The following is a 144,179-nucleotide window of genomic DNA, read 5'->3' as shown; positions in this document are numbered from 1 at the left end:
CACGTGGGAAAGTCTGGAGAACTTTCATGACTTCTAAAGTCTGAGCCCCTCTTGAGCTCAAACCACTGAAGCAGCACATTTGGAGGAGGGGCTCAGTCTTATTTTTCAAACCTGCCTAGAGGATTCCCATGTGCTGTCAGAGTTAAAAACCACTGCTCTGAGGCTGTCCCAGGGCAAGAACTTCACCTGTTTCCCTGGAATGCTTCCACAAGCTAGGGTCTCGCAGTACTCACGGCAGGTATTCCCTTCTGACTTGTATTGGCTGCATGCACTGCCCTAGTACCTGGGGCTCTAGGGATCAGGTGCCAGCTCAGAACAGATCAGGACCATGTCAGTCAACCTTATATCCCAAGGACTCAGTACAAACAGTGGTGCTTCTATCATTAATAATAATAGCCCCTAATATTTATTGTGCATTTACCCTGTGCCAGACGCAGATGTGAACTCCTCTAATCTTCATGGTAACGTTATGAGGTAGATACTATTATCAGTGCTGTTTCCAAGAGGAAACTGAGTCACAGAGAGGAGTAACTTGCCCAGGGTTTCAGATGTGGGATTCCACTGGGACTAGAATTCAAACCCAAGCCATCAGGCTCAGAGCCCTCACTCGTCGTCACTGTTCCACACCACCAAGTAAACGCCTGCTGAACAGTGAATTTGTGGGCGAGTGAAGAATATTTAGATTATGTCACAGCTTGGTAGCTGCGGGGCCTGACATTCAGTAGGTGCTCTGTGAATGTTGAAGTATAAATGCTCCTATTTTGGTAGGGCCCTGGGACGATGAGAAACCAAGACTGAACCCTCTTTCATGCTTTCTCCCTCTCGCCCATCCCAGCCCAACTTCTCTCCAGCACAAACAGCAAAGCCAAAAATAGCCATCTAATGACGTCAGAGGAACAAGGTCATCTGAAAACTGCCCATGGCCACTGGATACCTCCCTATAGGATCATGTAGCAGGAGGGTACCCCAGGCTGGTGCAGCTGTTCCAAGAACAGGAAATGTCCCAGAAGCAGACTTGGAAGCACCGCCTTCCAAAGGCAGGGCCCGTGGGGGCAGGGGGACAAACAGAAAGAAGCAAGACTAAAGGGCAGAGTGCAGACCCTGGAGAGGAGAGGAATCGGAGTTTACCTGCAGTAAGAGTCACTCCCGGCACACAATCCCAGGAAATGGCTCCAAAAGCGGGGAATGCATGTTCTGTCCTGGTGCACCGGTTGGCTTCCTGGCCTACCCCTAAGCTATTTATAACTCTCCAGGCCCGTCTGCTGAACTGGGTTACCACATGAGCCAGGGGGTGCGTGACAAGCTCTGAGAGACTGCTGCAAGAAGAGGGTCGCATCTGGGATGGTAATGGGGGTTTCAAATAAAGGATGAGTGGCCTGGGACAAAGCACCTTCAGGCTGCACTCACTTGGCACTTTGACCACTCTGGCTATCATTCAGGTCTGCTGAGGCTTGTGACTTAATTGACCGGCAGCTGCCGCATCCCGGACAGGAACGCAAGCATCCAGCTTGGTCTGAGGAGAAGCCTGCTGGGTGAAACTGAGGAGAGAGAACCCCGCCTGCTCCCAGTCTCTGGGAAGCATAGCAGGAGGTTCCCACAAGCAACATCAAGAGTTCAATGAGGGCTCCAGCCCACAAGCTTGCTCCAAAGTCCTCAGTTGCTGGCCATGGTGGGTGATAGAAACAATCTCTTCTTCACCCATGGGGCTCTTGATCAAGTGTCACTCGGCTCCCAAAAGAGCTAGGCCCTGTCCTCCAGGAGCTCCTGAAAATGTCCATCCATCCTCTCATGGGATGTAACTGGTGTGGTGCAAAAGGCACTTGAGGGCACAGACCTGGGTCAAATTCTGACTCTGCCACTTACCAGCAGTGTGACTTTGGGATAGTAACTTAAACTCAGAGCCTCAGTTTTCCTCATCTGTCTTATGACTTGTTGGAAGGACATATGGAAAAGCATTCTTCCATCTTCTGGTAATGGAGCCTTGGCTAAGGAGATAAACACTCAAACTCAGCAGCTCTCCTGGGTAACATGAACAGGCTGCACAAATGTGACTCTCCAGGGAGCTCAGAGGGGAGGCATGTTCCTGCTGTCCACATGGGCTCTAGGTTTGGCCTGGATACTGAGGGTCACAGGAGAGAATGGCTGCAGATTTCCTGATTCATAGGGAGCATTGAGTTGGGAGTCCTGTTGTCCACTAGGACATCTCCTGACACAGTGGTCCTCACCCATGGGGGTACCTCACAGCTCTCTGCAGGGCTTGTTAAAACACAGTGCTGGGCTCCATGTCCATAGTGTCTAATTCAGGGGGCTGGAGAATTTGCATTTGTAGTACCAGTGATGCTGATCTGCTGGTCTCCAGGCCAGCCTGAGGACCACCACCCTAAAGAAAAGTTCCCCAACTCTAGTGGCTGAGCTTTCAAGCCTGCCAATTCCTACCCATTTTCCTGGGGCTGTGAGTAGGAGTGTTTTGGTTTGTGTGTGAGGAAAACACAAAGACCCTGTGGTCAGTATAGCTGCTGCTGCTGCTAAGTCGCTTCAGTTGTGTCCGACTCTGTGCGACCTGAGACGGCAGCCCACCAGATATAGCTAGGGAAATGAACAAAAAGTTGTTTAGTGAAGGTGGGAAGATACTAACAACCCCTCCCAACTCCTACCTGCTATGTTGCTTCACGTATTAGTTTTCTATAATTGTAGTAACAAATTACAAGAGAGAAAATGGCTCATGTGCAAGTAAGAGTCACAGAGGCTACAGTATAGACATCAACCTCCGAACCAGTGAGAATGGGATTCTACAAGCTCGACTAAACTTCCTTGCCTCTCTTGCTTATGGCTGACTAGTAGCTGCTGGCCCTGTCCTGTCAGGCTGCTAGCTTCAGGTAAACTGCAGGGGCCTCTGGTGACACATACTGACAATTAATATTGAATATACAACTCAAGCAGGGTCACACTGAATCACGCTGGCCAACACAGGGATGAATGAGTGCCCAATGTGCCAGTCACTACGATGGCCCAGAGTGCTTTCTGGTCATTTTCTAGCTAGGAGCAAATTCTCATTCATGGAGCCGGAGAAGAGGTCCTTTCTAGAAACACTGTTTTAAACTTCTAAGATGGAGAATTGAGACCCACAAAATGCAAATGATACGCTTAAGACCACAAAACCAGAAGCTGTTCTCCCAATCCCCAATCTAGGATTCACTCCACTAAACAATTTTGTACTCCTCCAGAATTCTGTGACAATTATCTCAAATCCATCCAAGGTCCCTTTGATCACAAACATTATAAAAACTGAATTGCAGCAGAGAGAAATAGAAGAGCAGCAAGGCAAGGTGATATCCTTAAACTGCCTCTAACAATTCAAGAAGCTTACGTCTTGGAAAAGCCAAGGGTGGGAGGGACTTCCTTGTTGTAGTCTGTTAGAATTCATTGAGCATTCTGTGCTGTCTCTAACCAGTTCCAAGGTCAAGAGAAACATCAGAAAATATGTGTGTGTGTCAGAGGACATTATTCAGAGATTAGTCCCCTGGTGTGATCTGGGCTAGATTTCCGCTTCCAGAACAACCCTTGGAAAGTCCTCAACGAGTTAGTGCACTGGTCTCCAACATACTTCACTCAAGTCCAAATGAAATCTAGGGGCAGGGAGCTTGCTAGAAGAGCCCTCTTGCAGTGACTGAGCAGCTGACTATAGAAAAATGTAAATGTGAAAGCAGGGCTATTGTGATTAAAACAAATTGCCTAGGAAAAAAATCTGAAAATATTCAAGCTGGGAAGAACCTTATTTTTCTTTCTAATTCAATCTCGTCTTTGACGATATGGAAACTGAAGTAATGTGGAAACTGAGGTCCAGAAAAGCAGAATGCCTTTTTAAAGGTCACCCAGAGTGCCTGTGCCAGAAGAGAGATTATATTCCCTGCCTCTACTCTTCCTAAAAGACACCTCATAGCCCAGCTAGTTAAGAAAGACAAAGGCGGTCCTAAGACAAATCTCAACAGCTTTGAGACAATCTACTGGGTAAATCTGTCTTAAGACACAGAGTTCCAAAACTTTAAAATAGCATAACTAGAATTCTCTTGAGAAAGGCTTTGCTAAGGGCCAATAAACTTTTTCACTGGCACCAGGGCCAGTAACATGGACATGTCAGCCAAAAGGAGCTTTCCAATTTGCAAACGTGTGTGCCAGAATGATGTCATTAACTATGCTTTTGGGAGAGACTTATATTTCCTTTGAACATTTTAATTACAAAGACTAAGTGGTTTGAAACAGCCATTTAAATTTTAGAGACAGATATAATACATTAGGGGGACAGAGAAATCTGTCTTATAAATAGCCTAGAAAAATCTTTTGCAAAACAAACATTTTCAATGGGGAGAAGTAAACTCAAGACAATGGAACAGCATGCTGCTATTACGATTGGTATTTATAGAGTATGCAGTAATACAGGAAAAATATTTGAGCTACGCTGAAAAAAAAATCAGAATACAAAAAATACATATAAACAGAAAACCACTACAATGTAGAAAAAAATTTTTGTAAGAGAAGATTATACATAGAAACACCAGTGTTGAACATAGGTGATGGGATCACGGATTTTTTTCTTCTGCCATTACCAGGTATTTTCTGAACTGTATATAATTAACAATAAATCCCAATTTTAAAAACACTGCAAAACCCAGTTGAGATTTTTGCATAGAGCAAATTCAAAGAGTAAATAAGAGAGTACACTGGAACACTGTGAGTGGAGTTTGTCAGTGTCAGGTCAGATTCAGGCTTTTCATCGCTCCTTACCAGCAAACTTGATAATGCTGCCCCAAAATGCTTTTCAAATAACAATTTATAACCACTGACTATATATTTGACCTACTGAAAAACACCCACCTTGGCTCCTGAAGAAGCCCTGAGAACAGTGTGTGTGTGCTTAGTCACTTAGCTGTGTCCGACTCTTGGACCCCATAGACTGTAGCCTGCCAGGCTCCTCTGTCCACAAATTCTCCAGGCAAAAATACTGGAGTGGGATGCCATTTCCTTCTCCAGAATACTACCAGTGCTGAAACAAGCTGATGAACAATTCTTAACCCGTTCACACACCTGCCTGTGAGGTTCTGGGATACTAGTCCCATAACTACTTGGGTTTTGGCACATCAGACAGGTCAGTTTTTATTTCTCATTTAATAAAATTTTAAGAAAAAGAAAGAAGGTAATTGATGCCCTCAGGCTAGGCTTAATCTGGCAAAATAATTCCTGATAAAATTTAGGATTTTCCTAAGCCCTTCCAACCGTGGTTTCTTGGAGTGTGTTAGCATTTGTCAAGCCCTTTCAAGAAGCTGATACTTTCAGCACATAAGAGCCATGTTTTGACCAGAGCCCTGCCTCTTATTCTCTTGCAAGAAAGAGAACAGCAAACAGCATCAGACATTGTTTTTGATGTCAGCAATCTTTACCATAGCACTAGAGAACAGAATGGATATGCAGGAAGACAAAAACAAGGAAAAGATATGTCCCCAGGCTTCTTTTTTGTAGCAACTACACAGGCTTTGGTTGAATAACAAATTGTCCTGGAATTCTTGGCATTGAAGCAAACACGTCAGCTCCCTGGTTACGCCCTCGTCACTGCTCAAAGTACCACACACTTTAACCTTCCTGCTCTTTCCATAGGCCTGGGTTTGTCCTGTAGCCAGGAAACTTTATATGTTGTCTAAACTGAGCATCCCAGCAGGCTGCAAGGCAGATTCAGAACGCTGGCCAGTTTCTACCTGGATCCACACCACCAAGTTGTTACTCAGCCTGCCTGTGCAGAAACAGGAGCCCAGCCACGTGTCTGACAGCTTTTTTAACTGCTACTCTCAGCAATGAGGAACTTCCCCAGCAGGCAAGACTCAGAAGGGAACTGAAAAGGAAGTATATCAAGATTTACCAGAGAGGATACACAGGTTTAACCAGATACTCAGGCCAATAAGCCGTCAAGGTTTCAGCGAAGCCATGAAGAGCTAAAAGGGCAAGTGTTGCTGACCTGACCTCAAGCCCTTGGGACATCAGGTCACTTGGCCAGGATGTCACACAGAACTAGACCCCACTCCAGGTGTGCCTCCTCATCACACTAGATTCTCCTAAGAAGGTTCATACTTTCGCCAGGGAGAAAGCTAGCACAATGCCCAAGGTAGTCACATCACCCAATGCAAGATACATATGAGAAGAGCAAGGTGCACAGTGTAAATTATGATACTATGTGTGGAAAAATAAGAGAGAGCAGGTAGGAATACATCCATGCTGAAGCCATCTCTGCAAGGAAACAAACCTGGAGTACCACCTATACCTGGAGTGGGGAACTAAACACTTTCGCAGCTTTTGAATTTTGATTAATGTGACCTTCAAAGAATAAATTAAAGGCAAATGCATAATGCTATCACCTTATTATTAAAAAAATGCTCTGTGACTGTGTGTGTATATAAAAAACATTCTGGAAGAATACACACCTGTTAATAATGGGTAACTCTCGGGGAGCGGGAGGAGGGACAGTGAGGGAGACTGTCATGCTTCACACAGTTTGTACCTTTTTGTTTCCAAAAGACAGTCCAGTCAGCCCTCTGTAACTACAGGCTCCATATCTGCAGAGTCAACCAATCACAGATCAAAAATAAAAAAAAAAAAAAAAAATTTCCAGAAAACAAAACTTGAATTTGCTGTATAGAGACAACTTTTTACATACCATTTACATTGTATTTACAACCACTTACATTGTATTAGGTACTGTAAGTAATCTAGGGATGATTTCAAGTACATGGGAGGCTGCACATAGGTTACACCCACTTCATATGAGACTTGAGCATCTGTGGACTTTGGTACCACAGGTCCTGGGACCCATCCCTTGTGGATACTGAGGGATGACTGTGCTACTTTCATAATTTTTACTTAAAAAAGAGACATCTTTAAGGACGGCAATCTCACCTCAAACAAGAATTTCTAAATTCCTGCAGCATTTTTTCTGTCTCCTGTTACTCAGTCACATCCTATCTTGTATGACGTCTATTTGTGTACTAGACTTATCTCTATTAAATGCTGGAGCAAATGCCACCGCAGCCTGTCTACCACTTAAGCTCCACTTTCCAAGGACAAAATTCTGTGGAAAAGAACTGGTAAGGAATGAAACAGGAGTCAAAATGGCAATAAAGCAATTACACAAGGACAAAATGATCAAATTAAGAGTGAACAATAATTTTGTATTAATTAGTATAAAACACTATGTAAATGGAGAACCATGACTAAGTCAAAACAACACTGAAAACGAGAGTCCTTCCCAGAAGGTGTGGGAATTCCAATAATCTGCATGTACACATGGGCTACGAGTTTTACAAAATTGCCAAGCCAAGTATGGCCACCAGATTTCTCAGAAGAATTCAGTACATTCCTATTAGAGGTCCAGTTCTTTGTTTAGGAAAATTCCAGGGTAGCTTGAGTATTAAAAGCAAAGCTCCCTCTTGGACAAGTCTTGAAGGATAAAATAGAACCCGAATTTCTCTGTAAAATAAAAGCAGTTTGACTCTCAGGGAAAATGGAAGCCTTTACTAGAAAAATGAAGGTCACATGAGGTGGTCCAAAAGAAAGGATTCAATACTAGACAGAGAAGAGATAGAGATAGACAGCCACCCAGAAATTCTGGGAAGCAAGGCCATCTTAATTTGAAAAGCTATTTGCTCTGAAGTAATATAATCCCTCCTTGTTGTCTCTAAGGCTGTCACACATTACCACCCTGATGTGGGTTATGTTCACAGGGGGTAATCCAGGCTGGAGCAAATGGGGTGAAAAATCCCATAGGTCCACAATTCTTGATAACACTCTAAAATTCTCAACTTGAGGGCCAGATTTATTCTTCTATCTGAAACTGAAACAATAAATGGACAAAATATATGAAAAAATGGTTTTAGATGGTACTCTACGAATGATAGCGAACTGTTAAGAGAACTGCTGATACACGGGAAGGAGAAAAGTCGAAAAGAACACACACAGACAGGGGACCAATATATGAACAGAGGTAGAAAAACCAGCGAGGTGACAAGAAACAAATGGAAGTCCTCCTCACCCCCTGAGAATCCACAAGAGACACAAGGACTGGGGTAGACCTGATTTTTCACAGCACAAGGCCTGGAGAACTCTATCTCTGTTTCAGGCTGATACCTGAATGCCCTTCTCTACCCTCTCTCCCTCTCCAAGTCCAGTCAGTCAGCAAGTCTTGTCAGTTACAGCTTCAAAATCCATTCAGAATCCAACAGTTTCTCATCACCTCCACTGCTACCGCTCTAGCCCAAGCCACTACCAGTCTCACCTGGACAACAGCAAGAACTTCCTTTCCTTCCTGTTCAATCTCACATGCCCCTCAGATCCCCATCTCAGTCTATTTTCCACACAGCAGTCAGTCAGAGAAACATTTATCACCTGACAGAAGAGGACAGTTACTTGTTTATTGTCTGTCTCCCTTCTAAAAGGTAATCTCCATAAAGTCAAGGTCTTCTATTTCTGTTCATTGCTTATATGCCCAGAGACTAGAACAATGCCAACATATGTATAACTAGCACCAAATCAATCTTTTGTAAAGCAACTACACAAGTTGTTATGGAACTATACACCACATATCTCTAGGAAATAAGCAAAAGAACTGCCCTTTGTATCAGCCTGTGGGCCTTTAGGAGATGCAGGGATCTGCAAATCACATGTCGCTTTGCTGCCCATCACTAAATCTGCAATGGACTGTAAATAATGCTCACCGAATGAATAAACAAAAGGAATATAAAATAGATCCAACATCATATATACCGCTTAGGACTGACTGGCCTCGGCAGAATATGGATACAGCCTTTAACTCATGGCACAGAATTAAGACTGGTACAGAGTAAGAGTTCATAAACGATATCAAGTCTAAAAGAAAATAAACTATTTCACATGAACCTAGCAAATTCTGTGCCAACAGAATACAAGGACCATGGATATGATTACCCTAATTTTTATCTTCAAGAAATAACAATTTTAGTTATCTACATCTCTACTAGTTTGTAAACAAGTCCAAGAAACTCAGTGGTTTACCTGTTCTACTAGAGATATATACATTAAGAAACATCTGGGAGGCACAAAGAAGTAAGTTATCATCCTTACCGGATGAGACCACATGGTCAAGGAAAGATTTATGAGAAAGATTTCATAAGGAAGAGTTTACCAGATGAGAAAAAACACATTTGGAGAAGAAGGCACAGTCCGTTTTGAAGGAATAACAGTTTTCCAGAGTCGTTCCTAGGAGGGAGTTCAAACAATGGAAGGATTCTGACACAGGACAGAAAAGAGCACTTTCCTTTAAGGACAGAGCCTATACTTTTAAAAGCTCCTGGACTCTTGTCTCAAAGTAGCCACTTCCCCAATAAGATGTGACCTCTAAAGGGGCTCAACAGATGTAGAAACATCAAATAACAAAAAATTGGGGCTGGGGGGAGGGAGGGGAAAAACAAATTTTATTCCAGTCCAGGTCACTGGAAGACTTAACACATGTACTGCTCAGCGTTCCGTTATCATAGGCACCAACAAGGGAAGAATTTGCCTGAATAGCAGACCTGCCTGAAGCCGGCTGATGGCCGCTTTGAGGTTCTGGTCAGTCAAGTCTCTTCCTCGTCAGGCAGTTCATGAGGCCTCCCCACTCACAGTGATGGGCTCCTTAACTCTAACTTCATTTTGCACAGAGAAGAAGAATCTGATGGTTCCATTTAATCCATGACTTAAATCTATCAGTATTTAACTATGTTTATTTTATGATTAAAATAGAAAAAGAGAGGTGGGATAAGGGCAATAGAAATTACACTGCGCTGATACAGAGGCTTAAATTCTAGTCAGAATTAAGGTCCATACTGAAGGTCAACCATCATACTGATGGTTCCAAAGAGTCTGGTTGAGACATACACGAGTTGAGTCTCATTATTAGCCACAATAATACAGGAAAACAACTCTCAATGAAATCGGGAGTCCACACTTGTCAGGCATGCTCTGTAAGGCATGGGTAGGAAAAAACCTTGGAGAAATGGATTCTCTCTATGCCCCCAGGACAAAGGTGGCTCCTGGTTTGATGGAAAAAGCAGCTCAGGTTCCCAGATGGTGTCTGCAGCTCAAAGCCAAGTTTAGCAGTGGAATCGGGTAGAGAACTTGGGTGAGACGGGCACGGTCAGGGGCTGGTCACTGGACTTGACTTCCACACCCTGGTATCTTCGTATTGGATTTGCTTTGTGCACCTGCAGAGAAAAATGTAATTCCCATTGATAAGAAGGTTAGAGAACTATACTTACAGGTGTTTTTATTTTTCTTGAGGACATTTTTGTATAGTATTGCACATCCCAGTCACTAATTAGGAGAAGGGGGAAAAAGGCAACACAGTCTAGCAGCAAAGCATTAAGAGCTCTGGAGCCCAAGTAGATTTCATTTCTATTATTCTAAAGTGTTTTTTTTTTTTTTTTTTAATGTGGACCATTTTTTGAATTTGTTACAATGTTGCTTCTGTTTTTCATGCTCTGGTTTTTTGGCCATGAGGCATGCCGGATCTTAGCTCCCCAACCAGGAACTGACCCCTCACCCCCCGCACTGGAGGGCACTGGACCACCAGGGACGTCCCACAAGTAGATTTCTATTCTGGTCTTGCTGGACTCCTCAGAGTGCACCTATCTCCAGTCTGACTGTTCAGTACTGGGGTATAATGGGGGTGTACTCAATTACATCAGAGGAGAGTTACACCTTAACAATCTGTCAGAGTACAATCTTAAGCTTACTGAGTCTTAATATTCACCTAAAGTATGGACTTTAAAGCAAACAAACAAGCAAACAAAAAACCAGGAAGTGTTGCTGGGAGAAGGCATGGTCCCATCGGTTCTTAACCCTGAATCAAACCAGATTACTAAAGAGCTCTACAATATGGATAAACACAAGAGGCAGGACTCAAGCAATGAAGAAAAGTCAAAACATTTGAGGCTAGCTTTCTGAGTGTATCTGGACTGAGGATTGTATCTATGTATTTTTTCATCTAATCAGCACATGGTAGCTTGGTTTTGTCAAGAAGCTATTCCCTTTAATAGTTTGGACTCTCTAGAGTCCTCCTTGGCATTGTCACCTCTACCAACAGCTATATCAACTGCTGGCTTAGCTATTTTCGACAGAATCTCAATAACATGTATTTCCACAGTCATCCTTTTATTACACTAAGCATTTGAAGTTCCATCTAAAATGTTCCTCATTAACGCAGTTCATGTGACTTGCTACTGTTTTAGTGAAAGGGTCCTTAAGGTGAATTAAGCTTTCTTTTTGGATAACTAATATTTAAGTCATTATCTAGTGATAGCATGGAACGTCACCTGGACTGATATGCACTATAACTCCAAGGAATCTGAATCAAGTATTATGAGGAAAATGAAAATACACTTGTCACACAATTCCCATGCCCTTCCTTACCTACATATTCTAATTGTAAAACACACTGGTTTCCTTATTATTCCTTAAGCCTTAAGGCAATAATAAAAATAAGTTAAATAAAGAGTCCTGGGACTTCCTTGGTGGTATAGTGGATAGAAGTCCCCCTGCCAATGCAGGGGACACGGGTTTGATCCCTGGTCTGGGAAGATTCCACATACTGTGGAGCACAACTACTGAAGCCCATGGGCCTAGAGCCCATGCTCTGCAACAAGAGATGCCGCCATGATAAGAAGCCTGCACACAGCAATGAAGACCCAGCACAACCAAAAGTATGTATTTTTTAAAGTCCTACAAATGTGTTACTGTGCACTGGCATAGCATGTGATGTTCTCTTCAGGAAGAAATTCTGACTGAATCTAGGATCAAAGATAAATGTACATCTCTCGACCATGGTAAGTTTTGCAGCTGACAGGTTGGTTCCCATAAAGGGCCAAAATTATGGTATAAACTTAGGAGATCCATGGATCACAATATACACATCTTCAGCCTCGTTGACTTGTCAACTTTGTCACCACCCTTGGTTTGTGTGACTTCTCATCTTCGATGCATCCTTGGAGGCTGCCTTAGATCCCTCTGGAACAAGGCAAGGTACAGATAAACAAAACAGATGCAGTCGTGGGTTAGTCAGTATGTAGGCTGCCCAGTTACCAGTTCTTTTCGTAGTCTGGCCAACTCCTCCTTCTGCTGCTCTTCCTCCTGCTGCCTGGCTTCCTCTAGCTGCTGGGCTTTCAGGGCCTCCACCTCAGCCATTCTTTTCTCCAGCTCCTGCCGCTCCTTGGCTCTCTTCTCTGTCGCCAGCTGAAAAGGTTCCTGAACTAGAGAACCAGAAAGGCCCTCTGAGTACAGAAACAGAGAAAATATTGGTGCACAAGCATAACTTGCGGAACCCTAGCCCCACAGACCCAGCAAGTGTACAGAGATGCGTGGCAACAGAAAGGCGGAGCTCAAAGGAGGCCCAAGGGGGAGAAAGGTGAAGCGTGCCACATACAAAAAGTCCTCAAGTTTTCAGGGTTGTAAGGACCCCTATAAATCATCTACTTAGAAGAAAAGCAAGACCCATACAGATAGTGGCTTGCTCAAAACTACATAGTGACTGTGAGACAGATTTAGGAGAAGAATCCCACTGTACTAGAAACGCAGCTCAGTTCTTAAAGGAATCAAATGTCTTCTATCTAAGACTAGCTTTAGGGTGAAGTCCAGAAAGAAGTCCTGGCTCTTCCCTCCTTACTTGCTACTCTTTGAGCTGGGAAGTAAAATTGTTGAAATGCCAGCTGCCTCCATCCAGACGCTGTTCTGCTACATTCAACAAAGATCTAAGGAAGAAACGCTAGATCTCTACACGCAAATGCTTCTGGTTGACACAGCACTGTACTGACACAACTCAGTTCTAGGAAGTCTCACAATTCTTCCCCAATCCCTCAAGAACACATAAAATACTACCGATAACGGATTTTTTCTCTCGCTTAGGAACAAAGGGCTCCTGGGAGACGACAGTGTTTGGACGAGCCTTGAAACAAGCTGCTTCTTTCTGCTGTTTTAGTTCTTCGTCCAGCTGTAAGAAAGAAAATCTGTCAGCCAAGCAACCACCAACTCTCCATAACTACCACCTCAATTACTCAAGTTCGAATGTTTCTGAACTGTTTCATCTATAAAGACACCAGGTGATTATTAATCAATACCATGGGAACACAATGACCTAAATCCAGATTGTAAAACCTAGATAGGACAAACAATCCCATTTATTCAACATACAAAATGCACATAGAGCAGCCTATAGGTGAAAAGGGATTTAGAGATTTATCAAACCAATATAAAATATGGACCTTTTCTTGATCCTGATTTGAACAATTCAACTGTTTTAAAAATGAGAGATAGGGGATATATGAATGCTATTTGTCACTATTAAGAAATTACTATTAATCTTTTTAAGTGTGATAATAGCACTGGAGTTATGAAATTCTTTTAATCCTTGCATTTTAAAGTTACACATTGAAGTATTTTTGAATAAAATGAGATAGCACCTAGGATTTGCTTCAAAATAATCTTGTGTAGGCAGAAATATCCAGTATAGAGATGAGTAGGTAGAAAGTTAGATGAAGTAAGATTTTCCATGTTTTGAGCACTAGAAAACACGGTGCCAGGTTCATGGAAGTTCATTATACTATTCTTTCTTTTATATAAGTCTGAAAAACTTAAAAAAATCTTTTTATTTTGGAAAATACCCCCCACATTCTATGTCATGACTGCTTTCAAAGCAACAGTCCTAAGTTCTCCTAGAGAACAGTGCCAACAAGGGGCCTAGATTTAGTAACGTAGTCAATCATATCTCTTGGGCTTCAACAGTGGTGACTTTCTATAAAGATCAAGCCTGAGCCCCTTTTGGACAGATTCCAAAATAAGAGATAATATTAATACTGACAAACTTAGGGATTCAGATTTTTTTTCCAGACAAGGCAGAATTAGATCCCAACTAAACCAGCCAACAACCGATTAACTGTTTTAAATCACCTATCATCTATAAAGAGCAAATAGCACACAGTGTGTTGAGAAAACATACTCTATTGAGAATTTATTTTTATCACATAGTTGCTTATTAAAGCACCAACAGAAAAAAGTGAATATTTAATGAGCAGGTCTAGTAGATGAAATAAATGAGATCTTTAAGAATCTCCTGTCACAAAAAGAGTCTATCAGCTCTCACATTCTCCAGATGATCACTTACAAACTTAAGCTTATAGACCAAATCCAGCTTGCAATGTCTTTTTGTACAGCCCTTAGGCTAAAGATGGTCTTTATATTTTTAAAGAGTTGAAACACACAACATGTGACAGAGACCATATGTAACCGATACAATCTATAATACTTAATATATGGTATTTTATAGAAAAAGTTTTCTGACCCCTGACTACAGTAAGAGTCCCTAAAACAATCTGGTATGTTAGTTCCCAGATGAAGCCTGGTGTAGCGGGTCTACCTACTGCAACAAACCAACAGTCAAGCAATTCACATTTTAACTGCTCTCCCCATCCCCACCTGGTGCTTCCAAGTCTGTGCCTTCAGGGCACCTCTTCTGTCTGTCTCCAAGCAGAATGGCTCAACCTGGGTGGTATTCTTCACCTTCTTTTCTGGCAGGTTAATGGTGTCAAAGTGAGGCAAAGGATGTGCCTTGAACTTGGGCACCTAATAGAAAAGAAAATGTAAGATTTAAGATAAGGCCTTTCTAGTCAGAAAGCCACAGCTGCTCCAGAATATTTGGATGAATCTGAAAAATATGAAAGGCAAGTTTTTCAAACCAGCATGGTACAGAAAACTAATAAGCTCAAAAGGAAATTGAGGTTTTCCTCCCAATTTTGCCAATAACTACCAGCATGATCCTGGGCAAGTCACTTAACTTCCTTGTGCTTAACTTCCAGAATGGTTATTTAAATTACTTGCCCTGTTTATACTTCATAAGGTTCTTAGAGGAATCAAAGGAAGTTAGTGATTATACAGTTAAAAGTACAACATAAGGAAGTTCCCTGGTGGTCCAGTGGTTAAGAACTGCCTTCCCTGCAGGAAACACAGGGAACTAACATGTCATGGGGCAACTAGAGAGCCCACATGCTCTGGGGCCCATGACCCACAACTAGAGAGTCCATGTGCTGCGATGAAGATCTCGCAAGGTGCAACTAAGACCTGATGCAGCCAAATAAATATACTTTTTAAAAAGTGCAAGATAAAAGATTACCTTTGAGGGATTAAAGACTAGTATTAATATTATGCTACTTATAGAAATGGAACACCCACCTCTCCTTTCTGGAGTTCTTTTATTTTCTTCTCTTTCTGTAACTGACGTTCTTTGTCCCGGGAATCAAAAGAAAAAGGGCATACTTCCACAGTTCTCCCCACTGGGATCTGGGGCTTAAAAGGCATTCCAAAATATGGCACAGGTTGAGCTCTTATCATTACTGGCTCCTCCTCTTCCTAAGGGAAAAAATTGCAGTTTAGAGACAAGATTTCTCACTCTCTCGCCTCCTCTGAATGTGAAGTCAGAAGACAATATATGAAAGAAGTCATTAAGGCAAGTCACTCAACCTCTCAGGTGTCTTAGCTTCCTTTTCTATCAAAGAGGGATACCTACCAACGCACCAACCTAAGTCATTTATTAACTCACAGGGGTACGATCAACGTGAAAGCATTTTCACAAAAAGTAACACAATTACTTTTAAAGGATCTAAAATTTTTTACAGGAAGGTTGGAAAAACTAAATGAGCTCAAACAGTGTGAGTAAAATGAAGAACAGAAGAAAAGTACTAACCAAGCATATATCCTGGCCTCTTTTTTGACCCAGCCTCCAGACTCTGCTAAAACATGTGACTGGGAGTATTTCCAGTTGCCAAACCCAGAATAGGATCAAGTAAGTTGACTGGGTTCAAGCTGGTAACATAAGATTACTGTGTATTCTAGTTTCAAATGAATCTATAAAAAGGTTTATGCTTGAGATATGCTATAAAATTACCCTAACTCTGGATATTTATAGATAAAAAGGGAGATGTAATAAGAAACTAGCCTGATCTATGACAGTTTATATATTCCAGCTTCATGAACCATCACCACATAGTCACCTCTTTACCCCTTGGGTCAATGGAGATAGGATAGGGCAGATGTAACTACTTAGTGTGAATTTTAAAAGTCCTTCACTGAATGATGACAATCGCTCAGGCAAAATAGAGTATAGGTCTTAAAAAAAGACTGATTTTTCAATCCAATGGAAACAAACATGTTACAACCAGTTACCACTGAAAGCCAAGATGACTCATCATTGTCATTCAGTTGCTAAGCCATGTCCAACTCTTTGAGACCCCATGGACTGCAGCACACCAGGCTTCCCCGTCCTTCACTGTGCCCCAGAGTTTGCTAAGATTCATGTCCATTGAGTTGGTGATGCCGTCCAACCATATCATCCTCTGTTGCCCTCTTTTCCTCCTGCCCTCAATCTCCCAGCATCAGGGTCTTGTCCAATGCATCAGCTCTTTGTATCAGATGGCCAAAGTATCAGAGTTTCCACTTCAACATCAGTCCTTCCAATGAATATTCAGGGTTGATTTCCTTTAGGACTGACTGGCTTGAACTCCTTGCTGTCTAAGGGACTTTTAAGAGTCTTCTCCAGCACCATAATTCTAAAGCATTAATTCTTCGGCACTCAGCTTTCTTTATGGTCCAAGTCTCACATCCGTATATGACTACTGGAAAAACCATAGCTTTGACTAGATGGACCTTTGTTGGCAAAGAGCCTTATACACTTACTACTTTGTTCTTGGAAGAGGAAAAATAGATGACCAATCATTCATACCCACTGTTAAGACAACTTCAGGCAAGAATGACTGCCTTTGAATTCCTCTATGTTTAAGAAACAGTAACATTTAGATTTGGAGAAGGGCATGGCAACCCTCTCCAGTATTCCTGCCTGGAGACCCATGAACAGAGGAGCCTAGTGGGCTACAGTCCATAGGATCACAGAGTCGGACACAACTGAAGTGATTTAGCATGCACGCAATGCTTAAATTGATTATGCAGAAGGAGTAGAGATCCCATCCTAGGGAATCACCTCATCTTCTTTGGTGGGCATTCTGATTCTGTTCTTCAGAGCAAAGGCTGGTGACTTTGGAACAGTGATTGGAAGCTCTTTCTTTTCAGGAACACCCTGAAGGGAGTAAGCAACTCAATTAGATATCCCAGAACAATCTCAACTAGGTTATGTGATGAAATTAATACCTTTCTTAGAAGTTCATGTATCAGAAATCAAAAAAGGCTAGTTGTTATTTATCCACCTAACACTGGTATGTATTAGTACTCAAAAGGTGTATTAACATGATAGAAGATCAACAAAAAACATAGTTTGAGTTGTATATTCAATAAAAAATAAAACTCATCAAAATATTTTTTGGTATTTTTGAAAAACACCACAAAATAAACTAACGTCAATATTTTATTGCTTCTCTCCCTTTTATATCCCAATCCCTTAAAAAAAAAAAAATCAAAAAGGATTTCCAAATGTTAACTAGGGACAGAATATGGTCCATTCTGCTAAACCTATTTCACATACAGCTCTACAATAAGAATTTATATTTTAAAATGTTACAACGGCACCCCACTCCAGTGCTCTTGCCTGGAAAACCCCATGGATGGAGGAGCCTGGTGGGCTGCAGTCCATGGGGTCGCTGAGTCGGACACGACTGAGCGACTTCACTTTCCCTTTTCACTTTCATGCACTGGAGAAGGAAATGGCAACCCACTCCAGTGTTCTTGCCTGGAGAATCCCAGGGACGGGGAGCCTGGTGGGCTGCCGTCTCTGGGGTCGCACAGAGTCGGACACGACTGACGCGACTTAGCACGCACGCACGTACCCTCAAAAGGTGAATGGAAAAAAGCACTGGGCAAGGTCTAGCTTAATTTCCTTTTGCCAAATAACTGGACAAAGAGCAAGAAGTTAACAAAAATACACAAGAGGCTTAATCTCAAGAATTTTAGAAACTATAATCAGGCATTTTTCATCTAAAAGACTGAGTAATACACTTTAAAGACTAATTAATACCAGTGTTGGTTGGCATGTGACGAGAAGTTGGCAGTCACATACAGTTGGGTGAGGTATAGGACATAAGCTGGTACAATCTTTAGGAATTAGCTATTAAACCTTTAAATGGTCATTCTCTTTCACCCAATATTACACCCTAATATTTGACCTCTAGTTTAGTTTTTAGGTATATTTCAATATAACATTTTTAAAAAGAATAAAAACTGGTTAAATCCTTTCTTAAACTGTGGTGCATATCCACACAATAGAATATTATACGTCATCAAAAAGAATAAAATAAATCTTTATTACTGACATAGAACAGTATTCATAATATTGAGAGAGGAGGGACAAGTGGCTGAAACAAAATATTTTGTGTTTTTAAAATGTACATGTAGGAAGACAAATACATGGTATCACTCACATGTGGAATCAAAAATTTTTAAATAATATAAATGAACTTATTCACAAACAGAAACAGACTCACAGATCTCAAAAATAAACTTATGGTTACCACAGGGGAAATAGGAGCAAGGGGATGGGGGGTGGACAGGGATAAATTAGGAGCTTGGGATTAACACACACACTACTATATACAAAACAGAAAATCAACAAGGACCTACTATATGGCACAGAAAACTCTATTCAATATTCTAAAATAACCTACATGAGAAAAGAATCTAAAAAAAATGACTATATGTGTATGTATATAACAGAATCACTTTGCTGTACATCTGAAACACACTGTAAATCAACTATACTCCAAAAAAAATTTTAATAAGTCAAATCAAAAGATATCTGCATATACACTAAAAATAAAACAAAATATATATATAATTAATCTAAGCATAGAAAATAAAATTCGAAAAGAACACCAAACTATCAACTCTCACATCTCTTTGGGAGCAGATTAAAAGAGGCATTTAATCTCTATATTCCTTTATTCTTACACATTCAACTCCTTCAAAGATTTTCCTGCTTTGTGATTCCAAAACACTGCCAACATTTCAAATCCTTTCTGACTGAATTATGTGTATCATCATACTATGCACGTGATTCAAACGAATATATTTTAGAAAGCTGTTCCAGAAGTATTTTCTAACTCTGCTAGAGTTTACCCTCTATCATGAATCTGGCAATCTCTAGGGCTGTTGTTCTGCATATAGTGTATGACCAGATCAATTTCTTAAATATCTTAAAGACATCCTCAGTAACTCCTTATTTGTTACACCCATATCCATATGCTTCCCCCATCAGCTCTCTATTCCACTTCTGTAACTCTTCATTGTTATGCCATAGGCCACACCGTCTATTGCCTGTACCGTTCCACTAGCCCACTAACAGCTTTCAGCTTCTCATCTCATTCTGCGAGTCCATCTTCTTATACAGTCAAAAGATCTGATCATCTTACTTCCTGGTTTAAAATTCTTTAATGGCTCCTAATGTCTACTTCGGAGAAGGAAGTGGCACCTCACTCCAGTACCATGGGGTCGCTGAGGGTCAGACACGACTGAGCAACTTCACTTCACTTTCATGCATTGGAGAAGGAAATGGCAACCCACTCCAGTGTTCTTGCCTGGAGAATCCCAGGACGGGGAGCCTGGTGGGCTGCCGTCTATGGGGTCACACAGAGTCGGACACAACTAAAGCGACTTAGCAGCAGCAGCAGCAATGTCTACTTAGAACAGTATAACATATTCCTTAGCATGAAGGACTGCTGCTGCTAAGTCACTTCAGTCGTGTCCGACTCTGTGTGGCCCCATAGACGGCAGCCCACCAGGCTCTCCCGTCCCTGGGATTCTCCAGGCAAGAACACTGGAGTGGGTTGCCATTTCCTTCTCCAATGCATGAAAGTGAAAAGGGAAAGTGAAGTCGCTCAGTCGTGTCTGACTCTCAGCGACCCCATGGACTGCAGCCTACCAGGCTCCTCCATCCATGGGATTTTCCAGGCAAGAGTACTGGAGTGGGGTGCCATTGCCTTCTCCAGCGTGAAGGACAAGATGCTTCATAATTTGATGCCCTGACTGACTCTCCAGGCATGTCTCCTGTCCCTGTTTAGACATCACCTTCTAGCCACAATGAACTACTGGCAACTGCCAAAATTTAACACTGGTTCTCATCTCAATACCTTTGCCTATGCTCTCTCTGAAATGCTCCAGCTGCTAGGAAGTATCTAATCTTTCTTTTCAAGCCTCCACTAAAGCATCTCCTCTTTTATAAAACCCGTCAGTAGATCACTCCCTGAACCTACTGACCCCACTCTCCCTTGTACATAGTTTATTATGGTACATACAAAAACTTCATTGCAGGACTTCCCTGGTCGTCCAGTGGTTGAGAATCCACCTGCCAATGCAGGGGACACAGGTTTGATCCCTGGTCTGGGATGATCCCACATGCCACTGGGTAACTAAGCCTAGAGGCCACAACTAGTGATGAACCGGAGCTCCTCCGAACCCGTGCACGGCTAGAGAAGAGCCCCCATTCACATCAACTAGAGAAAGCCTGTGCACAGCAACAATAAATAAATTTATTAAAAAAAAAAACCCTTCATTGCCCTTGTTGATTTAAGATATTCATCTCCTCCTGCTATGAGTGCTTTGAGAGTACGGACTGTTATTCCATCAGTCCCTAATACCTAACACAGATCTTGGCAAGTATCAGGCATTCAGTAAATGTTTGTTGAATGAATACTGTAAGCATGAATAACAGAATTTATACCTTGAAGACTCTTGGATTCTAATTTGTACCTTGGGAGACTTCTTAATCCCAACAATGCTGCAACTGCTCCAAACATGTTTGGAATGTCTTTCTTGGAGTGGCCTTCAAAGCCAGTTTTAGGGCCATGCAAGGCAGTTGCTCACTCTTTAGTTTTAATTAAGCAATATTGTTTCCAGCTTTACTACTTTGGACTACTCTGAAGTTTTAGTTCTGAATGACTTTAGACCGACTCCTAAAAGCTAATTATCTTTAAAGTATCAAGACCTGGTATTGTTGAAGAGATCCAAAAAACTGTCACAACATCCAAGACAAGTGGCTTTTCCAAAATGCTTTGTACACACTATCAATCTTTGGAAAGAATACATACTCTCTCAAGGTGACTATTGTAAAGGGGAGCTTCAATCTGCTGTGAAAAGTTGTCACACACTTTCCAAAGAAAATCAGAATCACTAATATAGTAAAATTTAATACAGAACTTATAACCAGACTGACAAAAGTTTATGAAATGGGTTTTCATCTAATGCTTACCAGAAAACAACAAAAATCTCTTGTTCTACATCCTGGACAGGTGGACACTAGCCTGGAGCTTGAACACAGCCAGGACAGGTGGAAATGGAAAGAACACTGAACAAGAAGTCAAAGGTCTTATCTAGCCCAGCTTTCATTCTAATCTGTATAATGTGTCCTTGGTTTTTTTTTTTTTTCATAAAAATAATTGAAATAAATATCTGAGAACTCATTTAGTTCTAAAATAATTCCTCAGTTCCTACTTTTCCCCTCTGTCTGCATCCTCCTAGCAGAGAGATGTGCATTTTAAAAGAAATCTCTAATAAGTAAGCCAGGAAAGAGATATTTATATGAGTGGGATCAATCCTCATATTACTTGAGGGAGAAGGAATGGTGATTTATGAAAATCAACTTTGCAGCAACTATTTATCCATACCCCATCTCCACTGCAATCAAAGCCAATAGGGGGCTCATTCAGAAATAGAGATAAAGAAACTAGGTTTCTAGAAACAGAGAAAGCTTCTGTTTTACTGTTTTAAAGTTGTTTTTAGTTGTAAGCTCCTTGAGGGTAGAGATACTGCCATTTGCATTCCTCTAGAGCACCTACAAGTAGTAGTAATTGTTCAGGGAACATATGTTGATTAGTATCACTGTCCTTATTTGTCTACATGCCAATCTGCTCTTCTAGACTGTGAAAGCTTTGAGGATGAAGGCTGTTTCTGATTTCATTCGAATTCCCAGTGTCTAACACAGGCTGATGGGTTTCAGCTTATATGGTCTCTCACACAGTTGTTCAATACCCCAGTGTCTATGCTATGCTTAGATGTTGGGGAAGCAGGAGTGAACAATACAGACAGACATGGTCCTTGCTATCTGGGAGCTCACATTCTAGTGGAGGAAAGAAAAGACAATGAAAGAGTAACAAACCAAGTATTTTTTGATTTTCACAAGTGCTCTGAAGAAACCCAACAGAATATGTAGCTGAAGGAATGGGGAAGCTTTGAAAGGAAGCTGAGGGAGGGTATTTCTAAAGAGCTGATAAATCGGTATAAGCAGGCAACGTGGATGGATAAAAGACACATTTAGGAAAAGCAGCCCGGGATGGCATGTAAGGGGTGAGCACGTCTCCCTAAGGCCGATATGCCCCCAAGTGCCCTGGGACAAGTTATCAGGCCTGTCCCAGAGCAATTAGGAAATTACCATGAAGCAATGTTATCTCAGGGACTATGAAAAAAATTTTTCTAAAGCCTGCTGGTGTCCCCAAGTCCCTAAAATATCACTGCTAAAATTACTCACTGGCCTCACTGATATCATATCCACCTCTGTGGAGCCCCAACTCCCCACTGGATGTCGGCACCAAGTTCACATTTCACACCCTGGAGCTCAAGGCTTTCATCACTCCACCTCGGCCCCAAAAGCCCTTTTCTCATCCCTGCCTCAAGGCCCACTGCTGCCCAAGCCCATCTCTCATCAGCCCCGTTGTCTCCTTGCCACCTATCAACAAGTGGGAGAGCGCAAGAAACGCTGTAAGGACACAGGAAAGAGAGCTTCAGCATCGAGGGGACAGAGATGGAGACAACAGTCGCAGACAGACAGCTGCACTCAGGCTCCGGAGGCGTGTTTTTTTGCTTTAAGAGTCCAGCACTAAAAGTTAAGACACCTAACTTCAGTTCTGCTATCAACTTTTAAAAATGTTCCTATGGGCAAGCCATGTTGTTCCTTCAAAGAAAGCCCCCCTTTTCTAAAAAATGAAGAGAGTAGAAGGAATAAATATATCTATGACTCCTTCTATGCTTTGTTTTCTCTAGAATCCAAAAGTTGACGTCCCTGGAAATTTCAGTAGAGAAAGAGCTGAAAACAAACTCAAAACTGCACTTCTCAGAATAAACAATGATAACAGCATTGTGAGGTAGAGAAACACAGTGTTTAAGGAGATGACGGTTCAAATCCTGGTTCTGCATACTAGACACCTCTTAGCATCTCTTTGCTAATCTGAAAAGTAGGGATAAAAATAGAACCTATTTCTTAAGAGTTGTTATGAGAAATCAACAATATAATTACGTAAAACGCTGCACAATGTAAGCATGCAACAGTTATTACTATTAACAGCACAATTGCATACTCTGTGTCAGACGCTAAGGTCTTCATCGGGGCTCTCTAATCTATGCTGCACCTGACAATCAAAACTCCAGGGGTGGGGCCCAGGAATCTGTTTATGTAACAAAATCCCAGACGACTCTGAGACCCAGGTGATTTGGCAATGACTACCCTACAGCATACCATATCAGTTCAGTAGGTTCTTACTTACTCACCTAGTGTTTTGCTGATCCATTTATCCAGAACTCTCAACAACACATTACCCAGTACAATACTACTCTATGATCTCACTTAACTAACTCCTAATGAACTCTAGCCACCCGTCCCCACTTACCACTTCACCACAACATTTCCAAAGTACAACAAACTGCCAAACCAATTTCCTCCATCAGTGTTTCTAAAAATGGAGTTCAGGTAATACTGGTGATATTTAGGTAGGATGTAGACAGCTTTTTAAAAAATAATCACACATTTTCCTAAGAACCTTTCATTTTAAAAGGTACCTCCTATTTTAATACAATAGCATGGACCTTTGAACCACATTACCTAAATCCATATCCCAGCTCTGCCACTGGCTACTTTATGATCCCATACTGGACTTTAAGTTTCATAAGAGCAAAATCCACCTCTGCCATGTCTCTTTTTCCCCCAGAGCGCCTAATACGATGTCCTGATCACAGTATCCAAACATGTGTGACTGGGGGGATATGTGGTTGTGAACATGACACTTCTACCAGCTCACAGGGCTTCCCCACTCTTACCACAACATCTTCCAAGATCTTAGTAGGGCAGGGCCTGGAATGAAATTCATAGTGTTCCTCTTCCAATTTCTTCTTTGACTCCCGCTCCTGGATCCTTTTCTCAATTTCTAAATCAAAGCCAACAGGCTGAGTAGGTGGCTTCACAGGCGGTTTCTTAGGCAAGATGGGCCCACCTTCAAGAATTCTGGGATCAAGTTCCTGTGCTTTGAATTTGTATCTGTAAGGCGAGAATTTAAGTGATAACCACAAAAAAAGATTTTTTTAATAAAATGAAAACTAAACAACAAAGTAGGCCAAAACCAGGAAAAAAAAAAAATAATCATTAAGATTATTATCATGTGCAACAAAAATTCAACTCTCTCCATAGCCATTATCCCTGCCTCGAGAGCAAAGAAAAAACAAGACAGTCTAACATCCCCACCACTCTAAAGATTGGGGTTTCTCTTGTACTTCTTTTGAGAAAAGAAACTCCCCCTTCCCAAAAGAAGTACAAGAAGGGAGAAAGAAGGCCACAGGAGACAACCCCCAGACTTAACTCACATTAAATTCCAGTTCTCTCCACTGGTAAGAGTTTTAACAATCCCTTGGGTAGCCATAAAAGGGTGAGATTTATCTAAACCTCAAAGGGCCCTCTTTATTGTAATTGTAAATTCTCCCACCCCAACCTCTGATTATTTTTTTTTTTTTACCAGTTTACACTCCAGGACAGCTCCCTACTCCCACTTTCAATCCTTTCATCACAGAGGCAAGGCAGAGCCTGTAGCTCAAATACCATAATTTCCAAGGCAAGAAAAACAGTAACTGTCCCCCTTACAGAAGTGAAAAGGAAGCAGGCAGGTTTTTGGAACTCTCCCTCAAATACTGCCAGTGGAACTTACTGTTGCTGCTTCTCAAGCTCCTCGGCCTCCAGATCCGCTGCACTCTTGCAGGTCACAGGCCTTGTACGATGTTTGGTTTGCAGCACAGGAGTCTGTGGGTCTCTGCATATTCTGACCACAGATTTGGAGGGTAATGGCACTGTAAACCAAGAGCACAGACATTCACCTAGCTAAGACCCCGTTTACCTGCAGGTGCTGACTCAGCTAGGCAGCCCCGAGATGCTAAGCCAGAGAGTGACTGGCCCCTCACACTCAGCTCACAACAGTCAGTCTGACAAACATTCAGTCCCTTCTCCCCTATCACTCTTTATTGAGAGGTGATGATAAAGGTAGCCTGTGGGTAAACTCTGCTATCATCTTCTGAATCTAAAATCCATTTGTGTCTGATGGATTTCTTATCACTGCCGAGGCCTGCACTGCCTTTCTACTGACAGTGCCAACTATTTTGCATGTTATTGACAAATAATAAAATAAGGCATTTCTGAAGACCAAGTAACAATTTCCAGTATTATGAACTCCTTAAAAGCATCTATATCGAAACATCAAGACTATCTCCCACAGAAAGTCAAATGAAAAAAGTAAAAAAAAAAAAAAAAAAAAAGCTATGTCAAAGCATCAATATTAAGATCACCATCACCATTCACAGGAAACACTCACAGAAAATACTATTTACCTGGCCAGAAGCAACCTTGTCAATTTTCATAATTACCCAGAATGAATTTTCTAATTTAGACCTTACCACCTAACAATTGGAGATGGAAAACAAATCTACTTATTTTAGAAATAAGCCAGGCTTCAAGTATACATATAACTATTACTGAGCTGTAATAGTCCAAAATTTTAAATAAAAATCGCAGAAAATAATTTTTCTTTCTATTTGCTAGGATCAAGATTCTAAGAGCAGAATACCAGTCTCTAATAAGAGTCACATATATTTGGAAAGTCATGGTTAATACTTACATTTCCATCAGAATAAAAAAGATTATTTTCATGATATAAAATTTGACAAATGGGTACTAGAACATGGTAACATTAGGAAATGCTGTCCTTAAAGGAACTAACTCATCTGACTGCCTAAAATAGCACTAAACAGTGCCTAGGCAAAGGCAGGAAAAATTCAGAAACCTTCAAACAACCAGATTTTGCTTTATCCAGAATACTACCCTGCACGGTTGACAACTAGTTTACACCACACCTCCAATCCTCAAACTTCTTTTAGGAGTTATTTTCATAAAGATACACACTGTCAGATTAGCTTCCTCTCGTCGGTTCACCACCAAATCTACAAACTAACCAACATTTGCACTCATTCCTCTCTTCTACTCCCCTTTCAAAGAACAATCACGCCACCTGTGCTAAGTATCCCTCTCCTACCTGTACAGGGTCTTAACCATTGGTTCTCTCTTTTCTCTCCTGTATTTCCCTGCCTGGACTTCTCAGCACACAGACCTGCTCTCCCTATCTTGCACTTCCTTTGATTCTTGTATTTCCTTCCACATTCACAGCACTCACAATAATCTGTGATGACCTGTTTATTTCTCTCACTGAATTACAAACTTGATGTTGAGCACCAAGTCTGTTTTGCTCACTTCTACACTGCCTACATCACACAGAGTGTCTGCTTTGTAGCAGTCAACATTTATTGAACCAATGAACAAAAAGCACACAACAGTAAGTGAATAGAAAGCTTTCATTTTCTGTAGGTAAGTGTGCACCTTGACACATGGCAAAGACAGCCTTGATGTGTCATGACATCTCGTGTTACCTTAATTCCCCTCAGCCAATTACTGACCAGGAGGATCAAGGTGGTTGATGGGTATGAGTGGACAGATAGCCAGGTGGTTTGAGAAATGCTCAACTATGGGTACATTTGTTGTCTGCATACAACATATGCCATGCTTTAGTTCAAAAACTAGGATTTCAACTAAAGACAAATTTGTACCTAAGATGCAAGCACAGGGAATTCTAGGGGAGGCTCCAGCCAAGTATGATACTAGAAAGAAACTTACTAATATCATCCTTCCTGTTCCTCAGGTGGTATCTGGTAGGGGTTCGTTTATGGAATGCTTCGACCTGCTGTGCAAGGGGGACATATGTAGAAGCTGTCTCATCAAATGTTCTTTTCTTTCCTTGTGACAGGTTGAAAGGCATAACAATGGTGCATCCCTTAGTCACTCGGGCCTGAAAAGAAAGAATTAATTCCCTAAATGAAATGTTATGGAAGAGCTCAGATCCACCTCAAGCCTCAAACTCAGCACAGAAGATTAAAAGGAAAAGAATCCATGGAAAGCCAAGATGATTATTCTTCTTAAGTTGTCAGTCCTTAAGCATGGGTTATAATCTGTATACTCCCATCTTTCAAAAAGGGGGAGAAAGCATCTAGCACTTAACAAATTGTCTATCCTGTTACATAAGGTGATTTTTCCAAGCATGCTCATGTTTTGAAGCAATCAAGAGCAAGTTTTCTTAGAATTAGAAGGGGAAAAAAGCTGTACAGGTATCCCACCCCAAGTCATTTAAAAATTTTAACTGGGCTTCTGGATCAGCTCAGGCAGCTACCTGAATCAAATTCTCTTCTCATATCCTACCCCAAAACTGACTAATGAAGAAGCCCACTCCTTGGGTCACTAATTTTTATAAAATTAGTTTCTGACTGGAAGTAAAACTCAAGGACCTACATCTCAAAGGAAGAATCACAACTCCAGGATTTAAGTCTGCAAAGGACTGACTTAAACAAGTAATGCTGGTGATTTCCCTGGTGGTACAGTGGGTAAGAGTCTTCCTGCCAATGCAGGGAACCTGGGTTTGATCCCTGGCCCAGGAAGATTTCACACGTTGTGGAGCAACCACAACTACTGAAACCCGTGCACACTAGGGCCCAAGAGCCCCAGCTACTGAGTTCATGTACTGCAGCTACTGAAGCCCGTATGCCTAGAGACTGTGCTCTGCAACAAGAGAAGCCACTGCAACGAGCAGCTCATGCACCACAACAAAGAGTAACCCCTGCTCGCCACAACTAGATAAAGCCACACACAATGATAAAGGCCCAGTGCAACCAAAAACTAATTTTTTAAAAAGAGATTAACCTACTTAAAAAAAATGATGCTGGTGACTGCAAATGCAAGTAGAAATTCTTAGTGCTAGATTTTTAATTTAGGATTATTACTGCTTTTGTTAGCGCTCTGGTAACAAAACTGTGTAGGATTTGAGTGGTCTGCCCCAACTTGACTTTCCCCATAAACCCATTATAGTTTGCACAAAACTTTGCAGACACAAGATTTTTTTAAACAAATGTTTAATAGCACAAGCCATAACAAGCCTGTACCTACAATTTGCCACATGTAATTCTGTGTTTTATGTACATTCTCAATTCAGTTTTCACAGTAATTTGATAAGATGCTTCCCAGAGAAAGTGATTTATTCAAGATCACACAGCTAACAGGGGGCAAAGTGAGGATTTAGATATATTTTAACTGAAAGACACGTGCTTCTCTCAATTACATTATCAACAGTGACCATAAATACTACACCAGAATCTTCGCTGAATAACTAACAAGAATATTAACTTAGACAGTCAACTTACAGGAGATGGAGGATGCTTTCGCAGTTCTGATGTAAAGTTCACTTCCTTATACTCCTCCTGGTTTTTAGGATGCTGTTTGACCCGCTCATCTGTGCGGAAGTGGAAGTCAACTGCTTTGGTTACCTGGCTCACTGATTTCTTCACAGGTTGTCCTGAGTAAAAAGTACAGTAAAACATACAGGTAACACAAATAATACAGAACATACATACAGTAAGTCCCTTTTTAGTCAGTCCTTTTGTTATTTCTATTACCATGGATCTAACTTTATTTACTCTCTGCATATAACCCAATTTGAAACAGTCCTCAAGGACACCAAAATATGTGCCTTATTCATTTAGTACTATTGAGTTTGAGGGCCTTCAGTCAGATGCAAATTGTAATAAGGTAGCAGAGGGGAGAAGAATCCCATCTCCCAGGTGTGTTCATAGCTCTGGAGACACACAGAAACTGGAATACTTTTGACAAGAAAAGCTATGAAATGACTTTCGAAACACACTTAACTAAGCATCTCTAAAAGGGAGACCCCATAAACTCCAAAGATGCTTTTCAACCCAGTAAGCAGAGCTTTACAGCTTTGACTTCACCAATATAATTATGCTAAAGCAAAAAAGAACTCCGATCCTTTCAGCTCCCCCAGTCATACTTTCCTCCCCAGCTACAAGTAGATTCACTCAACTTTCTTCTCCTCTGCTTAGGATAAAATAGGGAAAAAAAAAAAAATTGGTCTGTCCAACTGCTCTATCTTCTGTCTTAATCCTAGTTCCTTCTTTTTCTAATACAAAGAAAAAGAATTAGGAGGTAAAAAGAGGAAGAGATTAATTCTACTTGGGAAAACGAGGTAAGAACTCATGGAAAAGACCTCAAAAGATGGGTGTCAAAAAAAAAAAAAAGATGGGTGTGACTTCTACAGTTAGAGATGGAGAGGAACGACAACATGCTCTAAGAAAGGACCAATGTACATAAAACATTCTAGGGAATGATCATTGGGATATGAATGGCACCCATGTCCAGCCTCCTAAATAAACACATCTTTTTACACTGACTACTGACCAAGAAAGACATTTTTGCTTTTGAGACTTTAAAAACTACCAAGGGTATGAGAAGCACCACCTCATAAATCAGACTCAATCAGAACCAAACTGACCTGCTCCTGCAAGAGCAAACTTTTTGAATTCTTCATTCCTTTTCCGCATCTCTACCACTTCCTGCTGCATTTTCATTCTCTTTTCCAACTCTTGCTCCTCAGTACTTTTTAGAATCTTCTGCCTAAAGGGCAAATAAGTAAAGGAGATGAGAGAGGAGAGGAGAAAGAGATTTAATGGTAAAAAAAAAAAAAAATCTAAAGCCATTATATAGATTAGATTTTTAACATGGGATAAAATAACCATCAAAACCAAAAAGCATTATCCAAGAAATCAATACTAACCTAGATAACACTATGAAAAAAAAAGATGCAAAATTTATTCCAAAATATTGAAAAAATTTCAGAAAAAAAGTTAAAATAGACTACAGAGGATTTTACAAAATATCCACAAATTTGACTGTATAATGATTAATTTTCATGCCACAAGAAAAACCAAAAAACCAGTAGTAATATTTTCAATAAACACAGCAAAAGGTTAATATACATAAAATATATACTATGATAAAGAGAAAAGCCTTTGGAGTAGAGCCAACCAGAGTTCAAATCACAACCCTGTTGTTTCATTTCCTTCCTATGTAATCTTGAGAAAACTATTTGACCTCTATGAACCTCAGTGTTCCCCAGTTTAAATGGGTAATACAAACACTCATTTTCACAGAATACTTGTGACTATTAAAAACCAGACAGTTTCTGAAATAATTGACATAGTATAAGTTCAATTTAAAGTAGCCATTCTTAAGAAAAACCAATAATCAAGTAGTCATTCTTAGTAATGAAACATCACTAAGACCACTTACAGATAAATAAAAAGGAAACAACTCTGGAAAAGATGTTTACAGCAACAGTAACACAATCCTGTTAGCAAACAAATAAAAATTAAAATAATTTGATGCCATCAACATTACATCAGTGAAATTTGAAACAATTTTAAAGTAAAAAATTCAATACAGGTGAGACTACAAGGAAATAAAAATATTCAAAGTTGATGGCACTAAAAATTCACACATTTATTTCAGAAATAAAACTGACAATATCAATAGCCATAAAAAGGATCATACTCATAGACCAAGGAATTTCTCTTTCCTTATCTTGAGGAGACTATTCAAAGAAAAGAATCTCTCTATAAAGATGTTCACTGATTCCTTGTAACAGTGAAAAATTTGAAACAGTGTTTTTAACAGGAAATTTTCCAATTAATATAAAGAATGTAAACCATCAACCAAAAGGAAAGATAAATGTGAAGATTTTGTAGCAGTACAGAAAATAAGAGTTTCATAGTGAGTGAATAAAGCAAAATCCAAAGACTGCTTAAATACTGACTGTAAAAATAGGTATTTTACTTGAGTAAAGTCCAGAATGGAGCTTGAAAAAGTAAATACTGTTCAATTTAGGTAATTGGCCACGTGATATGAAGAGAGGACTCAGAGGAAAGACCCTGACGCTGGGAAAGACTGAAGGCAGGAGGAGGACACAACAGAGGATGAGAGGGTTGGATGGAATCACTGATTCAACAGACATGAGTTTGGGCAAGTTCCAGGAGACTGTGAAGGACAGGGAAGCCTGGCAAGCTGCAGTTCACAGGGTTGCAAAGAGTCAGACATGACTGAGTGACTAAACAAGAACTTTTACTAACTTTTTTCTATTTCTTTTACATTTGTTTTAATAGTTTATTTTTTTTCAATGTATAAAACTCAAGCACCCACTAGGACATAAACAATGTACCTTACCATGGTGACAGCCTTTAGAGTTTCCCAGGCTCCATGTGCTTCAAACAGACTGTAGTTGTACACATTTGTAATTTTACTCTGATTCTAAAGCTGAAATTCAGCAAAGTATCATACCTTACAGGTGGGATACAAGGCGCAGTATGTCTGCCCTTGGCTTTTTCAGGGGAAGATTCATTCTTTTCAGAAATATCTTGACAAGCATTGCCTTCTTCCTCTTCTTCTAAATTCTTTTTATTGTGAGAACTTGAGTTGAAAAGGACAAAAAATATCTCAATCCCCTATAGCATACAAATATCTCAATCTCCTCCCCAGATCTACTACTACACATGGCTTAAGTTTTTTCATTCTTTAGGACAACAGCCATACTTCAACAGCCAAGGTTCTTTCAACAGTATCATCAGTTTATATATAACAATAGCTACAACAAGCAAACTTTGCGAACACCAACAGAAGTCAGGTAAGAGTTGTCTGGTGATGGTTCAGGAAGGTGGGAAGAGATTCCAACTGCTCATCATCAAATGAACAAATGCAAGATAGTTTCCTTTCCAAAATTTATGTCGCTTTAAATGGCAACCCACTCCGGTATTCTTGCCTGGAAAATCCCATGGACGGAGAAGCCTGGTAGGCTACAGTCCATGGGGTCACAAAGAGTCAGACACCACTGAGAGATTTCACTTTCACTTCTTATTGACAGAACTCTAATTTTGTTTGGGGCAGCCAACATATGACGGTAAAAATATTGTACTTGCTTCAACAATCTCTACTGCAACTAGAGGGGATCTAATTTACAGTTCAGTCAACTACTGTATAAACATAAGCATTACTGGAAAATATTTTACTTTCCTATTATGGATGCTACCCCTCTTTCTTCGCCAGACCCTTCTCTTGAACATGGATATAATACCTAGAGATAGAGAAGCTATCTTGTGATAATGAGGCAACAAGCACAAGGAAGAAGCTAAGAAACACAGAGCAGCCATCTTGAGCAGCAAGTATGGGGGGAAAAAAAAAACCACTAAGACTCAGAAATGTCATCGAACCAAAGCTAGCAGCAAACTACTTTCAGAATTCTATGAAGCAAATAAATCACTGTTCTTTAAACTTCTCTAATTAAATTGGCTACCATATTACCTTCAACAAAACGCACTCCTAACTGACAAAAATAAGAACAAGCACCGTGTATTCTGCTTGCTATTACCATAGGAGCAAACAGGGGTAAAATCTATGCCAACTGACAGAAGCTGTGGCTACTTACACTTTCATTTTTTTGGAGGGTGGAAATTCATTGATGATTACAGGAGTACCACATCTCTTGGCTTTCATTTTTACATGCTGCTTTTCCTTCTGTTCCAAATTCTTCTTAGCAGAGAGTCTGAGAGATCTTCTATGGTAGAAGAATTGACAAAACTTATCTGTAATGAATACATCTACTAGATATGTTGCAGAAATGTGAAAATACGTCAAACTACAAAGGCTATTTGTACAAACTACAAAAATGGTATTATTTCCACTCTAAAAATCTAATGTCTTATTGATAGCTTTTGAAAATTCACCATAAAATGTTGGTACTTTAAGTGCACTGGTATTTGTAAATCAAACCTCAATAAAGTTGATTTAATTTTGTAAAAAGGCACTGGTACAACTCCTTCCTTTTGAAGGTATCAGTAAAAGTAAAAAAAAAGATGAGGTGACTTGACTGTTACACAGCTAACTAGTCAGCCTTGAAGTTAGAAGATCTCCTGGAAATTTACTGAAGTGTTTATTTTCTCCTCTTTTAGTCATGACCCCCAATTTTTCTTAAAATATGTAACACATAACAAAAAGTACACAAAAACCAAGTTAAGTTAATGATTATAAAGTGAAGACTCATGAAATCACCACCCAAACTAAGAAACAAAACACTGGCAGCAGGTGCTACCTTGAATTTTACAGTAATGACTACTTTGGCTTTATCTTTTTTACCATATAGACATGCATTCCATAAACACTGTATGTTGGTTTGAAAAGAAAATAAAAACTTTATACATTTTTGTCTTGCTTTCTGTCTCAATATTATGTTTGTGAGATTCAACCACATTTATTCACGGAGTTCTAATTCACGAATTTTCAATGCCCTGTAACATTCATTATAGGAACATACCACTATTTATCCAATCAACTGTTGATTCTCGCATATTGTCTCCTGATATACACATTGTTGTTGTAAGACTGCTAAGTCACAGGACTTTGGTTTATTAACTAAAGTTATTTTCCAAGGTGTTTTTACCAACTTATGCTTACACTGGCAAATTTATAAGAGTCTGTATTGCTCTACATTCTCCTAAACACTTGGTATTGTCAATGACTTAATTTCAGTCATACAGATTGGTATATATTAATCATAGAGCCTCACTGTAGTTTTAGTTTGCTTTTCCCAGGGAGATTGAGCACCTTTTCACATGTTTATTGGCCATTTGGTTATCATATTTCATTAAGTACTAGTTAAGTGTCCTGGTTTTCTACTGCATTGTGAATCTTTTTCTGATTAGTAGGAATTCTTTATATACTGTGCATATGAGCCCATTGTAGGTTTTAAGTGTTACAAATATCTCCCGCCAATCTAGGGGTTGGCTTCTCACTCCTTTTTTTGGGGGGTGTGGGGGCGTGGGGCTTCTCACTCTTTATGGTATCATTTGATTAGATAGTAAGTTCAAAAAGCACTTCTTCCTAAAAAGCATGTCGGTGCTTTTCTGTGTGGATTCTATTTAAGAAGTCTTTCCCTATTCCAAGGTCATGAAGATATTCTCCTGTATTTCCTTACTTGAGCTATGTTTTCACATTTAGATCTACAATTCACCTAGTACTGACTGTTTTATATGGAGTGAGATAGATGACAACTCTCATTTTGTTCTATTTGGCTACCCATTGTCCAGTCATTGTTTACTGAAGGGGAAAAATAAAAACATCCTCTCCTCATAGGCATGCAATACCACTTTTGTATATATTGTGTCCATATATGTCCTTATATGACAGAGTAAGCTTCTATATGATTCCATTGGTCTCATCATTGGGCAATACCCAAATTAATACAAAGCATTAATTATTGTAGCTTTATAATATGACTTGCTATCTACAAAATACTTTAAAAGTATTTTGACTACTCTTGGACCTTTGCATTTCTGTACAACTTTTAGCATCAACTTATCAATGTCCAAAATGAAAACCTTTGGGACTTTTGTAGAGATAGCATTGAATCTATAGGTTGGGTAAGGAGACTTGATATTTATAGTATTGAGTCTCTCAAAGCATTAACAAGGGGGCTTCTCTGGTGTCTCAGTGGTAAAGAATCTGCCTGTCAATGCAGCAGACAAGCATTCAATCCCTGACTTGGAAAGATTCCACATGCTGCAGGGCAATAGGCTCATGAGCCATAACTATTGAGCCTGTGTTCTAGAGCCAGGAACCACAACTATTGAGTCCACGTGCTGCAACTACCGAAGCCCACATGCCTAGAGCCCAGGGTCTGCAACAAGAGAAGCCTGCACCACAACTAGAGCAGCCTCTACTTGCTGCAATCAGAGAAAAGCCCGCACAGCAAAGAAGACTCAGCATAGCCAGAACAAATAAAACATGAATGTAGTATGTCCTGCCATTTATTTAGATGTTGTTTAATTTTTCTCAACACTCTCAAGATTTATTAGTATATATTCAAATTTTTATGAGTGCATAGAGCACCTAATTTAAAAATCTTTATCACAAAGAATTTAAAACATATTAAAAATGGAGAATAACATAAAGAACCAATAGGTACTCATCATTCAGCTTTATAAGTTATCAACTTATAGAAAAAAAAAAATTACCAACTTATAGCCAATCACATTGTTAACTTTCTTTTCATCTACCCATCTTAGATTTTGAAGCAAATCCCAAATTTCATATCTTTCATCTGCAAGTATTTTCATATTAATCTCTAAAGGGACTCATAAAAACAAAAACATGGAGTAATGTACAGTATATTTATCATGCAAATCTTCTTGCATATTATTACAAAATGTACACAATATACAAAAATACGACTATTTGAGTACACTGGAAAAGTGACCAAAAGCAGGCAGAAAACAGGAATATTTATCCATGAATAGTAACTACAAAGGTTAAGAGTTATGAGTTTTTTGCCTGCAGGCATGCCCCAAATGTGGCAGCTCCAACAGCAGAAAACTACTCTCACTGGCTTTAGATAACAGAAGATAGAATTCAGGCTAGTACAGGAGCTAGAAACCTCAGAGGAAAGTCCTAGAAGAAAAAGAGCTACAAGTCACTCAAAATCTGAGCCAAAACTCTCCACAAGTTTCCTGTTACTATATATGCTAACTATGTGTATTTGGACTTCCCTGGTAGCTCAGACAGTAAAGCGTCTGCCTACAATGTGGAAGACCCGGGTTCAATCCCTGGGTCGGGAAGATCCTCTGGAGAAGGAAATGTGTATTTAGGGGAGACCAAACATGCCCAGTGAAGAAAGCAGAAACTGGTGAGGTGTCCATCCTTAAAAGACAAGTGCAGTAGGTAAGACTGGTGAGTTTGCTGGATTTTTTTTGATTCAGTGCATTACCCAGTGTGCATATAGTAGGACAGCACACAACTCAAGTCTTACTAGCTTGAGGCCTCTGAAGCAAAGCAGCTGGAAATTTAGAGGCAATACTCCAGAAGTTAAGAGAACCACACAGAGGATGAAAACTTAAGCCTGAGTATAAACTCTACTTGGTTTTGGCTGACCACTAAGATCTTCAGGCATAGGGGAGACTCCAAGAAGGCAGATTTAAAAAGCAATTATCAGTTCAGTTCAGTCGCTCAGTCGTGTCCGACTCCTTGCGACCCCATGAACCGTAGCACCCCAGGTCTCCCTGTCTATCACCAACTCCCAGAGTCCACCCAAACCCATGTGCATTGAGTCGGTGATACCATCCAACCATCTCATCCTCTGTCGTCCCCTTCTTCTCCTGCCCTCAATCTTTCCCAGCATCAAGGTCTTTAGCAATTATATATGTAGACATATGAATGGCCAGAAACCACATGAAAATGTGATCAACATCATTAGTCATCAAGAAAATGCAAATTATAAATACAATGAAGTATCAGTAAAAAGACTGATACCAAGTGTTGGCCAAGATATGGAGCAACTGATACTCTCATACTATCCTGCTTATGGAAACGTAAAATGGTACAGTCACTTTGGAAAAATTCTAGCTGTTTCTTATAAACAGTTTGAATCCTGTCTCTGAAATAAATCTGCCCCAGACAAGCAACTTTAGCACCTCTGAGCTCTTATCTATATAAAATAAGTATATTACCTACAACTCATTAATGTTATGAAGATTAAATAAGGTAACATGAAAAGTCTAATGTACTATGGGACACATAACCCTTCTCTGAACATTATTAATATAACCGCCACTTTTGAACACCTCTTACCTCTGAGGCTGAACTGGATTATTTCTTGATGTGGTTTCTTTGACTTTCATAGAGGGACATTCATTTGATGGAATGGACTCTTCCACCAGATTTTCTTTTTCTGCTTGTTTGTTGTAAGTATTATCAACTGCAAGAGAACAAAAACTAGTCTATACTCAAATCCCAAGGAAATACATGTCTATATATACATATGACTTAATACAGAAAATTCTAGATTGAAATATGTGTGTGTGTATCCTCCTAAGCAGTGGAACCTTTTGTTCCAGTGAAATCTTGTGCAGAAGACCAATTTATAAAAGCTACTTTATAGTTGAAGCAGAAATGAAATATCCAGGGCCCTGCCTATTTACTAGTCTAAGGCACCTCAGAAAAAAGTGTCCTAAACCCCTCATGACACTTTTTCATTATTTATTTATCTGGCTGTACTGAGTCTCAGTTGCAGCATGTGGAATTGCTGACCTTTGTCATGGCATGTGGGATCTTTAGTTGTGGCATATGAACTTTTAGTTGCAACATGTGGAATCTGGTTCCCTGACCAGGGATCAAACCTGGGCATCCTGCACTGAGACCAGAGTCTTAGCCATCAGACCACCAAGTAAGTCCCTCTCATGACATTTCAAAAAGATAAAAATTCTGAAACCTTCTGTGAAAAAATGAAATCACCTAAGTAAGGAAAACAGGATAAGCTGAATTTTTCATCAGCAACAAAGGAAGATAAAAGATAATGGAACAATGCCTTCAGAGAAATCAAGAAAAAAATCTTTTAAACTGCAGTTCTATATTAAATCCAACTTTCAATAGTAAACGAAGGTGGAACAATGACATTTTTAGACATGTGAGAACTCCAAGTTCTCTTCCTGCACCTTATCTTAGGAAGTTCCTTGGGGACGTATCCCTGCCTAATGAAGTACAAATGAAAGAATACAAGAAAAAGGACATAAGACCCAGGAAACAAGATGCCAAGAAGAAACTAAGAAAAATAATGCCGCCCTCAAATAAAGCAGTATAGCTTCCAAGGATCATTGTTCAATATGTAGCAAGCTCAAATGTGACAAAATTTTAAGTAATTGATCAAGTTTAAAAATCTACCTGACCCTGATGTCAAGATCATCTTTATGTGGTCAAGGGATTGTGACAAATAACACCAAGAAGAACCAAGAAGAAATGTAGCTGCATCACAGTAACTGACCTGGCATTGAGTAATATTTACATAATCAAAATAATGTAAATATTTCTGTAGTAATCATATGACCAGACATTATAAATACAACCCCCTGCTGCTGCTAAGTCGCTTCAGTCGTGTCCGACTGTGCGACCCCATAGACGGCAGCCCACCAGGCTCCCCCGTCCCTGGGATTCTCCAGGCAAGAATACTGGAGTGGGTTGCCATTTCCTTCTCCAATGCATGAAAGTGAAAAGTGAAAGTGAAGTCGCTCAGTTGTGCCCGACTCTTCGAGACCCCATGGACTGCAGCCTTCCAGGCTCCTCCATCAATGGGATTTTCTAGGCAAGAGTACTGCCAATTAAATTTAAAACAATAAGAATTTTAAAATGTAGCATCTAAGAAAAGGGACTGTGTATGGGGTGGGAAGAAGAAGGAGATATTTTATCAAAGTATTCTGATGTTACTATGGACATCATAAAACAGAAGCAGAAAAAAAGTGCTGAGAATAATGAAAAAGAAACAATCAAGTAACGGCTTCATGGAAAAAATAGCATTTGATAGTACAGCTTATGAATTGAGCCTTGATTAAAGTTCACTTCAACCAGATGACAGGGAATAAAAGTCAGGCCAAGAAAACACATTTCACACAATATTTATTCCAGAGAACAATTATTTAGCTCATTTCCTAAAGAACTTTCTTTCTCGAGGGGAGAAAAAGACATAGGAAAAAAAAAATAGTATGCCATGTCAAAGCTTCAATAGTATCTTACCCAATTAAAAGACACAGATGATTAAATTTTAAAAAAGACCTAACTATATGCTGCCTGTAAAAAATGCATTTATAATAATCATGTAAGTGAAAGAGTGAGTTGCTCAGTTTGTCCAACTCTTTGCAACCCCATGGACTGTAGCCCGCCAGGCTTCTCTGTCCACGGAATTCTCCAGGCAAGAATACTAGAGAGGGTAACCATTCCCTTCTCCAGGGGATCTTCCTAACCCAGGGACTGAACCCAGGTCTCCTGCATTGCAGGAGGATTCTTTACCGTCTGAGCCACCAGAGAAAGAATACTGGAATATTCACCAAGAACACTGGAGTGGGTAGCCTATCCCTTCTCCAGGGGATCTTCCCAACCCAGGAATCACACCAGGGTCTCCTGCATTGCATGTGGATTCTTTACTAGCTGAGCTACCAGGGAAGCCTGCCCATAAGGTTATCCACTGACTTTTCAGTAAGCATATGTTAAAGACAGTAATCATAAGGGGAGGAGAGTACAAATTCAGGGCTGTTAAAATTCATTTGAAATTATGAGATCAGCAACATAAAATAATCATGGAGATATAGATACATATATATAAACCTCATGGTAATCACAAACCAAAAAAAATCTATAATAGATATACAGACACATAAAAAAGAGAAAGGAATACAAATATAGAACTACAGATAGTCATCAAACCATAAGGGAAGAGAACAAAGGAACAAAAGCAGATATATAAAAACAACACCCAAACAATTAAAATGGCAATAAGTAGATATATATCAGTAATTAGTCTAAATGCAAATGGATTAAATGCTCCAATCAAAAGACACCAAGTAGTTGAATGGATACAAAACAAGACCCATATATATGCTGCCTACAAGAGACTGACTTCAGATCTAAAGACACACACAAACAGAAGTGAGAGGATGGTAAAAGGCATTCTATGCAAATACAAATCAAAGAAAAGCAGGGGTAGCAATAATTATATCAGACAAAATGGACTTTAAAACAAAGACTGTTACAAAGACAAAGGATATTACTTATGATCAAGGAATCAATTCAAAAAGAAGACATAGCAATTATAAATATATATGTATCCAACATAGGACCACCTAAACATATAAAACAAATACTAACAATCATAAAGGGAGAAACTGACAGTTACACAACAACAGAGAACTTTAACACCTCACTTACCTCAGTGGACAGATTATCCACAGAAAACTCAGGAAGGAAACACTGGCCTTAAAGGACACAGTAGACCAGATACATAGAGAGAGAACACTTCATCCAAAAGCAGCAAAACACATCATTTTCAAGTGCACAGGGAACATTCTCCAGGACAGATCACATTCTACGCCACAATACAAACTTCTGTAAATTTCAGAAAACTGAAATCATATTAAGCATCTTTTCTGACCACAACACTATGACACTAGCAGCCAACCACAAGAAAAAAACTGCAAAAACACAAAAACACTTGGAGGTTAACCGATATGCTACTAAACAACCAATGGATCACTGAAGAAATCAAAGAAATCAAAAAAATACCTGGAGACAAATGAAAAAACACAACAGTCCAAAACCTATGGGATGCAGCAAAAGTGGTTCTAAGACGGAAGTTTACAGCAATACAAGCTTACCTTAGGAAACAAGAAAAATCTCAATCAACCTAAACTTACACCTAAATCAACCAAAGAAAGAACAAACAAAACCCAGTTAGCAGAATGAAAAAAAAAAAAATCATAAAGATCAGAACAGAAAGAAGTAAATAAATGGAAATAAATGAAATAGTGACTAAAAGAAAAATAGAAAAGATCAATGAAACTAAGGGCTGGTCCTCTGAAAAGATAAAATTGATAAACATTTTAGCTAGACTCATTAAGAAGAGAGAAAGGCCAAATCAATAAAGTCAGAAATGAAAAAGGAGAAGCTGCAAACAACACCACAAAAATACAAAAGATCACAGGAGATTATTACAAACATCTATATGCCAATAAAATGGACAACCTAGAAGAAATGGAAAAATTCCTAGAAATGTACAATCTCCTAAGACTGAATCAGGAAGTAATAGAAAAGATTAAGAAACCAATTACTAGTAATGAATTTGAATCATTAATTTAAAAAAACTCCCAACAAACAGAAGTCCAGAAACAGATGACTTCACAGGTAAATTCTACCAAACATTTAGAATAGTTAACACCTATCCTTTTCAAGCTATTTAAAAAAACTGCAGAGAAAGGAACTCTTCCAAACTCATTCCATGGGGCCAGCATCACCCTGATATCAAAACCAGACACAGATACTACAGAAAAAGGTCAATGTCACTGATGAACATAGATGCAAACATTCTCAACCAAAAAAGGATCATACACCATAATCAAGTGGGATACTGTATCATCTGTATTCATACCAGATACTTAAGGAGAAATAAACAATCCACAATCATAGTCTGAAATTTCAAAACCTGTCCCTAACTGATGGAACAAGTTGACAGAAAAATCAGCAAGACTATAATAGCCATGCATACGTGTATGTGCTAAGTCACTTCAGTCGTGTTCAACTCTTTGCGACGCTATGGACTGTAGGCTCCTCAGGCTCCTCTGTCCATTGGGAATCTCCAGGCAAGAATACTGGAGAGGTGTTAGATTGGTAACTCTGATAAGCTGGCTCTTTGAGAAGATTAATAACACTGCTAAATCTTTAGCCACACTGATTAGAAAATTAGAGAGAGATGACACAAATTGCTAATATAGGGAATGAGAGAGATGATATCACTACAGAATTTATAAGTATCAAAAGGATAATAAGGAAACATTATGAAAACTTTTTGCCTATAAATTAAACAACTTAGATGACATTGATAAATTACTTGAAGGACAAACTACCAAAGCTCATTCAAGAAGCAACAGATAATCTATATCTGCTAAAGAAATTGAATTTTTAGTTAAAAACCTCTCTGCAAAGAAAACTGCAGAGCCAGATGGCTTGAATGGTGAATTCTATAATATTAATTTTACAAAAATTCTTCCAGAGATATGAAAAGGGAATATTTATATAGTAAGGTGAACATTTACTCTATCAAAACCAAACAAATGCATCACAAGAAAGGAAAACTACAGATTATTCCCCATGAACACAGATGAAGAAAATTTTAAACAAAATAATGTAACAAACTAAACCTAAAATATAAATATAAAGAAAAATACCATCCTGACCAATTGGGATTCATTCCAGAAAACAAAGATTGGCTTAAAATTGGAAAAGCAGAGTAACTAAGCAATTTAAACACTAAAAAGAAAGGGAAGAAAATCATATAAACATCCTAATATATGCAGACAAAGCATCTAAGAAAATTTAGCATATATTACTATAAACATTATCAGCAAAATAGGAATAGAAGAGAAATTCCTCAACCTGATAAAGGACATCTATAAAAAAACTACATCAGGATTGAAATCAAAATAAGAACTGAGGCCTCCAAAAAAAAAAGGACTACAATTAACATTATACTTAATGGTAAAAGCCTGCATGCTTTCCCCTAAAGTTAGGAATAAAACAAGCATGTCTACTTCTCTCCTATTTAACGTCACATTAAAGGCTCTAGGCACTGCAATATGCAAGAAAAACAAAAGGCTTATTTGCAGATGACATAATCACTAAGGTAGAAATCTGATGAAATCTACAAAAAAGGTACTAAAACTAATAAGTGAGTTTAGAAGGTTGTAGGATAAAAGATCAATATAGAAAAATTTATCACAATTATTTGTACTAGCAACACAATAAAAGCTGAAATTAAAATAGAGGTCTAGGGACTTCCCTGATAGTCCAGTAGTGAAGACCGTGCTCCCATTGCAAGGGGGAGTAGGTGTGATCCCTGGTTGGAGAACTATGATCCCACATGCTGAGAGGCCAAAAAAACCCCCCAAAAAACCAGAGCTCTAAAAAGTGCTTTGTGAACACAAATAAGGGGAATCAGTTAGAGAAAAAAAGATATTTAAGTTGGAAACTGAATGATGTATAAGAATTTTTCAGTTAGATTAAGGGTAGAATAGCACTGATGAGACAGGTGAGAATGTGTACTAAGAAAGAACAAAAACCCTGTGACCGAGGGGTATGCACGAGTGGAATTACTGTACGTGGTTTTTGACACATGATGGGCCAAGCAGAGGCGTCCAGCTCTGGGGCTCACTGTTGACAAATAATTTTAAACTGACAAGTGGTCCAGACAAACAAGGTACCATCACATCCTCTTTCAGTTCAAGAAGAGCACAAAGACCATCAAAGCAACAGAAAAATCTTCGACACTTCTAAGCACCTCAAGTGAAATATGTATACATGGTGATAACCTCTTATGCAAGAAAGATGGATACGTGTCCAAACCCCAAATTCAGTAAGATATCACCTGTGTTTGAAAGACAGCCTAGCAACTGAGACTCTGCAAACTAAACAAGTTCACTGAAAATACAGCGACTGTCTATGGCCCTTTAGTTAGTGCTGCAATTGGGGCGAGTTTCAGATTAACCCATAAGATTAATTCTCAAATGTTCTAAATTGATTATGGTGATTGTGCAACTATTCCATGAGCATATGAAAGAAGACTGAAATATAAACTTTAAGCAAGTGAATTGTATGACATGTGAATTATATCTAAATATAGCTACTATTTCAAAACAATCATTTTTGAGGATTTATGACCTCTTAAAAGAATACTTTTTGTTCTAATCAAACAGACAGTATTTTTTTATATTTAGTAACTATTAGTTAAATGTCAATCATCTTTTAAAATCAGATACAAGACTCAAAGAATTCTTGCATAATTATCAAGCAGTACATTCTTCTTTCCTGCTGTTTTGTTTCCCAGCCAGACTCGGGTTAGGTTACATTAAATCTAGTCAAAAAAGAAAATAGTTATATATCTGGCAATAAAATTCTATGTTAGCTTAATTTCTCAAAGGTTGAAAAATGAAAAGAACATAGCACATCATTAGTTTTCAACTTACCATGAAATGAATAAATGAATTAGGCCATTTCACCAATTAAAAACAAAGGAATACATCATTTAGGTAATTTCCCCAGGTCCCTTGGGTTCCTAATATACTGCTCCACCATTCTGCCAAGGAGCTTTTTTCTAAGATGTTCTTTCTTACCTGGCCTCAAAGGTGTGACATCTCGATGAAGATTAGCCTTCCTCAGAGGTGTTTTGCCCTGATAAAGCCCTCCTGTACCATCCTTCCCAGTAAACTTATTCTCCAGATTAGCCTTCTCATCTGTGAAAAGGTAAAATCATGATCATCTAAACAACCAGCAAGGAAGCAAACAAAAGAGTGTCATACACTTAAAATGAGGCCTAAAGCCTCCTACTGGTACACTTCGAACTCATTTGGCAAGTACCAGCAAAGTTTCAGTGATTAAAAAAAATAAGTACAGGTTATATAACAGAGACAGTAACTGCAAAAACTTATCACTAAAACACTGGTAACACTGAACAAAGTATTACAGAAAAGGAGAAGTGCAGACTCTGCATTGTGAATAGCTCTTTATCTTTGCTTGATACACATTTAGGAACACATAATCATAAACTGGCCTTATCTACTACCTAAATACATCATGTTCCTTTTAAAGAAAACTGTAATCAGTGAGATTGGTAAGGCTTACAAGTGACATCTTGTAGTCTAATTGAGTTGAGGTTCTTCCTCAATTAAGACAGTGTGGAGTGCAAGAGGATGGAATAGAGCTAGGTTCTCTCAGGGAATTATATCTTAGGTTTTGCCATGACCAAAGCCAGTACAAACAGTGAAAAGTGTGTTCTATCAACAGCCTACTGATACAAGTTTTAGGAATGTGCTGAGTCCCACTGTGAATGTATACTCTGACTGCAACTGTGTAACAAGACGTAATTATCTGGAAGAAAATTATAAAGGAATACATTAGAACTTGTGTGGACCACAACAAACTCTGGAAAATTCTGAAAGAAATAGGAATACCAGACCACCAGACCTGTTTTTTGAGAAATCTATATGCAGGTCAGAAAACTAACAGTTAGAACCGGACATGGAACAGACTGGTTCCAAATACGGAAAGGAGTACATCAAGGCCATATATTGTCACCCTGTTTATTTAACTTATATGCAGAGTACATCATGAGAAACGTTGGGCTGGATGAAGCATAAGCTGGAATCAAGATTGCCAGGAGAAATATCAATAACCCCAGATACGCAGATGCCACCACCCTTATGGCAGAAAGCGAAGAACTCAAGAGCCTCTTGATGAAAGTGAAAGAGGAGAGTGAAAAAGTTGGCTTCAAGCTCAACATTCAAAAAACTAAGATCATGGCATCTGGTCCTATCACTTTATGGCAAATAGGTGGGGAAACTGTGGAAACAGTGACAGACTTTATTTTCCTGGGGTTCAAAATCACTGCAGATGGTGACTGCAGCCATGAAATTAAAAGACGCTCACTCCTTGGAAGAAAAGTTATGACCAACCTAGACAGCATATTAAAAAGCAGAGACATTACTTGGCCAAGAAAGGTCCGTCTAGTCAAAGCTATGGTTTTTCCAGTATTCATGTATAGATTTCATGAAATTAAAAGACGCTCACTCCTTGGAAGAAAAGTTATGACCAACCTAGACAGCATATTCAAAAACAGAGATATTACTTTGCCAACAAAGGTTTGTCTAGTCAAGGCTATGGTTTTTCCTGTGGTCATGTATGGATGTGAGAGTTGGACTGTGAAGAAGGCTGAGCACCAAAGAATTGATGCTTTTGAACTGTGGTGTTGGAGAAGACTCTTGAGAGTCCCTTGGACTGCAAGGAGATCCAACCAGTCCATTCTAAAGGAGATCAGCCCTGGGATTTCTTTGGAAGGAATGATGCTAAAGCTGAAACTCCAGTACTTTGGCCACCTCATGCGAAGAATTGACTCATTAGAAAAGACTCTGATGCTGGGAGGGATGGGGGGCAGGAGGAGAAGGGGACGACAGAGGATGAGATGGCTGGATGGCATCACTGACTCGATGGATGTGAGTCTGAGTGAACTCCAGGAGTTGGTGATGGACAGGGAGGCCTGGCGTGCTGCGATTCATGGGGTCCCAAAGAGTCGGACACGACTGAGCGACTGATCTGATCTGATAAAGAAAACTGAGTGCCAAAGAACTGATGCTTTTGAACTGTGGTGTTGAAGAAGACTCTTGAGAATCCCTTGGACTGCAAGGAGATCCAACCAGTCTATCCTAAAGGAAATCAGTCCTGAATATTCATTGGAAGGACTGATGCTGAAGCTGAAATTCTAATACTTGGCTACCTGATGTGAAGAACTGACTTATTTGAAAAGACCCTGATGCTGGGAAAGACTGAAGGCGGGAGGAGAAGGGGACGACAGAGGATGAGATGGTTGGATGGCATCACTTGACTCAATGGACATGAGTTTGAGTAAATTCCGGGAGTTGGCGATGGACAGGGAGGCCTGGCGTGCTGCAGTCCATGGGATCGCAAAGAGTCAGACACAACTGAGCAACTGAATTGAACTGAACATTAGAACTAAGATGATTTTGAAAAAACAGTGGGATCCATTTTTTGCTTCCAAAGTATACTTAAAACTACTGTTGTACTAATATTTCCTTTCCTGTTTTCAAGAAAAAAACTTGGAAAAAGAGAGACAGCCAGCTATTTCCTCAGGGTTTCAGTGGACCAAGGGCATGGAGAAGACCTTCTGTACGGCAGCAGGCTTTCTTATCCACCCTTCCTCCTATACACACCCGACAGACCCACTGGATTTCATTAGAGTCCTTTTCCAAGAGAATGGCATATGCTATCACATCTGGACACTGCACTGTAAGTGTGAAGTACAGCTGCAATGGACTCATTTCTACCCCCCTCACATACTGATTTCTCTTAATGAGAAAGAAGAAAATGAAGAAGACCCAGCAATAACTAGCATGACATATCACTGGTCTCACATACTATCCCAAAGTAATATAAAAACAGAGAACACTTATGGACATGGGGAGAGGGGAGGAGAGGGTGAGATGTATGCAAAGAGTAACATGGAAACTTACATTACAATATGTAAAATAGATAGCCAAAGGGAATTTGCTGTATGGCTCAGGAAACTCAAACAGGGGCTCTGTGTCAACCTAGAGGGGTAGGATGGGGAAGGAGATGGGAGGGAGGTTCAAAAGAGAGAAGATATATGTATACCTATGGCTGATTCATGTTGAAGTTTGACAGAAAAAAAACAAATTTCTGTAAAGCAATTATCCTTCAATAAAAAAATAAATTAAAAAAACCCCTCACATCCTTATTTGTTGACAATATCAAAGTTTGTGTCATATCACCTGACCCAATATCAGGGAATCCTATCTCTATTTGGAGACTGGGTTCTGAGTAGCACAATCCCTCCATTTAAAAATGGCAACCCACTCCAGTATTTTTGCCTAGAGAATTTCATGAACAGAGGATCCTGAGGGGCTACAGTTCATGGGGTCCCAAAGAGTCGGACAAGACGGAGTGACTAACATTTTCACTTTCACTGTGACTTTGGGCTAATTTCATAAATCCCAGAAGCCTGAATTTTAATAACCAAAGCAGTCTTGAGAAAGAAGAATGGAGTTGGAGGAATCAATCTTCCTTACTTCAGATTATACTACAAAGCTACAGTCATCAAGACAGTATGGTACAAAAAGAAACACAGACTAGTGGAACAAGATAGAAAGCCTAGAAATAAATCCATGCATTTATGGGTACCTTATTTTTGACAAAGGAGGCAAGAATATACAATGGGGCAAAGACAGCCTCTTCAATAAATGGTGCTGGGAAAACTGGACAGCTACATGTAAAAGAATGAAATTAGAACACTGCCTAACACCATACACAAAGACAAACTCAAAATGGATTAAAGACCTAAATGTAAGACCAGAAACTATAAAACTCTGAGAGGAAAACATAGGCAAAACACTTGATGACATAAAACAAAGCAAGATCCTCTATGACCCACCTCCTAGGGAAATGGAAATAAAAGAAAAGTAAACAAGAGGGACCTGATTAAACTTAAAAGCTTTTGCACAGCAAAGGAAACTATAAGCAAGGTGAAAAGACAACCTCAGAATGGGAGAAAATAATAGCAAATGAAACAACTGACAAAGGATTAACTTTCAAAATATCAAGCAGTTCATATAACTCAATAACAGAAAAGCCAACAACCCAATCAAAAAGTGGGGAAAAGACCTAAACAGACATTTCTCCAAAGAAGACATACAGATGGCTAACACATGAAAAGATGCCCATCTTCACTCATTATTTGAGAAATGCAAATCAAAGCTACAATGAGATATCACCTCACACCAGTCAGAATGGCCCTCATCAAAAAGTCTACAAACAATAAATGCTAGAGAGGGTGTGGAGAAAAGGGTACACTCTTGCACTGCTGGTGGGAATGTAAATTGATACAGCCACTATGGAAGACAGTATGGAGATTTCTTAAAAAACTAGAAAAAAACCCACCATATGACCCAGCAATCCCACTCCTAGGCACATAGCCTGAGGAAACCAAAATTGAAAGAGACACATGTATCCCTTTGTTCACTGCAGCACTATCTGCAATAGCTAGAACATGGAGTCAACGTAGATGTCCATCAACAGATGAATGGATAAAGAAGTTGTGGAACATATACACAAAGGAATAATCAGATCAGATCAGATCAGTCCGACTCTTTGCGACCCCATGAATCGCAACACGCCAGGCCTCCCTGTCCATCACCAACTCCAGGAGTTCACTCAGACTCACGTCCATCGAGTCAGTGATGCCATCCAGCCATCTCATCCTCTGTCGTCCCCTTCTCCTCTTGCCCCCAATCCCTCCCAGCATCAGAGTCTTTTCTAATGAGTCAATTCTTCACATGAGGTGGCCAAAGTACTGGAGTTTCAGCTTTAGCATCATTCCTTCCAAAGAAATCCCAGGGCTGATCTCCTTGCAGTCCAAGGGACTCTCAAGAGTCTTCTTCAACACCACAGTTCAAAAGCATCAATTCTTTGGTGCTCAGCCTTCTTCACAGTCCAACTCTCACATCCATACACGACCACAGGAAAAACCATAGCCTTGACTAGACGAACCTTTGTTGGCAAAGTAATATCTCTGCTTTTGAATACGCTATCTAGGTTAGTCATAATTTTCCTTCCAAGGAGTAAGTGTCTTTTAATTTCATGGCTGCAGTCACCACCTGCAGTGATTTTGGAGCCCAGAAAAATAAAGTCTGACACTGTTTCCACTGTTTCCCCATCTATTTCCCATGAAGTGATGGGACTGGATGCCATGATCTTCATTTTCTGAATGTTGAGCTTTAAGCCAACTTTTTCACTCTCCACTTTCCCTTTCATCAAGAGGCTTTTTAGTTCCTCTTCACTTTCTGCCATAAGGGTGGTGTCATCTGCATATCTGAAGTTATTGATATTTCTCCCAGCAATCTTGATTCCAGCTTGTGTTTCTTCCAGTCCAGCGTTTCTCATGATGTACTCTGCATATAAGTTAAATAAGCAGGGTGACAATATACAGCCTTGACGTACTCCTTTTCCTATTTGGAACCAGTCTGTTGTTCCATGTCCAGTTCTAACTGTTGCTTCCTGACCTGCATACAGATTTCTCAAGAGGCAGATCAGGTGGTCTGATATTCCCATCTCGTTCAGAATTTTCCACAGTTGATTGTGATCCACACAGTCAAAGGCTTTGGCATAGTCAATAAAGCAGCAATAGATGTTTTTCTGGAACTCTCTTGCTTTTTCCATGATCCAGCGGATGTTGGCAATTTGATCTCTGGTTCCTCTGCCTTCTAAAACCAGCTTGAACATCAGGAAGTTCACGGTTCACGTACTGCTGAAGCCTGGCTTGGAGAATTTTGAGCATTACTTTAAGGAACACATTTGAGTCAATTCTAACGAGGTGGATGAACTTAGAATCTATTATACAGAGTGAAATGAGTCAGAAAGAGAAAGATAAATACCGTATTCTAAAACATATAGAATCTAGAAAAATGATAATGAAGGATTTATTTACAGGGCAACAATGGAGAAACAAACATAGAGAATAGACTTATGGACATGGGCAGAGAGGAAGAGAGGGTGAGATGTATGGAAAGAGTAACATGGAAACTTACATTACCGTATGTAAAATAGACAGCCAACAGTAATTTGTTGTATGGCTCAGGAAACTCAAACAGGGGCTCTGTAACCTAGAGGGGTGGGATGGGGAGGGAGATAGGAGGGAGTTTCAAAAGGGAGGGGATATATGTATACCTATGGCTGATTCATGTTGAGATTTGACAGAAAACAGGAAAATTCTGTAAAACAATTATCCTTCAATTAAAAAAAAAAAAAAAGAGCTGGGGAGAGGTAGCAAGAGGGAGGTGCATATAGTTCTAAAAGGGGAACACAAGGATCCTCATGATGTTAGAACGGTTTGATATCTTGACTGTGGTAGTAAATCAATGAACCAACGCAGGTGATAAAATCACATAGAACTTAATACACATGAAAATAAGTACAAGTGAAACTGGGGAAATCTGAGTAAGACTGGTGGAGTGTATCACTGTCAACATTCCAGCTGTGATGTTATACTCTATGCTCAGTGACAACAAAGCAAGTTTTTATGTGACTGCCCTCACTATAGACATGTAGTTGAATTTCACTCAACTTTTTTCAACCGGATTTTACCATATGTTCATAAAACTTAAATATTCATCATTTTTAACTGCAAAACTTTGATTTCTACTGATAGTCCATTTCCAAAATAGTGGACATTTCAACTATTTCTATCATATCATGATGACAAAGTCTCTGAGTACAGAAAGGAATTTATGTTTTAGCTATCTACAATCCATTCTTCTGAAAGGTGCTCAGCACAAAGCAAGTCACTATCCCTTAAAACAACTAGAAAAGCAGACACTTACCAAACCAGGAATCTATGTGTTGCGTATCTTCCTCGTCAGTCAAAGATGAAAAATTGATGAAGTCCGTTGGAGCATCATAGGAATAAGAGGTTGTGACTTGTGACATTGTGTTCCACCCTTGGTGCAAAACAGTAGGTTACTTCCAACGTTTGTGTCACTTTTCTCAACAGGTCACTTCCTAAGGAGATAAATGGTTCAGAAACTTGACTGCACATTTATCTAAGGTATTGGTACCCTATTTTGCTTTTACAATCACATATGCAATTCTGAAAATAACCTGGGCAATAGGCCTTACTTTTCAAATCACACTAAAAGTAAAGTTTACTTTTTCAGTAACTTAACACTCCTTGAAGTAAATACATTGGAATTAGAAAGAGGCCAAATTTAATGAATACCTACAAAATGTCATGTACTGTGCTAAGTCTTTTACATTCATTATCTTATTTTCCTCAATCTACCGTTTTCTCATTTCCAGTCTCATCCATATCCAATGCATTTTCTCTTTGCCCTGAATAACCCAATTTCTGAAACACATCATAGCTACCAGCCAAAATCTTACTCATCATTCAAAGTCCAATTCAATCATCTCTAAAATCTTTCCCAATTTTCACCTACTGTTGCCCCTCCAAAGCCATTGTGCTTTTATACCATCTAATTTTATATTAGTTAACTATGCAGATCTCTCTCCTAGTAAACGCTAAGTTCCTGTAGACAAGGATGAATTCTACTCACTTGTGTATAACTCATCCATTAAGGTGCTCAGAACAGTATCTTATACATAGTAAAAAAATCTCAATAGTGTTTTGCCAAGTACAGGTTTCTTCTTTAAAAATACTTTTGTAAAAAATACTACTCCTGGGCATAAAGACAAATATCTTTAAAAATACATAAAAGGGACAACATGCAGATTAGGTTAAAAAAAAAAGATGTGGGCCCATCCTTACTTCTGCATACTTTGTACAGAAGAGCTGCCATGTGTCCTGTGTCCTCTGTCCTGTGGAAACCTGTGTAGGCGTGTCAGCCCCCCACTCCAACCCAATGTGGTTAAAAAAACAGCTGAAAGTAATAGCCTAAAGGCTATACTCACTTGGCAAATAATTTCCCTACGAAACCCAATGAATCATTTGTCTTCATTATGGAATGACATGGACTTAAAGTATTCTGTATCATGGAAGAGAAGTAGACATCAGTTAATGACTTACATACACATTTGCTAATTTAAGTACTTTCTTTAAGCCTTTATAAATACATGCTCATTTTTTAAATGAGATTACAAAAACAGCTTTCATAAAAATCCACAATGCCATATTACTTCACACACCCACACAATTTCTCTCAATCTCTCTCTACACACACAACAAATACACACACTTAACTTTTACTTTTTTTTTTCCAATGAGATCATTGACATTTTGAATCTGCTTCACATATCGCAAGCATCTTCCATGTCAATATAGATATATCAGCAACTAATGACTGTGTTCTAATTTACTTATCCCCTACATTAGGACTGTCCCGATACTTTCACTTTAAAGATACTAATAAAAGAATATCCATGAAGCTAAGTTTCTGTATATATATACTTAATTCTTCCCTGAAGACAAATTCTTAAAGACAGAATCACTGGCTATTGACACATACTGTGAAAACGTTCCTCAGGAGAGTAATATTCCCTTGCGTTACAGAGAGGTGTGCCAGTTCTCTTCCAGGTACTAATAGCCCTCAGTATTCATTTTCTCTATATTATACCACTATACTTATGCTCTGAGATAAATTATGAGATTAGGTCCACCTAACAATGGCACCCCACTCCAGTACTCTTGCCTGGGAAATCCCATGGACGGAGAAGCCTGGTAGGCTGCAGTCCATGGGGTCGCTAGGAGTTGGGCACGACTGAGCAACTTCACTTTCACTTTTCACTTTCATGCAAGGAAATGGCAACCCACTCCAGTGTTCTTGCCTGGAGAATCCCAGGGACAGGGGAGCCTGGCGGGCTGCCATCCATGGGGTCACACAGAGTCGGACACGACTGAAATGACTTAGCAGTAGCAGCAACCTCATTGTTGCTCGGTGGTTTGGCCAGTGGACTTGGGTAATTTCTCTCAGTGGACTTGGGTAATTCAGAAGGAATTTGTTCTATTTGGTTTACATGGTGAAATCAATCTACGCACCAAAGAACATCATCTTCCCATGGTCTCCCCTATGAACTCACTGAAGCTATACCTCCACAGGTATCTTTATAACAATGCTCCAATTGAAGTACTTAGTGTAGAAATATGACATTTTGGAGTTGGGAGGAGTTTTAAACAACACCTATATTTTTCAGTTTATAGATAAAGATTAAATAAAGCAAAATGAGGTCCTCTAGGATCATACAACACTACTACTAATGATCATGGTAAAAACAAGGTACCAAAGGTGCTTACACATGCCAAGCACCATGAAATAACAATACTAAATACATACAATTTTAATACCCTCAACAATCCTCTAAAGCATCAATCATTCCCATCCTAGAAGAAGCAGCTGAAAGTAAGGGAAATTGAAAAAGACTTGCCCAATATCATAAAGTTATATAAAGGAAGAATCTGATCTAGAACTGAGGCGCCTGACTTTAGTATAATATGTTTTCTACATCATCTGCCCTCACCCTATGAATTAGAGAAGCATGTTAATGTAGTTATGGTCTATATTTGCATAGGAAACAGTACTGTATTTCTTTCCAAGTAGAGACAGTCTTCATAGTCTTTTACCCTGAATAGAGGATTCTTTATTATCCTCAATTCTTAAGTTTTCACACTTCCCAATTTCTACTTTCATTATTCAATTTAACTCAGTAAGCTATGTGTTAGCAGTTCACTCATACTTGCTAGTAGCCATAAATCTGGGCTTGATAATACTGGAGCTCGTTTCTCACTAATATTCAAGGATGAGACACTGTCTCACACAAAAAGTACAAGATTTAGTCTCAGACACAAAGGAATTCAAAATCTAGACAGGAGGCCTATCAGACTTAAAAGATGTGCTGTGAGTAGTCACTCAGTCGTGTCAGACTCTTTATGACCCCATGGACTGTAGCCTGTCAGGCTCCTCTGTCCATGAGATTCTCCAGGCAAGAATACTGAAGTGGGTTGCTATGCCCTCCTCCAGGGAATCTTCCCAACCCAGGAATCAAATCCAGGTCTCCTGCATTGCAGGTGGATTCTTTACCATTTGAGCCATCAGGGACACCTAGACTTATTTTAAGACTATTAATCAGACTTAAAGATAAGATGGTATAAATATTTAAATCATATAGTATGAACTATAACCATAAAGAAAATTGGAGGTTAACATGGCTTAAGTCAAGCTATGATTAAATGTTTTTCATTGAACACCATCAAAACAGTAAAAAGTGCTCTAAGACAGAAATCACCCCCTTGATCACCAAGTTTCCAAGCCTGGAGTAGTAGCCATGGGACAGTTTGGCCAATAAGAACAAAGTAGGAATCTGCTGAGGGATTCATAAGAAAACTCATACTTTCCTAATATAGATATACTACAGCCCTTGCTCCTCCCCTTTTCCTTTACCTTGCTTCTTGCCTGAATGCAGATGTAATGGCTAGAGCTACAGCAGTCATCATATACACAGGAGTAAATGGCCGAGAGTAACAGATATTACTGAGCTACTGATCAGTGATGATAAAATATCAGCAACCACCTACCTTCAGACAATAAAATTCTCTTCATATAGGTCCTTACTAAGCAATCCCAACATGGAAATACAGAATTCTAGGCCTCTCCCGGGCATTACTTGATGTATATGACAATGGGGAAGTTACTCCACTTTTCTGCCTACCTACTTCCCATAAACAAGAAAGAAAGTATTTTGAGTGCTATGATATGATCACTGCCTTTTGACCTTCTGATACCTTTCCTCTCCTTGACCATATTTCTACTCAAAGGACCCTATTGGAAGATTCTCCAGCAACTGACAGTGGCTAAAATTCCTCTGCTGTAAGAAGAAAGTTTTTCTATTCTTTGAACAAACATCCTAGAAGACATGGGAAAATCTTGGATTCCCATGATCTTAATGCCTAACCCAGGTCACTGGGAAGACTTCCCAGGCAGGAATGTTACAAAGACAAGTAAAGCTAGGGGGAGGGAAGAGGCAGGAATGTAATTGCAGCAATCCCACTTAGTCTTCTAAAAATCATGATTCCACCAAAGCATGCTGCTGAAAACTACCTGGAAAGAATTCAAATTTAACCCCTCACAGCCTTTTTTCTTTTTAAATTATGGAGCTACACTGCTAGGCTCTTTGGAAAATAATTTGCATTTTTCTTTGATAGTTCTTACCAAAAGTAGAAATTTATCTTATAAACATGTATCTATGCATATATAGGAATATTCACAAAGCATTGTTCATAAAAGCCAAAAAACTGAATATGTGAATTTTACCAATAGATTAGTTGAATAAATTATGGCACAACCACATGTTGAGATATTAAGTAACTTTAATATTAAATAATGTTACATATGTGATTTCTACAGAATGAGCTCCAACAACTATTAAATAAGAAAAGCAAAATGCACAAGTGTATGCTCTCATTCAAGTTAAAGAGGAAAGAGGTAATGTACACTCATGAATAGAAGACACAAAAGTGTTAACAGCATTTGGGACTGGGAAGAAAGCTGAGAGGTCTGGGTCAGGGGAACACTTTTCACTATATTAACTTTCGTATTCTATTATTTCAATGCATATCTTTGCAGTTTAAAGAGCTAGTTAAGCAGTATTATTATCCCCCAAAATCCATGGTGACAGTCCAGAAGTCATTAGGTTTTCTGGGATTTGTATTATTCTTATAATCCAGCAATAACTGTTAAACCTTTTGATTTTTGGAAATAATGCTTCCCATTTACACGGTCTATAAACTGGATACTAACTTCACATATCCAAATGATAAATATTTTCTTTGTTAATGTTTCTGTATAAAATCCTTTGTATTGACCTAATAAAAACTTGGAAAGCAAAGTTAAAAATAGTAATAACTATTAATTACTGAATACTTATGACAAGCAGACACTGTGTAGTGTTTTCATGTATTAACTCCACTAAATTCTCACAGTAATTCTATAAAGTGGTTACTATTATTAATTTCACAGATGAGAAAACTGAGGCACAGAGAGATTTACTATTTGTTCATGGTCATACACATAAGTAGCAGAGCCAGGATTTGAACTCAGACAAGCCCTAAAGGGAGTGTCCTTATCCACCACACTATCCACTGCCTCTCCTATCTGCTTAAAGATAGATATTTATGTAGACCAATATCAAATGTCAAGGAGTGAGAGACAATATTATTTAGATAATAACTTCCAAATACTGATTGTGTACTACAGGCCAAGCACAAGCACTTTACTAGGCACTTCATATAAATTATCTCATTTAAACTGTATTAACAAAACAGAAAGTAAATATCATCATCACTGTTTTACAAATAAGGAACTGACTCAGCTACTCCCTGGTGGCTCAGACAGTAAAGAGCCCACCTGTAATGCGGGAGACCCAGGTTTGATCTCTGGAAAATCCCCTGGAGAAGGAAATGACAACCCACTTCAGTATTCTTGCCTGGAAAATCCCATGGATGGAGGATCCTGGCAGGCTATAGTCCACGGGGTCACAAAAAGTCGGATACAACTTAGCGACTTCACTCAGTTCCTCCAGGATCCAAGCTACTGCAGGATCACAAACTGGCAGGTAGCAGTACTGAGTTATAAGACTTGGTCTATAGGATTACAAAATCTGAGGTCACTATAATATACAGGTTTTTCCTATCAATATTCCTTCAAAAATGAGGAGCCTGTTAGACAAATGCAAAAATAAACTATTCTCTACAGAAAAATTAAGCATTTTTAACAAGTTTTGCAAAAAGAACACCCTGGTAAATTAAAAACCCTATTCTAAGTATACCAAGAAAGCTCGGAGCTGAATCTTCTCATAAACTAAAACATCACCCCTTAATTTCTCTTTTTCTAAGTTTGTACTCTTGCATATAAATTTTTGCTATAAACAAGATGGAGGTTTGTCTGAATCTCTCAGTTCAGAGTAAAAGGGACTACTCAAGCATCACAAGGAGGGATGTGCTCTGAAGTCTAGAACTGCATTTGATCAGTGCGGGTTAAAAGGCAAAGGGGGCTCAAACTTAAATATGCCTAATTTTTATGTAGGTTAAAAATTTAAAACTAAAATACTAATTTTTAAAATGATCTCTTTTTCAAAAAATCTTCTTTTGAGTCATCTTTTAGTCTAGTACACCCCTCTACCCTACTACCAAAAAAAAAGGAACAAATAAATATATATCCATTGAGAAGTTTGACTCTCCTCAATAGAGAGTGACTGCACAAATACATGAACAAAACCAAAAGTAACTACTGGCAACTGCTTGCTTCATTACAGCACCTCTCCCACAAATATTAGGATGTAAAACCTTCAAAAACTAAAAGCCTTGTGGGAAATGAAACAGGCCAAAGCCAACTGTTTAAATGAGAGCCCCAAGCAGGGTGGAACTGGATGCTTTCCTGCACCCCTTAATCAAGATTGAATTTCTGTCAACAGGTTTCACTGAAAAAAAAAAAAAAAGCACATGCGTCAACCACATTCCCCAACACAAATCAAGCTGCCACAAGAGAATCGGCTTCACATTTCAAAATTACCTGAATCCACCACAGCTTCAGACTCCTGTAAAACTAAATATTCTGTGTGAAGAAATAGCTCTTCCTGACCAATAATCCTATGACAGACCTGAGGCTAAGGCTTCTCCTACATTATGAACTAGTTAGGTTCCTTTTAAAACTGCCTATTGAGTGCCATCCATCATATCACATAGCTTATTCTTGTTTCCAAAAAACAAAGTCTGAAAAGATACATATAATCCTTCCCCATAAGGAACTCACAGTTAATTGTGATACAGGGTGAACTGTGCAGTAATGAGGGCTAAACAAACAGCATTGTGGAAGTGCAGAAAAGGGTAATAGATGAAGGAGGGTCAGAGAAGGTTTGCTGGTGGAAGTGATACATAAAAGATACAGACAGACATGCAGAGTTCTGCAGGCTAAAGATGAATACTAAAAGGGAACCCTCTTACACTGTTGGTGGGAATGCAAACTAGTACAGCCACTATGGAGAACAGTGTGGAGATTCCTTAAAAACCTGGAAATAGAACTGCCATACAACCCAGCAATCCCACTGCTAGGCATACACACCGAGGAAACCAGAATTGAAAGAGACACGTGTACCCCAATGTTCATCGCAGCACTGTTTATAATAGCCAGGACATGGAAGCAACCTAGATGTCCATCAGAAGATGAATGGATAAGAAAGCTGTGGTACATATACACAATGGAGTATTACTCAGCCATTAAAAAGAATACATTTAAATCAGTTCTATTGAGGTGCCTATTATACAGAGTGAAGTAAGCCAGAAAGAAAAACACCAATACAGTATAATAATGCTTATATATGGAATTTAGAAAGATGGTAATGATAACTCTGTATGCGAGACAGCAAAAGAGACACAGATGTCTAGAACAGTCTTTTGGACTCTGTGGGAGAGGGTGAGGGTGGGATGATTTGGGAGAACGGCACTGAAACATGTATAATATCATATGTGAAATGAATCACCAGGCCAGGTTTGATGCATGATACAGGGTGCTCGGGGCTGGTGCACTGGGATGACCCAGAGGGATGGTATAGGGAGGGAGGTGGGAGGGGGGGTTCAGGATGGGGAACACGTGTACACCCGTAGCGGATTCATGTCAATGTATGGCAAAACCAACACAATATTGTAAAGTAATTTAGCCTCCAATTAAAATAAATAAATTTACATTTTTAAAAAAAATAATAAAATACTAAAAAAAAAAAAAAATAGGTTAGAATCACCAGAGAGAAATGGGAGGGTAGCTTAACAAAACCTTATTTTCAGACTTCAAGTGAACCAATAAAGACTGTTAATTAAAGATGTGCTATCAAAAATTTTACTCTATTGATCTAGTAAGAAATGTTCACTGAATAAATTCTTACAGGATTAAAAAAAAAAAAAAGATGAATACTGACTTTTTCTAGCAGAAGAAATAAATGGAAAAGGAAAACACATACCGGGAAGCATGCAATTGAGAAAGATTGTAAAAGAAACAATGTAACATATTTCCACATTCAACTGAAATTAACCTCCATGGCTCCCTGTCTCTCTTCACTCTCCAACCAAAAATAACCAGCCATGACAAGCTCTATAAATCAATAGGTGCAGGTTCAGAGCAGGGTGGAGGAAAGCTGGAAAAGGATGCATTCTAAGCAAGGCTGAAATAGCAGACCAGCAGCTCCTGAGCAAAACAAAGACTTTGGTGTGATAGATGATCTCAAGTACCTCAGAGTTCACTTGTGAACTGTCTTGCCTCGTTATTTTGGAGGAAAATCATGAGTTAAATAAATGGTAATACAACAGAATAAACAGAGGAAGTCAGGACCTCATTAGAAGTGTAGTTAAGTTAAAATGGTCCCATCCCAGGCAGTGCCATTTCCCCAGGGACACCCTCTCCTATTTCCACAAGGGATAAGAGATCTTGTTACACTACCACAAGTTAGAGTTGAGTTATTTTCATCTTACCCAGGGAGAAAATACCTACATTCTTTTTTTCTTTTTTTCCTATACATAGGATTAGCAAGAGACAGCAAATGCCAACACAATCCAGGCTGCAATTTTAATTGTTAATCAAAGTCACAAACCAAGTCTGAAGGAAGTTAATGGACTTTGTGTTTCCACATTTGTTTGCTAACTTCTATGTTGAAATCAGATCTGTTTACAGAAACAGATCTATGAAGCTTCCAAAATTGGGTCAATTTAAAATCCAATGACAATCTCTCACTGTCCAAGCACTTAGAAGTCAGCACAGGACACAAGGACATTTGTTCTAATTCATCACTGTCCAAAAATCTCAAGCAAACACACTTTTCTATCACTTTCCTTCCAAACTTTCATATTTCATTTTTGAATGATTACAAATTCAGTTCCACTTTTTTTATTCATCCACAGAACTCTATAAACCATAATTCACTCTTACATGACTAATAGAACCTGGATAGAAATCAAAGATGCCGTTTACCTCTAGGCCAATTAACAACTCTTACCTTTACCAAAGTGTTCTGATGTTCCAAAAGTAAGTAGCTAAGAGACTTTGTAAGGGCTGACAGTCAGTGGGGCTATAGGAGGTTACAATCCTAGTCAAATCTCACTCAGTCTTACAGAGAATGATATCCCTCAAAAGGTGTCTGGTTTGGAAAGCAGAAGTGAAGTGAAGTGAAGTCGCTCAGTCGTGTCCGACTCTTTGCGACCCCATGGACAGTAGCCTACCAGGCTCCACCGTCCATGGGATTTTCCAAGCAAGAATACTGGAGTGGGCTGCCGTTTCCTTCTCCAGATTGGAAAGCAGACACCTCAAAAAGTGATTACCAATGAGGTGGCAAGGGGTGAGATAGACAGTGACAGGGTTGGAAGATTTTGAATGCTAAATTTTTTTATATTACTTTTATTTTTGCACCTCGTGAATCTAAATATTAAATATTTTAGAAATATAAAATTGTGCCTGTGTGATGTACACTGTCAGTGGATAGGTCAATTTGTTGTTTTGTACGAAGTCTTAAAAACATCCATTCTTTTTGACCAGTGATTCCACTGGATAAAATACTACAGCAGAACCATATAATGAAATAATATATTAGCCATTAAAATTATGTTACAGAAAATTTTAATGAAATGACAAAATTTTCATAGCCTAATTATAAAGTGGAAAAAAATGATAGTTATTAGTGCATGATTTCTTAAAACCAAATATACGTTACCCACCCTGCCCCCCACAAATTGGAAGGAAATCTACCAAAATGTTAGCCATAATTTATCTGAGAAGCAGGATAGTGGGTGACATTATTTTCTTTTCCATATTAAATAAATTTTCTTCCAAAATGTTATTATAAAGATGAATTAAAATTATTCAAATAATTTTTAAGCTATTAGCGGTCCCCTTATTTTTCAATGTAACACTGTGAACACAGCCTTACCTGTGGTTTAATCTGGTCAGTACCCCTGACTACAGACTTTATTCAAAGATGCAATATACTCTTTCACCTCTCTTCTGAAATTCTGAAGTCCAGAAAATACTTCTTTTCCAGAATCTGAAAGAAGCAGAAAGATGATGAAACAGGTTTAAGTTCTTTGTAGCAAAAAAGGTTAGCAGAGAACAGAAGGGGTGGTATAAAACACCAAGGATAACCATGCTTAAAACCAGAGTACTTCCGAGAGCTAAGGTCTAAATAGCATGATGCCCCCTAAACACCAAACTTAACTATTATTGTTTCTTTAGTGTAAAAGTGTTCTTAAAGTTTTTTAGGATATATGTGCTATGTCCCTGTGTTTTTGCTGTTACATACTTCCACTTCAGAGCAACCTCTCCACAGTCTGCAACTGAGGAACACTAACATCAAGGGGTCATTAGTGTGTGTCCTATTCAAATATCAGGACAAAGTGTAGGCATACTGTATATGAAAAAAATTTACTACCTTTTTAAATTTAAAAAAGTAGAAACAGCATTTTATTAAAAAAATTTCTAAAGTTTGCTCCTACATACCATTTTATACCTTTCTCACTAACCTTTAATTTCCCCCAATCAAGTTTCTTTAAGCAAACAAACAAAAACAGAACCCCTTCCAGTTACCTATACTTTCTTCACAAAGTACCTTGGCAGGTGAACTGTCTCAAACACAGATCTATTCACAGAACTGACTGGGTTGTTCAATGTCCCTGGAGTAAATTCTGCTTCCTACCTTTACCCATGGCAAAGAAAATTCGTTTGCCAAAGGACAATTAAATCTCTCCTCCTGGGGACTTCCCTGGTGGTCCAGAGGTTGAGAATCTGCCTGTCAATGCAGGGAACATGGGTTTAATCCCTGGTCCGGGACCTAGGATGCCACATGCCATGGAGCAACGAAGCCTACAAGCCACAACTACTGAAGCTTGCATGCCTTAAGGTCCGCAAGAGAAGACACTCGCACACCACAACCAGAGAAAGCCTGAGCACAGCAAAATGAAGAGCACATGTGCCGCAATGAAGACCCAGTTCAGCCATAAACTAAAGACTTGAAAAAAAAAAAAAACTCAAAACTTTCTAAAAAAATAAAAAACCATAAAACTCTCCTCCTCCTTTCCTCCCCAACAATTCCAAAAGAATTAGGGAAAGGCTAAAGAAAAAATACACATAGGAAATATGGGAGAACTCTGACCCTCTCCTGGTGCCTAAGAAATAAAGGACCCTTCCACTAATCTTGTCACCTATTGAAACTTAATTGCAGCTACAGGATAAGGTAACTTTATTAAGGTCAGAATGCACAGACTTGAGCATAAGGCTGGCCAAAATAACTGTTTTATTTAAATGACTTGAAGGTTTAAACAAATTTATCAACCTAATTCAATATACTCAGTTTTTCATACCTGAAATTTTGTAGTCAATTTAAGATAACACCTTCTTGCCTTTCCAATTCAACAGATATTGAATTGGTGGTTTCCATGCACCAAGACTGCCCTGGTTCCTAACTGAACTCTATCAAGAGCAGTTTGTGTCCCCCCTGCTCCCCAAAGCTACCTTTGCCTGTTTTAAGCCTCAACAATCTCCCTTACCTCTGAACTGCCAGGTGCTTACAATACAAAAACTAGAATATGCAGATGCTATCTTGTCTTGTTCTAATTGTCACTTGTCAACTTGAATCAGACTTTTGTCCTCAAGCATACCAGAAACCCTTTGACTGTACACACACAGTATCTTACACCAATCTGAGCACAGAGTATAACCTCAAAGATCAATTAGCTAAGTGAGCTAGGAGTCACAATAATTTTTATCCCAAGACTGACAACCTAATACTGAATTGACACGCCCACAGTACAAAACCAAAACAACCAACCAAAGGGACTCAAGTTTGATTTAGGGGTGGCTTGACAGGGGGTGTGATACACTGAGGCTGCAACACAAAAATATCCTTAGTATTGCAGCAAATAGTTCGAATTTTGACATCTCATGAGACAATTTCAAAGACAGGCCATAGATTATCAAGACAAGGTAAGGCTGAATCAGGGCAAACTCCAAGTGATGATCTTAAAGCAAAATCTGTAGAGCACTCAGATGCTATCTTGTCCTAAGCAGGACTGATTGGAAGTTCTTGGTACCTAAGTACTAGAAAATTGTGAGAAAAAGAAACCACTAATGAAGAAAACCGGGGAAGGAAATGGCAACCCACTCCAGTATTCTTGCCTGGAGAATCCCGTGGACAAAGGAGCCTGGTGGGCTGCCGTCTACGGGGTCTCACAGAGCCGGACACGACGAAGCGACTTAGCAGCAGCAGCAGCAGCAATGAAGAAAACAGGGAGAAAAACGATCCTACAATATTATAATCTGGTTCACTTTTTCTTTCCACTCCAATCTGTTAAGTGTTTTAGGACAGGAAATCAGAAAGGCAATAATACCCCGTGATGCACACAAAGGGGGAGAACTGATAAAACCGAATGAATTTTAAATCCCCCAACAGGAAGTTAACTCCAAGTCGAATTACACGCCTTCAATTATGTTCTCACTTCCTTTACCTTTCTATTTTACAAAATAGTTATGAGATGCAGTTGTTTCATGGCCACACCTTGTTTTCCTCCACCAAACGCCACACGTCTTGAGGGCGGGCTACTGTATCACCCATTTCTAGAAATTTATCTAGATTACGGGCCTCATTTCCCCTCCTATAAAAGAGTGCTAAGACTAGCACCGACTTCACTGGCTTGGGAAGAAAATTAAATGAAAAAAACACACAGTGCTGAGTCCAGTAAACTCTAATTGCCTGTGTGCTGGGTAATAATATAATTGTCATTACCCTTAGCCCACAGCCTCGCCCTAATTCCTCCATTTCCCACGCTGGCCTCCGCCTCTACCTGCTAACACAGCCTGCTAGACCCGCTCCGCCGAACTTCACGGGGAAATCCTGTCGCGAAGGGAAAGGAGGCCGGAAGCTCCGCTCCTGCACCGCGGGTCAGGGCGGCTGCACCGCGGGTCAGGGCGGCACCCCCGCAGTACACGTCCCAGGAGCTGCGCCCTCCACGCGGAGACCTCCAGTCGCTTGAAATTAGGGTGAAGACCGCCGGGCGCCCCAACTGCTCCTCTTCCCTCCTCACTGCTCACCTCAGCCCAGCGCTGTCAACCGACCGCCGCGAAAACCCGCCGCGGGACTCATTCAGTACCGTTGAAAAATTTGAACGCAGACTCTGCACAAACGCACCAATCAGCGTGCCGGGAACCGGCAATCCCAGCCTTCCGATTGGCCCCTTAGATCCTGGCGACGCCGGAAGTCAGGGTGAGGGACAAGCAAACAACCGGCCCCGAAGGCTTCTGGGAAATGTAGTGTAACTGCGAGAGCCGGTTGCAACAACTCGACGAACGAAGTTACTACAAAGCCCAGAATGCTCCGCTACAAACTATTTGGGATAGGTGGTTAAAAATCCCCCTGCAGATGCAGGAGACAGAAGAGACACGGGTTCGATCTCTGGGTTGGAAAGATCCTCTTGAAGAGGCTTCCCTGGTGGCTCAAACGGTAAAACGTCTGCCCGCAATGCGGGAAACCCGGGTTTGATTCCTGGGTCGGGAACATCCCCCGGATAAGGAAATGGCAATCCACTCCAGCACTCTTGCTTGGAAAATCCCATAGATGGAGGAGCCTGATAGGCTACAGTAAGAGTCGGACACGTCCTTTACTTTCTTTTTTTTTTTTCTTCCTTTTTTTTTTTCCTTTCCTTTCTTGAAGAGAGCTTGACAACCCACTCCAGTAGTCTTGCTGGAGAATCCCATGGACAGAGGAGCCTGGAGGGCTAACGTCCATAGGTCGCAAAGAGTAGGACACGACTGAAGCGACTTAGCACGCTCCCTGCAATGCGGCATAGACTGGCCCTTAGATTCTTTGCCAACTGTGGAGTCTCTCAAACTTTTCATCCAAGTCCACGCCCGGATGTTAGTGCCTGAAGCCACGGTTTTTAGAGGATTGTTCTTTTCTCCTTTAATTCCAACATCCTTGGTTGTATTACCCTCGTATTGTAGAAGAGAAAACAAAGGCTTAGAGAAGTTGAGTAAACTTGTTTGAAATCACATTTTTTAAGTGGAGAAGATGGGATTTGCATTAAGAACATCTAGTCCTATTTATCATCAATAATCACTTAGGAGGTAATAGCAGCAACAAGAACAAAAAGATGAACCTTCACCCCACACACACCCCCCTCGGAATTTTGTTTTAGTCTGTGGCACTTTCAAGTGCCCAGGCAATTCTCATATGCAGCCGGGATTGAGAAGCATTACTCCAAACCAGTAGTTCTCAAAGAACTAGATGATCAGTATAGTTGGAAACTTGTTAGAAATGTAAATTTTAGGTCCCACGTGAGACTTATTGAATCAGAAACTCTGAGAGTGGGCACAGCAATCTGTGTTTTCTATCAGCCCCTCAGGTGATACTGATGCCCACTGAGTTTTGAGACCCCTGCTCTAAACCAAGTGACACTAACAAAATCTCAGGCCTCGGGACCTATTTGTGTTGACAAGAAGGGTTTGAGCCGGATGGTCTTGGCTCTAGATTCTCCCAGGACCCCTGTTATTCCACCCAGCATTCTGTGAGGCTGAGATGCCTGCTGCAGATTCTGGCGCCACGTTACCCGAGTGGCCCAGGAATCCTAGGTGCAGAGGGATGGTCCACTCTGTTGCAGCGTGTTACTTCTCCTTCAAGTCGTCTGCGCCCTCCTGAATATTCTCCGTCTGCAACAACAGCCCGGTGCGTTTTCCAGGAGCCCCTCGCCCACCTAGAACGACCACACACCAAAGGACAATATCACTGCAACACCTTCCGACTTCACACTGCGCCTCACACTGAGCACAGAGGCTCTGGGGCGCCAAGAACACCTTTCTCATGGCAAATATTATTAGAATTCAGATGTCCCTCTCTAAGAAAAAAGGGAGGAGATGGTCACTAAAGCATAAAATCTGGATATTTTAACGGCTTTTAGGGCTGGACTTTTGGAGCAAAAAGATTACTCATGGCAGACCATAGCCTCTGTCACAACCATGAGCTTTGGGCTCTCCAGAGAAATTTCTGGCTCCTTAAAGAAAAGTTTCACTGACTTGACCTAGTGTCTCAACATTTTCTGGTCATGGATGCTTTTGCGAAGCTAATGAATTCTCTGGATCAGTGCTGCCCCATAGAACTTTCTGTGGTAATGGAACTCTTCTACCCTGTGTGGGCCAACACAGTGACACCACATGGCTAGTGAACATTCAAAATGTGGAAAAGGCAACTGCAGAAGGGAACATTTAATTTTATTTAAACTTAACTAATTTGCATTTAAATATTGTATTGGATAGCTTGGGTCTAGAATTCCATGCACCCTCAAAATATTCATGTGAATATAAACACATATTTTTTCAAATATGTTTTGAGGGGGTTGTGGAGAAGAATGGATTATCAAACTTGGCCTCCAACACCCCTCAGGGTTCTGCACAAGTAGGGAGCGGGGCGGGTGGGAGGAGGGGTCCTCTTCTCAACCTGAGAAATTTCTTTTTTTTAAATATGTTTTTTTAATATATTGGATTTTGTATAATCTTCAGTTTGGAATAGGGATAAACTAACTTTTTCTTCAAAAGGACACAAATCTGAGGAACTTTCTGGAGTGATACAGATGTTCCATATCTGGATCTGATGGTTACACTGATGTATAATAGGTAAAATTTGGTAAGTTGTACCTTTAAGATTTGTGTATTTTACTATATGTAAATTATGCTTAGTAAAAATACATAAAATTTTTTTAAAAGATCAGTGTTCATAATTTAAAAAAGCTACAAAAGTTTTAACAAATAAGCCTAAAACTTTTACAGGAAATTTTAAAACTGAAACTTTGTTGAATAACTATAAAAATAATTAAATAAGGCTTGGGTGTCCCTGGTGACTCAGGCTGTACAGAATCTGCCTGCAGTACAGGAGACCTGGGTTCGATCCCTGAGTCAGAAAGATCTCCTGGAAAAGGGAATGTCTGCCTACTCCAGTATTCTTGCCTGGAGAATACCATGGACAGAGGAGCCTGGTGGGCTACAGTCCATGGGGTTGCAAAGAGTCAGATGTGACTGGGTGACTCACGCTTTCATATATGTTATTAATGAATGGTGCGATCTAATACTGTAAATTCTCCATATTAAAAGTTAAATACAATTCTAATGAAAATCCAATACATGTTTGTCATGGAATTTGCCAAATTGACTTTAAAATTCACATGGAAGAAAAAAATAGAAGAATTGGCATCTGAATTTTGAAAAATAATAGGGGGAATTGCCATACCAGATCTCATAAATATTAACATATTACAAAATTATAATTTTTAAAGTATCATTAATTGATTCCATGAGGATACAATCAGCAAAATCCAGTTGGGACAACTAGACAACAAGAAAACAAAAGATCTAGTTTTTTCAAAAAATAAACAGAAAAAAAAAAAAACAAGCAAAATACAGCAAGAATAGAGTTTTTGGTTTGTTTTTGTTTTTCAATATTCCTTATTTCTAGAGATACAAATAGAAAGGGTAAGGATGAAATAACTCTAGAATTTGCTTCAAAATAATCTGGAGTATGCCAAGAAGAGAAGATGGGAATATAGCTGAAACAAGGTTAGCCACAAATTGATAATTGTTAAAACTGAGTAACAGGAGGTTTTCCCTAGTGGTCCAGTGGCTGAAGACTCCATGCTCCCAATGCAGGGATCCCAGTTCAATTCCTGGTAAGGGAACTAGATCCCACATGCTGCAACTAAAGATGCCGCATGCTGCAATGAAGATCAAAGATCCCATTTGCCCCAACTAAGACCTAGTGCAGCCAAATAAATAAGTAAAACATTTTTAAAAATCCTGACTGACAGGTTCATGATACATATATACATGCATGCATGTGTGCCAAGTCACTTCGTGCCTGATTCTTTGCGACCCAATGAACTATAGCCCACCAGGCCCCTCTCTCCATGGGAATTTCCAAGTTAAGAACACTGGAGTGGGTTGCCATGCCCTCCTCCAGGGGATCTTCCTGACCCGGGGGTCAAAGTTGCATCTCTTATGTCTCCTGCGTTGGTGGGAGAGTTCTTTACCACTAGCACCACCTGGGAAGCCCACGTATATACATATTCAAACATATATGCATTTGAAATTTTCCACAGTTTTTTAAAGTAGGATACTGGCATAGAAATTTTGTTAACAACAGCAAAAGATCAGTAGAAGAATTTAAGAGTGCAGACACAGACCCATGGATATCAGAATTTAGTAAATGCTGAGTAGAATTTCAAATCAAATGGAACAAATAATGGATTTGGGACATTTGCTTTTCATTTGGGGAAAATATTATGTTAGATTTTTATCTAGTACTATTTACAAAAACAAATTTCAGATGAATTAAAACCCTAAAGATATAAAATAATTAAAATTTTTACAGCTAAAAATATGACATCATATAGGAAATTTTAAAGTAAGATAAAAGAAAAAAACTGAGACACAAAGGAAAAGACTGACCAAATCAAAACTTTAAAATTCTGTTTGACAAAAGAAAAACAAACAGGGACTTCCCTCCTGGTCTCGTGGTTAAGAATCCACCTGCCAGTGTACAGGACGCCGGTTCAATCCCTGGTCCAGGAACTAAGATGCCACATGCCTCAAGGCAACAAACCCCACTGAGCTCATGAGCTCTAAAGCCCCTGTTCTGCAACCAGAGAGGCCACCACAGCGAGAAGCCCTTGCACCACAACTAGAGAGTAGCAATGAAGACCCAACACAGCCATAAATAAATAAATAAAATTATTTTTAAAAAAGAAAAACAACAAAATCAAATATTTCCAAAACATCTAACAAAATGCAAACAACAACAAAAACCCTCTTAAGAATCAGTGATAGGAGAAGGCAATGGCACCCCACTCCAGTACTCATGCCTGGAAAATCCCATGGATGGAGGAGCCTGGTAGGCTGAAGTCCATGGGGTCGCTAAGAGACGGACACGCCTGAGCGACTTCACTTTCACTTTTCACTTTTATGCATTGGAGAAGGAAATGGCAACCCACTCCAGTGTTCTTGCCTGGAGAATCCCAGGGACCTGGGAGCCTGGTGGGCTGCCGTCTCTGGGGTCACACAGAGTCGGACACGACTGAAGCGACTTAGCAGCAGCAGCAGCAGCAAGAATCAGTGATAAGAGGACAAAAGTTCCATAGGCATGGGAGTGGGAGGGAAGGCAATTCGTAGAAGAAGTAACAAAACTGGCCATTAAGACATGAAAAGATGCTTGGTCTCAGCAGTAATGCTGAAATTTAATTTTAAGTTTAATGAAACAAACAAGTATTGTCTTTCACCCATCAGATTGACCAAAATTAAAAGTGTGATGATATCAATAATTTACAAGGTAACTCAGAAGATGGGCGAATGGATGGGCTCAGCTGTTTTAAAGGGCAACTTGGCAACATCTATTTAAAATGTCAAACATGTGTGCCCTGCAACCTAGAACTTCTATTTCTAGATTTAGTTCCAAGAGACACACTTATCAACTTTCACATGAAGACACAGTCTCTGCAACATTTATGGAGCGCCTACTATGTGTCAGTCGCTATGCTAAGTGAGGGGATGCAGTAGTGAAAAGACAGACAAAAATCTCTGTCTTCAGGGAGCTGACATACTAGTGGAGAAGACAGACACTAAACAAGGTAAATAAATATCTCATAAATGAGATCTCATAATATAAATGATATCTCATAATAGGTGATAAATGCAAAGCTGTCTGCTCACCAGGCCCCTAAGGGTAGATGAAAAGAAGAGGAGAAACAGAGGGCTGGACAGAGACAAAGGGAGGACAGGGCTTGCCTAGGCTTTGGCAGTTCACTGACCTCCAGGTACATGCAGGGCCATGGGCAGGGAAGGTAAATGTGCTTGTTTTATATTAGAAGAGAAGGGGTATCAAAGCTGTGCTGTGTTCAGGGCCTACTAGGCAGAAAGTGCTCAGTGAATGAATGAACCAATGCCAGAAGGCTGTGTGCAAGAACTTCCCAAGTCCTCCCAAATTAACAAGAGGTAAGCCTGGCCCCAGAGAGTCCTTCTGCATCCATTAATATGGTATGATATGTCTCAAGTTCCCATTATTTATGAATAGGAGACATCAAGGTCTGAAATCACCAAAGAATTTTAGACCTGAAAGAAACACAGATACATCCGGTTAGCTTCATCCGTAATTTCAGTCATGACTGTTTTGGCCTTATCCATGTAAAAGGGTAAATATAAATAGGGTAGTTCAGGGACATTTGGATGAAGACTTGAAGAAGGAGGAGTAAGTTATGCAGATATCTTAAGGAAGAGTGTTCTAGGCAGAAGGAACAGCCAGTGCAAAGGCAGGAGCAGAGAGGAATGTTTTAGAAATAGCTAGGAAGTCAGGGTGGTTGGTGGTGAAGGGAATGGCAATCCACTCCAGTATTCTTGCCTGGAGAATTCCATGGATAGAGGATCCTGGCAGGCTACAGTCCATGGGTCAAAAAGAGTCAGACAGGATTAAGCGACTAACACACACACAGGGTGGCTGGATCAAACAGAAAGGAGGAGAGTTTCAGGAAATGAGGCCAGAGATATTCCCAGGCAGGATGTAGATCAAGTGGGCCTTAGTAAGGAAATTCATTTTTACTCTGAATAAGGTGGGAGTCCTGGGAGGGTTTTGAGCATTGATTTACTCTCTACTTCTAATGGGATAACTCTGGCTACTATGCTGAAAACAGGGGGATGGGGAACGAGAGTAGAAATAGGGATATCAATTAGTAGGCTGTTGCATTGTAGTTGTGAGAAATTGGAAACTCCCTAACTGTCCATTAGTAGGGGGGCTGTTTCAGTAAACTGTCTATAAGATGGAACACTAAGCATCAGTTCAAAAAGAGTTCGATAGATCTGGACCGATAGGGAGCTATCTTTGAAGCACATTATTGAGTTAAAACACAAAGTGCTGATTGTGGGTTTGTTTTTTCATTATGAAACCATTATGTTTTTTTTTTCTGGACCTTAAGTATTTTTTTTATTGTAGTATAATTGATCATTATTTTTTTTAATATGCAAAACAGTGCAACACTTTTCCCACAGGTGTGAAGAAGTAATAACAGCTAGCACTTACCTGGCACTTACCACATACCAAGCACTCTTTGAAGTACTTTGCGCATAACTCATTTCATCCTAACAATAACCCTGTAATGTAAGTGATGTTGTATTTCCATTTTATAGATTGAGGAAATTGAGACTCAGAGAGTGGGAACTTCAGAGGGAAGGAACTAAACAGGACACATGGATAGAAACAATAATTGGAGATTTATCTTTAATTGTTTAAAAAGAATATATCCATGTATTATTAATATTTGTGTACTTTGAGTTTATTATTTCTTATAATGGAAGAGGAAAGATGTCTGCAAAGGAGAAGTGCAGGAAGCCAAGCTCTGTATTTAAAAAGTGAGAAGGAAAGACCCAACTTTTACTCCTACCCCTTCCAAATCTTCTTCATTCCATGTCTGTCACTCCCTCCACCATCCAACCGGTGGTCACCAGGCTAGAAATCCAGACCTGCCTTTCAGCTCAGTGGAGACCACCTACTTCAAGGAGAATAGACAACAGCTAGTCACTGGCTCTAGGTGGCGGCATAACCCTCAGACACCTGTAGGCGAGTTGGTTGTGATCACCCAGTGACACCCCCTGGAGAAGTTTGCAAGTGTGAGCCATTGGTGACAGTCATCAAAAGGATCTGTCTTCTACAGTTCCCATCCAACCAAACATGGAACTCTGTGGGTATCCTGGTCTCTTCCTGGCTGATGTGGAATCCATTCTGGAGGAATAATTACAGATACCTTGTTGTTATTGTTCAGCTGCTAAGTTGTGTCTGACTCTTTTCAACCCCATGGACTGTAGTCCACCAGGCTCCTCTATCCTCCACTGTCTCCTGGAGTTTGCTCAAATTCATGTCTGTTGAGTCAGCCCATCTTGGGTGGCCCTGCACACCATGGATTATAACTTCAAGTTACACAAGCCCCTTCACCATGACAAGGCTGTGATCCATGAAGACACTTTGTGCGTTAGTCACTCGATCGAGTATGACTCTCTGTGATCCCATGGACTGTAGCCCACCAGGCTCCTCTGTCCATGGAATTTTCCAGTCAAGAATACTGGAGTGGGTAGCCATTCCCTTCTCCAGGGGATCTTCCCTACCCAGGGATCGAACCTGGATTTCCCACGTTGCTTGGGGATTTACCATCTGAGCCACAAGGGATGACACCTTGGCACACAGCAAATAAATTAGCACACAGTAATTAAAAGCGATGAACTATAGGAAACAACCAAGCATCCATCAACTGATGAATGGATAAATAAAATGTGGTAAATCCATACAGTGGCATAGTATTCTTTAATAAAAGGAATAAAATACTGATATATACAACAAAATAGATGAACCAGAAACATTATACTAAATAAAAGAAGCCAGACTCAAAAGGACAAATACTGTATAATTCCATCCATATGAAATTTCCAGACTAGGCAAATTCAGAGACAGAGGAAAATGAGTGGTGCCTTTGTATTCTTCACTTCCCTTGTGGCTCAGCTGGTAAAGAATCTGCCTGTGATGTGGGAGACCTGGGTTCGATCCCTGGGTTGAGAAGATCCCCTGAAGAAGGGAAAGGCTACCCACTCCAGTATTCTGGCCTGGATAGTCCATGAGGTCGCAAAGAGTTGGACAAAACTGAGCGACTTTCACTTCACTTTCACTTTTGTATTCTTCTCAAAGTTGGAAAAGGGAAATCACTTGAAATTCCATCCTGTGCATTTGCAGTGGACCCTGGCCTAGGTCAAGGCTTTAATATTGGAGACTTTTTCTATTTTAAAAAAAACTTTGTAAATTACAAAAATTATGTATGCTTATGCATCTCTTCAGAGAAGGCAATGGCACCCCACTCCAGTACTCTTGCCTGGAAAATCCCATGGGTGAAGGAGCCTGGTGGGCTGCCGTCTATGGGGTCGCACAGAGTCGGACAGGACTGAGCGACTTCACTTTTACTTTTCACTTTTATGCATTGGAGGAGGAAATGGCAACCCACTCCAGTGTTCTAGCCTGGACAATCCCAGGGACAGGGGGGCCTGGTGGGCTGCCGTCTATGGGGTCACCCAGAGTTGGACACGACTGAAGCGACTTAGCAGCAGCAGCAGCATGCATCTCTTACGTCTCCTGCACTGGCAGGCAGGTTCTTTACCACTAGCGCCACCTGGGAAGCCCATAAACATACTACTATTTGGTTAATTGTCTGCTATAATGAACAACTGGATAGTTTCCATATTTTTGCTATAACAAGTAGTACTGCTAGAAACATCCTTATACCTGCATGTCACACATGTGTTAAGAGTTATTTTAGAACATATATAAAAAAATAGAATTGCTGGGTCATATGTTGTGGGCATCTTCAATTCTACTCTGTAACAATAATTTTTTTTCCCAAAGTTATTCTGTCTTCTTTTTTTTTTTAGATTACTTTTTTATTTATTTTTGACTGTGCTGGGTCTTTGTTGCTGTGCAGCCTTTCTCTAGTTGGAGCGAGCAGGGGCTACTCTCTAGTAGAGGTGCATGGGCTTCTCATTGTGGTGGCTTCTCTCGTTGCAGAATACAGGTTCTAGGCACACCGGCTTCATTAGTTGTGGCACACAAGCATAGCTGCCCCATGGCATGTGGAATCTTCCCAGACCAGGGATCGAACTGATGTCCCCTGCATTGGCAGGCGGATTCTTTACCACTGGACCACCAGGGAAGTCTCTATTCCATATTCTTGAATGGAATATTCAAGAATATTCCTGAACCATATTCCTGAACCATACTTGATTTTATCCAATTTTCCTCTGCCAAGGTGAGGGAGATGCTGGCAAGCAGGCAGCACCATTCCCTCCAGTTCCTGCACTGGATTGATGGTTTGCTTTCTGAGAGTTGATTGAAAGGAGCTCTAGAAGTCAGTCAAAGGCAAGATATTTACCAAAATTTAGGACATCATTAAAATAATCTGGAGGGAGGAAACAAGATGGCAAATTAGAAGGACTTGAACTCACTGACTCTCATGAAAACACCAAAAATAAGAACTGGTGTTGGAGAAGACTCTTGAGAGTCCCTTGGACTGCAAGGAGATCCAACCAATCCATTCTGAAGGACCATCAGCCCTGGGATTTCTTTGGAAGGAATGATGCTGAAGCTGAAACTCCAGTACTTTGGCCACCTCATGCGAAGAGTTGACTCATTGGAAAAGACTCTGATGCTGGGAGGGATTGGGGGCAGGAGGAGAAGGGGACGACAGAGGATGAGATGGCTGGATGGCATCACTGACTCGATGGACGTGAGTCTCAGTGAACTCCAGGAGTTGGTGATGGACAGGGAGGCCTGGTGTGCTGCGATTCATGCGGTTGCAAAGAGTCGGACATGACTGAGCGACTGATCTGATCTGATCTGATCTGAACAATCATAGACCAAAAAGAAGACAGATTTTCTCATTTGCCAATCTGATGGAATTTCAGATTTGCCAATCTGATGAATGTGAAATGGTATCTCACTGAGGTTTTCATCTGCATTTTCCCTGATAACTATTGGGGTTGAGCATCTACCTCAGTCTCTGTGGTTTATTGGCCACTCGTTTCTGTTCCTCTTTAGTGTCTGCACAAGGGCTTTCTCCATTTTTCTTTTGTCTTTATCATATTGACTTCCCAGCCTTTTTTCTTATGTATGGTATTTAGAGTTGAGATGTCACAAATCTAATTTTGTGTATCTTTATCTTCATTTAACATTATACCATAAGCATCTCATCATCTAAATCTCAGCAAACATGTTTTTATAAACAGTATTTCTCAACTTTACAAAATATAGTCATGTTTAGATAATACAAAAAGTATAAAAAAGAAAATCAAATTATCCATAATTTGACTATGTAGCAATAACCACCTTTTTGCATCCTGGTATAATCTTTTCTACTATATGTTGCATGTAATGTACATTTTTAAATAAATTAGAATAATTCTCAGAATAGCTTTGTAACCTTTTTTCAAACTTCTATGGTTTGAATATTTTTCCACATCATGAAGTATGGTGTGAACTTAATCTATTTAAAGCATCACTCTTTTTACTGAACTTCTCAGTTTTTTCTATCCTGTGTTATAAATAACATTGTATAAATATTTCCGTGGATCAACTTTGGTTGCACTTCATGTTTTTTCTTAAATTCAATTCCAATCAAAGATTATTTTTCAATGATCTTTCCAGAGTCTTTTTTTTTTTTTTTTGATCATGTCATGCTCATGCAGCGTGTGGGATCTCAGTTTCTTGTTCCCTGACCAAATATTGAACCCTCACCCCCTACATTGGAAGTGTGGAGTCTTAACTACTGGACCACCAGCGAAGTCCCTCCAGAACCATTTTTAAGGATCTTAATAAATCTTGGCAAAGTTCCCTTCCCCAAATGCTCTATCTTCCCCAAATATAAATCTCTTCATGCCTTTCTGTTCAAAAAGGATGGCTGGCTCCTCCAGTGCCTATTTAGTGTCCAGCACCCTCGGGAACACATTTGCATTGCTTCCTCTGCCACCACTTCCTCTCAGTCATCTTGGTTTATTTCTAAGACACATCTGCATCCTCTTGTTAACACTCCACACCTCTGCTCAGGCAGCACCTTCCACCTAAAATGCCCCTCAGCTACTCTGCCCTCTGCTGGGCTCCCAAAGCCCATCGTAGACCTTCAGAACAAAAGTTTCCACGTTGAAATGATTGTGACACCACAAGTTTTAATAAAGGAAATCAGATCATGTCCTGTGCCAGTTTAAAACCTTTCCCTGGAACATAATGAAAAGTTCAGAAATTGACACAAATACACTTGGGAATATAGACAATGGTAATGAGATATTTCAGGTGAGTTGGGAAAAGATAATGATACTGGGGTAACTGGATAGTTATTTGGAAAAAAATTTATGGATTCCTGCCTCACATCTTACACTGAAGGGAATTTATGATGGAACAAAGATTGAAATGTAAAATATGAAACCAAGTAGAAGAAAACAGAGAATTATTTTTAGAGTATCAAGCTGGAAAAAGTCTTCATAAGAATGACATAGAACCTGGAAACCACAAAGGAAAAGACTCATACATTTAATTATATAGAAAATAAAAGTTTTCCCATGGTAATAAATAATACGTTGGGAAACTATTGATAACTTATATGTAGGGGAGAAAAAAAAAGGATAAACATTCTACAAATCAATGAGAAAAAAGTTCAACAGAAATACCAACTGAAAAAAAAGGCGAGCAAAATAAACAGAGAATTCATCAGAACAAAACCTCACCCCCCAAAAAGTCTCATATAAATATGAAAAATTGCTCAACTTCACTCAATAAAAAGAAATGAAAAATAAAAGTGCCTCTCAGTTTTTACCTATCAGATTGGTGAAGATAAAAAAGTTTGATAACACTCTGTGTAGCTCAGGATGTGAGGCAATAATCAGTCTCATGCTTTAATGGTGGGGACCAACTGGTGCAGCTGCTATGTAGAGCATGTTGCCAATATCCATTAAAACAAAACAAAAACAAATTCATATATTCAGTGACCGGCAATTCCACTTCCAGGAATTTACTTAACAGATAAACTCCCACATATGCAAAATAACCAATGAACAAGTTATACCTTTATTTATAATAAGATAAGACTGGAAACTACCTAATTGTCCCTAAATAGGGGATTGGGCAAGTGCATTACGGCATATCTTTATAAAGTGTTAGTGTCCTACTCTTCACGACCCCATGGACTATAGCCCACTGTCCACGGACTTCTCCAGGCAAGAATATTGGAGTCAGTAGCCATTCCCTTCCCCAAGGACTCTTCCCTACCCAGAGATCGAACCTGGATCTTCTGCATTGCAGGTGGATTCCTTACCGTCTGAGTCACCAGGGAAGCCCATATTTTTATGAAGTTGTGTGTTAATTTAAAAAATTAAGGGAGAGTTATATGGGAAAAGAATCCAAAAAAGAATGGATATATGTATAACTTTTTTTTTTTTTGCTGTACATCTGAAATTAACACAACATAGTAAATCAATTATACTTAAATATTTAAGAAATAAAACAAAAAATCAGGGTAGACTGAAAACATAGGGCTCAGCAAAAAAAAGCAAGATGTAGAAGTGCTTATAGCAAGTTACCAGTTGTGTAAAACATTTTTACGTATACATTTGCTTGTGAATACAGTGACTGTCTCTGAAAGACTCCAGAAGAAAGGCTTAAGAGTGATGATCTCTGAGACTTGCCTGATGGTCCAGTGGTTAAGACTCTGTGCTCCCATTGCACGGAGCATGGGTTCAACCCCTGGTTGGGGAACTAAGATCCCACATGTCACACAGTCAGCAGAAAAATTAATTAATTAATTGTGATGATCTCTGTGAGGGGAATCAGGGATTAGAAAGCAGGAGCGGGAAGAGGACTTTCTATGCTCTTCGGTATATTTTAATATTCTATTTTCAATCAACTAAATTACCACAAAATAAAACTTTTCAATGTTTAGAATCAATTCCAACTCATTCCCACAGTCAACTTCTCAACATCCTTTCACATAGCATTTGCCCTCCCTCAGTCACAGTGCTTTTCCTTCAGTTTCTGGGACATGCCAGAAGCTTCCTCCCTCAGGACACGTTGTACAAGCCATTTCCTCTGCTAAGTCTGATGTTCTCTACACTCTTTCAACGGGTTGGCATATTCTTACACTTCTGGTCTTGGGTTCTATGTCATTTCTTCAAAGAGGCCATCTCTGGCACCCTACACAAACAATTAAAAAAACTGTTTAAAAAAATGTCTGTTTCCCTCACTGGGCAGAGAGGGCACCCATTTTAATGGACCACCTATTCCTTCACCCTCTTTATGAAAATACCCTGATTTGTTTTCTTCAGAGCCATAGTCACTATTTGAAATTACCTTGTTTTCTCAGTCGGAGAAGGCAATAGCACCCCACTCCAGTACTCTTGCCTGGAAAATCCCATGAACGGAGGAGCCCGGCTCAGTTATTTACTATCTCTCTCCATCTCAAGGGTTTTAGTCTCTATGAAAGCATGGGTCATGTCTTGTCTTGTTCCTAAGTCTATTTTCAGCAACCCAAACAATAAATATTTGCCGAATGTAGTTATGCAGCAAAGACTATGGACTTCACAAATAACTCTAAAATCACCACAATAACTCAAGGAGGGAGGCTGGTTTTTACTCTATTTTTAGAGTTAAGGATAACTGAGGCGCGCAGCAGTTGAGTAACTTGCCAAATCGGCAAGACTAGAATCCCAAACACAAGGTTCTTAGCCACAAGGCAACACTTTTTCGATATACAAACTGATCGGTGGATTAAACTGACCAAAAGAATGAATGGAAATGTGAATGTTTCCCTTGTGTGTCCGGAATCCTCAGATCTATCGCCAGGGGGCGCTCTCGCCCAGTTCTTGACGCCAGTCCTCCAGGCGCGCACTCCCTCTGCGTCTCGGGCTCGCGCGCGCTGCCGCGGCACCGGAAGTGACTGAGCTTGCAAGTTCCCCCGGTCTCTTCAGGGAAACTGAGGCCGGCTCGTTCGGAAGAGAGAGCGCGAGCCGTCAGCCAGGTAGGCCGGCCCCGGTCCGCAGCGCGGAACTTGGCCGCGAAGAGCACTCGCGCCCGGAAACGACCTGGCCGATGAAGGGGGTATGTGGCCCCCCACGGCTCGCGGGGCTCGCAGGTGAGAGCGCCGCCTCTCCTGTGCGTGGCAGGCGCTGCGCCCAATGGGAGCCCTCGCCGTTCTGCTTCCGTGCTACCTGGGCTCATTGATTGGCTACGCCGGGGCGGGCCGCCGGGGGCGAGACCCCACCTCCCAGAAAGGTCTAGGGGGCGCCCCTGAGGGAGAGCGGTTGCCTAGCAACGGGGCGGTGGCCAGGCGGGTACCCGGCCTAGCGCGCGGAGGAAGCCGCGAGGCCGCAGCCCACCCACCCCGGGCTCTAGAGAGGTGCAACCCCGGGCCCCTAAGCCCTCCCGGGGGTGCCAAGAAGCCGACCTGGGCCTGTCCCCAGGAAAACGTAGTCTCAGCTGTGGGGGCTCTCGAGCAGGCCTCGACCCTTGTCTCTGACCGGTGGAGAGGCTCGGCGCCTCACCCTCGCCGGGTCTTTGTGCAGGGCGCCGGCGGCCATTGTGTCCGTGCGGGGAATGGAGGACCCGGCAATCCCCCACCGCCACCGCCACGACCAGGGCCTTTGGGGAATTCAAAGAAAGCCAGCGGCGTTTCTGGGGGGTCTCCGGCTTTCAGCCTCCCAGAAAGACCCGGGGATGGCCTTTCCAAACTCAGACCGCAGATCTAAGGCAGTGTTCCCCTCCCTCTGTTTCTCATCGAAACCTTGAGCCCCATCGAGAAGTCCCTTCAGGGTTTCTTCGGAAGCCTCACCCAGGGCTGATACTGAAATAGAAAAAAACAAAAACTAAACCTCACACCAGCCACCTCCGAGAGAGTTCTCCTAGCTCCCAGTAGGAGGCGGAGAGCCAAGGGGCGTGCAAGAGCGAGGGGGCTGGGCTCCCGGGTGGCAGGAGGCCGCGGCTGCTAAGCGGCCGCCCTCGATCGGGGCGATGGAGGAGGAAGCAAGCGAGGGGGCCGGTTCTTGAGCTTCGTAATTCCTGTGTCGCCTCCTGAGCTCTCAGTCCGCCGGGTCGCATGATCCCTCCAGCCGGAGCTGCTTTTTTTGCCAGCCGCCGCCGCGAGGCCGGTTGACTTACCGGCATCCCCGCTGCCACCTCCTCTCCCACCTATGATACAAAAGATCTTCCGGGGGCTGCACCTGCCTGCCGTCGCCTGAGACGGATTTGAATGTAGGTGGTGAGGGGGTATGGGGGTGGGGGGCAGACTGCCCATGGGGGTGACTTTTCGAGGAAGACATTTCAGAGAAAAGGGGGTGGCTGGGATAAAAGGGGAGGGGAAAAAAAAGGTCAGTGTGATGATTCAGAGCCCACTGGTGCTTTCAAATTGACTTCATCGAAGTACCTGGGAAGCTAGACCCAGATCTTCATAAGAGCGGCAAAGAACCCAGTTCAAGTACCTGGAGTGGGGAATGGGATGTTGTAGGTAAATGGCTTGCATATTCATTTTTTTACCCCTGAAGCTCTTTCTCTCCCTTCAGAACCTTGTCTTGGCTTTGGATCTTCGAAGAGAACCACTAAGCAGAGACCAGACCCAGTGAGTGAGCAGGTGTTTTGGACAATGGACTGGCGGAGCCCATCCTTATTATAAAAATGTCTCAGAGTAACCGGGAGCTGGTGGTTGACTTTCTCTCTTACAAGCTTTCCCAGAAAGGATACAGCTGGAGTCAGTTTAGTGATGTGGAAGAGAACAGAACTGAGGCCCCAGAAGGGACAGAATCAGATATGGAAACCCCCAGTGCCATCAATGGCAACGCATCCTGGCACCTGGCGGATAGCCCTGCTGTGAATGGAGCCACTGGCCACAGCAGAAGCTCGGATGCCCGGGAAGTGATCCCCATGGCAGCGGTGAAGCAAGCCCTGAGGGAGGCAGGCGATGAGTTTGAACTGAGGTACCGACGGGCATTCAGCGACCTGACGTCCCAGCTCCACATCACCCCAGGGACAGCATATCAGAGCTTTGAACAGGTAGTGAATGAACTCTTCCGGGACGGGGTGAACTGGGGTCGCATTGTGGCCTTTTTCTCCTTCGGTGGGGCACTGTGCGTGGAAAGCGTAGACAAGGAGATGCAGGTATTGGTGAGTCGGATCGCAACTTGGATGGCCACTTACCTGAATGACCACCTAGAGCCTTGGATCCAGGAGAACGGCGGCTGGGTAAGAACCACGCCCCTTACATATTCATTTTCCTTGGCTTCTGGTCAAATCCCCAACAACCTTTCCCCCTGTGTCTGTTGTGCTGGGTGATTATTATTGTTTGTTAAGGAGACATAATTGGCCTCATTGTATCACAGAGATTAACTTCTGAAATACAGATAACCTAGTTCTGTGAGGACCAGACATCTTCATTCTGTCTTCCTCGTGACCCTACTCTGTCATACTTGTGTTCCAGTTTCTCTGCAGAAGATAACATAGCCTGTGTGTTCATTTGGCCCCAAACCTTTGAGAATGCAAAGGTAACAGGTTACCCCTCACCCTGACATAATGGCTCATGATGTTAAGGGGGTGATGAGTGGAATGCCTGGAGAAGATAGTGAGTATCAGTGACCCACCAGCCCCTTCAGTCTTACTCCCTTGAGATGTCAATCCTGTCCTGGGCTTCCCTCCTCTAAATCAGGTTCCCTTTATTTCAGAGTTTGCATGTCCTGGCTTTGCATCCCTCTGGCTTGGATGGCTGAGGATTGATTTTAGGTTGTAAGCTGCGCCAGTGGGCCAGTTGTGTTTGTCCTATGGCCCATGTTTATTGGCTCTAAAGTATGTGACTTTTCTGTGTGGTTGGCCAGTTTGCGGAGCGCTTGCTGTGTCACGCATAAGCCCAGGGACTTTGCACCTCACTGCCTGGGTTGGTTGGGGAGCTCCAGCTGTTATGCTTGTCACTTTTCTGCCACGGCCCTGGGGCCTCTTCACTGAGCACTGTTTGCTGGCAATGCAAGAACCTGGTCTTTGGGGCTCCTTGGCACATTGAGATTCAGTGACAGACTTCAGAAACAAACTGACACGGGTGTGAGTCCCAGCCCCGTCACTTAACTAGGTGTGTGACCTTGGACAGGCCAGTTTACCTTGAGCCTCAGGTTCTTCCACTAAAAAAATGTGGCCAACCCTCCTTGCCTTGCAGTCCTTGTAAATCTTGGAGCTGATGTGAGCATAGCGACAGGAAGTTTGCTCTAGTAGTTATTGTCAGATCCAGGTACACTTTCTGAAACCGAGTCGTGCCTCATTCCTTTGCCAGGGAAGAGAATTCCCTTGCCCTGATATCACCAAGTCAGGATGAGCTGGTGTGGAGGGATTCTTTACCTGTGGTCACTGTCAGCAGCTTTTGCTCTTTTGCAGTGAACTCAGTCATATCTCCCCGCTTATCTCCCTGCCTCAGGGAGGTGTAGGGCTTATGAGAGGTATTCATTCTGTCCTTCAGAAATTGAGCAGGCTGTGGAAAATAAGTCATCTATTGAAGGAGCTGAGGTGGAAAGGGCCACGCACCATGGACTCAGGAATGTTGAGAATGCAATTATCCAGAGGCTGGGCCTAGGGTGTGGCAGCCACTTCAGTTTACCACTGAGCAAGGGACCTCCAGGTACACCACCCCCTGTCTTATTTCCCATTTCTTTGCAACTTCATCAACTCTTCCTACTGCCAGTTCTTATAAAAAGCAGAGTAGAGGTCAGATGACCAAGGTGGGGCTGGGAAGGTAAAGGTGGAGGTCTTTCTTTGGCTAAGACTGACCCGACTTGAAAGCCTTTCAGTAAATGAACTCCCTGGGGGAATAAATGATTAAATAGTTCCTGTTGGTTTGTGTGATGACCTCTCTTATTTCTGCCTGCTTTGATTTTCTTTAGGGGCAAATATTTGTTTAACTTACTACAGGAGGAACAGGATTCCAGTGTTTCCGACACACCCTCTGAGGCCTAAGTAGGGACTTGGGCCATTTGCCCCTCACTGTTATCTCTGGCTGGTGGTCCTAATACCATGTGGGTTGTGGCCAACTGTTAACAAAAGGCAACATGGGAGAGGTTCCTGGCCTGCCAGCCAGTGTCTAAGAGTGCCACCTGGACCAGAGAGTTGTTAGTCACCCAGTGTTACGTGTGGAAAGAAGTCTTCGACACAGCAACACTGGGCAAGATCATTAGATCACCACTGGATTGACATTCCATCTTCTGCAGTCTCTTTGCCCAAGAGTTACCAGAGCCCGTTGGACAGCATACCATATGTTACTTCCTCTTGGTGGACAGAGAGGATATGTGCAGAAGAGCCAGTTATGTCAGAAGCATTTCTGGGCACATGTTCTTCCCAAGGCCAAGAGATAGAGAACATGTGACATTGGGATCCTTTGGGTAGAAGGTACCCGCCCACTTCCTCTCAGGGACCATTCTATTTGAGCTGCACACTGGCTGCTGCAGTGGCATCTCATAACCTTCCTGGAGGCTGTGCCTGGGGAATCCATGAATGTAAGAATTATGGGCCATTCCACTCTGGGATATGCTCTAAATTTAGCATCCTTGCAGGAAAGGAAAAGGAAATGTGCTTTTATGGAGTATATCTTATGCATGAGGCATTGTATTAGGTCTTTTACTTATGCAGCCAAAATTCACTGAGCATCTTCTGTGAAGCAGGCATGTGCTAGGTATTGGCTATAAGCCAGATATGGTACTTTATCTCATGGAAATAACATGTTATTTCATATACTCCACACAATAACTTTCTAAGATAGGTAGGTTTATTCTCAGTTTATATATGAAGCTCCTGGTAGCTTAAATGACTGGCCCCAAGTATTCCTCAGCCAGTTAGGTGACTGAGTGAGAATTTACCCCAGGTGGGCCTAATTCCAAAGCCTATAATCTCTTCCCCTCCATATCACATTGTCTTAGGAGTAATAATGTGAGCCAGAGACGCTGTTGGGCCAAGCAAAACATGCCTGTGGAGGTGTTCACTTGAGTCTGTGATGCTGGCCTTGTTCAGGAACTGCAGGAAGAACAGCACCTGTGTTGGCAGTAGCAGGCTGCCAGAGGCATGTATGCAGCTTCTAGATTCTGTCACTGGTAAAACTCAAGTCAGTATCAGGATTTTGCCCAGTGAGAGTGGGCTTCTTGTTAATTTTTTGTTAAAACCGTCTCTGGCCCTCCCGGCAGGTAAGAATTATGTGCATAAAGGGAGAAGATGGCCTACTCCAAGTACGTCTGCTTAATTGTGGGTGATGCCCCAAGGACTGGAATTCCTCATCTATATAGCCACACCACTGCCTACCTAGAGTCCCCTGGCGAGGTGCTGAACCTGTTTGTCTCTCTTGTCCATTCATCTCTCCCACCTGTAAAGTGAACTAATGATAGCCACCTGCCATAGCTTGACTCTAGTAAATGATGTAGAACAAAGGCTCTCCTGGGCCCTAATTGTATGGTGGAGGCACTTCTTTTAATGAGTGGGCTACCTGGCTCCAAAAACTGAACTTTGACCCCAGAGTTTCTTGAGACACAAAGCCAGCCCTTGAGATACTCAACCAGAACAGCAGAGATTGAATGTTTCTGGGGCTTTCCAATGGGAATGTGGACAGTTGGGTGGTCGGACCCAGGTGGGCCAGGCCATTTTGGGATCACTGTCCCTGGGAAACCCCTTAGCTTGATGGAAACACATTGTTGAACAGTTTTTGGGGGGTGGGGGAAGAAAACATCATTTGGCCTTTCCCCAGGCTGCATGGCTCTGTGGTCTTCTAGTTTCTGTAGGTTTCTTCTTGACTGTTCTGGCTTCATTGGCACTGATGTGTGCTTTGCTGAAGCACCTCAGCGACCTTTGCAGATCTCAGCAGCTGTTGGCAATTCTGCGGTTTTCTTGGGGAAACCCCATTAGAAACCCCAAACGTGGAAATTTTTAGTAATCTCATTCAGGTCCCAAAGTGAGGTAGAAGTGTCTCAGGGGCTCCCCCTCAAAACACTCGGTTCTTCTGGAGGTACATTTGAAGTTGCCCTTAAAACTCCATCACCATCATAGGGTTTTCCAGGCTTCCTAGGATTGATTTCCGCAGTAGCCCCACAGAGCCCTTCAGCTTCTGGTAGAAAATCACCCCAGGTTTTTTCAGGGGCCTTCAGTGGAACCTGCAGGGTTTTCTTGGTTTTTGTGTGGGCTACCGGAAGGTGCAGTTGTTAGTTATCCCTTCCCCAGCAGGTATCTGTCCTGAGGCTAGAGGCTTGAGCATCCTTCCTGGTTTTTTCCAGTGCCCTCAGCCTTCCATCACAGGGCTTTATTTCAGCAGCCATGATTTTGTCTGGGTTTACCATGGATAGATTTAGGGGTAATTCCCAGTGAGCTGCTCTTCTACAGAAACATAATCTCCTACTGCCTTAATTAGCCGGGCTCTCTCCCCGCCCCCAACCTAATTCCGTGGAGTCCTCCCCAAGGACTCCCTCTCTTTTCTTTGAAGGAGTCAGTCTGCTCCTGGATCCGCTTCTCTTCTGTCTCCCGGGCCGACAGTCTGTCTTCCCTGTTCCCAGTTGGCAGATCTGAGTCAGACAGTCCCAGTGGGTTTTTTTGTTTAGCCTGGGGACAAGAAGACCCAGGAGACCAGGATCACTGGTTTCAAATATCTGCAGGAAGAGGGGCTAAGCCTTTTTTTAGTATGGTACAGGAGAGCTTGGGTAGGTTAATCACACTGATAGAGTTTAAATTAGTATAAAGACATTTCTGACACTACCACACCTCTATTAGGTTTAGGAATTTCCTGAGAGTAGAGTTCCACGTCTTGTCAATACTTGTTTAATTGACATGGAGCAGAGGCCTTAGGCATAGCAGGTATGTAATGAAAGAGAAGCCCACTAAATTTCTGAAGAAACAGACACTTATCAAACCAGAATAATAGTAATGGGAATTGCCCTTTATCTAATTATTTATGCATTGATTCAGATAGTATTAATTGAGCTCCTGTTGTGTGTCAGGCTGTCCTAGGCACTAGTGGTACAGCATTACATAAAATTACGTTTCTATGTCGGGAGCTCATATTCTAATGGGGAGAAACAGACAACATGTAATTGTTGTTGTTTAGTCTCTAAGTTGTGTCCAACTCTTTGCGACTCCGTGGACTGTAACCCTCCAGGCTCCTCTGTCCATGGCATTTCCCAAGCAAGAATACTGGAGTGGGTTGCCATTTCCTTCTCCAGGGTGTCTTCCCAACCCAGGGATCCAACCCAGATCTCCTGCATTGGCAGGCAGATTCTTTACTTCTCAGGCACCTGCTGCTGCTGCTGCTGCTGCTAAGTCGCTTCAGTCATGTCCGACTCTGCGACCCCATAGATGGCAGCCCACCAGGCTCCCCCATCCCTGGGATTCTCCAGGCAAGAACACTGAAGTGGGTTGCCATTTCCTTCTCCAATGCATGAAAGAGAAAAGTGAAAGTGAAGTTGCTCAGTCGTGTCTGACTCTTAGCGACCCCATGGACTGCAGCCTACCAGGCTCCTCCGTCCATGGGATTTTCCAGGCAAGAGTACTGGAGTGTGTCGCCAGTGCCTTCTCCTCTCAGCCAACTGGGAAGCCCCAATTATATACATATGTAACATATATCAGTTGAGACTAAGTGCTATGAAGAAAATAAAGTACATTGAGGCATGCCTAGCAAAGGAGATAAGGCTGCAGTTTTAAAAGAGTGTCTAGGGAAGGCATCACTGAAAGGTAATATTTCAGCTAAGACTTGAAGAAGGTAAGTTGGTGGTTAATGTGGGTTCCTTTAGAGAGTGTGTTATAAGCAGAGGGATGGACTCAGAAGGGAGTGTGCTGGCCAGGCTCAAGGATGAAAGAGAAGGCCAGTGCAGCTGGGGAGAATACAGCAAGAGAAAGAGTGGTCAGAGGGGAGAGGGAAGAGGGGAGAGTGGGTGGAATTGAGGGGGCAGAGTAGCCAGGGGCCAGTCTCATAGCGTATCACAGGCCGTGATGAGGACTCGACTTTGGCTGAATGAGAGCCCAGGAAAAGATCAGGAGCAGGGATGAGCTCCACAAGTTCTGAATTCCACAGGGGAACCCAGCAAAGAGGCTGGCGCAGCAGTCAAGTGAGAAAGAAGAGTGGCTTGAATCAGGAGGTAGAGGTGGAAATGGTGAAAAGGGACTAAGGAACAAGACCAGACTCACATGGCGTATTGATGGGTCCGACCACCTTGAAAGCCACATTTTTTAACCACTTAGCTTAGCAGTCATAGAATCAGGTTTAAGTATGCTAGATGTTCTTTGGAGATAGTCTCTCCAAATGTGGTGTCCTGAATGGCCCTTCCCTCTAGCACTCTTGCTTCTGAATAATTGCACCGCGTCTGGATTGAGGTCCCAGATCACCTGTGTCTAGCTCTGTGACCTTGGGCAAGCTTCTTGAACTCTCTGAACCTTAGGGCAGGTATTACCTGCTTCACAAAGACCTAACGAGATCTGCCTGAGACGCATAGAGTCTGACAGTAGTTGGTATCGTAATTCTGACCATTTTTGCACAGAGCTTGTGTCAGAGACCTATTCACAGCATCTGCAGTATCTGTTCTCCCTTGTTTGGACTCCACAGTGACCTGGCACACCCTTAGGGCAGGCAGGCAGGCCCCGGCAGTGTTCCTGTCCTGCCAGGAGCTCTGTAGTGCTGCTTTGCCATGTTAGTCAAATGCTGGTCTTTGTTAGGATCCCAGTTCTAGTCTCAAATCTGCCTCAGCTCACTGTTTCACCTTGGCTACATCACTTCTAGGCCCCAGTTTCCCATCTATAAGATGGAGGTTTGAAGTTGAGTCTAGGAATCCTGCTTCTCAATGGCCCTAGGCCTTGTGGTGGGTTCCACCATTGTGGCATATTTCATGATAGTTATGCTGTAGGATGGCTCTTTCCAGGGATCAAACCCATGGCCCCTGCATTGGAAGCTCGGGGTCCTAACCACTGGACTGCCAGTAATTCCCCCCACCTTGCCTTTTTGATGCTTATAACCGACAGCCCGGGAGGTGAGCAGAGGGAAATCAGGCTGAGAAAGATGAAGTGACTTGCCCATCACGAGGAAGATGCAGGGTTTGGGCTTTCAGATCTAGATTTGATCACTTGTATGCTGTGTGACCTAGGGCAAGTCTTTTACCTTGTAAATGGCTGTAATAATGGTGCTGTGTTCTGAAGATTCAGTGAGTTAATTCCTGTCGTATGGCTCTGCATAGTGACGGTTAGTATCAGCAGTCACATCCTAGGGTTCCTTCAATCACATCACCTGGCTTCCCATTTATTACATACTGATTTTTGTAAATAGTATTTTTGCAGGAAGAAACTGCCTTTGGGACCTTCTGCCTCATGGTTTCACCCCTGATGAGACTCAGGCCAAGCCAGAGCTTTGAGACTGGCTCCCCACTGCAGCACTTTTTGGTCAGACTCCAGAGCTCTCCTCGGAACTAGAGGTTTTTTTCTCCCTCTTCAGGAAATGCCATTGCAGTGACTTCCATGGACTGCTTCCTGTCCCAGCCCTGCAGCCGGATTCTTGCTGGCTAGAGTGTGGAAATTGGAAAGTAATATTCCTAAAGGCTCTCCCCACGCACAGACTCCTTTTTTGCCCATGTCTCTCCCTTTCCTCTTGTCAGTTTCTTTGTTCCCTCCCCTTTGACCCTTCACCGTCTTCTCTCTCCAGCTCACGATCATCCCTTTCAGATTTAGAAAATGCTTTCCACTGAGTTCTGTCACACCTTTGCACCCACCCTTCGAGGGGGGTTGTCCAAACTCCTGGATTCTCTCCTGGCTCCACACTAAGGAGCAGTTAGTAGTAGTCTTGAACTTCCCCTAGAGGGACATGAAACCTGTCACTTGCGGTGCCCTATGTCATCCATTAACCCTCAGGGGTCCCCACCCCACCCCCTGCACAGACCTGGGACTCCTCAGAGGTTTGGCAGGTAGAAATCCTACCTCTTGGAGACGATTGATGGAGGGTCGAGTGGAGCCTGCCACCCCCTCCCCGCGGTTACCTTTCAGGAGGAAGCTAAAAGATTGAAAACCTTGTTGGACAATCATCTGAGGAATGGAAGCTAGCCTGGGAGGGAATTGGAACGCACTCAACTATGCCTCAGATCCTTTGTTCCGCTCTTGAAAGGGAAACATTCCCCTCCCTCCTCCCTGGCCACACACACGTGCCTTTGTTCCCCCGAGTCAGGCGGGGCCGGGAACACTGTGTCCTTCCAAGGAGCCTGACTGGCCTCCCCAGAGGCTGGCCTCTTGGTCAGCAGGACTGAAGTTTTTGCTCAGGAACCCTCAGCCTCATGTCCTTTCTATAGAAGAGTCTTTCTGCCAGAGGCTGAGAACTTGCCTACAAACAGCTGCCCAGGGACTTCCCTGGAACTCTTCCACAGGATGCCCGTGTCCCAGGATTATACAGTCCCTCCCTCTTATTCCACTTGGTGATTAATATTATTGTTAATGTTACTATTAATAGCACCTAACATTTATCAAGTGCTTATTGTATGCCAGGCATTGTTCACAATGCTTTACATGTATTAATTTATTCCATTCGTAGACAATATTCTGAAGTTGTTGCTATTATTATCCCTGTTTTTCAAACGAGGCAACTGAGGTACAGAGATGTTAAGTAGCTTATGCAGGGTAGCACGGTTAGTAAGTGGCAAAGCGTACAAGGGTAACTTCCAAGCTCCCCCTTTTAAACACTGCACTGCACCCCCTTCCCCGAATGTGTATGAATGGTTGTTGGCGTTTATCCAGTGCTTACTATGTGGCAGGGCTTTCCCCAGCTTCATTTCTGTGTTACTGTCCAACAACCTCAGCATTACTGGACAGTGAGATTTGGGGGGACTCAGCTAGTAAGAAGCAGAGTTAAGATTTGAAACCACGTCTGGCTTACTCGAAGCCTGTGTTCTTTATCTCTAAACCATCTTAAAAACCCTGCCAGGTAGGTAGTGTCATCTTCACGGTAGAGTTGAGAAGACTGAGTCTCAGAGAAAAGTGGCATGCTCGGAGCCTCGCAGACTATTGTTACCAGGACGACCGGGGATTCAAACCTGAGGTGCTTGTCTTCACGACACTTTACTGCCTTAGTGGTCTGTAGCATGATGATAACCGTTTTTATGTGCATGATAACACTTGATAATTTACGTCTTTGTATAAAGATGATGTGTATACATCATTTCATAGTGAAGTGAGTGATGTGGGTATGTTCAGTCCCATTTCAGGGAGGAAACTACAGCAGGAGTCTTATCCCACAGTAAATGGCTTAGAATTCTTTTAACTCACTCTTATCGATGTTGCTTTTAGTAAGTCTGGATTCATTGCTCAGAGCTGTCCTGAGTTTTGTTTCATTTGTTAAATCAGCAAATACTGGTGCATGCTTTATTTGTGCTGAGTGCTGGGCATGCTGTGGGTACTGCAGTGAGGGGCCTGGGTGCCCTTCCTCAATGATCTGTTTCCATGCCCCACACCCTGGGCCATGCTGGTGTGTTCTTCTGCCATCTGAGTCAGTCTGTGTGCGGCACCCAGCTGTTCCCTCAGCTCCCAGACACACCAGGCAAGGCTCGTTACAGGATGTATTGATCACTTTCTACAAAACCTTAGATAAAACTCTGCACTCAGATTTGAAGCTTAGCTTAATTTCTCGCTGGTGGTGCTGCTGCACTATCCGAATCAGCTTTCCAGCCTCATCCACACATCTGAGAGAATAGTACCAGCCCGCAGAGTAAGCAAGGCTCAAATGAGAAAGTAAAACGCATAAGTGTTCCTTAGTAATAACGACAGACGCTGTGTGTTGAGTGCTTGCTCTGTGCCAGGTGCTATGTTTATGCCCTGACATAATCATCCTCTTTGGTCCTCACAACTGCTTTGGTATGAAGATGGAGAATTCAGAGCTTCAGGAGGCCCTATAGCATGTCCAGAGTGACTCACCTTGTAAGAGGCAGAGCTGGGTCTTGCACTCAGCTGTATCTGATACCAAAGCCTACCCTCAAACCACAGCGTCATTGTTTCTCTGCAGGCCCAGACTGGCTTATTTCACCCCTGAGTACCTGGCACAGGGCCTAGGGTTGGGCACAGGCTTGGCCAGGATTTGCTCAATGAACATGAAGGGTTGTTATTATTAGATGCAGGTTAGGCTACAAACAGAGAAGGCGATGGCACCCCACTCCAGCACTCTTGCCTGGAAAATCCCATGGACGGAGGAGCCTGGTAGGCTGCAGTCCATGGGGTCGCTAAGAGTCGGACAGGACTGAGCGGCTTCACTTTCACTTTTCACTTTCATGCATTGGAGAAGGAAATGGCAACCCACTCCAGTGTTCTTGCCTGGAGAATCCCAGGGACAGGGGAGCCTGGTGGGCTGCCGTCTATGGGGTCGCACAGAGTCGGACACTGAAGCGACTTAGCAACAGGCTAAAAAATGTCCTTAAGGGAGCAAACTCATTTAAAGCAGTAGGAATACACTCACAGCCCTTGGTGAACGGCTCCAGGCAAACGATGCCAAATCTGTAGTGTAGACTCCAGAAATGGAAGAGGACAGACCCGCTGGCCACATCCCACGGGTACCTGGACCTCCGCCAAACCAGCCCACTCCCACCATCAGCTACTCAGTTGGTGACTCGGCCCAGTGGCCTCCACCCTCAGCCTGCATCATCCTGTGCTCCTTCTCCGTCGCCAGCTGCACTGCCAGCTCAGACCCTCTTCTGTGCCAATAGTGGAAAGTGTCAGGAAGGAGAAAGTTCACTAGAGGCTTGAATGATAGCTTTCCCAGCAGTAGGACTTTTGTGCAGTTCACACCAAGTCCTCGGTTTCCTCGTCCATAAAATGAAAGGTAGTAGTCATCCCTTAATGAAGATAGCAGTGGTGATCTTTTTTGCTCGGGCTTGCGTGGATCACTCTTTCCCTAGATCTGATCAGGGCTGTCTTAGCATTTAGGTCTCAACTCAAATGCCACCTCTCCAGAGGCCACCTGTGTTTACCTCCTTACTGTCTGTCTCCTTTTGTAAAACCTAAGCTCCCAGAGTGCAGGAGTTTTGTCTCATGTTTCCTTCATCCCCAGCATCTCTCATAATGCTTGGCACAAGGGGTCCACTCAGCAAATACTTACTGAAGGAGTGAGTGACTAGCCCACCTAGCATGGTGCCTGAATACAGTATGCTCAGTTAGGCGTCATTACTACCTCCGAGGAAGATGTGGAGCATGAAGGCTTACAGTAGGTGAAAAGAATGTGGCATGGGCAGCTTTGGTAGGTAAGAGCAGTGCAGAGAGAAGTGGAGGCTGAAATGTGTAGGAAGCATTTGGGCGACAGTGAGGGGGCAGACCGGCAGAAGAGGGTCTGGGTTGTCATAAAGCCGGTAAGGGAGAAGGGAATGGTGACTGATGGTGGGAGCCTGTGGACAGAGGGACGGGATAGTTGGCAGTAGAGGTGGGCCAGCTGGGGAGAGGCCCAGCACCAGAGTGATGCAGCCAGGTCCCTAGTCATCACTGGAACAGGATCCCTTGCCAGCCAGGGCTCAGCAGACAGAGCTGCAGGGAGAAAAAAAGCCAGAGGCACCTGCGACCTGTGGATCAGGTAGGCAGTGCTGGTTGTTATTTTGGGGCTCTGGGCCAGGTGCAGATTCAAAGGCTTGATTGAAGCCTTTTGGCAACTCTGGTCTTAGCCGGGTAAACATCACCTGTCTTCTGCCACCTGCGGCAGCAATGCCAGGAAGGTACCCTGGGCAGGCCCAAATGGGCCCAGCTTTCTTACTGCCCTCGTGGCAGAAGAAATCCCCCCCGGGAGAGGCCACTCCTTCCCTGCCCCACAGCTTCCTTTCCAAAGGGCTCAGGTAGCAATAAGGTACCTCCTGTCCAAGAGGCCCCTGTGGTTCCGGCCCCTGGAAGGCAGGGGTGGGGCATTGGGAACCGTTGACAGCTGGGCCCAGCTGGGGGGAGGGGTCAGTTTGGGAGCAGGTGCAGATTTCAGGGAGGGCGGGGCCTGAAGGGAAGTAGGGATCTTGGTAGGCTGCAAAATTTCCCTCCCATCCCCCACCTCCCAGTCACAGCTGGCTTCTCCAGGAACCTGATGACCTAGTTACAGTGCTTAGAAATTGTTCGCTTAGCTTGCAGTTCAGAGCTGTGCCAGTCTCTCCTCTCTGAGGCTTCTTGGGTCCGAAAGGTAGCCTGGCATTTCCCCTGAGGGGTGTCCATGTGCACCGTATCACATGTGCAGACTTCTTGTCCAAGAGAGGAGAGAACCAGTCAGGCTTCTTCCCAGGTGGGCCTCACCCTTCCCCAAGCCAGGGAAAGGACTCCCCTGCCCCTTCCTCCCCGCCACCCCTGCTTCTGTCTCTCTCTGAGGGGTTAGTGAGTGGCAAATGAAGGTCACAGACTTCTTTCCTGGAGGTTCAGCAGAGAATCTTGTTGCCCTAGGGATAGCTTGAGCATACCTAACCTAACGTTACCTGCTTACCTTTCCTCCTTGTACTGATGTTCTGACCTGATAAAAGAGGGTAAGGAAGAATCTGCTGGGGGCTCTTGAGGCCCCAGCCCTTCTAGGAAGCAGCTGCTCTTGGCATTCTTGATGTTTGCCTCTCTATTGCTTCCCTGGGAGAAATTCTATCCCTGTTAAGAGTCAGATACAAAATGTGACAAACCAGTGCTGCATCCTGCTTGCTCTATAGTTAGTTACCCTTGGACAAATTACTTAATCTCTCTCAGCCTTAGTTTCTTCGTCTATAAAGAGGCTAAAATAATGTAGTACTTTTCTTGAAAGACTCTCTTGATCATGAAAATATGTGATAAGATACATGGAGCACTTAGCATGGAGCCTAGCACGTGTAGTTACTCAGTATGACAGCTACTATTACAGCTGTTACTAGCAGATTGCCATCACAGGTGATCAAGAAGTTGTGATCACAATTGGAGCTACTCTTCAAGAGCAAACTTTTAGGCTAACAGAGTGTGTGGATATGCTTTGAAGCAAGAGCTTGGAGATTTTAAGGTTCCTGAAGCTGGGGACTGCAGCTCCTAACCTTGTTCCTCATATCCTCCACGAGGGCCCCTAGTCATGCTGTACACTGTGGGGGTTTGGCCAGTGTTGCTGACTGGGCATTTGGTAATGGGGCTTATTTTTTTCGATCTTTGCCAAGTATCTCCAAGAAGGCAGGGATCTCCTCCTCTGCTTTATTTACTGCTCTGTCCCTAGATCCTGCCACAGAACCTGAAACATAGAAGACAGGCATCTGTTGACTGAGGCAAGACTTAATGAGTTGAATAGTTAAAGAGCATAGGAGCTTGCCTAGCACATAGTAGGTGCCTGACTTGCATCTGAATGATTAAACAGTGTTGTGGGGACTCTGGCATTTTCCAGAGTGGCCTCACTCCTTGTTTGCTGTGTGGTTGTAAGCCTGTTGCCTCATCTGCTAGAGAAAGATAACACCCACCCTGCCTCATTCTCGTGCTAGCTGAGAGGCCCAAGGAGATGATAGATGAAAAAGCACTTTGAGAACTATAAATGTTTGGTCTTGTTGCTGCTCCTTCCTTGACTGAGGTCAAACCATAACTGTCATTCATTCATTCCTTCAACCACCAAGCACTTTTTGGGTGGAAGCAATATCCTAGCTGTTTGGCTTATGTAACTTCATGAATTTGGACAAGTTACTTTACTTCTCTAAGCTTGGACATCTATAAAGTGGAATTAATAATCATTTCACAGGATTGTTGGGAGAAAGATTAAGCCAGGTACTCTGAGCTGATTGAGGGTGGAAACCACATCCCATTCACTGCCATCAGCTACTGCCAGGCTGTGTGTTTAGTGTCCAAGTTGATGAACATTCCTGATGATGAGCAGTGTATATAAAGTGCCCTGGCACAGAGCCTGGTGTGGAGTAAAGGCTCCCCAAATACAGGGTCTTTGCTTTTCCTCTCACTGTGAGGTTTGGTCATTCATTGATTCAGCCATTGGTTGCCTTCTGCAGTCTAACTACGCAGCAAAGCCAGACCTCTGAGTAATAACTCAAATGGGAAGGTGAAATGACTACTAATTCCTCACCCCTGGATGTCCTCACCCACCTTGGCCAGACTGCTGAATGGGAACTCTGACTGGCCAGGATCAGTACTGCTTAAATATAAAACTGGGAGGCACCAGTGTGCCTCACCCCACGCTCACCTCTGATTCAAAACAAGAACAACCACCCCTTGTTCTACCCACTCCCTGTCTGCTACTCAGTGAGAAAAAATTTCCCTTTGCTCACAACACCCACATTCATATGGAACCCTAGGGATTACCATATCAAGGAAGTCCCCAGGGAGTCACTGAGAAATGGCCCTTCGGGGCAGGGTCCCCTGGGACTGGGTCCAGCAGCAGGTGCAGGCAGAGGCCCCAGGCTGGTGGCTAAGTGATGAAACTGAGAGACAAGTAGGGCCAGACAAGAAGTCAGCCCGGAGAAAACTGCCTGCCTGTCCACGCAGGTGTCCAGGCACCTGGGAGCAGTTTCTGGGTCTGATTTAGTGGTGGAAGATAGGGTTCCAAATTAGTACCCCAAGCTTCAGTATGGAGAACCCGTACAACTCCAGAGCAAAGTCTACACTTGGCGCCCAGGTCAGTGTCCTTTGAGCCCTTCTCAAACCCCTTCAAGGTGAAAGAAGTGCTTCCGCTGGGCATCACAGCACCTCCTGCTGGAAGATCTTCAGGAATGATGGAATGGTAACCAGAGACCTCTGCTATGTTCGGGGCACTGTACTGTGTTGGGGGCTTTTGAAGAGAGTGAGATCATTTCATTATCGGAAGTATGGGCTCTAGAGTGGGGCAGAGCTGAGTTTGAATCTGGCTTCTTCACATACCAGCTGTTTGATTTTGGACTCATTCTTCTTTCTGAGCCTCAGTTCCCATCTCAACAATGAAGATGATAATACCTGATTTGTAGGGTTTTTGTAGGATGAAATGAGATCATGTTGAGCTTGGCACAGATGTTACAGTAATTTTAATAATGAAAAAGTGAAAGTCGCTCAGTAGTGTCTGACTCTTTGCGACCCCGTGGACTATAGCCCTCCAGGCGCCTCTGTCTATGGAATTCTCTAGGCAAGAATACTGGAGTGAATAGCCATTCCCTTCTCTAGGGAATCTCCCCAACCCAATGATCAAACCCAGGTCTCCTGCATTGCAGGCAGTTTCTTTACCATCTGAGCCACCAGGGAAGCCCAATTTTAATAATAGCTAACATTTACAGAGCACTTATCCTTAAGTGTTTCATATGTATTCATTGAATTCTCAAACAATACCATTGAAGTAGGCATTCTTACTATAATTCTCATTTTACAGAGGAGAAAAGTGAGACATGGGGAAGTTAAGGGGTTTGTAGAAAGATGCTAGGTTGGTAAGTGGTGATTGGAACTTCCGTCTGGCAGCAGAGCCCAGTGTTCTACTTCTGGATAAAGAGGGCCTCATCAGTGTTGCTGCTGTTACTCATTGTAGCTGTCTGTGGTTTTGGTCCATCTGCTGAATTCTGAACTCAGTGAAGGCAAGAAACTCATCTTAATCACCTTGTATCCCCAGAGACCCAACATAGTACTCATAATGCTCATTAATATTTGCCTAATGGCTGGGAATATTCCCTTTCATCATTAATCAATCAGTAGCTCTTTATCGACCATTTCCTGTAGGCTAGATTTGAGCTAAATCCTGGGAGGAATGCAAAGTACAATTCTGGCCTCTGTAAACGGAAGATTGGGTGTGGGGGGGTGGGGAGAGCATTCCACAGCACTGTGTCATTGGGCAGAAACTTCCACACAGGAGGCAGAAACAATAAAGGTGGCTTGGCGATGCTGTTTTCCAAGCTGGGATTCCCACCCCTCCCTGATTGGGCCACTCCCTCCATCTGCGGAACAAGGTGACACATATTCTTTGCTTCTGCCCCAGGGCTGAAACTGCTCCTCCTCTTTGCTCCTCTTTGTTGAGGAGGATCAGGCAACCAATTCATGGGAGCCTAGAATGACAGGGGAATCAGATATTGGAGCTAAAAGAGTACCTTAAAAAAAGCACTTCTTCCCAAACCTTGCAGGCAGAATGGTCTTTTGGAAACCAAATTCAGATCTTGTCACATTCTTGCTTACAACTCTCCACCCACTTGGAATAAAACCCAGAGTCCTTACTGAGGCCTTCCTAAGGCCTGCACGATCTGATACTGGCTGCCTCTCCATCCTTTACCACTTCTTTTCCCTCTCTGCTCGCCTAGCTTAGGGGCTCCTGCTGTTCCAGGCTCACCTCTCCCTGCTGGAGGGTCGTTGTAGTTGCTGTTGGGTCTGCCTGGAGTGCTCTGCCCTTGGTGTTTGCCTGCTGGTTCTTCCAGGTGACTCAGCTCACAGGTCATCTCCTTTGAGCGGTTCTCTTTGACCTTTGATCTAAAGTAGCCAAGCTTTGTACTACTTAATTACTCTCTTGTCTTTTACCTTGTATTTTTATCACAGCACCAACCTCTGTCTGAAATTTTCTTTCTGTTTACTTGATTTTTTTGTCACCCTTCTAGAATATATAAGCCCCATGATTACAAGGACTTTAGTTTGGTCATCATTTTATCTCTAGTACCTAGAACTGTTCCTTACAGGTAGTAAGCATTCAGTGAATGATTTTGGAATGAATGATTGAACAAATGAACAAACCTAAGACATTGTTTTTATTTTACACATGAGAAAACTGAGTCAGCCCAGAGAAAAGAAGCTAGTAAGAATTGTGAGGTTCTTTGAACTTAACCTTTTGAATGCTCACTAAGTGCCACGCACTCTGCTTAGTGATTCAGGCATTATTTTTGTCACTGAGCTGTGTCATAATGAAGTGTTTGGGATGTTGTTTTTGTGTACCATTGTAGCATTTAAAAGAGAAATGGACCAAGTCATATTTTATTAGAGCCTTACTCTGTTTTACAAAAAAGTTGGAAATTTAGTTGGCAACTTAGGAAAATTCATATGATCAAAAGGATAAAATAGTGAGTGGAGTCAAGGGAAAGGAAAGTATAGATAAGATGAGGGCCAGGACTAAGCTTATCTTAGTTCACAGAAGCAGATACCACTAAGTCCTTGGAACTGAGCAAAGTTTCTCTATCATTCTTTATGATTGGTAAGTAAATTATGCCCAGACTTGTGAAAACGATGGTATATTTTAAAACTCCAGTCATGTGCATGACCTTGGGATCATCCCAGATACCATGTGATTGTCCAGGGTTTATTGGCTCCCTTGCTCCTGGACTAAGGCGGCATGATGATCTCTTCCGCTTCCTTCACCAAAGGGGCCTGGCCAGCAGGCCCTTTCTGGACCCAGCCAGCTTTGTTTCAAAGAGAGGCTTTTCCCCAGATTTATTAATTGAGATATCACCATTTGAAGAGCCAGTTCTGCCCTTGAAGTACTTCCAGTTGAATTAGAAAAGATGTTATGAACATGACAGGGAGATCTTGAGAAAACCAATAATAAATGCTAAATGCCAAATAAGAGCAATACTTCACAGAAGAGGTGAGTTTGTGCAGGGACTTACTGCAGAGACAGGGAAAAAAGGGGCTTGTGCTCCACATGACCTCAGTTGTGCAAATTGGGATGGACTCTCAAGGAGGGAGAGACCCATAGGAGTGGCAGTCTGTTTTGAAATGTGTCTGGAAGGGTCGCTTATTAGGTAATAAAGACCGAAAGGTCAGCTGAAGCTAGACTTGCAGGAGAGTCTGAGGCCCTCCTCAGCAGTCCTGGTATCCCAACATATGAGTTATTACCAGGTATGGATGCCCATCCTGGCCACCTGTTGGTCCACTCACTGATTCCCAGGTAGCAATGCCAGCATCTGGAATGAGAGCCAGGACCTGACAGCAGAGGAATAAGTGTGGGGTCCTTGTCAGTTTAGCCTTTGGCCATTGCAGGTACGTTCATTCATTTGTTGATTCAGCAGATGTTTGTTGAGCACCAGTACATGCCAGACCTCTGCTGAGGGCCAGGGATGCTGTGATGAACAGGACAGTCAAGGACACTGCTTTCACAGAACTACTATATTAGCTGGGGAGCCAGCTACCCCAAGAAATAAGATGATCTCAGATGAAAATGAGACTGAGTAATGCAGTCTCAGGGAATCTAGGGAAGCAACATTAGATGAGGAGGTCAAGAAGGCCTCTCTGAGAAGGTGACTTTTGACCGGAGTGTAGATGAAGGAGAAAGCCAGCCTGAGAAGATCTGAAGCAAAGATTTTTGCAAACAGAAAAGCAAGGCTCGTCCAGGCTTGGGGCCCACGTATATATTCGGCTCTCACACTAGTGGGTCTAGTGTGGGCATTGGTTTCCCTTTGTGGTATTGGTATTTCACTCTGACCCAAAGGGAGTAATGGCGACCACCACTTACTATGCATCTTTCCCCAATCAGACACTTTATGTCCATTGTCTTGTTTATTCTCCTACCCGGCCTGTGTGATGAGTGGGCTGTTAGCCCCTGTTTCTTTTCCATGAGGAAGTTGAGGTTGAGAGAGATGACGTTCCATGCCCAGGGTCCTGCAGCTTGGACATGGTGGAACCTGGGTTCAGTTCCAGCATGGTCTGGCTCCAAACCCAGGCTTCTTTCCAGGGCTCCAACCTCGAATAAGTGTTAGTTTGGGATGTGCAGAAAGCTGCTGAGCAAAAGGAGAGTTAGGGTAGTATCCTGGCATGACGGTCTTGAAGGACACCTACTATCCTGTCATCTGTGAGGACTCTCTTTGCTCAACTGCAGGAGGATGCCTCCAGAGCCTGGGGTTACTGTTGGCCTTTGCCAGAAGCATGTTCGGGCTTAGCCAGCTGAGTAGCCTCCAGTTTCCTGCTTTTACCATCTCAGCTGCTGGTCAGGAGGTTTGGGAAGGTGACATCATCTAGCTGAATCAGCTGCTGCTTCTAGACACATTAACGGGAACTGAAAGTCATTGCCCCTTCCTTCCCACTCCGCAAGTCTCTTCAGAATGAGACTGGGGTACGGACATTCCACCTGTCTGCAGGGTGTTAGCTGAAGCAGTGCTCCCCATAAAGAGTTGGAAGGTGCATTTTCCCAGATAAAAGTGTCCTCAAGGCTTCTCAAGCTAAAGGAACTGTGCCATCCAGGTGTAGGATTCATGGGAGGGCCCCTCTCCTCCACCTTCATTTAGCCCTGTGACTTTGACAAGAACTCCTGACCCTTCTCATCTCCTTTGCCCAAGTCGAAGGCTCAGGTCCAGTGCTGTAGGATGGGCAAACAAATGTTATTTGTGGACTTTGACCTTAAGGCATTTAACATCAGGTCAAGGGGACAAAAGACAGCTGATACTTTAGAGCAGAGCATCCACCACACTATGATCTGTTGGGTATCTTCCATTGACCCAGTGACTGAAAAGGAAGAAAATAGAGAAAAAGAAAAATAGTAAAAAGATGGCTCAGTGGCAGGTGAGTAGGACAATAAGCTTACCTGTTCTATGACTTTTGCCTCTCTCAGCTTTGCTGTTCTCATGTGTAAAATGGAAGTCACCAGGGTATGTGACTCCTTTGATCATTGGAATATTACATAACACAGGTACAGCGTTCAGCAATGCATTTAGCGCCCAGGGAGTACTCAGTGAATGGTAGCACTGTAGACAGGTCCTCAAAAGAAGGCCATTGAGCAAGTCTGGGAACTGGGCTTTGGAGTCTGGCTAGGCTATGGATGGATGCTGGCTAGAAGCGGACTGCTGTAGAATCTTGACAGGTGACTTTACCTCTTCGTGCCTTCGTTTTCTTCTCTGTAAATCTTGGGTATTGCTAGAATCTGCTTTACTAGGACTGTTGAGGGGGTTAATGAGGTGCTTTATTCATAAGGGAAATTGCTGAGGAAGTCCCCAGCATGTGCTGTCACTGTTTCTCATTTGGCAGGAGAACTTAGCCTGGTTAAAGGCCGGCAGTGGGAGGTGAGAGGGCAAAGCTATTGCTCATTCCCTCTCCCACCTGGACAGCTCTACAGCCGCCTCCCTGCTTCTGCTCTTGTGTTTCCCTCCCCGCCCCGACCCCCCCAACCATCTATTATCCAAATAGCGGCCATGATCCTTCTAAAGTAGAGATCAGACCCTGTCATCCTTCAGTTCAGAATCCTCCATTCTGAACCGATGAGTGACTCGTCATTCATGAGAATGAAAACCACCATGTATATAGTGCAGGGACAGTCCCCTAGACACATCCTAATCAGAAGTGGCTCTTCTCCAGCTCCTGTGGCCCAGTGTGTATGTGCATGTGTGCAGGCACAAGCAGATGACACAGCGGTGATGCTCTGCACCCAGGGCATTTCCTAATAGGGAAGGACCTTGACCACTGCCTTGGGGTACCAAAGGTCATCTTGGCTGAGAAAACTAAGGACACTCAGGCCTTCCTCCCTTCTGAATCTGAGTCATTTCCTAAGAGAGGTTGGTCGAGAGGTTGGTCATTCATTCATTTGTTCATTAAATATTTTTGAGTGGCTGCCATGTGTTAGGCATTGCGTAATAGGTTGGGCATACGGCATTAAACAAACCCAAGTCCCTATATTCACTGCATGAGCAAGACGAGGAGCATGAGCCCAGTGAGAAGCTGGGCAGGTGATGAGGGTGGTTTGTATGAGGGTGAAGGCGTGGTCAAAGTGGTGAGCTGTGGTCAGTGCATCAGTATAATTTGAAAGTCAGGTCCAGTGGATCTGCGAAGATTGGATAAGGGGTGTGTGAGAGAGAAAAGAGTCTGGGTTTTTGGCCTGAGTAACTGGAAGAAGCTTGCTGCTGTTTATTGAGAAGGCGAAGATATCATCATGGCCAGTAGTTTCTTGCGAGGGCTGCCTGCATGCAAGGCCTCATTTGTTTACTGTTTGACTTTTGGGCAAGTGTTTAAGTTTACCAAGCCTGTACTTGGCATATAGTAGGGCCTCAGTAAGAGCTCTGATCATTATTATTGTGGAAGACAGGGAATCCCGTGACCAAGCAGGCATCAGCTCCCACCTCACCTCCAACACCCTCTCAAGGAGCCCACCCTCCAAAAGACAGCTCAGACACCATCTGTCCAGCAGAGAAAAGCCACAGGGAGACAGCTTTTTTTTGGGGGGTGGGGGTGGGGGGAGACATTAGAGAGATGAGCCTGTCCCAAGAAACCTAATCTCATTCTCAGCAGGTGCTAATCCCAGCAGCCTCCGGTGATATCTGAGCCCAGCCCACCCAGTTCCTTGCCCACCCCCACCCTGAGTCCCAGACCCTCGTCCCCTCCTCACCAACTCCGAACTGCCACCAGCATACTTTCTTACCAGATGGAGGGGCTCCTAGAGGAGGAGGAGGCTACCATCCCTCTAACTGGGCCCAGTTCTTTACATGGACAGGTCATCAAGGGCTTCAGGTGCCACCTGTCCGGAGGCCGTCCCCCCCAACACACACACACACACACACACAGGTGCCAGTTCCTGGGCGTGGTGCTTGATCCAAGCAGATCTAAGCTGGAGCCAGCTGGAGCCAGGGACTCCCACTGTGCCCCAGCTGCTGCCTGCCCTCCCACTGGCAGGCCAGAAACAGGCTTAACTCTTTGGACACCACACATGTAGTCAGAGCAAATGGTTGCAGTTCTGACTCCAACTATTGCACTGTTTCAGCATACCTTTTTTCTTTTTTAAAAAAGAAATTTATCATAAATACAACAGAAAATATCTTATGCATATGTAAAGTTTCAGTAGGAAAATGATCACCTGTAAACTGGTAACCGAGTTTAAGAAATCAAACTTTTATGAGTACCTCAGAAGCTCCCTCCAGTTACAGCTACCCCCTGCCCATTTTCCTGAGATTTGTGTTTACCATTCCCTTGCCTTTTTTTAAAGTTTGAATGTGTATGTGTGTGTGTGTGTGTGCTTCTGCATGCTTTTAAATTTCATTTAAATATCATAGTGTGTGTATTCATCTGCAGTTTACTTTTTTCATTCAATATTGTGAGATCCGTCAATGTTACGTGTATAGCTGTAGTTCATTTATTTTCATGTCCCTTTGTATGATTATGTCTCAAATTATCCATTCTATTGTCAGTGGTTATTTGGGTTGTTCCCTTGTTTTTGCAGTTTCAAACAGTGTGATTTTGAACAACATCTGTGTGTGTCTCCCCCTCACATGCACGTGTTCAAGCATCTCTCTTGGGCAGTGGTTCCTACCCCTTAGCTGCTCATCAGAGTCAACTGGAGGGCTGGTTAAACCACAGATTGCTGGACTCCACCCCTGCAGTGTTTCTGTCTGCCTGGACTGGGGCCTGAGAATTTGCGTTTCTAACAAGTCCCCAGGCTATACTGCTGCGGGTCTTTGGACCACAGTGGGAAACGTTGCTCTAAGGATTGGAATTGCTTGATGGAAGATGATGCCCAAATGTTACCCTATGTGTTTGTAAGAATTTATGCTGCAAGCAGAAGCATATGAGTTTCCATTGCTTTACATCTTAATAATACTTGATACAGTCAGACTTGAAAATTTTTATATAGCTGGTGGGTGTGAGATGGTGTCTTGGGGTTTTAATTTGCATTTCTCAGATTACAGGTGGAGTGGAGAATCTTTCCTTACATCTATTGACCTTTCATGTTTCCTCTTTTGTAAAATATCTATACAATTCTTTGCTCTGTTTAGTGTTGATATGCCTTTTTCTTATGGATTTGTAGGCATTCTCTACATATTCTGAACATTAATCTTTTGTCTGCATGTGTTGTGAATGTAGGCTCTCAGTTTTGCATTTTGCCTTTTCACCTTATATGTGATATCTTTTAATGACTGAAATTTCTTCTTTTTTTTTTTTTTAAAGTCTATTGTATTTGTTACAACACTGCTTCTGTTTTGTGTTTTGGTTTGGTTTTTTGGCCCCGAGGCATGTGGGGTCTTAGCTGCCTGACCAGGGATTGAACCTGTACCCTTTGGACTGGAAGGTAAAATCTAACCACTGGACCATCAGGGAGGCCCCCTAAAATGTCTTAATTTTAGTGTAGTTGAATCTTTTCTTCCACAATTTACACATTTTGTGTTATGTTGAAGAAATCCTTCCTTAATCTGTAGTCCTAAAGACAGTTGTATTTTCTCCTTAAAGTTTTGAAGTTTTGCCTTTCACATTTAAGTCTTTAATAGATCTAGAATTGACTTTCATGTCATCTTAGTATTTTTGTTGGTGGAATACCTTTATTTCAATAGGCTTTAAACATCTATAAATCTGAATTATTTATAACTTCAGTTGTACCTAGAGCTTATTATATACACTGCATTAATATTTCATGTTGAACAAAGGTGCCCTCTTTGGGAGTTTTGATCACATTTAAAACCCTTCCATGACTTTTGTTGGATTTCTTCAAATATTAGATACAATAATGGTATTGCAATTATGGAATTTTTTTTTCCTTTTTTAGAAGCACATATTAAACTATGTCTAGAATTTGCTTCAGAATAATACAGGGGTAAGGGAGAGTGGGTTTTCCAGGTGGCGCTAGTGGTAAAGAACCTGCCTACGAATTTAGGAGACACGGACAGGTTTGATCCCTGAGTTGGGAAAATCCTCTGTAGGAGGGCATGGCAACCCACTCCAGTATTTCTTGCCTGGAGAATCCCATTGACTGAGGAGCCTGGTGGGCTACAGTCCATAGATCCTCAGCCCATAGAGTCACAGAGTTGGGCGCAACTGAAACAAACGACTTAGCGCGCATGCGTGCAAGGGAGAGTGGAAACACGTAAAATCCGATCGGTATGAAGTTGATAATTGTTGAAGCTGAGTGGGGGTGGTTCATTTTATCATTCTGTCTACTTTTGTACACGTTTAAATATTCTCATAATCAAAAGTTAAAAATATTCAAGGACTATTTTCAGGGTTACTTAGGAAGTAAAGCATCTTTTCTTACATTTGATTAGCCATGTATATTTCTTCCAGAGCCAGTTGGGTCTCCATTTACTTCTAGGAGTCCCTATCTGATAGAGTGTTTTTTAGCATGCAGGCAGATTGTTAAGGAAAACAGGAGGAGAAGGAGTGGTTGGGGGCTTAGGAGAAGAAAGGTGGGAGGAGGAGGGGGTTTTCAGGCCTGCTTGCCAGCCCTCCCCCTAGAGCCTGACTGCCCATGTTCCTCCAGAGCTAGGTCCCCACTTTTTCGTTTTTTCTCCTGAGACTATCAGGGATAATTTTTACTTTAACTAGAACCTTCTTTTCCCCTGGACAAACTTAACCTAGAGGACAGAGAAACTTCATCATGGCTCCTGGTCCTTGCCTGGGGCCAAAGGGTCAGCGATGGGGGCAGCCCCAGTGTAGCTGGTCATACAGTGGTGGTGCTATTTTGGTGTCACAGGATGCAAATACCAGAGTTGTCTTTTTTTTCTGATAGTGTGATAACTGGCCACAGGGACTGTCTTTGGGCAGTCCCAACTGCTTCTTTTTTTTTTTTTTCTTTTTTTTTTCCAACTGCTTCTTATGGGAGAATTCATTTCTCTTTTTCTCTTCTGTCCTCTCTCAAACCACCCTGCCCTTAACTTTTTATTAGTTTTCTTGGAATAGATAATATATTCATGGGGTTCCAATTTTGAAAGGAACAAATGTCTCCTTCCCACTTTTTTCTCCTAGCTACCCAGTTCCCTTCCTGGGAGAGTGGACTCTGTAGACATAAGCAATCACATATATTTCCCATGATATACAAACAGCTATGTGCTATAAATACTGTTTGGTACCTTGATTTTCTCACTTAGCAGTATCTCTCAGAGATCATTGCATATCAGTCCATCAAGAACTTTCTCATTCTTAATAGCTGCAGTGTATTCCGTACACAATACTGTCCTTTATTGAACCAGTTCCTGCTGCTGCTGCTGCTAAGTCGCTTCAGTCGTGTCCGATTCTGTGCGACCCCATAGACGGCAGCCCACCAGGCTCCCCCGCCCCTGGGATTCTCCAGGCAAGAACATTGGAGTGGGTTGCCATTTCCTTCTCCAATGCGTAAAAGTGAAAAGTGAAAGTGAAGTTGCTCAGTCGTGTCCGACTCTTCGCAACCCCATGGACTGCAGCCTACCAGGCTCCTCCGCCCATGGGATTTTCCAGGCTAGAGTACTGGAGTGGGGTGCAGTGGTAGACATTTGGGAGGCAATTTTTTAGCCCCATTAGGGCTGCTCACTGAACAGCCCTCTATATTTGTCGTTTGGCCCACGTGTGACTACAGGCTGTCTGTGGAGGATCAATCCCTCAAAGTGCAGTTGCAGGGTCAAAGGGTGTGTGCTCTTGTGATTTGATAGACATCACCAATGTGGGCCATTAGCAGCAGTGCCAGCTCACAGGAGCATCTTCCTCCCTGCACCCTCCCACCGGGGCAGTCAGGGCCTGATTCAGCATACTTACTGAGTGCTTTCCCATGACAGGCTCTAGATACAAAGATCACACTTTCGTGTATCAAGTGATACTGTTACTATGTGCCAGACCCAGTAATACAGCCAGCCAACAAGGAACATTTTTAGATAAAAAAAGCACAGGAAGGTTTAACAGTGTACTATGGTCAGTGACCCAAGCTATTAGGTTGGTGCAAATGTAATTGTGGTTTTGGACCATGTATTTTAAATCATTATAAGTAGGCTCAAACATGTCCTTATTAGTCAAAATAGGAACCATTACAATCAACACATTTTTGCCAATGAGAAATAACTTTGTTTATTCCTGTAGCATAAAAATCCATGCTTTGGGATTCCACGAACTCTTAGAAAGCGTTTTCTGCCTCCTGCTGGTTGTGGAAGTGTTTTCCCTGCAAAAAGTTGTCAAGATGCTTGAAGAAGTGGTAGTCGGTTGGCGAGAGGTCAGGTGAATATGGCAGATGAGGCAAAACATCATAGCCCAATTCGTTCAACCTTTGAAGCACTGGTTGTGCAGCATGCGGTTGGGAGTTGTGGAGAAGAATTGGGCTCTTTCTGTTGACCAGTGCTGGCTGCAGTTGCAACTTTTGGTGCATCTCATCGATTTTCTGAGCATACTTCTCAGATGTAATGGTTTCACTGGGATTCAGAAAGCTGTAGTGGATCAGACCGGCAGCAGAACATCAGTGACCATGATCTTTTTTGGTGCAAGTTTGGCTTTGGGAAGTGCTTTGGAGCTTTTTCTCAGTCCAGGCACTGAGCTGGTCATTGTCAGTTGTTGTACAAAATCCACTTTTCTTCACACACCACGATCTGATTAAGAAATGGCTCGTTGTTGTGTGGCATAAGAGAAGACAGCACTTCAGTATGATGATTTTTTTGATTTGCGGACAGCTGATGAGGAACCTGCTTCTTGAGCTTTTTCACCTTTTCAATTTGCTTCAAATGTCAAATGACTGTAGAATGGTCAACATTTGAGTTCTTTGGCCACTTCTTGTGTAGTTATAAGAGGATCAGCTTCAGTGATGCTCTCAGTTATCATTGTCAGCTTCCGATGGTTGGCCACCGCGCTCATCGTCAAGGCTCTCATCTCCTTTGCAAAACTTCTTGAACCATACTGCACTGTGCGTTCGTCTGCAGTTTCTGGATCAAATGTGTTGTTGATGTTTCGAGTTGTCTCCACTGCTTTACAACCCATTTTGAACTCAAATAAGGAAATCGCTCAAATTGGCTTTTTGTCTAATATCATTTCCATAGTCTAAAATAAATATAAAATAAATAGCAAGTGATAAGTCTTTAGTGGTGGTGGTGGTAGTTTAGTTGCTAAGTCATGTCCCACTCTTGCAACCCCATGGACTAGCCCACCAGGCTCCTCTGTCCTTGGGATTCTCCAGGCAAGAATACTAGAGTGGGTCGCCATTTCCTTCTCCAATAAGTCATTAGCAAAAAAATAAACAAAGCGCGAAATGCACATTAAAATGATGTATAACATAACCACATTTATTTAGAATGTATTCCAATATTAAAAGGTAAATTTCCATAATGCAAAAACCACAGTTACTTTTGCACCAACCTAATAGTAAATTGCAGAGCTGGGATTCAAACACAGGTTTAAATTCTCTAACACTTATGCTCTTAAATAACATGCTGACTGCCCCTCAGGAGGAATAACACGTGGTCTCAGAGTCTAATACAGATGAGGAATCAGGCTCAGAGTAACTGGCCTGAAGAACACACAGCCAGGAAGCTGTGGAGTCCCCAGAGGGGACTCACATATGTCTGAGCTGAGGTCTCTGGTCTGTTTTGAGCTGAGAGTTCTATAGTTTCCAAATCTAATCAGGATTCTGTCGAGAGAATTTTCTCCATCCAGAGCTCCAGTTGCTGTAGAGAGCCATAAGTCTTACTGGTTCTTGGTGTGCAGTCTCTTGGCTGGCAGAGGGGCCCAATGACATAAGCCATCTATGATGAATGTACTAATGAAACCTAATTGCGGACATTTATTGAGTACCTCTTACGTGCAGGGTGCTTTAAAGTGCACTGTGTTGTATTTTTAAACCCTCACAGTAATCCTGCTTGGGAAACATACTGTCCCTGTTGTCCAGAGTAGTGAACCAAGAGTAAGACAGATCAGATACTACTAAGGACAGAATCCAAGTGCAATCTAGTAGACTCGGATACCCTCACTCACGCACTCTAGTGTCCATGGATATCCCTTGGCTCTCTGCCTCTTCCACTTTTCTGTATTGTTTGATGCCGTCTCAGATGGAGAATCTGGCTTCTCCACCTCACAGTGACTGCTTTAGAGGAGAGGGTCTACAGCTCCCCTTTACCTCATACTCCCCACCCCTGTCCCCACCATTCAGGACAGGGTGGCAAAGAGTGGGCTGCAGTGTGATGCCCGAGGATTGGTGAGTGGTCATTGGCGATGGTCTCCCACTGATGTTGCCTCAGAAAGGACCCTTCTCCCAGTCATTTAACAGGTGCTCTTTGCACACCTGTGAGGTGCTCACTGGTCCCATGGGAGAGAAGAGATGTATAAAGTATAGGCATATAGGCATACCTCTTAACAACTTAGGTCATGAGACTGTAGGTACCTATAAGTAAGGACCCTGAGACTCAGAGTTTAAGTGATCAGCCCAGAGTGCACAGCAAGTTAGCGTCAGATTCAGGACTCAGCCCTTCCATAGCCTCTCAGGGAGAGCACTGCGGACTCTGTGCTGGGTGGCCTGGAGACTCCAGGTAAAGGGAGTCTGGAAGGATGGACAGATACAGCTAAGAAGAGAGAGGCCAAGGTGTTCAGGACAGAAGACTTAAAAGTGGAGCTGTTACACCCCTAAGATATTACAGCTGTTCCTTCTGCTTTCCTTCATGCTGTGGGGAAACCCAGGCTTGGGTCACAGCATAATAGCACAGGGTCATTGACTGAATTTTGTCCAGTGCTGCCTTGCATCCATATATTATCTCACAGGGGCTTCCAGGTGGCTCAGCGGTAAAGAATCCACCTGCCAGTGCAAGAGATGCAGGTTCGATCCGTGGGCCAGGACAATCCCCAGGAGGAGGATATGACAACCCACTTCAGTATCCTTGCCTGGAAAATTCCATGGATAAAGGAGCCTGGCAGGCTATAGTCCAAAGGGTCACAATGAGTCAGACACGACTGAGAACTGAGCGCACATGCGTTATCTCACTGAGCCTCTGATTGTGCCGGGAGGTGTAGAGGAGGTCTTCCTCTCAACCATGAAGGGAACTGAGGTCTTCTGACTCCAAATCCCAAGTCCTTTCCACCATCCATGCCACCTCCACATTTTTGTAGTCGGAGAACACAAGCTCTGCAGTCAGATAGAAGGGGGTTTAGAGGGGGGTTCTCACACCTTCCCTCTGTTTTGTCTCTACGGTCTTATGATTTGCAGGTTGAGGCAATTGCAGGTGAAGAACATGCCCTTTAGGAGGCAGGTGTATGCTAAGGGGTCAGTGACATAAGGGAGGCACAGTAACACTGGAGTACCTGTAGAGCTTTTTTCAACCCACTTTCAAGTCTTTGATTTACATGTGAAAAAAGTGATGTGCCCCCAGAGTTGCAGTGACTTGCCCAAGACTACACAGTGAGTTAATAAATTGCAACACTGGGTTAGAACTCGGGTCTCTTGTCACCAAAGAGAGCTTACTTTTTTCTTACACAATGTTGCGCCCCTGCCCTAATGGGGGTGGGGTGCAATTCTGCCAGAGGAAGGCCTCGGGGATCGGATCAAAGCACTTTGAAGCTGTAGAGAGAGCCTTAGAGATCCTCTGGTCCCTCCTCCACACTTGACAGATGAGAAGAGCGAGGCCAGGGTGCTTAACTGACTTCTCCACAGCCAGATAGGTCTCTGCCCACCACAAAGCAGTAATAAACACAGCATCCTGACATTGAGGTCCCAGGTTGTTTTCACACTACCTTGCAAAACTGGATTCCAAATTGTCTTTTTTTCTATGCAAACCTAAAGCCTCCTTCCAGATGCCAACAGTTTACAGTTAGAACAAATGTTTAGTTTGGGCAGTTTTTTCCCAAATATAATTTCATTCTCATTTTCTCTTTCTCTCTCAATTCTTATTAAGGGTGATATACTAAAAGGGGGGGCAGGGGGAGCTTCAGTAGATGACCTTGGTAGAAAAAAGGTAAACATTTGATAGATTCTCTGAAAACTAAGGAGGTCCTCAAAACCAGGAAATAATTCAGAGGCCAGCCCCTAGCCTGTGTCAGCCAGCTTACCACTTGTTCCACCCCACTCACAACAGGCCTTCAAAAGGCCCAGCCTTCCCTTGGCAGCTGCATTGGGTGAACACCAACGGAAATCCCTGGTATTTTTCTTTGCATGACCAACCATGGAGATGTAGGTCAGGCGTTGCTGGCCTGGCAGTTATAACAGCTCTCGATCTACCCCCTGCACCTGCAGCCATGTGTGCTCAGCCCTGTGGGGATGGGAAAAGAAAGTTCCCCTCCAAACAGGGGTCCAGTCCTCAAGGGCCCAGGTAGATGGAGCTGGCTAGGACTTAGGAGGGTGCTGGGAGAGACCATCTGGATGTGGGGACTAGGAGGGTGTCCCTGTCTCTTTCCCCCCTAATGTCTAATGCCTGCTGTGGTTAATAGTAGCAGGGTTGGCAGTGCTCTCCTCAGGGCAGCTTGGCCTCATCATCGCTGTTGGAGGAGACTGGGAAGGTCTTGTCTTCCCCCTGGGCTCAGTTGGGCCCCTAGGCCTGCACCCGAACCCCCACGCCTGTCTGGTGTTTACGGGATTGAAGCTACCACCCTTTGGGACCTAGCCTGTTTTCCTTTCTGCTCTCAGCTGTCTGGTCTCCATGGACCTTGCCTACAGGTTTATGCATGCCCGTCCCCCACGGTGCAGCCCCACGAGCCTCCTCTAGCTTGGCCTTTGTTCTCTTCAGCAGAGCTGCCAGTTCTGTGCCTGTGCAAGGGGTGAGCTTTCCTGGCCCTTCAGATAGGCTCCATTGGTCCAGCCTAGCTGTGCCCATCCCAAGATTCAGTCTCTTCGCCTGCAGTCTGGAGGGCAGGGCCATGGTTCCAAGCCAGGGAAAGGGCACCTGTGTGGCTGCTCTGAACTGGCCTCTAATTGACTGGCTGATTTCTTCCTGAGCTTTCTCCACCAGAGACCTCATGTATCTCCTTTATAAAGATGTGGGACCAGGATCGGTACCAATTACCTTCAAGATAACTTACAGATGATATGCAAATAAACATTAAAAATTTTTAATAGTGTTTTTATTTTATGTTGATTGTCATTTGTGGCAAATGATATTAGTTTTCTGTTTATATCAATAATAATATGTTGCCTTTTCATTCGAGTTTTTCATTTAGCAAATACTTACTGAGTGTCTGCCTATGCCAGGCACCATTCTAACTACTGGGAGATATGCCTTCATGGAGTTTTTACATTCAGAAGAGACAGGGAATGGTGGTTGGGATGGACAGTGGCTAGGTAACACCTGGTATTTGTTTGTTTTAATAAAGAGTGATTGGGAAAGGCTTCTCTGAGGAGGAGCCATGCGAGCAGAGATCTGCGTGACCTGAGGGAGTAAACCATGTGACAGTCTGTGGTAAGAACATTCTAGACGGAGGGAACAGGTGCAGAAGCCCCAAGGTAAGAAGGGTGTGCTTGGCATGTTTGAGGAAGACCAGAGATGAGTGTGGCTAGAACAGAGGGCACAAAGGAGGGTGGTAGAAGACAGAGGTTTGTGTAAGCCCTGGTGAGACACAGTGGCTTTTCCTCTGAGTGATATGGGAAGGGTAGGCAGTGGAGTGTTTTAAGCAGACAGGTTCGGATCCTACTGCCTTTAGAGGACTCTTATGCTGGCTCCAGTGTGAAGGACCAGAGAGGGAAGAAACAGAGAAATCAGGAAGGATGTGGTTATAACAACACAGGCAGAAAAATGATGTTGGTTCGGACGGTGGGGGTGGTAAGAAGTGGTGAAATTCTGGATAAATTTTGAATATATATTCAGAGGAATTTTCTGACAGATCAGAGCTAGAGAATACTTAAGGATGACTGCAAGGTGTTCCAGACTTCCATACCGGGACAGATGAAACCACTATCATTCAGTAAAAGGAGGAAAGATGCAGAAAGAACAAGCTGGGGAGTAGGTTAAGACTTTTCTGTACATCTAAGTGTGTACGGAAAAAAGTACTTTAAAAAGTGAGTCAAACTTGTAGATACAGCGGGGGAAGGAGAGGGTGGGACGAATGGACAGAGTAGCATGGAAACAAATACACTATCATATGTAAAACAGATAGGCAGTGGGAATTTGCTGTATGACTCAGGGAGCTCAAACCGGTGCTTTGCGACCACTTCGAGGGGTGGGAGGGAGGTTCAAGAGGGAGGGGACATATGTATAACCTATGACCAATTCATGTTGATACATGGCAGAAACCAACACAATGTTGTGAAGCAACTATCTCCATTTAAAAATTTTTTTAAAAGAGTGAACTCTAATGAAAATAAAAATAAAAAGCAAGTCAATTGATAGGAAAATGTTCATAATGATCATGACACATAAATAAAACTCAAACAGTGATGGCTGAAATTGTGTTTAGAGGGGGTCAGACGTGTCTCTGCTTCCTTCCAGCCCTGAAATTCTACTTTGGTGATTTCAGATATCGAAGTCTCCCATTCATGAAGAACGGGAACTTGAGACTCAGCCCATGTAATGGATGCAGAAGGAAAGCCGGGAGAGGAATCCCTTGGGCCAGGCTTCTTTTGTTAACTTAGAAGGACCTGGAACGTTCTTGCACACATCCTGGCCTCCCAGCGTTGCCGCATTCACTCACACTGAGCACTTTCTGCCTAGCAGGCCCTAGATACACATAGCACAGCTCTGATGCCCCACCCCTCCCCTTATCAATAAAGCTATGCCCACCCCTACCTGGGTCTGGCTACTCCATGATCCTGCATGTGCCTAGAGGTCAGGTGAGCAAATGGCTTTGACAGCAGAAGTGGTTTTATCTCTTTTTTCCTCCCACAGGGTTCGCGTAGTTATCAAGCTGGGAAAAAAATCCTCAAAGGCCTTTTACCCTGCCTTTTGTAGATGAGAAACAGGGCCAGAGAAGCAAGCAACTCGCGTGGTCCATATCCAATCCATTAGGAAATCCCTTCAGCTTTACTGTTACGAAATAAATTCTGAATCTGACTGCTTCTCTCCAGCTTCCCTGGCACCATCCTGATTAAGCCACCCTCATGTTCTTCCCGGATGGCTGCATCAGGTCATCACCAGTCCCTTACGCCTGCAGGTCTCTACCCAGGAACCGGAGGGCCTTTGTTAAAATCAAAGTCAGATCATGTCTCTCCCCTGCTCAAAACCCTGCAGTGTTCACTCAAAGGACAGGCTCAAGTCTTTAAATGGCCTTCAAGGCCCTGCACATTCTGACCCTTGGCTACTACCAGATCCCACGCTGTCATTCTCCCCTCATTCACTCAGCTTCAGCCACACTGGGGTCTTCCCTGTTCTCGGAGTGCCCTGAGTGTGTTCCTGCCTCGGGGCCTGGCCCTTGCTCTTCCCCTGCCTTTCCTCAGATCCTTGTAGTGCCTGTTTCCTCACTTCATTCAGGACTCTGACCAGATGTCACCTCCTAAGGAAGCTTTCCCTGACCAGGTTTTAATTCTGCCCTCTTCAGTGTTTCTTTTTAACCCCTTCTCTCATTTAGTTTTCTTTTTAGCACTTAACCACCATCTGACATTTATTTCCTGTCTTGTCCCATTAAATTATAAACTTACACAGGTAGGAATTTTCTTCTAATTTAGTCACTGTTTTATCTCTAGCATTTAACATAGTGCCTGGCATTCAGTGGGCTCTTAATAAAGATTTGTGAAATGAATGAGTGTCCAGAGCTAAGTAGGTAATCCTCCTACAGCCCCACAGGTCAACCCACAAAGAGGTCATGGTCTATCTTGGACCTCAGGTAACAGCTCCACCAAAGCTACTAGGCATGTTTTGTTTCCAAGATAATGACCAGATGGAGGGAGGGGGTCTCTTCAAGGACTGGCCTTGCAGGGGCTGGGTTAGGAGACAATAGGGAAGCACAGAGCAGCTATCTGCATACTTCTCTTCTTGCCACCAAGAAACCCAGGGGGGCTACCAAGGAACATGCCTCTGCCCTGGCCTCAAAATGGTCTCTGATCCAAGGCTCAAGATCCTCAGCAAGTAGTGGGCACTGGGTGGGTAAGAGGGGAAGGAAGGAAGAGCTTAGTCACATCCTTCTGCATCTGTCCTATTGCACTGGCAGACTTAACGTGCGGTGGAGTCAGAAACCCTCACTGGGTAACCAGATCTCAGACAAAGTTTCCTCACCTCTCTGAGTCTTAGTTTCTTCTTTGGTAAAATGGGGACAACACCTACTTGGAAGATTTTGAGAATTCAAGTAGGGGCTAAGGCAGTATGAGCTGTGGGGGTTTTGTTGTTGTTGTTATTTGTTTGTAGCTATAAGTAATGAGACTACAATATGAGAAGCACAAATGGGGACATTCATTTTTAGCTATAAAAAACAACAGCTAACAATTATTGAGCACTTGCCATGGACCTTTTAATCCTTGCTGCTAAGGCTGTGATGGCAGTATTCTCACTTTGTAGACAGTACCCTGGGCTTGGAGAGATAAAGGATCTTGCCCCAGGTCCGGCAGTCACAGAGCTGGGGTTAGAACCCACACTTGTGTGTGTTAGAACCCACACTGTTGGACTCTAGGAGTCAAGAGGCCTTGCGAGGAGGGGGGTCCCTTTGCCTCCTCAGGTCTCAGTTTCCTGTCTGTTTAGAGTAGAGGTTGAACATGCTGGTGGTGGTGGTGTTCTGCAGTTTGTTGGTGCTGTGGGCATTGACTGTGAACAGCAAACCTCCAGGTGGCCCCTCCCTCAGTATCATGGCTACAGAATCCTCCAGCTTTCCTGACACCAGTCTCAGGCACCTTGCTATTCTGCACCTTGAGGGGGCTGGTGGGCTGCAATGAAGATGAAATAGAGAGGCTGCAGCCTGAGGGAGCCTTCAGCACTGAGGTTTTGGTTACAAGGCTGTACGCGAGGGGCTTCCCTGGTGGTTCAGACAGTAAAGAATCCGCCTGCAGTGTGGGAGACCTGGATTTGATCCCTGGCTTGGGAAGATCCCCTGGAGAAGGGAATGGCTATCCACTCCAGCATTCTTGCCTGGAGAATCCCATGGGCAGAGGAGTCCATGGGGTCGCAAAGTGTCGGACGCGACTGAACAACTTTCACACGCTGTATGTGAGAGCATTCTTATGTGGTGGGGGGCAGGGAGGGGTTGCAGGGATTTGCTCTGTCCCCAAATCCTCCAGAGCTGTTGCCTTCTGCTGTGGAATTCCAAACATTTCCGATCAGATAAAGGTGGCTGAAAATACCCGGACTTGTCTGGACTAGTTGGAGGCGGTGCTGGGGTGAGGAGGTTGAGGCCACTGGGGCAGAGCCTGGCAAGATCTGGCCCTCTGAGGAGCTGACCCTGGTCATAGATATGCCCAATGCCCTTTGCCCTGGAATCTGCAGGTTGGACGGCAAGGCTCAGCAGGCTTTGAAGTGGAGGCAACAAGTCCTTCTTGGAGAGAATGTTGCCTCTCACCTTCCACACTAAATGACTGGATCTTTCAAATACCCCTGAGAGAGAACACAGGTAGTCAGTTATTTGCCCATGTGTGAGTTATTTTCATCTTCCTCATGCTACAGCACTAATGAGAGCCCTTTGAGATGATCGCCTTCATTGTACAGACGAGGAAAGTCCCAGACTTTCCCAGCATCCCAGACAGCGGAATGGACTCACCCCCAAGCAAGCCAGTGACAGCGCTGGGACACAAAACCCACACCTGCTGACGCCCAGCCCATTGCGCTTCACAGCACGCAGCATTGATGGTGTCAGAGTAGGGCAGCCCTGGGCAGAAGGGAGGAGGGAGTGGCTGCTTTGGACCGTGGAGTACTTGGAGGTGCAGACCCCAGAAGGCAGAGGAGAATTAGGAAGGGGGTTGGCCCCAGAGATCAAACCTCTGTTCCTTATAGATTGCTACCCTAGTCCCTCCTGCCTGTTGTGTCAACACAGTGCAGAAGATGTCTTTTCCAGAACTTTCTCCTGAGCCTGGGAGAACTTGGTGTCTGGGGAGCCCCAGGTACCTGCCCAGTCACCTGGTATCTTGGGGCCTCCTCCTAGTTTTTGCAGGCGATGAAGGTGGGGCTTAAGAGAGAGAGGGAACTGGCCTTCTTTCCTTCCCACCACTCGGCCTACTCATTAGCACCTTCTCTGGGCCCAGAACTAGGCTCTCAGCCTAGGAGACAGAGCTCATGGTCAGAAATGAGCAGCTCAGCAAATGGGTGAGAGCTCAAGGAGACTTGGAGCAGGAGAGCAGAAGGCCTCCTTAAGGCCTGCAGGTTGAGCCCTAAGAGATAAGTAGGAGAGAGCTCAGCATAGGGACCAATGTGAGCAAAGATCTTGAGGCTGAACAGATGATGGTGTGTGAGGAGTAAGCAGCCTGGCCCTAGACAAAGCTGAAGAAACCCTGCAGACCATGGAGAAAGGTCTAAGACTCAAGCTGAGCCTTGGTCTAATAATAAGAACAGTAATAATTACTTAAATTACTGCAAATCTACTAGGTGTCACATATAGTTCTAAGTCCTTTATATGAATTACTATTGAATTTTCACAATGTTCTTGTGAAATGAGTACATCTTTAATTCCCATATTATTAATGAGGTCCAAAGCTAAACATCTGAGTCTAATTGCAAGACTTATTGGGTCCCTGCCTGTTCTTTGCTGTAGAAGCCCACCTTGGTGGAGAAAAAGAAGATAACTTGTCACCAGCCTTGGCCTCATCTAGATAGCACTCCTATTTTATAAATGAGGAAGCTGATACTCAGAGAGCAGCAGGACCTGGCTCAGGGCCTTAACCTTTCTCTGCTAGCTCGTGTTACCTTCTTGGTTAGCCCTTGGAAGAGAGCAGCAGAGGAGAGAGAACCGGAACTAAGGCCAGCTAGGACAGGCGGTAGAGGGAAAGAGGCAAAAAGTTTTCCATTAGAGCCGATCAAAGGGAAAAGTTTTCCAAAAGAGCTGCTCAAAAATGAAATGATCCACACAGGACGAAGGGAGCCCCTTCTCACAAGTGCGTATGTGTTGTTGTTTAGTCACTAAGTCTCATCCGACTCTTGCGACCCCATGGACTGTAGCCTGCCGGGCTCCTCTGTCCATGGGGTTTCCCAGGCAAGAATGCTGGAGTCGGTTGCCATTCCCTTCTCCAGGGCATCATCCTGACCCAGGGATGGAACCCGCGTCTCCTGCATTGGCAGGCGGATTCTTTACTGCAAGTGTGTAAGCAGACAATGCCCTGTCGATAACTCCATGGTTCTGGACCATCTGGAGTGAAACAGACCTACTGTGTAATCAGGGCGCTCCAGCTTTCCTTTTGTTTTTTTTTGTCCTTTCAGTTTTATTGAAATGTATTTGACATACGTACTGTAAAAGTTTAAGGTTTACAGCATAAAGATTTGATTTCCGTACATCATGAAGTGATGACCACAGGAAGTTTAGGGAGAATCTGTCATCTCATAGAGGTACAAAATCAAGTAGAAAAAAATTTTTCTTCTTATGAGAACTCTTAGGATATATTCTCTTAAAACCTTTTATATATAACATACAGCAGTGTTAATTGTATTTATTTCGTACATTACATCCCTAGTATCAATTTATAACTGGAAGTTTCTATCTTTTGGCCACTTTCTTCCTCCCCGCTCCTCCCATCCCCCCAAACCCTGCCTCTGGTAACCACAAATCTGCTCTCTTTTTCTTTCTTTTTTTAAAAAATATTTATTTGGCTGCACTGGGGTACGCAGGATCTTTAGTTGTGGCATGTGGGATCTAATTCCCTGACTAGGGATTGAACCCCAGCCCCCCAGTCCTCCACATTAGGAGCATGAAGTCTTGGCCACTGGACCACCAAGGAAGTCCCTATTTGATTTTTTAAATATAATTGACCTACAACATTATGTTAGTTCCTGTTATACAGCGTAGTGATTCAATAATTCTATACAGTGCAAACTGATCACCACAATACGTGTAGTTAAGGTAAGTCACCATACAAAGATGTTACATAATTATTGACTATGTTCCCCACACTGTACATTTCATACTCATGAAGACTCATATATTTTGCAACTGAAAGTTTATGTCTCTTCATCTCCCTCACCTATTTCTTTCCAGTCCCTACCCCTCTCCCTCTGTTAAACACCTGTTTGTTCTCTGTATCTGTATCTCTGTTTTTGTTTGTTTGTTTTGAATTAGAGTCCACATATAAGTGAAACCATACTGTGTTTGTCTTTCTCTGTCTGACTTATTTCACTAAGCATAATACTCTCTAGGTCCCTCCATGTTGTCACACATGGCAAGATTTCATCCTTTTTAATGGCTAGTATTTAGTGTTGTATATTTGTATTATATTTTCTTTATCCATTCATCTGTTGATGGGCACTTAGGTTGTTTCTGTATCTTGGCTGTTGCAAATAATGCTTCAGTGAACATAGAGGTGCCTTTATGTTTTCTAATTAGCATGTTTGTTTTCTTCACGTAAATATACAGAGAGTGATATTGCTAGATTCTGTGGTATGTGTGTGTCCGTGCGCACGCTCAATCATGTCCAACTCTTTGTGACCCCATGGAATGTAGCCCACCAGGCTCCTCTGTCCATGGGATTTTAAAGGTGAGAATACTGGAGTGGGTTGCCAAGATCCCTTCTCTCGGGGATCTTCCTGACCCAGAGATCGAACTTGCATCCCCTGCATTAGCAGGCAGGCTAGATCATATAGTAGTTCTATTTTTAATTTTCTAAGGAATCTCCATGCTGTTTCCATTCCATAATGGTTGCACCAATTTACATTCCCACCAATAATACATGAGGATTCCCTTTTTTCCACATCCCCATCAGTGATTGTTATTTGTTGTCTTTTTGATAACAGCCATTCTGACAGGTGTGAGGTGTTAGCCGATTGTGGTTTTGATTTGCCTTTTCCTAATGTTTCTTGATGTTGAGCATCTGTTCATGTACCTGTTGGCTATCCGTATGGCTTCCTTGGAAAAATGTCTGTTCAGATCCTCTGCCCATTTTGTAATCTGGTTATTTGTTTTTTTGATGTTGCATTGTATGAATTCTTTGTATATGTTGGATATTAACCCATTATCGGCTATATCATTTGCAGATATCTTCTGCCTTTTAGCTTCTAAAAGGCACCTTCTGCCTTTTAGTAGGTGGCCTTTTAGCTTTGTTGATAGTTTCCTTCTCCATGCAAAAGCTTTTTAGTCTAATGTGGTCCCATTTGTTTATTTTTTCTTTTGTTTCTTTTGCCTCTGGAGATGTATCCAAAAAATATCGTATTACAAATCAAAGAACATACTGCCTGTGTTTTCTTCTAGGAATTTTATGGTTTGGGGTCTTAATTTAAGCCTTTAATCCATTTAAAATTTATCTTTGTGCATGGTGTGAGAGAAGTGTCCAGTTTGAGTCTTTTGCGTGTAGCTGTCTGTGTAAGTGTGGGTTCACTTCTGGTCTCTCTGTTCCACTCATCTATGTTTCTGTTTTTTCTGCTGGTACCAACCTGTTTTGATTACTGTAGCTTTGTAGTATAGTTTCAGATCAGAGAGCATGATGCTTCTAAGCTTTCTTCTTTTTTCTCAAGATTATTTTGGCTATTGGAGGTCTTTTGTATTTCCATACAACTTTTATGATTATTTGTTCTAATTCTGTGGAAAATGACATTAATATTTTGGTAGGGATTGCACTGAATCTATAGATTTGTTCTCCATCTTTCTGAACCTCAACTGGGAAGTGAGGATGTTAGGGCTGAGCTTGAGCATCACATGGAAGGTTGCTTGGGCATCTTTTAAGGTCACTTTTGAGTTTCTGATTATGTTTCGAGGCTGAGCCTTGGTCCTTCTCACCCTGGACACTGGGAGAAGAACGAAAGGCTGTGGCCATCTACTCATGAAAGATAGGGAGTTCATACTGAAGCCTGCATACCCTAGAGCCCATGAGCCACAACTGCTGAGCTGTGTGCCACAACACCTAAAGCCCACGCACCTAGAGCCTATGCTTCGCAGCAAGAGAAGCCACTGCAGTAAGAAAACTGTGCACCGCAACTAGAGTAGCCCCACTCTCTGCAACTAGAGAAAGCCTGAACACAGCAGTGAAGACCCAGAGCAACCAAAAATAAAATAAGTAATAAATAAAAATACCTAGAAAAAAGTGAATAGGGAGTTAGTTACCAAGGGTAAAATAAGATTGAGATGAGGGGAGTTTCAGATTTCCAGGGAATGAATGCATATGAGCAGGTAGCAGCTGCCCAGGAGCCATTAAGCCTTTGGGCTCTGGAGCCAGACTGCCTGGATTCAGATCCCTGCTCTGCCATTTATGAACTGGATGGCCTTGGGAGGTCACTTGACCTCTCTGTGCGTGTTTCCTCATCTGTAACATGGTGAGTAATGATAGCACTTACTTCATGGGGTTCTTATAAGGATTCGGTGAATTTACATACACAACGAAGCTCTTAGCACCATGCCTGGTGCTTGGTAAGTGCTCAGTAAATCTCAGCTATCACTCCCTGGGAAGATTGAGAGCCCCTAAATGAGCATCTGTGCCCCCAGTAAATGCTTTTCTGAATTACCTCTCTCTTCCTCCAAGACTGGTACCCCGCTTCTGAGCTGAGGCGGTGGAGAGCCTGCGCTACACTGCTGGGCCTGATAGCTTTCTCAATTCCCTAGCGGAGGTGTTATCTCCTCCCGGCACAACCACTTCCTTTTCTGAGAAATGAGCACATCTATCAGGCTTAGCTTCTTAGAACTAATGGAGGGGGAGGAGGCGGGGCGGTGGGGGCGGGGGGCCGGAGAGGCTGGCAGCTGACAAGGGCAGACTTAAAGAAAGATTACCAAGAAGTTTGCTGTGAGGATGCCTCCAAATAGCCCTGACAGCCCAAACGGCTTGGGCTCCCCATGCCACCCTCTTCCACCATAACACCAAGGTCACTTTGCTTTACCAGTGCTTTCATCCCCTTTTCTCACCATCACTGCCTGTGAGGTCAAAGCAGGAGAAACTGAGGTTCAGAAGTAGAGAGGCCCGCTGTGCCACCCACCAGCTGGGCTGACTCAGCTGAGGTGTCAGCCCAGCTGTCTAGCCACCCATCTCTTTGTCCCTGCCCCATGGAGTCACCTCTCTGAGTTGCCTGCATCCAGGCCTGTGGTCCCCAGGGTGGAGGAAAGAGGCTGTGTTCCTCTCATTTTGCTGAACCCCACACACAACCCCTGCCCTCCGCCTCCCACCCCCCTAGGAAAGCCAAGGGAAGTGGATTCCAACCACAAACCTCACTTCTTCCGAGTCTCCGCCTGCAGCTCCCTGCTGAGAGAGTGATAAGGCCTCTTCGTTTGCCCCACTGCCCACTTGCCTGCCATCTCTGTGAGATCTCCTAGCAAGACCTCATTTGTCTATTTAGTTGGCATTTGTCAGCCTCTCCCTCAGGGAAACTGAGTCCAAGAGCAGAAAGTGACTCATGGCCTGCCTGTGCAGGGCTTTGATGAGGCCGGGTCAGGTACATTCTTCATGTTCGTGGCACTTTCCCTGGGCTGCTAGGAGCCCCTTCCTCTTCTCCACCTACCTCTTTCCAGAAATAACCAAGCAGGAAGGAAGCAGTGGGCCTGGGCTCTCCAGAGTCACACTAGAGGAAGGAAGGGCCCGTCTGGCAGCGGTGCTTGTTCTCCGCTAAAGCCAGGACGGAAGGGTTTCACTTTCTCTCCTGGCCTTCGTCACATCCTTTTCCTGTGGCACCCAGTTCCCCTCAGCTGGCCTGGGGCCAGAACTCATTCATTCAGCTGGTGCTTCAGGCCACCTTCCTCCTCCAAGAGGGACCCAGGGCTATAGGCCTGGCCCCAGAATATGAACTGGTTCTTCAGTTACCCACTTGAGACAGGTCTCTCAGTATCTCTGAGCCTCAGCCTACCTGAGCTTAGAGTGAGGCCCTCCTTCAGTAATAGTGCATGCACCTGGCCCATGATAGGGCCTTGAGAACAGTTGTCCTTTTGTAAGTGAGCAGAGTCCTGGGTAGAGGTTAGGAGCAAAGGCACTGGAGCCAGATTGTTGGTGCAGGCAACCCAGTCATGTCACCAGACCATTGTGTGACCTTGGGCAAGTCGCACATTATCTGTGGGCCTCGGGTCTATCAGCTGTATAGCAGGTTAACAGTAGAACCCACTGGCCCACAGAGCATAGAGACAGTTTAAAGAACCAATCCATAGAAAGGACCAAGGAGAGGGTCTTGCAAGGTAAGTGCTCTGGAAATGTCACCTGCTGCTGCCGCCGCTGAGGAGCCTAATTCTCTGTGGGTGGAGACAGCAGGGACCCAAGATGGCAGGATTGGACCTCAGCATGAGCAAGAGGCCAGAACTCAGACAAATCCCAGTCCTCCCGCTTGCTGGACAGAGACTATGGGAGAACACTGAAGCCGCCATCTTGACATCTGTAGAATGAGGCTCCGATAAAAATGTTCTGAGGGCTGACTGGACGTAGTCATTTGTTCATCTCAAATGGATTCATCTAGAACAGCACCTGCTGTGTTCTAGGTACAGCACCAGCTTCTTGAGGTACAAGTGACAAAAACCACACACAGTCTAGTTGGGGAGACAGGACCAAAAACACTCACTCGCGAACGTGACTGTGCATGTGCCCCGGGAATAAGCCCTCCTTGGAGTAAAGTGCTTCAGCTCAGTGCCTAGAGCAGGCAAAACATTCACTTCTGTGATACAAAGGAATATGCCATCATAACATATTATGTGTTTTGGTTTTTTCCTTTTTGGCTGCACTGGGTCTTCGTTGCTTTTTCTTAGACTTTCTCTGTCTGTGGTGATCTAGGCCTGCTCTCTAGTCGCAGTGTATGGGCTTCTCATTGTGGTGGCTTCCCCTGTTGCAGAGCACAGGGGAAGCCACCACAGGACTCCTGGGTCACGGGCTCCAGTGGTTGCGGCTCCCAGGCTCTAGAGCACAGGTTCAGTAGTTGTGGCGCACGGGCTTAGTTGCTCCACGGCATGTGGGATATTCCCAGACCAGGGAGCAAACCCATGTCCCCTGCATTGGCAGGCGGATTTCTATCCACTGCACCACCAGGGATGTCCCAGATATTATACTGTTATTTAGAAACTCGAGGACACTATGGCTCAAGAAGCGAAGTAACCTGCTCAAAGCCACGCCTCTCAGAAGCATGGAGATGGGGGAGGTGAGAGGGAAGGGTGAATAGTGGAGAACTGACTGGGTTCAAGCAGGAAGTGCGCTCCAGTCCCTGGCAAGGCAGGTGGTCCACTGGCACTTGGACCGCTGCCCAAGGACAATGCTGTGCCAGCCTTTCTCCTGACTTCTGCAGGATTGCAGGTGGCTGCAAGGTAACCTTCATCGTGCAGTTGACTTTCTCTGGGCAGAGATCTAGCTGAAGCCAGTCTGTGCCTGTCTGGATGAGCCCCTGGCTTCAGACACGTCAGTCTTGATCCCTGCCTGTACCGAGTCCCCGGACTGACAGGCGAGACCACCATACAGACAGCCTCAACCTGGGGACGCTGCTGCCTCTCCTTCTCACCTCAGGGTATTGGCACTTGGTACTTCTGCTGGAACGTGCTCTTTTTCAACCAAGAGTTTGTTTGTTTGTTTGTTTGTTTTCTTTGCATTTGGCTTCACTGGCTCTTAGTTGTGGCATGTGGGATCTAGTTCCCCAAACAGGGATCAAACCTGGGCCCCCTGTGTCGGGACTGCAGACTTAGCCACTGGCCCACCAGGGAAATCTCATCACCCAAGATTTTTGATCCTCCCTTGGCCACTGCCACCTAGTTATTCAGGACTCAGTTTAGACTCCCTACCCTCCCCCAGAGAGACCTTCTCTGACCACTCCACCTGCGTCAGTCCACTGGTGTTCTTTACCACCTGCCTAGGATTTACTCTCTTCAAAACCCCATCATATCTGAAATTGTCTTGCTTCTTATTCTTTTTGCTTCTCTCTAGGACTGTGTTTCTCAACCTTACTTTCTCCTCACCACTCCCTACTAAGGAGTCTTTTTAGTTTTTAGACATGTTTATCTTAATTGCTCTGGCATAAGTTTGAATACCACAGCTGTGCTGTGTATCTCTTTCTATGCTATGTCTTCACCCCACCCCCATGGAGAATGCATGGACTAGAACATAAGCTCTGTGAGAGCAGGGACCTTATTTGTCCTGTTCAGTACTGGGCCCAGGGCATGGTAGACACCGAGTAGTTACGGTATGAACGAAGGTCCAAAATCTCTGGGAGTACAAAGGAGATGTTCCTGCTGGAGTTGAAGGAAGGATAAGTAGGAAAGTCTTGGAAGACAGAACTCCAAAGTGGTCGCATAAGCTGGGTAGGGTTGGCTGACTAAGGCGGAGGTGGGGAGGGTTACCAGTTAGAGGGCTCAGAGCTGGCAGGCTCAGGGGCCTGAAGCACTCTGGGCTGTGGGGCTGTGGCCATCCCACGCAGGTGGCCGGGACTGATGGAGGTAGGACCTTGAAAGTGGTCCCAGCCTTACTTGTCCTGGGGACCCTGGTTCTTGTCTAATCACTCTGAAGGGCCCCAATGCTAGATGATAGAGCCCAAGCTCTCCCACAGACTGGCTGTTTGAAACTGTAGAGTGGGTGAGTAGGTGGGCCTTGTTGACTGGCGAGTCTCTAGCCTAGGAATCCATGGTTCTCCCATGGAGGTCATTAGCCACCCCTGTCCCCAGTGGTCCTGAAAAGCCCTACGTGGATCCCATGGTAGCGATCACAGCTGCAAAGAGAAGCTCACCCCATTTTGCCCTGCCCCACACTGAGAATGCAAACAGTCCCTTAGGCTGGGTCTCCTGAAAGCCTCTGGGACATCAGAGGCTGACCTCCCTGCTGCCCACCTTACATCTGACCCCCTGTCTACCACAGCAGCTCTGGCTCAAACCAGTGGGAGCCACTGAGCAGCAGTGGGGGCTTATCTCTGCTTTTCCAGACCAGGGCAGCTCCGCAATCCTGTTTGTTTACCCAGAGCAGCCGCCTGCCGAGAAAATGGCTGTGTTTGTTTCCAAGTGTGTCGTGTGAACCGTGGGCTAAATATACCCTCACCGCTGCCTCCCCGGCACCCGCCCTGGAACAGCACACCCCGTTTTGCTCCTGTTCTCTCTGTGAAAGCAATCCCCAGGATCCTCTCCCCCTCCCTAGGAGGAGCTTCTGAAATGGAGATGAAGATTGTCCAAGCGCGTTAATGCACGGTGGGGGCTGGGCAGATCAGAGACTTGTCTCCGTGGCACCGACAGGAGAATGTTCCCTCCACCCTGGAATGACTGTTCCTGGACAGTGAGTGCTTTGTGCCCTTGCAGGGACGGGGCCTGTTTATTCCAGCTCAGCCCAGAGCCGAAAATTTCCTGTGGCTGCCAGCCCTCTACTTCAGGAAAGTTCCCATCGAGGGAGGCCTCTCCCACTTTGGCTGCAGCCCAGTGTCCCTGGTTTCTTGTGGGACATTTGGCCCCTTGGGATAATTTCTGGCCATGGCTCCCTCTCCCATGCGCCTCACGGCCCAGGACTCCCTCATCACAGATCAGTCTTTTTTGTGACTTCAACTGGGGCCTCCTTCGCTTAGGACCAGAAAAATTTCAGTTCTTGTAAGAATTTTCTGGTCCAACAAGAAACCCATGGAGGCTAAGCAGGATGAAGGCCAAAGATTAAGGACTCTGGCTGCTGCCACTGCCCTTCTCTTCCCAGGCCCAAGGCCCCCTCTACCCCAGGCCCCACATAGGGAATAGTCCTGCTGTAGCAGCACCCCCTGTGGCTCAGCTGGTAAAGAATTCCCCTGCAATGCAGGAGACCTGGGTTGGGCAGATCCCCTGGAGAAGGGAAAGGCTACCCACTCCAGTATTCTGGCCTAGAGAATTCCATGGACTGTGCATAGTCCATGGGGTCGCAGAGCGACTTTCACTTTCACAGCAGCACCCAGGTTGGGACCAGGCAGTCCTGGGCTTTGATCCTGGCTCTGCCCCCTGTTAACTGAGTGACCCCAGGCAAGGTCTGTCCGACTGTCTACCTCAGTTGTTTCATCTGTGACATGGGGCTCAGATTGCTACATCTGAGGATTCTGATGAAGGTGAAGGGGATGACAGTGTCTGGAACTTAGGAGGCATGTAAAACCTTTGTTCTCCTCATGTATTTATTGATCACTGACTCTGTGCCAGACACTGTTTTGGGTTCTGGACATATAGAAACAGGACAGCCTCTATGCCTCGTCAAGCCATGACTACTGCAGGAGATCAATCAAAACAAAGACCCAAAAGAGCAGGCTCTGCTTCCAGAAAGTGCTAAGAAGAAAAATAGAGCAAGTTGAGGGGATAGGTAGCAAGAGATCAGGGTAGGGGGTACCATATTAGACAAGGTGGCCAGGGAAGGTGTCCCTGAGGAGATGGCATTTGAACAGAGTTAGGAGTGAAATGAGGGAGCCTGGGGTCGAGTGCTCCAGGCCACAAGGGCAGTAGGTGCTGCGCTCAGCAGATGTTGCAGCAACAGCGCAGTCAACTAGAGTAGAGTGTGCAGTGTGGAGGGGCTGGGGCCTACTGGGCCTCACTGGCCTTGGTGAAGACTCGATTCTGTGTGTGATGGGGAGCCTTGGAGAGCTTGAGAGCATGGAGTGACAGGGGCTCAGTGGTGGGGTTTTCCCCACCTGCCTGCCTTCCCTTCCCAATGCCTTTTCCCCTTTCTAGAAGGACTCTGCTCTGGCTCACACATCACTGCTGCCTCCCTAATGGCTTAATAAGTATAGAGGATTCTTTGAGTCAGGTTGTCAGTTCAGTTTGTATGACCCTCTGCTGGGTACCAGGGATATGAACGGACATGACACTGGCATTCTAAGTCCGAAGAAAAGCTGTGGGTGTGCCACACTCTGACCTGTGTTTTAAAAAATCTTGGCATGGAGTGAAGGGGTGTCGTCAAGACTAGAAGTAGGGGCCGGCACATATCATAGTGAGCAAACTGTCTGGGTGGGACGTGGAGACAACCAGAAATGGCAGGCATGGTCTGAGGGGGCCACCCCACAGCTCAGCCACTCTGGCCCAGGTAGCGTGTGGGCCCACAGTGTGAGTTCATGGTGGAGAAGCAAGAACACAGTCTCTGGAACCAGCCAGTGGTCTGTTCCCTCCCGGGGGAGTCGAAGCACACTGATCCTAGATGCCAGACACCAGCTTTAGATTCCGGCTCCTCCACAAAGCTGGGTGACCTGATCAAGTTCCTCTGCACTCAGAGGCTGGGCTTCCTGGTCTGCCAGTAGGGAGAGACAGCCCACACTGCAGCATTGTTGAGAGGATTAAAGGACAAATGGGGTGCAAGGCGCCCTCCTTAAAGGGTGCTCCAAGCTCCCCTCCGCCTGCCCCACAGATTGGTTCCACCCTAGGTTGGGTCATTCAGCCCGCAGCCCCTCCTTTGTGGTATCATGTGCTTCCCTCCTGACTAGCTTCAGGGCAGAGGACTGTTGCTCACCTCCTCCTGGGCCCCGGGTCATGCCCCCTGGGGTGGGGGACAGGGCCTCATGGACCCCATCCCAGTCCTGCACTGCTGTTGCCCTCTCTGTTCCACCCTGCTCTGCCCACCCATCAGCCTGCCCTGGTCAGAGGCTTCCTCCAGACCTGCCCTGCCCCGGAATCACTCTGGAGTTTCCCCTGTCTCTTTTCTCCCCCTTCCTCCCTCTCTCCCTCCTTTGCAGCAGTGGAAAGGCTGAGGCCTGGAGTTCTGCCCTCAGGCTCAACTCCCGCTTCCTCCAAGCTTCCAGACCACAGTGGTCCAGCTCTCACTCACCCCTTCAGGCTCATCTCCTCCCCTCTCCTCCTCTCCTGCTCCAGCCCCTTGGCCTCCCTCAGTTCCCTGCCCATCTCTTTCCCATCAGGTTCTGAAGGACCACTTCCTAGCTGGCTGACCTTGGACAGAACTCTACCCCCACTTTGCACCTGTTTTCTCAGCAGTAAAATGGGTTGGTTATCCCCAGCTGGGGGTCAGGAGGAAGAGCCGCCCTTAACCCTTTATCTGGCCTAAAGGGGGCATGGACAGCTGCAGTTTTTCAGCTCAGCAAGGTCATCACACGCCAACCACCCGCTTTGTCCCAGCCACATTCCTGTTTGAGAACTCACACAGTTCCCTTCTCTTCTGTCTCCCGGCAGGACACTTTTGTGGAACTCTACGGGAACAATGCAGCAGCCGAGAGCCGGAAGGGCCAGGAGCGCTTCAACCGCTGGTTCCTGACGGGCATGACTGTGGCTGGTGTGGTTCTGCTGGGCTCGCTCTTCAGTCGGAAATGACCAGACACTGACCACCAACTCACCCACACACCCCCGTCCTGCCTCCACCACATCTCTCCGTCCAGCCACCATTGCCACCAGGAGAACCACTCCATGGAGCCCACAGCCACCCACACATCACAGGGTTGGGCCTAGACCTGATCCCCCGCAATTAGTTTTCTAGAATTTACATGTTTCTGTGAGAGCCACCTTCCTCAATTGTCGTGGCATCAAAACCCACAAAATTCCCTAGAACCTGCCCCGGTGGAAGCTAACAGGTGTCGGGGGTTGTGACTGGGGGCCGGAGTGCCCCACCCGATTGGTGGGTCCCCTTCCGCATTTAGGGTCCCTGAGCATGCTTTCTTGCCAGGGAGCTGGAAAGTTTTCTGACCCTTTTCCCCAGAAAGAGAGACAATAGATTGCCTTCATTTTGATGTCTGTGGCCTCAGAATTGATCATTTCCTGTCTCCTCCCTCCTCCCGGCCCTGGGCCCCCCGTCCATTCATCCCCACCCTCCAAGAGCCACTTAGGACCCACTTCTGACTAATTAGGGATTCAGGATGCTTGGGATAAAGAAATAAGGACCAGGACCCCCTCCCCCTCTCTGACCTGGCCAAAGTCCCTCCCCCCAATCCCAGTGTCCTCTGGAGGTCTCTGGCTAGAGGCCGGCCTCACCCGAGATGGAGGGACTGTAGCTGTAGGAAGCACCCCATGCCAAAGCTGGGGTGGCCTTGCAGTTTAGCACCACCCCAGTTCTTCCCCTTCCCTGGCTCCATGACCATGACTGAGGGACCAACTGGGCTTGAGAGGTGCCGCAGAGCCGTTCATGGCCTCAGCTGCCTCACTTCCTGCAAGAAGATGAGCCTGTGGCGTCTTTGCCTTGGGCTGCTGCCCATGGGGTTCAGGGGCCATGGTCCAGAGGTGAGGGGGAGCTACAGGGAGCAGCTGTGGGAGCCCTAGGGTCTTCCTACCTCAGGCAGGAAGGGCAGGAAGGAGAGCCTTGTGCGTGGGGTGGAGCTGGGACTGGCCGGAGGGGCCAGCCCTGCCTGGCCTGAACAATTGGTACCCCACCCCCATTCAGCCTGAGCAGCCGGGCTGCCAAGGTCAGGATGGCCTGGCCAGGAGCTCTTCTGACCTCCCTCTCTCTCCTCTGCTCCACCCACGGCCTGTCTCATCCCTGGGGGTCCAGGCCTAGCCCTGGCCACCCCGGGCTCTCTGCTGTACATATTTGAAACTAGTTTTTATTCCTTGTGAAGATGATATACTATTTTTGTTAAGCGTGTCTGTATTTATGTGTGAGGAGCTGCTGGCTTGCAGTGCGTGTGCACGTGGAGAGCTGGTGCCCGGAGATCGAACAGCCTGATGCTCCCTGCACCCCCACCCCACCCCACCCCCCGCCCTGGTCTGGGGAAGCCAGCCGGGGGTCCTGGCTCCTGAGAGGCACCTGTCCCTCCCCCAACCCCCAGCCCACACTTTTTCCAGCTCTTTGAAATAGTCTGTGTGAAAGTAAAGGTGCAGTTCAGTAATAAAATGTGTTCTTCGTGAGCAAAGGGCCTGGGCTCTTGTGTGCTCTGGGAGGGGACGCTTGGCTAGCAGAAGAGGTGCAGGAGAGCTGGGTACCTGTGCTGACTCTGCTGCCCTAACCTTGGACAAGTCCCTTCTTCCTCTATCTGGTCCTGAATTTCTCCACCTGTGCACTGGGTTTTTTTGAGCACCTGCTATGTGCTGGGCACTGACTATGTGTGAACATGACAGACACAGTTCCTGCCCTCAGGAGTTGATATTCTAGTGGGAGGAACAGTCAAGTGGCCACCTGGCAAGTGTTTACTGGGCCCTGCTCTGTGTAGGCACAGTCCTGAATGAAAGTGAAAGTGTTAGTCTCACTCAGTTTTGTCCAACTCTTTACAACTTCATGGACTATAGCCCGCCAGGCTTCTCGTCCATGGAATTCTCCAGGCAAGAATACTGGAGTGGGTTGCCATTCTCTTCTCCAGGGGATCTTCCTGACCCAGGGATTGAACCCACGTCTCCTGCATTGTAGGCAGATTCTCTATCTCAGGCACCAGGCAATCCCAACCCTGCTGCTGCTGCTGCTAAGTTGTGTCAGTCGTGTCCGACTCTGTGTGACCCCATAGACGGTAGCCCACCAGGCTCCTCTGTCCCTGGGATTCTCCAGGCAAGAACACTGGAGTGGGTTGCCATTTCCTTCTCCAATGCATGAAAGAGAAAAGTGAAAGTGAAGTTGCTCAGTTGTGTCTGACTCTTAGCAACCCCATGGCTGCAGCCTACCAGGCTTGTCCGTCCATGGGATTCTCCAGACGAGAGTACTGGAGTGGGGTGCCATCGCCTTCTCCGATCCCAGCCCTAGGCACCGGGAATTCTGCCGAGAAGCCCTTTCCTTTATGGACCTTCCATTCTGGTCGGGGAGACAGGGAGATGAATATAAGGATGGCTCTGACTGTTGCAGGGCAAAGGTGGAAACAGAATGACTCTGAGGAAGCACGGCAGGACATGAAAGACCTAGTGGGGAAGGAGATAAGAAGGGGTCAGATAACATTTTAAAGATAATCCCAGAAGATCAGCTGATGGATTGGAGAGAGCTCTAGAGAGAAAGGAACCATGGGTGATTCCAGGTTTTGAAATAGTGACACCATTATAATCCCGAAGTGAAGCACCCATCTGAGGCCAAGAAGTTCACAGTGAATGCTCTAACAGCATGTAATATGGAACCTGAGCTTGTCTGGGAGTCAGGGAGGGCTCCCTGGAGGAAATGATACCAGAACCAGAGCCTTCAAGTCTGTAAGAGTTCTCCAAAAGAAGCGGGGAGGCAGGAAGAGTGGTCCTGCTGAAGAAGCAAATGCAAGGACAAGCAAGAATTCTCTTCAGACTGAAGGAAAGTTGGTGTGTCTGGGGGCTCCTGGGTCAATATGATGCTAGAGAGGTGGGATAGGGGTACTGGATTTGATCCTGAGGGCAGTGAGAGCCAGAGGAAGGTTGTTAGGGAGTGATATACCACTTAGACCCCAAAGCGCCCTCTGGCTGCTATGTGAAGAAGGCTCTGGAAGGAGAGCAGAGTGGAGAAGCCATGGCTCAGTTAACGCTCCAGTTCTGAGGGTGGTCAGCCAGGTGTGTATCCTGGGTCGCCATTTCTGGTCTTTGGTCAAGTAACCTAGTCTATGTCCTAGCTTTCCCATCTGTGAAATGGGTAGGATTGCAGTACCCATCTCAAGGCTTGGATGAACTGGAAGTTGAGGGGGTATGCAGTGATGACCCTGCCATCAGGAAGACCCTCAAAAGGAAGAAGGAGGTGCTCCTCAGGGCGTTCAACTGGCTGTGGCGGGAGATCCCGGAAGGGTCTGGGAAAAGGAGCAGGACTCCAGAGGCAGGCCCTCCAGATAGGAAGGCAGGCTCTCCAGCTGGCGGGTGGGGGGGCGCTCCTCCCCGTCTGCTTTCAGGAGTGAGCTTAACTGCCCCCTGGTGGCCAGGGGTTTCCACCTGAAAGCCACTCCCACCCCAGATGCCTCCCAGTGCTTCAGAGGATCTGTCATCTGACTGGCCAGCTTTCCACTGTGTTCCCATCTTCTGCCCTGTTCACCAGAAGGACGTCTACACTTCCAACCTTTAGGTACCGAATTCATAGCTTTTCACAGCTCCTGGCTCAGTGTCACCATTCTCCAAAGCCTCCAGGCTTCTATATCTTTAGGCCCAGGATATGCCCGTGGCCGGTAACCTAACCACTCAAGTCCCCTCTCCAGATTCTTGAGATTCTTCCGAAACGTCTTTTTACATAATTTTGTTGTAAAGCTGCTAAGTCGTATTCAACTCTTTGCAACTCCAGGAACTGTAGCATGCCAGGGTCCTCTGTCCTCCACTATCTCCCAGAGTTTGCTCAAATTCATGTCCCTTGAGTCAGTGATGCTATCTAACCATCTCATCCTCTGCTGCCCTCTTTTTGTTTTGCCTTCAATCTTTCCCAGCATCTTTTCCAGTGAGTCACCTCTTCACATCAGGTGGCCAAAATATTGGAGCTTCAGCTTCAGCAACAGTCCTTCCGATGAATATTCAGGGTTGATTTCCTTTAGGATTGACTGATCTCCTTGCAGTCCTAGGGACTCTCAAAAGAGCCTTCTCCGGCACCACAATTTGAAAGCATCACTTCTTTCACATAATACGTAACTATATTCTGATCTGTTTTTTTACACAAAGAGTCACACACACACTGTGCCTGTTTTTTTTTCTGCCTACATAGTTTATCTTATAGAAGTTTCCATGTTCCTACATGAATCCCTGATTGTTATACAGCTTCATCAATTAACTCATGGCAGATTAATTCTTTTTTCTAGCTGTAGAGTATTCTACAAATGTTTTAACCAGACCCAGAACTCAGTGATTCCAACCTTAAACCTGGCGTGAAAAGTGAAAGTGAAGTCGCTCAGTCCTATCTGACTCTTTGCGACCCTATGGACTGTAGCCCGCCAGGCTCCTTGGTCCATGGAATTTTCCAGGCAAGAATAGTGGAGTGGGTTGCCATTTTCTTCTCCAGGGGGCCTTCCTGACCCAGGGATCGAACTCAGGTCTCCTGCATTTCAGGCAGACTCTTTACCCTCTGAGCCACCAGGGAATCCCAAACATGGCATGGCACACACATAAAATATTGGAATTGCACACTGAGGAAAAGCTGGAAGGGATTTTGGACGTCTATGTGGGTCCTGGGGAAAAATTCATTTCCATATATTTTTATGATGAGAAAAATAAAGCAATATGACATGTCCTAGGATATGAAGAATTAATTTTGACTACTAATCTAAATATATTATTTAAAATATATTCCTTAAAAAACTTGATCTTATTCCTGTGAATGCAAGTTTTTTTTGTCTAATTCATTTTTTTAAATTTTTTGCAACTTTTATATATAAGAGGTTTTATGATCAAAATGGTTTACACAATTCCTGATCAAGATTAATGATAATCTCTTCAAATTCTTGGTAGTCAGTGCTACCAGACTTTGTCACCTCAGGTAAGTGATAAAAGAAAATGTTAAACTATTCCAGAACAATTGAAATTATATTTTTAATGTTCCAATTGTTCTTCCCTTTTTAAAATTGACAAATACAATGTTGTAATCAAGTGAATTTCAAATCCAAATGAACTTTTTCATTCTGGGTATTTAGCAATATAACTGTGAGTTCTAGAACACAGGAAATGACCTAAAGCTTTCAAAGTCTTTTTTTTTTTAATTATATAACTTATTAAAACTGAGCAAGGCTGTACAGCACAAAGGAAGAGAAGGAAGAAAGGGAAAGAAGGAAAGGAAAGCAAATTCTAAACCAATTCACTCATGAGCATGCAAGCCAAAGGTCTAAGTATAATATTAACAAATGGAATCCAACAAAATATAAAAAGAATACCTCATGACCTAGTAGGGCTTATTCCAGGTAAATAAGATTGCCTCAGTATAAGAAGTCTTTCAGTGTAATTGTACTGAAGCATTAATAAAGAAAATCATTATGGTATTTCAGAAGATATCAAAATAGTATTTTGTAAAATTCAACACCTATTTATTGCTTTAAAAAATCTTTTATCAAGCTAAGAGTTGAAAGTTAGCTTTCACTTTTTTATACCCTTCTGAATTTCTTAAAGTTTAAGATAATGATTGCGTGCTTTGCTTGTGTAATTTTTTAAAGTTAACAAATCTTAGAAAAATCATCAACTTATGATCAAATTCATTACATAATATCCAGCTCTCCATTTTTCTGTCTCCACCATCACAGCCTTTGTCATGAATCAGGGGGGAAAAAAAAACCAAGAATTTTTTCTTAATCTATAATAAATAATAGAAATGAACATATATGATCCCTACTGATTTGTCTTCTTTGATTTTTAATAGATATCCATGTACTAATGTTAGAATTCAGGGCATATGGAGTATTAATTTCCTCCTAAATTATTTAAACCATCCCATTTCAGTAGGTTCACACATGAATAATTAACTTGAATAATTTCATGATAAAGAGTCTTGTGAATTCTTATCAACTTAAATGGTCTTTTCACAGAGTTTTAACAACTCCGTCTTGAAGTTGGAGGGAGTCAATCTTGAAACACTAAGGTACTGAGAATATGGACATAAAGTTAAGAAAACAGTGTTCTAAGAGTAAAATTTTAAAGTATAACAATGTAGTGGCCTAGTCCACTACATTTGTCTTACATGTTTTTCATGGTTTGTAAATTTGCTGCCGAGTGGGAAATGACCAGTGCCCATATCAGCTTGGCTTAAATTGTGCTGATGTGAAAATGCTGCCCTCAAACCTCAACCCCCTGCACTCACCGAAGGAAAAGAAAACAGCTGTGCCCCCATCCAGTTGCACTGTAAAAATAATAACAACAACAACAATAATAAGGCCCTTATCTGCAAACCATTGATACGGTGGAATATTCCCCAGCAGCTAGCTGGCCATCACTTTTATGAACAACAAGCTCCCCCAGGCTTCATGCCAAGCTCCCTGCGCACCTGGAAAGCAGACTCCTCCAGTGGCTCCATGACCTTTGTGAAGGGTGCTTGTGGAGGTTAGGCGGTCCTCCCAGATGGGTGGTTGTGTGCTGTGCAGGTGACCATTGCAGTTAGATGTCCAAGAAAGAAGAGCCCAACCTTGGCCAGGCTCATCTCATTCTGGTGGAGCAGCAGGGGTGGGAGGAGAGACGGGCTGTATAGCCATTAGCAGCAAGACTATAGGAGAAGGCAGCGGCACCCCACTCCAGTACTCTTGCCTGGAAAATCCCATGGATGGAGGAGCCTGGTAGGCTGCAGTCCATGGGGTCGCTAAAAGTCGGACACGACTGCACGACTGCACTTTCACTTTTCACTTTCATGCATTGGAGAAGGAAATGGCAACCCACTCCAGTGTTCTTGCCTGGAGAATCCCAGGGACGGAGGAGCCTGGTGGGCTGCCGTCTATGGGGTCACACAGAGTCGGACACGACCAAAGCAACTTAGCAGCAGCAGCAAGACTATAAAACCAGACTGCCAGGGCTAGCTGGGAGCCCTGGAACAAGTGACTTAACCTCTCTGTGCCTGAGTTTCCTCATCTGTAAAATTATAATTATACCTATCTGAAAAGGAGTTTGTCAAGGCTATATATTATCACCCTGTTTATTTAACTTATATGCAGAGTACAGCATGAGAAACGCCGGACTGGAAGAAACACAAGCTGGAATCAAGATTGCTGGGAGCCATATCAATAACCTCAGATATGCAGATGACACCACCCTTATGGCAGAAAGTGAAGAGGAACTAAAAAGCCTCTTGATGAAAGTGAAAGTGGAGAGTGAAAAAGTTGGCTTAAAGCTCAACATTCAGAAAACGAAGATCATGGTATCTGGTCCCATCACTTCATGGGAAATAGATGGGGAAACAGTGGAAACAGTGTCAGACTTTATTTTTTTGGGCTCCAAAATCACTACAGATGGTGACTGCAGCCATGAAATTAAAAGACACTTACTCCTTGGAAGGAAAGTTATGACCAACCTAGATAGCATATTGAAAAGCAGAGACATTACTGTGCCAACAAAGCTTCGTCTAGTCAAGGCTATAGTTTTTCCAGTGGTCATGTATGGATGTGAGAGTTGGACTGTGAAGAAGGCTGAGCACCAAAGAATTGATGCTTTTGAACTGTGGTGTTGGAGAAGACTCTTAAGAGTCCCTTGGACTGCAAAGAGATCCAACCAGTCCATTCTGAAGGAGATCAGCTCTGGGATTTCTTTGGAAGGAATGATGCTGAAGCTGAAACTCCAGTCCTTTGGCCACCTCATGCGAAGAGTTGACTCATTGGAAAAGACTCTGATGCTGGGAGGGATTGGGGGCAAGAGGAGAAGGGGACGACAGAGGATGAGATGGCTGGATGGCATCACTGACTCGAAGGATGTGAGTCTGAGTGAACTCCAGGAGTTGGTGATGGACAGGGAGGCCTGGCGTGCTGCAATTCATGGAGTCGCAAAGAGTCGGACACGACTGAGCGACTGATCTGATCTGATCTGATGGGTAGTTATGCAGATTTCATGCAAATTTTTATGCTTGTAAAGTGCTTAAGAAGGGTTTCTGGCACCATAAATATTATATAAACTTTATCAGGCTATGTTGTCAGACCTCCCACCCCTTACCACCAGTGCTCTAGGGACTGGTGAGAGGACTAGTTTTGGGGCTAAGCTCTAACCTTATCATGGATACCTCCCAAAGGCAAAGCCTAAAATAAGGATTCAGATAGGCTTGGTGGTAAAGGCTCTGCCTGCCAGTACAGGAGGCAAAAGAGGCATGGGTTCGATCCCTGGGTCAGGAAGATCCCCTGAAGTAGGAAATGGCAACCCACTCCAATATTCTTGCCGAGATAATCTCATGGACTTATAGTCCGTGGGGTCGCAAAAAGTCGGACATGACTGAGCATGCAGACTAAGTTAAGTCTAAGTGGTTTAAATGGTGATCCCAGGGCAGTGGGGACAGTGAATCAGGGGGTGATCAGGGAGGGACTTTGGAAATCAACAGAAGATGCAATGATGAGTAACCTGCCACTTCAGGCAATGGGGCTCCTTCTCAGAGGATCCATTGATAGACCCATGGAGCATTCTAGAGGCAAGAACACAAGGTATTTATACACTAACTCCCATCCCTCATCTGCCTAGGGCAGCTCCTAGGTCATTTCTCCTTGGTACTTGGCACTTCCTACTTGCCAAGCATATACCTATGATCAAGAAGACCCAGGTACCTGTTTCTTAAATGAATACTGTCCACCAAAGCTGCACATGACCTTTCAGGGTGGTCTGAAGACACATGGTGGGACACCATCACATCTACCACAACTTATGAAAAACTTGGTAGCACGTCAGTTGGAAAATTCAGCTTGAGGGAGGCACCACTGGTGGTTCTCCACTTTTGCTAATCCAAACCATACTGCAGTGAACAACGGATCCATCATTTTATACATGTACATGCGTAGTAGTAGTAGTAGTGTTAGTTGCTCAGTTGTGTCTGACTCTTTGTGACCCCATGGACTGTAGCCCCCCAGGCTCCTCTGTCCATGGGATTCTCCAGGTAAGAATACTGGAGTGGGTTGCCATGCCCTCCTCCAGGGAATATTCCTGACCCAGGGATTGAATTCAGGTCTCCTGCATTGCAGGCAGATTCTTTACTGTCTGAGCTACCTCACAGATCCATCATTTTGCACACGTGCATGTGTATCCACAGGCTATTTATAGAAGTAGTATTACCAGGCCTTTTGTCACTTTGATGGAGACACCCAAAACTGGCATCCTGTGACTGCCTGTCTTCTGAACCCTTGCCAATATCCTTGTTAACACTCCTTGATCTTTGTCAATCTGGCCGATGGAAAAATAGTATCCCATGCTTTAAAATTTCATTTTCAAGCCTCTAATTGAGGTTGACATCTTTTGATAATGTGGAAGCCATCTGTACCCCTAATGAGCTAATGAATCTACACAATGACCAATGAAGGCTGCAAATGGCACACAAAGACAGCGAGGCATCACGTGTGCCTCCTGGCAAAAGAACATTCACGGAATACTCTTGCCAAAAAGTTAAATCTGAATCTGACCAAAGCCTCTAAATGTGACCAGCCCTGAATGGAAGATATAGGGGACAGAGCACAGTGAGTGATACATGGGCAAGCAGACAGTACAGTGCAACCTGGAGGACACTCCTCAGGACAGATGACGCCTCTTCTGTACTTCCACTTCCGGGAAGATGGAGAGGCTGCACTTCCCTCTATTTCTCCTGAGAAGTAAAACTAAAATCCCTGGAAGTTGTATATGCAACAAGCATAAGAAAGCCCTGAAAGGTAAAAAGAAGGCAGGTTGGATGAGGACCTGAGAACCTGAGGAACAACACAGCGGTGAGTTCTCTGGGTTTTCTGTCTCAGAGATCCCAGACTTAGGGTTGAAGAAGTTGTAGCAGGCTACTCAAAAAAGCCAGTGGGCACAGAAAAGAAAAAACAGCCCCAACTGAAGCCAGCTCTGTCTATTCAAATGATTAGGAGAGGAACATCCTAGCAAGATAGACGTTTTAGACGATTGCAGCTCTACTCCAGCCAAATGCCACTGGGAAAAGAAAAAAACTATGAAAATTATGGCCAACTAGATCAACAAAGGGTGAGTGGGGACCCTAGGCTTCCTCCCTGATTCAAGGTGCCCCGACTACCCACTAGCAATGTGGGGTGTTATGAGATAAGGCCAAGGGAGCAGGACTTTTCATCTCAGCTGGCCAGTTAATGAGCCCTCTCCTACCACCCCTTCTCCCCACAGTGTCAGTGGAGACCACATTGGGAGCCTGGAATTCCACACCTACCTGGCAATAATGAAAGTTTTGCAACCCCATGGACTGTAGCCTGCCAGTCTCCTCTGTTCATGGGATTCTCCAAGCAAGTATACTAGAGTGGGTTGCCATGCCCTCCTCCAAGGGATCTTCCCAACCCAGGGATCAAACCTGTGTCTCCTGTATTGCAGGAGGATTTTTTACCCACTGAGCCACCTGGGAAGCCCAGTTTCCAGTGTGCCCTGCCTGAACTCCTAACCTACAGAATTGGTGAGCCTAAGGAAATGGTTGTTTCATGCTTTTGAGTTTTAAGGGGGGTTGGAATGTAGCAGTTGGAACAGATGCACCACAGGACTTGCTTTAGCCACTGGAATGTGGTGCTGGCTCTTTGTGTGTGGTTCTAAGCCTGGGCTTTCAGAGTACCATGAGTCCCCACTGTCTCTCTGCCCCCTCAGGAGTCTCTGAGTTCTGTCATGAGAAGAACACATGCTGGGAGCCTGCTGGTGTCAGAACAATAAGACACATGAAAAACCCTAAACCCAAGTGTTATGGGCTGGCTTGTGTTTCCTGCAAATTCATATGTCAAAGCTCTAACTCCCAGTATGTCCAATGTAGCAGTATTGAGATGAAAGTGAAAGTCACTCAGGCATGTCCGACTCTTTGCAATCCCACGAACTGTACAGTCCATGGAATTCTCCAAGCCAGAATACTGGAATGGGTGGCCTTTCCCTTCTCTACGGGATCTTCCCAGCCCAGGGATTGAACCCAGGTCCCCTGCATTGCAGGCAGATTCTTTACCAGCTGAGCCTTTAAAAAGGTGATAAACTTAAATGACATCATTGGGGAAGGCCTTCACTGATCTCCCTGGTGTCCTTATAAGAAAAGGAAATCTGGGAACTTCCCTGGTGGTCCACTGGCTCAGGCTCTGCAATCCCAATGCAGGGGGCTCAGGTTTGATCCATGGTCAGGAAACTAGATCCCACATGCCTCGGCTAAGAGTTTGCATGCTACAACTAAAAGGTCCTACGTGCAATAATGAAGATCAAAGATCCTACATGCTGCGACTAACACCTGGTGCAGCCAAATAAGTAAATAGTTTCAAAAGAAGGAGAGGAAAAAAAAAAAAAAGAAGGAGAGGAAATCTGGGCACACGTGGAGACGCCATGGATATGCACACAGAGGAATGACCACGTGAGGACACCGTGAGAAGGAACCCATCTGCACACCAAGGAGTCAGTTCAGTTCAGTTGCTCAGTCGTGTCGGATTCTTTGAGACTCCATGAACCACAGCATGCCAGGCCTCCCTGTCCATCACCAAATCCTGGAGTTTACCCAAACTCACGTCCATTGAGTCGGTGATGCCATCCACCCATCTCATCCTCTGTCATCCCCTTCCCCTCCTGCCCCCAATCTTTCCCAGCATCAGGGTCTTTTCCAATGAGTCAGCTCTTCGCATCAGGTGGCCAAAGTATTGGAGTTTCAGCTTCAACGTGAGTCCTTCCAATGAACACCCAGGACTGATCTCCTTTAGAATGGACTGGTTGGATCTCCTTGCAGTCCAAGGGACTCTCAAGAGTCTTCTCCAACATCACAGTTCAAAAGCATGAATTCTTCTGTGTTCAGCTTTCTTTATAGTCCGAATCTCACATCCAACATGACCACTGGAAAAACCAAGGAGAGAGGCATCCAAAGAAGCCAGTCCTACCAACGCTTCAATCTTGGACTTCTTTTCCTTTTTATTTATTTTCATTTTTGACCACCCTGCGTGGCATGTAGGATCTTAGTTCCCCAACCAGGGATTGAACCTGTGCACCCTATGTTGGGGTCTTAACCACTGGACCACCAGAGAATTCCTCAGTCTTGGACTTCTATCCTCCAGAATCATGAGAAAGTACACTTTTGTTGCTTAAGCCACCCAGTCTGTGGCTGTGTTACGGCAGCCCTAGGAAGCTAAAATACCAACGGAGAGCCTGGAACTAAACCTGGCAGATCCCAGCAGAGCTTCTGCCAACCCACGAGCCCAGGAAAGACAGAAGTAAATGCTCAAAGTTATAAGCCACCAAGTTTTGGGGGTGTTTGTTACACAGTATTATTGTAGAGGAAAAAATGACTAGGGAAAAAAAATTTTCCCCTAGGCCCATTTTGACAATGTTATTTATTACCCATGACATAATTCCTTAGAAATTTATTAATCTATACAAAGTTTACCACCTGCGTAGTTCAACATCTTCAGTTATGTCCAAACTGCTCCTGCTGCTAGCAAAAGGACAAAACAATGGGTTCAAAACATTCCATCAGAAATTTCTATAGCTCTTATTCCCTTAGTCTCTGATTGGCCAAGTTTATGCCAGTCCTGCCCACAGGCCAGGAGACCAGAAGGCCAAGGCTCCTGTCTGCTCCATGTCTGCATCCCCAGCATCTCTCATGATAAGTGACTAAAAGATGAATCCCTCATGCCAGACAGAAACTGGTGGGAAGGCAGATGCCTTTCTCAGATAAAAATTAAATAGATGGGGACTTCCCTGGTGGTTCAGTAGCTAGGACTCTTGTGTTCCCAATGTGGGGGGTGGGGGAGCTGGGGAGAGCATTCAATCCCTGGTCAGGAACTAGATCCCACATGCTGCAGCTGAAGATCCCACATGTTGCAGCAAAGACTGGCACAGTCAAATAGAATAAATAAATAAATATAAATATCAAAAAAAAATCATATGGTACTTCCCTGGTGGTTCAGTGGCAAAGAATCTGCCTGCCAATGCAGGAGACACGGGATCGAGCCCTGATCAGAAAGATCCCACATGCCGAGGAGCAACTAAGCCTGTGCACGACAACTACTGAGCCTGTGCTCTAGAGCTCAGGAGCCGAAACTACTGAAGCCCACACACCCTAGAGCCTGTGCTCTGCAACAAGAGAAGCCGCCAACAGTGAGAAACCCACTCACTGCAACAAGAAAGTAGCCCCCACTTGCCGCAACTAGAGAAAAGCTCCCGTAGCAACTAAGACCCAACACAGTCAAAAATAAATAAATAAATAAGATCATTTTAAAATACAGATGTTCAAGGCTTCCCATACTCTGACCCCCACATATTCCCTCAGCTCCATCCCTTCCTGCTTTCCCCCAGATTTGTCTCTTCAGAAGAGGAAGCAGAGACTCCAGGGCTCCAGGTGAGTCTTCTCCCTCCCTGTCTCCCCTTGTCCATCTCTTCCTTCTCCTCCAACTGGCTTCTTTTATTTCTTCTTCCAAGCCGTGGTCCTCACTAGCACAGGGCATTTGCACGTGCTTTTCTCTGCCTAAAATGCTGATCCACCACCCCTTTCACCTAGTTCATACCTAGTCATCTTTCATATTGTAATCAAACAGGATCCCATGAGGCCCTCCCAGAACAGACGCCTGCCTGTGTCCTCCACCTGCCTTTTTTCTGTGGAAAAACTTTAGTCAAAGAGTAAATTTAATCAGAGAAGTGAGAAAATGCAGAAAGAAAAGTCAAGCAAGACAAAATAATAATACTTTATCCATTAAACAAAGTCAAGGACTTTTAGTCCTTCCTCAAGGACTTTAGGGAGAAGGCAATGGCACCCCACTCCAGTACTCTTGCCTGGAAAATCCCATGGATGGAGGAGCCTGGTAGGCTGCAGTCCATGAGGTCTCGAAGAGTCGGACACGACTGAGCGACTTCACTTTCACTTTTCACTTTCATGCATTGGAGAAGGAAACGGCAACCCACTCCAGTGTTCTTGCCTGGAGAATATCAGGGACAGGGGAGCCTGGTGGGCTGCCATCTATGGGGTTGCACAGAGTTGGACACGACTGAAGCGACTTAGCAGCAGCAGCAAGGACTTTAGGTAATATCCTGATCCATGTCCTTCGAGCTGTTTTGCAGACACTGAAACACCCATCAGGTGGAAAAGTTAACTCTGCTACCCATAAGCATGTAGACCCCAGACGGGTTGGCATTGGAAGGTTGATACTGTTGCCTCCCAATTACCTCACCACCAACCAATCAGAACAATGTCCACGAGCACTCCTCACCATCCCCTTCAGGGCAGGTCACAGTCTTGAGAGCATTAGTCCACTGTGGCCCCCCTTTGCCTGAAAAAGCAATAAAGCTATTTCTTCCTACTTCTCTCAAAACTCTGTCTCTGAGGCTTAATCCGGCACCAGTGTACAGGGGCTGAATTTTGGCAACAATATCTCAACATGAAGACATTTCTTCAGGGACGCCCACCCTGACTTCTGTAGATTAGGTCAGTCCAAGTATCAGTACCACATACCTCCCCTTCTTAGCATTCATTTGTTCTGTAATTGATTAGGGTGACAATTATAGACTTTCAGATTCATAAGGACTGGAACTCATAACACTGGAATGAGGTCTCATTCACTCTGTCCCCCAGAGTCTGCATGTGGTGGATGCAAGTATTCGTTGATTGAATGAATATTGTCCCAGCTGCTCTGCTGAGTCCCTCCATCCACATCCAGGGTGTCCGTGGAGGTGTGCTGCTCAGATGTCTCTCAAGAGAACCTGCTGTGAGGAGGGTAGGTGTATAACCATCTCTGGCTGCTACCCTTTCAGAGCTCCTGAGTGTTCCTGCCAAGGCCGGAGTCCCCCGGGCTGCTCCTACCTAGCCAAGGACTGAGCACAAGGGGGCACTAGGGATGGGTCCATTTTTCCCAATACAAGACTCCTCCTTTTTTGGTCTAAAGCTCCCTATTGACCTGGTCAAGACTTTCTCAAAGATGCTGTGCCAGTTATCAATGTATTGTCTCTCCACCCCAAACTCACCCCTCAGTGCCTGCTCTAAGATAATGAGCCTGACTCAGCGTTGTCCCCTGTACAGTGAGATGCTGAACTTTGCCAGCAGAGGGTGCTGGAGGGGACAAACCAAGAAGAAAGGAGTCTTCTCTTCTTGGTTCTGGGGGGGGGGGTGGTGTGTGTGTGTATTCCTATATAATCTGCTTTTTGCCCCAAGACCAGCCCTCTCCCTCAGCACACACCTTCTTACAATATTCCAAATCATTCTGCTCCAATCACTGTGGCCTCCTTGATGTTCCGCAGACAAACTAAAATCCTATCTCAAGATCTTTTCGCTTGCTGTTTTGTTTTCTCATTTGCCACCTCGTCTAAGAAGCTTCACCTGCTGCTAAGTCGCTTCAGTTGTGTCCGACTCCGTGCGACCCCATAGATGGAAGCCCACCAGGCTCCCCCGTCCCTGGGATTCTCCAGGCAAGAACACTGGAGTGGGTTGCCATTTCCTTCTCCAGTGCATGAAAGTGAAAAGTGAAAGGGAAGTCGCTCAGTCATGTCCGACTCTTAGCGACCCCATGGACTACAGCCTACCAGGCTCCTCCATCCATGGGATTTTCCAGGCAAGAGTACTGGAGTGGGGTGCCATTGCCTTCTCTGAGAAGCTTCACCTACCACCCTCCAAACCCCTTTTAACTCTGTCCTTTATTCTGCTGTTTTGTTCCTTCATAGCACTGCCTACAGTGTAACACGCTGTGTACTGTACTGACTTATTCCCTTTTCTGTCTCCCCCACCACGTGCACGCGCGCGCGCACACACACACACACACACACACACATAAAGAAACGCCTCCTCCAGGAGGCCAGACACTGTGTGTTGTGTTCACTGCTGCATCCCCAGGGCCTGGATTAGTACCTGGGACACAGCAGATACCCAGAAAGTATTTGCTAATTGACA

General features: G+C 43.6%; 3 protein-coding genes and 2 long non-coding RNA genes across 12 annotated transcripts in view; 2 read left to right on the top strand and 3 right to left on the bottom strand.

Moving 5' to 3' along the window:
- The window catches only part of MYLK2 (myosin light chain kinase 2), a 21,038-nt gene extending 19,830 nt beyond the window's left edge, over positions 1-1,208 (bottom strand). The window contains exon 1 of the mRNA XM_061437197.1: positions 1,129-1,208. The gene's annotated coding sequence lies outside the window, so the exon portion shown is untranslated. The remainder of the gene's footprint in view (positions 1-1,128) is intronic.
- Positions 1-1,416, top strand: part of LOC133259565 (uncharacterized) — a 6,576-nt gene extending 5,160 nt beyond the window's left edge. Inside the window, exon 2 of the long non-coding RNA XR_009740449.1 lies at positions 836-1,416. This is a non-coding gene — a long non-coding RNA (uncharacterized LOC133259565). The remainder of the gene's footprint in view (positions 1-835) is intronic.
- Positions 1,417-7,190: 5,774 nt separating this feature from the next.
- Positions 7,191-64,119, bottom strand: TPX2 (TPX2 microtubule nucleation factor). Of its 5 annotated transcripts, XM_061437192.1 has the most exons (19): positions 63,768-64,079; positions 60,863-60,976; positions 51,857-51,930; positions 50,770-50,947; positions 43,978-44,097; positions 36,902-37,028; positions 32,709-32,837; positions 31,568-31,696; positions 29,727-29,848; positions 28,582-28,733; positions 27,008-27,179; positions 24,999-25,137; positions 24,121-24,337; positions 17,072-17,167; positions 15,271-15,447; positions 14,518-14,664; positions 12,925-13,036; positions 12,133-12,320; positions 7,191-10,256 (listed from the first exon to the last, which is right to left on the bottom strand). In XM_061437192.1, exons 4-19 carry the CDS (start codon positions 50,873-50,875, stop codon positions 10,146-10,148), a joined length of 2,244 nt encoding a protein of 747 aa, XP_061293176.1. In that variant the 5' UTR covers positions 50,876-50,947; positions 51,857-51,930; positions 60,863-60,976; positions 63,768-64,079; the 3' UTR covers positions 7,191-10,145. The 5 variants fall into 5 exon arrangements, with proteins under 5 accessions (XP_061293176.1, XP_061293175.1, XP_061293177.1 ...); XM_061437191.1 differs by lacking the exon at positions 51,857-51,930 and having other exon boundaries at positions 64,015-64,119; XM_061437193.1 differs by lacking the exon at positions 51,857-51,930 and having other exon boundaries at positions 12,133-12,299; positions 64,015-64,119.
- Positions 64,120-78,435: 14,316 nt separating this feature from the next.
- Positions 78,436-128,601, top strand: BCL2L1 (BCL2 like 1). Of its 4 annotated transcripts, none has more exons than XM_061437205.1 (3): positions 78,436-78,542; positions 80,080-80,755; positions 128,051-128,601. In XM_061437205.1, the coding sequence occupies exons 2-3, from the start codon at positions 80,192-80,194 to the stop codon at positions 128,186-128,188; spliced, it is 702 nt and encodes a 233-aa protein (XP_061293189.1). In that variant the 5' UTR covers positions 78,436-78,542; positions 80,080-80,191; the 3' UTR covers positions 128,189-128,601. The 4 variants fall into 4 exon arrangements, with proteins under 4 accessions (XP_061293189.1, XP_061293187.1, XP_061293186.1 ...); XM_061437203.1 differs by having other exon boundaries at positions 78,445-78,656; XM_061437202.1 differs by having other exon boundaries at positions 78,445-79,771.
- LOC133259564 (uncharacterized) lies at positions 95,782-121,989 on the bottom strand. Its single transcript, XR_009740448.1, has 2 exons — positions 121,495-121,989; positions 95,782-107,089 (listed from the first exon to the last, which is right to left on the bottom strand). It is a non-coding gene; the product is annotated as an uncharacterized LOC133259564 (long non-coding RNA).
- Positions 128,602-144,179: the final 15,578 nt, after the last annotated feature.

Source organism: Bos javanicus, chromosome 13 (genome assembly GCF_032452875.1).
Source record: "Bos javanicus breed banteng chromosome 13, ARS-OSU_banteng_1.0, whole genome shotgun sequence".
NCBI classification, from domain to species: domain Eukaryota; kingdom Metazoa; phylum Chordata; class Mammalia; order Artiodactyla; family Bovidae; genus Bos; species Bos javanicus.
This window is presented reverse-complemented; position numbering and strand designations above follow the sequence as displayed.

Coding starts and splice junctions, on each gene's coding strand:
- TPX2 (XM_061437191.1), bottom strand. CDS start 50,875: ATGTCACAAGTCACAACCTCTTATTCCTATGATGCTCCAACGGACTTC. Junction 25,138..27,007: donor GAACAGGAAGGATGATATTA/GTAAGTTTCTTT, acceptor CTTGGTTTACAG/TGCCATTACCCTCCAAATCT. Junction 10,257..12,132: donor CCAGACTACGAAAAGAACTG/GTAACTGGGCAG, acceptor TTTTCTCTGCAG/GTGCACAAAGCAAATCCAAT.
- BCL2L1 (XM_061437205.1), top strand. CDS start 80,192: ATGTCTCAGAGTAACCGGGAGCTGGTGGTTGACTTTCTCTCTTACAAG. Junction 80,756..128,050: donor TCCAGGAGAACGGCGGCTGG/GTAAGAACCACG, acceptor GTCTCCCGGCAG/GACACTTTTGTGGAACTCTA.